A 144,179-nucleotide genomic window follows, 5' to 3' on the forward strand; every position below is an offset into this window, starting at 1 on the left:
TGAAAAACTTCAACTGCAAGCTCACTCCAAGGAGAAATTGCACGAAGCAGAGACTCGTTTATTTTCTGGCAATGAACACAGCCATGTGAGCAACTGATAAACTTGTTTCTTTCTGCAAGAGGGTGCCAGAGCTAGAGTTATGAGCTTAAACTTCAAACTTCATAATCACCCTATTTGTTAATGCAATTATGGGCTTGTTGTAGCTCTTGCTGTTTCCACTAGTGCACTGAGCTAAATTTTAAAGATTTTTTATTGTCTTGTTAAGGGAGCCTGGCAAGGCAGCATGCACCACTGAACAGAAACATACTTTGTGTAGTATTTGCTGGAAAATAATTGCATTACTGGTGATCTGTACACATCTGGCATGAGTGTCAAAAACCTTAACAAACCATTAATCAACATGAACACACTGACTATACAGGTTGGAAATTGGTGTAGTTGGTGACAGAGGACTTAGGGGGAAATTCATCCCTATGTGGGTGCTGGCTCCAGCACAGGGACTGAGAAGGTGGCTTGTACCTCCCTGTAAAAGGGTACCTGACCCCTTAAATGAAATTGGGCTCAGTGCTCCTGTTCCAGGATCGCTGTGCCCTGGTTTGGTATAATAACCAGGGTGGGGCTACCCTTGGAAGCTATAAAGAGAGACAGCCCAAAGGCAAGGGAAAGTCCAGAACACAGAAGGAGAGAGCTGAGCTGCTTATTTAGAGAATAACAGAGAGCTCAGAAGATGACCAGAGGTTGGTTGAGAGCATCAGAGAGGGGATGCCCCTGAAGGAGGAAGCAGTGAGAGTTCCCTAGTTTAGCCATACAGCGATGAGACTGGTGAAAGCGGAAGGCAAGTGGGGGTTCAAACTTCCCCAGGCCAGAGAGGGTTGAAGGCTGACAGCAGCAGAGGTAGATGCCTGCTGGCTCTCTTGACCCTGGTCTACACTACCAAGTTAGGTCAATGTAAGCTGCCTTGCATTGATGTAGTTGTTCATGTGTCTATGCTTAAAGTTGTCTCCCACTGCTATAAGCACCCTGTTACAGCAACACAGTAACACAGCTTCCCTGGGTGATGCTGAGCCATGGTCAATGTACTGAGGTCAATGTAGTGCAAGTGTAGATGCTGCATTACTTATGTTGACCCTAGCAGTCCTCCTGCTGCTGTCCCACAATCCCCAATACTGACTGCTCTGGTTACAATTGTGAACTCCACTGTCCATGGGTCACAAACACCAGAAAGCCCACTCCTTCCCTTTAAAGCCCTTTGAATTTTTGAAATGTCTTTTCCTGTTTGGCCAGCTTGGCCAGCACACTTAGCAGCTCTCCATGTTTTTGTGCAACTGCACAGATACCTATGCTGGCTACACATTCCAGACACATTACCACTTGGAGTAAACAGGAGATATTGGATCTCCTGGGCCTGTAGGGAGACGCAGCTGTGCAGGCACAGCTGTGGACCAGCCATAGAAATGTGGACATCTATGAGCAAATTTCATGGGGGATGCAGGAGAAGGGGTATGATGGGGACCGGCTGCAGCGTCGCATGAAAGCAGAAGGAGCTGCATCAGGCATATCAGAAGGCCAAGGAAGCAAACAGTCAATCTGATGCCGAGGCACAGACCTGGTGCTTTTACAAGAATTGCATTCCATACTTGGTGGAGGCCCCACCACCACCCCACATACCACTGTGGATCCCTTTGAGGAGCCTGAGTCACAGGCTGTGTTCCCTCTAAGCTGCGTGGTTGGCGGCTGCCCAGGAGTGATTCAAGTGCTGTGCACTTGATTAGCAGAGCCCTGCAGGTCTGGCAAGGTGTGTTCAAGCACCGCTCCCTCTGCTGCTTTGCAGCCACATTGCTCCTACCCTCTGCCTTGGAGCCCCTGCTCCCAGGACCCACCTGCTGGCTGTGCAGAGTCAGGGGGAAAGGCGGGTATTGATGTCAGGGTGTCCCCTTCTCCCTGCCCCCCCTCCCCTGTACCCCATCTCTGCAGAGCCAGGGGGCGGGAACATAGCTCAGGAGCAGGAGAGCTGCTGCAGTCTGAGGTCTGAACAAGCCTTCCAGGCAATGAGTGAGTGTCGTAAAGAGACATCGCACAGTCTCTCAGAGACTTCCCCAGCAGTCAGCACTCACAATCTCTCTCTCTCTCCCTCTATCTCTCTCACACTCTTTCTCTCTCTCTCTCTCACACACACACACACACAGAGTCTTTCACACTCACCTCCCAACACATACTTGTATTATTGTTGTTGTTACTTCTTGGTACTTCCTGCAATGCATATATATTCTCTCTAATTTTATTCTTTCAAAGTGTTTTATTTTAGTTTTTTGACTGGTCTATGCATTTCATAATTTTTATTTCTCTCTTACACTTAAATTAAATTCTTTGAGTAGTGAGTTCTAAAATGCCTAACCTGTCCTGGCTGGAGTAATTATCCCCATGGTAACTTTTTAAAAATATATATTATATCTAGGTTTTTTGTTTCTATTGGTGGTGCACATCTGCACATTACCTCGGTGCACATAACAAAATTTATTCTGAACATGGATGGAAAAAATTAGAGGGAACACTGGTCACACGCCTCTGGTGTGAACAGCGCAGACGAAGAGAAGATAGAGGAAGAGGAGAAGGATGGAGGACATGCAGTCAGGGGGGTCCAGCTATGCCATGAGCCAGGACCTGTTTGAGATTCCATCACAGTCCAGTCAGTCCTAGCCGTTGAGCATGGGCGACCCCTATGCAGGAGAAGGAACCTCAAGAAAGGGTGTAATTATATTTCCCATTACAGTGATGTACTGATGGTGCCTGCAACTTAACAGGACACAGATATTGACTTTTCATTAATTTACTTGTATTAGAAGAGATAGCGATACAATAAAGAGAGGTAGTGTTTTTATCTACTTTTCATTCCCCCGCAGAGTTAGGCAAGGGAGCCATGTGGAGCAGTTTGTTTATTTACACAGGGATGTCCCTTGAATTGTACTGAGAGATCTCGATGAAACTTTCATGGAGTACTCTGCAATCCTCTCCTGAAAGTTTCTAGCATTGACAGCCTTATTTCTTCTTCTGCAGTAGGACACTTTCCCACACCAGTCAGCAATAACTTTGGTAGGCATCATTGCACTACACAAATGCGCAGCATACGCGCAGCTTCAGGATGCCAGCAACTCTGTGCCGTTAATACTCTCAGGAATGAGAGATCAGCTAAAATCAGAACCATCTTTGGAAAATGGCATTACTGTGGCTCACTGTTAACATGCTCTTTCAAAGTCTCTCTGAGCCATATAACTCTCCCATGAGCTCTTCTAATAGCCCTTGTGCCTGGTGGTTCAAACTCAGTACTTGGCCACTTCACCTCCACCCCGGCAGGAACTATTCCCCTTTGCTTCACAGATATTATTTCGGACACGGAAGGCAGCTATAACCATTAGGATGTTTTTTTCACTGAGATCCACTCTTGTAAATAAACAATGCCAGCGTCTCTTTAGTCTACCAAAAGTACATTCAACTGTCATTCTGCACCTGCTGAACTGATAGCTGAATCTTTCATTGGTGCTCTCAAGGTGGCTGGTGTACAACTTCATGAGCCAGGTGAGCAAGGAGCAGGCTGGGTCCCCCAGGATCACTACTAGCATTTCAACAAGGTAATCCTCTGGAGGCAAAAGAAGGTCCTTGCTTGTAGTTTTCTGGACAGTCTTAAAGATGTGCGCATCATGCACCTTCCCTGACCAGCCAACATTGATGTTGGTGAAGCATCCACCAACACTCGCATAACCATAGAAAAGTAACCATTTCTGTTGATTTTCTCTGTGGCAAGGTGGTCTGGTGCAAAAATGGGACATGCGTGCCACCTATTGCTCCACTGTTGTTCAGGATCCCCATTGCTGCAAATCCATCCACTATGTCCTGCATATTCCCAAGAGTCAGAATCCTGTGTACCAGGAGACGACGAATGGCTCTGCACATGTGCATGATGACAGCCCCCACAGTGCATTGTCCAACTCTAAAATGATTTTTCACTAACCAGTTGCAATCTGGCATTGCAAATTTCCTCAGTCCTATTGCAACTCACTTCTCTACTGTCAGTGCATTTCTCATTCTGATGTCCCTGCACTGTAGGGCTGAGGCGAGATTGGCCCACAGATTCAGGAATGTGGCTCTGCACATCCAAAAGTTCTGCAGCCACAGCTTGTCATCTCAAACCTGCGTTACTGTGTGATCCCACCAGTCACTGCTCATTTCTTGAGCCCGGAAGCAGCACTCCACCATCTTCAGCATTCATTTTCGTGAATGCCACCAAAAACCTTGAATTGGTTCTCACTATGTCCCACAGCAATCTGTCCTCCAAGAAATCATCCTGTTCCCTACAGATTTGATTCTCCTTCCGGATCTGCAAATACTAGAGGATTATGTGTCCTGTGCTTGTAACACTTATGAGAATAGTGCAGAGCTGTGCAGGCACTGTGTTTCTGTCAGAGATGGCAGACAGTGAGGAGGGCCATACAGGTTCATGGGATTTTTAAAAAATGCATGAGAATTATGGGATATAGAAGACATAATAGGATGAAGACAGCTGCACACTGGGAAGTTGACCCCTTGCTCCTAGTCAATGCTGCATGACTTGTTTTTGCCCCACCACGCATTGACGAAACTTCCCAAAAGACAGTGTGCTGGATGGTGATGGGCTGCATACTGGGATACCTACCCATGGTGCACACACTGTGCAGCAAAACAACACAACAATAGCAACACATTCCTGGTGAGTAAGTGCAGCGTTGATGCAAGGAGTCAAATATGCCTGGGCACAAGCAATATACTAACTCCACTGGCTTTATGCTGACATAACCTGTGTTGACCAAATTTTGTAGTGTAGGCATGGCCGTGGCTGGAGAGCTGAAGCCAGTGGGGCTGGAAAGGACTGAAGATTGGGGAATGATGGAGGGTGATCCTGCTGATGTCTGGGTGAGAGCTAGAAACATACCTGAGAAAGAAACAGGGCAGAGAAGCACTCCAGCTAGAGGGGGTGGGGTGAGAGATGTCAGAGCTATACCTGAGTGCCTAAAGAGAGATGCTGGAGCTGTAACTAGTGAGTTGTTGGACTGTTGGGACTTGAAAGACTGAATGTACTGTTTGGACAGTGTTGGGGAATTCTGAATTAAGGTACAAGAAGTTTTGTTACTAGCGTCTCTGGATAAGGGAATTCCAAGGCAGGGGCCACTTGCAGAGCCACCTCAGGCCATAAGAGGGTACTCAAGAGGCGGAGAGCCTTCCACACTCCCCTACCTTGGCCTGATGGCAGCTAGTTCAGCCTCCAATACTAGTTAGGGCATTCTGATGCCAACCTAATTTGTGCCTTGGCAGAAATGGCCCAATGGTCTGTCATGCTACTGGGAAATAACTGGGACAGAAGATCATGAAACTAAAACTCTCCCACCCTCAGTACAAGTCCTTTCTGTACCAGGATTTTCTGAGGGAAGGTGTGTAGGGCCAACTATGCTGGCTCAGCACCTGCCAAAGTGGCACCATACAACGGAAGAGTTGTCTGGGGACTCCTTATGGCTGTACTGAGGTCAAATTATACCGGTTCAATTAATTAAAGTAGTCATACTACATCCATGCTTTCTGTTCCTGCAATAGAAAGAAGATATATGTAGACACTGCCTACTGGATGGAATTGCATGTTTAATCTTTATTCACAAGATGGACAGTGTCTGTTGTGTACTGGATTCTTCCAACATATCTTGCATTGGCATTAAAACTGATTGAAATTTTTCTGTCAAGATTTATACTGGTGAAAATGGCCTTCTTTAATAAAAATTTCCACACAGAAAAGTCTCATTTTGTTCAAATTCGTAGAATTTTTTTATGGGAAAACTGAAAAATGTTGGGGTTTTAGTTTATGAAAAATCAAATTTTCAGGTTTTTGTCAAAGCCAAAATTTCTGTGAAATCTATTGAAAACAGAATGTTTATTTCCTCAGAAATTTTTCATTTCTTTCAAAATATTTACAGGAAATACCATTTTCCAATCACCTGTAATTGGCGTAAATTGGTCCTGTGTAAATTGGCTCCTCAGAGATCATTTCTATTTTGGTGATTCAAACTTCAGGTCAAGAATACATAGTTAAATTGAGCCTTTAGAATTTAGATGCAGTCCTAAGTAGAGGGTTGAGAAGGAATCATGGCTTGGAAAAATCTGCTTTTTAATGCAGCATCTGCAGTTGACTACCCTATCTTTCAAAGACGAGCTTGCTATTGCAGTATCATCTGTGCTTTTACCACTACAAGATTGAACTACTGCAAAGCACTTTCCATGGGGCTACACCTTGAGGCCATGCACTAACTGAAGTTAGTGCAGAAATGTGTGCCTTTAAGTGAAAGGAGCACATTACACTGGTGCAAGTAGGTTTCCAGGTGGAATCCAAAGTGTTGGTTTTAATCTAAAAGCCCTAAATGGCTGTGGACCTGTTTACATATATATCATCACAGTTGTGTTTGACTGAGTGAACTGCAAACGCTTGAACCCCCTCCATTACAAAGGGAGGGGCTGCTAGCAGAACAGTTTCCATAAACTCACTTCCGTTGTGGAATTTGTTCTGCACCTTGGTCCACTATAGCGTGGATTCATGAACTTTCTGGCAAACTGCAAAGCCATTTTTGAATTAGGATTTAGGACAGAACTGGTTGATTAACTGCACTGAAAGTCCCAACGGTATTTTTCTGTCATCCGGGTGCCTTAGTAGGAAAGATGTGTTGTTTTCATGGATCATGATTATTAGTTGCAATGTAAATTTAAATTTCTCTATTGAATCCTTTTTATGTAAGAATTATAAAGTGTTTAGAGCCTGCAATAAGCACTGTAAAACTCTAAATAAATAAAATTTACAGTGGGCTCGAAGCTGGCACTTTCTTCAGTGCTGTAGCACTCTGGGATTGAAGTTAACTCAACAGACTTCAAAGCTCTAAGGGGCTGATTTTTTCAGTTATACCAGAGCAGTGTAAAAAAGCTTTAGAGTAAATAACAATAGGCCCTGAATCTCATTAGACTTGCCCCTGCTCTGCCTGGAATATCCTCCCAGATTGTGTGCACCATTGCAGCCTCAGTCTTCTCATTCAAATCCCTCCTCAAGATTCGATGTTCTGATCAGCTAGCCATCGATCTGCCCCACGTGATTTTTGCCAGAATTTGCTTCTTCAGATTATCTGTTTATTGTATTAACTTTCTTAATAAAAAAGGAAATAAGATGTGGACATACAATCGCTAATCTCCCAATCATTAATAATTCTGTCAACCTTCACATTTTATTCAGTTTACCCTAAATTCCTTGTTATCCTATGTTTGACTTAAATCTCTCAAGGCTCTTACAGTATCTTTTATTTGTCGGTAAAATTCCATGCATACATACAGTATGCTGCTATGGAAATGATAAATAACTTATTTACTTATACAGTGACATATATGGTGGTCATTGCCTGCTGCCTGTACCTTTGTCATTGTTAACACACATTTAAAACAAAATACCACTGACACAGAGTGATCAAATGCCTATTATTATTACGGCTCAGTGGCTGCATTTATTAGCTAATAAACCTCTCCTTGCTGCCATTCTAAAGCCTGTCTCAGCAAACACAGTTCTGACAAAATGGAGGGAAACTCACAGAGAGCAAGATGGACTATTCTGCTCCTTGAAGGGAAAGTTAACTTTTTAAAGCCTTCATTCGTATTTATTTTCACACAGCTAATGCCATCTGCTGGAAACAAAGAGAAACTATTTTACAGTCCATAGGATGCACAACACTCTGGACCAAATTGCCACTGCAGCAGGGTTTGTGCACACCCAAAGGAAGGCAAAGGTTCAGTGAGACTCCCCCACAACCTTTCGCCTAACTTCCATACAAGGTCTAAATAGATACATTATTTTTATTACAGTAGCATACACAATATGCTAGGCACTCTATAATACATAAAGAAATAATTTCTGCTCTGAAAACCTTATCATTTAAAAAGAAAACATGGTTGGAAAAAGGATGCAACATATAAACTGAGCAGAACTGTGATAGAAACACATCTTTTTAGCGTTTTGTTTATGGGGAAGGATACAGGCTGAAATTTTGAAAGGAACCAAAAGGAATTAACTCCCATTGACTTTCAGTTAGAACTGGGCATCTAAATTGTTTAGGCTTCTTTGAAAATCCCAGCCTAAAGGGGCAGAAGTGTGGAGACAAGAAGAATACCAGGAAGGTTTGAGGGAGTTAAAGAAATAGGGGGAAGGGAAGGATAGATGGGGAGGGAAGGAAAGGGATTTTGGGGGTGGAATGTCATAACTGAGCTTCAAAACTGTATACAAGGGTATGTCTACACTAGAAACGTAAGTCAACCTACATTAGGTCAGTTGACAAACACTGCAGTATGCATGTCCATATATGTCAATATGCATACCCTCCTTGGATCAGTGGTCTCACCAGGAGCACTTCCACCAACCTAAGAGGGGCAGCGTAAGGCTCTCAGCTCCCCAGCTCCACAGGTAGCTCTCTCCTGGGAGCCTGGCTGCCCCCACAGGCTTCCCATTCTGCCTTGGCTCCCAGTCAGGAGTGGAGTCCAGCCCTCCAGCTCTCCAGGAGAGTGGGGGATGGAGGGTAGCTGGGCTCTAGCTCCCAGCTTTCTTGTCAATTTCACAGCTCCTGCCATGAAATTGACAAGACAGCCAACAGCCAATGTAAGCAACACAGTGTCTACAGAGAATAGGTTTGCATCCCTGATCATCTTGGCTAATAGCCATTATCCTCCATGTACTTATCTAATTCTTTTTCGAACCCAGTTGATACTTTTGGCCTTCACAAATCCCCTGGCACCAAGCTCCACATATTGACTGTGTGTTGTGTGAAGAAGTACTTCCTTTTGTTTTAAACCTGCAGCCTATTAATTTCATAGGGTGGCCCCCAGGTTTGTGTTATGATTTTATTTTTCTTCAGCGATTCACCTCCCAATAACACTCATACACACAGAGAAGTATTTTGACAGAGCTGATAGCATATTTTGTGGAATGTTGTAACAAATATGGGGTTCTGTTTGTACCACTTCTGAACTGTAGATTGTTTTATGAAACTTTGTTATGAAAAGCAGATATGCATGGGGATCTTCTCTGAGTTAGCAGGGGTGTGTCATGTCTCTGCCAGGCTAGAGATAGGGTGAGTAATCAGCACTCAACAATGGTCTACTCAAAGTAAAATACACTGGGACAAATGTACCTACCTGGGAGAAAACATTTCCGCTTTTTGTCAGAAGTTGGGGAGGGGGCTGGAAGTAATGGAAAATTACCAAAAGGCAGAAAAAAAGCAGATGATCCAGCAGGAGTCTATAAAGGAACTCACAGTGGGGATGGGGGGAAAAGAACCATTTTTCACTAGATTAAGAAGAGGGAGGCTGCTGCAGGGGCAGGGTCGGTGAGGGTGATAACAGATGATACCCCAAGACCTCCCATAGGGAGGGTTGAGCTAGTGAGGGACATTACATTTAGGATGTTCTGTATGATATGGACTCCCCTGGGCTTCAGCTGTTAAGTAAAGAGCATACAGATATTAGACTGGGTGGGGAGGGTGTTGTCTGCTTTACAATTACTGTGTGCCCCTGAGAGCATTAAACTGTAAAGCACAAACATCATCCCTTTGGGGTGGGGTTGTGGGAGAGAGCCGTGTTCCCGTCCTGGGGAGTCGGAGGAGTCAGCGCCGGGCCGAGCGGGCCAGGCAGGACAGCAGGTTCTGAGGCAGTGCCCCCTTGCAGGGCCAATGAAGGGTGTCAGCGCCGTCCAGGGCCTGGCCGCCAAACCCTTCACGCCGCTGCCCCAGGCTGGTGCCTGGCCTGCTTATGTGGTGGGGGATACAGGCCAAGCGACCGGGCCCTCTTGCTCCCTTGAGGGCGGCCGAGAGCTCCAGCTTTCCCCAGCAGCAAAGGGAGGGTGCCCTGCAAGTACTCAGCACACCACAGGATGAGGGATAACGGCAAGGTGCTTGACCCAGCGCCAGCCACAAGCTTCTCAGCCTGAGCAAGGTCTCCTTGCCCTCATTCAAAATGGCTGTCGCTGCTGGCTGCCTTTACCACATCCAAAATGGCTGCTAATAGCTAGGCATGCCCTCTTGCAAGATGGCTGCTAACGCCCCAGATCCTGTCAATGGTTCCCTCGCTCCCAGGCAAGATGTCTTCCAGAAGCTTCCACGGCCGAATTAAAGATGGCTTCTTTGCCCTTATTCAATATGGGGCAAGTACCTTCGCTGCCCAAATCTAATATGGCAGCTGAGCGCGCGCTGTAGCCAACGGCAGCGTCCCGTTTTAAGATCACGCGAGACGAGTGAGGCACTCAGCTTTGCTGCAGACGTCATCACATGTGACTTAGCTCGTGACGCACAATTTGTGCTCGCACATCAGGCGTACGGCATAGAACGCCGTGGCGGGGCGTCGTGTGGGCGCTGGGAAGGTGAGCGGTCTTGGAGCCGGCTGTCGGCCCCGGCCCGGTGAGCTTCCCCCATCTGCTCCGGCCCCGCTCTCAGAGCCGGGCAGCGCGCTGCGGGGGAACTGTGCCTCCTGCCCCGGGCGCCGGAGCGCCGTGCGGGAGGGGACACGAAGGGCCCTGGGGGTGGACGGGGGAGCTGTCACTCTTGCTGTGTCGGGGGAGGGCCCTGGGGAGAGGGAAGTGCCATGGGAGTTCCCATGGGATGCAGTGAACTATCTGGCCAGAGAGGGAGGGCGATTTTTCTCTAAAATAAGAGTAATCCTGGGGTAGGAATGACACTGGGGAGAGGCCGTCCCCTTCCCAGGTATGGAACAATAATTCACTCCCTTTTCCCTGTGACCTTAGCTCTACTGCCCCACCCCGAATGTGCACTCAACCTTCTGGGGGATGTATTTTGTGAACCAAAAATGCAGGTTGTGGGGAGTGTGCTGAACAAGAATTTCTTTTCAAATTGTACACCTCATCATTTCAGAACTCTCTCCACCTAAAAACAGGCTGGCCAGTTTCTTGTTTGTATTATTTTGGGTAACTGATGGTCTAAGGCATTTAATGCAGATTAAAGGCTCACGTTTCTAGTTATAGCTTGTATTTTTCTTTTTCCTTAGAGGCTTATGAAAGCAAGATTAATCCCAGTATTGTGTGGTACATTTATTCTCTCAAATGACTGTCAGTGGCAATCCGTGTATGGCAAATGACAGTAAAAGCCTAACCCTTACATATCTTGGATAAATTTTCACTGGCCATATATGTAATACCATTTAAGGTACTGGGATGATCTGTGAGGGTTAGGTATTTATGCCCATGTGAGCGATGAATACACTGAAATACGAAGAGGCTATGACTTGCTTGTGACAAGTTGGTGGCAGTTTGGAAACAGAATCCAGGAGTCTTGACTCAGTCTGTAGGTTTGGTTGATCCCATCGCTATTTAAGAAGTGTACTAGCAAGGCTTCTGTGCAAAAAGGCTTTCTGGATTAGAATTTGTGTCCTATATGATGTGTCATAGTGATGACCAAACTGTGTTCTTGCCTCATGCTCTTTCATAAAAGATGATCTGAAATGTTACTAGGATTTGTTTCATTCTGTTGATAACCTACCCAACTTCTGCTCAAAGTTTTAATACATAAGACTTTTGAGAGCAAGTCTGTTTTGAAAATTAATTAAAAGCTGTGTGTCCTGTCCCAAATCTTTAAAATTCTGAAAATTTGTCATAAATTGCATCACTTATCAGCCTTTTAGAGAATGTAGTAACACACAAAAAAACAAAAGATTCTCTACTGGTTTCTGAAAAACTCTTTATAACAGTGGCATTTCAAAAAATTCACTTTGTTTTGTAGTTGAGTTATGAACATCTGCCTTACTTTCTTCTTTTGAAATTGACTCATTTAATATTTATATTATGGTAGTGCTTGAGGGCTCAATCAGGTTAGGGCTCTACTGTGCTGGGCATTATGTAAACAAAGACTTGGTGACTGTCCCAAAGATCTTACTCTAAGGGCTAGTAGAAACTTTCAGCTGAATTCTAAAAAATAGCTGTGCTTGTTCTAATGTGCATAAATGCCAATAAAATTGTTTGTATTTTTTGTAGGAGCCTGAAATGAGGATTAAAACTGTGCTATGCATCCCTTTGGTGCTACATACAAATAAAAGCAAATTGGTGTCTATGAAAGTGTCAAGTAACTGCGATAGTGTATTCATAGCTTAGTTTCATCTTTATAGAGAAAAGTCATACATATAATCTTTTGTAGTAGAAGAAAATATTTTTAAGACTAGAAAAAGCAGTGTTCATGAAAATAAGTTGGTAGTTCTGGTAGTACTAGTAGAGCATACAGTAGATTGACTGTTGTAAATAAAACTGAGTTTGTCTTGTATTGGTGCTTTAATCTGTGACCTTGGTGGAGTATTAAGATGAGGCTAGTTAATTGTGTTCTTAAAATTATTTAAAAAGAGCTTGCTGGTGGTGGGGTTGTACTACACATCACTTCAAAGCACTTCAGATGATATTTTGATTTAGTAGTCCACGTACGTGATAGTCTTCGGTAGTGCATTCTATTTCCAGAATTTAGGGTGGGGTGAATGTTTAGCAGGAGATTTAGTTTATTTCTTAACATCAGAAGTTAGTTACCACAATGTTTCGAACCTGCATTTGGGTTGCCATTAGTTATGAGCACACACAAGATTGTTCAGATAAGTTAGAGGAAGAGAAACCTTCCCTCTTCTCTGGTGAGCATGTGGTATGAATAAAAATTCTGGTATAGGAAATCAAATCCTTGACTTCCTAAACTAAAGAGTGCACTGTTCAACTAGCCTGTGTCTGTACTGGCTGTATTTAACTCCAGAACATTTCATGTAGTGGCTCGGTTCTTTTTTTTTTTTATAGTAGTTGATCATAAATAAAACTTTTTTTTTTGTTACATAACTGGCAAATCTTACTGCTTTATTTGTGCTTTTTGTGATACAATAACCAAATACTAAAGCATCACTTCTCATGCCATTACAGGAATACTCATTATTTAATCAATAGCAGCAACCATGCTGGCAGCAAGATTAGCGTGTTTATGGACACTGCCACGCCAGAGTCTCCGTCCTGCGCTTACACAGACCTTCCCAGCTTTGACGAATTCCAGCATAAAAGCGAACCGGTGGATCTTGCAACCTAACCGGGTAAGGTAGCTTTTTTTAATTTGATAAGGATTGCTTGTACAAAGGATCTCAAATTAGACCATTGAGGCCATTTCCATCTTTACCAAAAGACACATTTTCATCTGCACCAAAATGTAAGTGAGGTAACTGAAATGGAAGACCCAACTTAATGGGACGACAGCGCTTCAATGTCTTACTGAAGCAGCAACCTGCTGTAAAGTTGTTCGTGGCAAAAAGGTTATTTAACAGTGGCCCAAAGATGTAAAATGAATATTTTACTCTAATTGGGACTCGCTTGTTAGAAATCTTGGCTCAGAAGACTAGAATGGAGTGGTATTTCTTGCATTGTCTGCACAGATTCCCATTTAAATGTCATGTACATCTTGAGCATCCATGCTCAAAACTCTTGAACAGCAGCAATCATTGGAGATGTGCTCAGACCTTGCCTGTCCTTATGTTTCTCTCCCTCCTCTCACCCTATGCGATTCAAGGACTTATAAGAGAGCATACTCCCCCAGCCACTCAATTCCTTCTGGCCACTGCAGATGACAAGCAGGAACTCTACGGTATACGCAACTCCTCAGTTGTTCCCCTCTCTTCTTTAGGAAAGTGCAGAACTTTTTTTTATACAAAATATTGTATTGCAACAGTGTTTGAGTTTTGCACCCATTGGGCATTTAGCCTTTAAGGCTACACTGAGCCTTTCATGAGCTTATACTTGCTCATTTAAGCCATGTCTGACATCAAACCACACTTCTCTGATAAGGCCTTGTGTCCTCTTCCAGTAGTAAATGTATTCTCTCTCTTGTCTTGGGGATGCAAGTGTTCCTCATTGTTGCTCTGTGTGCAAATCATTCACCAACCACACACATCAAGCTTGGGTAAACCCCCTCAGATCTCTCATGTTAGTTGTGTGACTGGTTGGATCACAGAAACCTCCTTGGGACTGTCACCTGATGTGCTGAGACTACCTCTGAGCCCATTTTCCCTGCCAGCTTGGGACTTCAGAGCCCTGGCTTGTTGAGCCAGACACGCTAGCCTGCTGCAAACACAGACCCAGGTCTGAACCACATCCCCAAAGCTGCAGACTTAACTGAAAACAGCTTACGAAGTGCTCATGTCTCCAGCACCCAGATACCCAGTTCTCAATGGGATCCAAACCCCAAATAAATGTTTTACTCTATAAAGCTTATACAGGGTAAACTCATAAATTGTCTGCCCTCTTTAACACTGATAGAGAGAGATGCACAGCTGTTTGCTCCCCCAGGTATTAAGTACTTATTCTGGGCTAATTAATAAACAAAAGTGATTTTATTAAATATAAAAAGTAGGATTGAAGTGGTTCCAAGTAGTAACAGACAGAACAAAGTAAGTTACCAAGCAAAATAAAACATAACAGGCAAGTCTAAGCCTAATACATTAAGAAACTGATTTACAGATGAAATCTCACCCCCAGAGATGTTCCAATAAGCTTCTTTCACAGACTGGACTCCTTCACGTCACAAGTGGTGTCTGGGAACACCTTGTCTTCTGGCACTGATCTCTTGGAGAAGCCTGCACCAGTTTCTCAGTCTTATTCTGGCACTACACTGGAAACTTGCAGTGTTGTTGTAGCAATGTTGGGCTCAAGATAGTAGAGACAAGATGGGTGAGGTAGTGTCTTTTTTTGGACCAACAGACGTTATTACCTCCCTCACCCAACTTCTGTCTCTACTACGCTGGAAACACTAGTGTAGACAGGAATTGGGCATATCTACCATTGTGGCCTAAGTAGATTTAGAAACTACTCCATTTTAAAATTCTTCCACCTGTCTGTATCACCAGGGGTATATTCTCCCCTACACCCTCCAAAAAAATTGCAGAGTTTAAAAAAATTGGGTTGAGGAAAGTTTCTGATTAAGCACAAAGCAAACAGTGTGTTTGTCTCCCAGATTTTTATTATGGCACTTTCATGACCACTAAAGTCCAGGTTATTTCAACTAAATTCTAAATATCCTCTTTTTGTGCACTTTGGGTTTGTTTTGTAAATTATGTGTGACAGTGCATCTTCTGTACTATATCATTGTAAATTGCTTATTTAAAAATAAATGTTAAATTCTTAAATGCTGATACCTATTAGAACAGAAGTGAGATATATGTTGCTCTCACAAGTATAGTTAAAAAATTTCTAGGGTCAACTTTGACTACCAGTCCTTTCCTTATGTTTTCTAAATCTGTGTTGAAGCAGTCCTGTAGAATATTTTAATTTCCTAGGTGCTTACAGCCCATATTTAGGAACACATCTGCATGTGCGGATTAATAAAGCCAAGAGAGTGCAATGGCTTCAGATTTCCAGGGGCTGTTTTAACCAGTGAGAGCCAAGGATCATAGAAATCATAAAATTTTGATTTGCTTGTATTTCAAAAATTTGTTGGCGTTTATCTTAAATCTCTTCTTTTAGACCTTCCCTGCCATAAAATCTTAATTTATGGGCCCTAATTCTACTTTTGCCCTTCAGAGAAGAGTTTAAGGATTCAAGTGGTACAATGTGAAGAAGGTTGGAGTACTACTATAACTGCTTCACCCAAAACAGTGATCAATTTGAGTTCGGTCTCCACACCTTTCAGTCTGACCTGTTCACAAGCACATAAGCAGCAAATATTTAGCTTTATTTATTTAAAGCCAAAAAAAAGTGTGTTCTGGCCACTTATAGGGCCAGTGGGTAGTGTGGGACGTTTGAGCTGTTTCTCGGAATAAAATCATACTGTCAGCTCTGCCAGTATTCATATATTAAGGTACAATTGATATTTTTGTAATTTAGTGTAGTCAGTGTTAGTGTCGCACAGTTTGAAGAGGATAATGACACCTGAGTTAGAAGGGATCGGTTATATTTAGATAACTCCTTTTTAATTATACTATGTTATCTTGCTGTTCATGGAAAGATTTTTCCATTACTCTGTAGGTACTGCTTGTAAATATGTACATCTTTATTGTTCTAGGATCTATTTTAACTGTCTTTCCTTTCTATCTGCTCATAACAGGGGTATGCCTCCAAAGCAAAAGTGGGTGTGCGGCGTGGAAGAACTGGCCAAGAAATTAAAGAAGCAGCCTTTGAGCCAGCAATGGAAACTGCATTTAAAGGTAAATAACCATTCTACTCAAGTATTCCGAATGTTTGAACACCAACTGTAAAGCTATTTCTAAGAAATAAGCTTAAAATCCTGGATCATTATGACTTACTATAGAGTTTGACTAAGTATCAATTATGCTTTTGAAAACAAATGTCTGAAAAATGGGTTTCTTCACTTCTCCGCAACATTTGATATTGCGAATACCTCCAGTAGCCATGGAGCAATTTGAGTTGTTCACAGTCATAACCATTCTGAAGTATGTGGAAATTCCTGAACTTGAAGACCCTCTGTCATTCATATGTCAGTAGTAAAGTTTCTTAAAAAGTTAAATATATTTTTAAGAAGCAGAGATCTATTTTTATGTGTAGGATTCATATTTCTATGGCCTTGCAACATCCTTGAGGTATTGCCTCTATTTTATAGATGGATAATTGAAGGCAAAAAAGTTAAGTGACTTTCCCAAGTTCATATAGTGAGTCAGTGACAGAATTCACATCTCCTGATACTCTAATATTAGTGTGGGATTGGTGCTGGGGAGTGAGGTGACCAAAAGCTGGAAGATAAACTGAGCTCTAGTTCCAGGGTCTGCTTGTTAGCTGATCAGCTACTTTGAGCTTGTATAATTTCAAAATATAATTCTTTGCTTCTGAATTGGCAAGGTTTTAAACAGTCACCTCATGTGACTAAAGAGAACTATGCCAAATTGAGCCCTGGTGTAAACAAGTACAGTTCAGTTGAAATCACTGGAACTGGTGCCAGTTTACAGTACGATAAATTTAGTGGCAATTTATGGCTGTTAGTGGTGATTGACTCTATTACAGTGTTTCTCAAACTAGGGCCGCTGGTTGTTCAGGAAAAGCCCCTGGCGGGCTGGGCTGGTTTGTTTACCTGCCGTGTCGTGGGAGCCGCGATTGGCTGAACCTGCGGACACAGCAGGTAAACCGGCCCGGCCTGTCAGGGGCTTTCCCTGAACAAGCGGTGGCCCTAGTTTGAGAACCACTGCTCTATTAGATCAGCTTAAGGATTGAAATTTTTTTTTAAATGGAAATCAACACTTCTTTGGATGTAGAGAATGGTTATCTTCTATTCTAAGAGTGAATGTTTGTCTTGATACCTTTAGCATTGCTCAGCATAGCTACTGAAAGATCAGTCTTCCTGTGTTTTGTAGTTATTAAAAAGTGTACAACAATTTTGAATTTAATCTGCTGTCATAATGTACACAATACAGATGCCAAATGCACTGACTTCAGATATTCAAGAAGTTGAAAACTCTGCTTTTCTAAATATGGCTTTGCCAGATAGACCACAAAGGGGTTACTGTTGAGTAGCACATCTAGTCCAGTACACACATACCCAGGTTTGTTTTATATTAAATCTTTTTCATAAAACTTCCTTGAAAGAAACTATAGTTTTCCCAATAAAAAACAAACCATGCAACTGGAAATATCAACGGTTGCTACTTCTCACTTTATTAGACAGTTATCCTTTACAGCAGTGTTAGTAACATCCAATTTCAGGTCTTTCTGATGGATAAAAAATTGTTATAACTGTTCTCAATGAGAGCAGGTTTAGAAGGCAACATTGAGAGGGAAGGGCAAAAGGGTAAGAGACCTGAAAGGCCTGACTTTTTTTTTTCTCCTCTCCTGTTTTAATGAAGAAACTTACCTAGATGATAGGCATATATCACTAACCAATTGGTGGGTGATATTGTTCTTGATTTTCATTCTGGGTTTTTATTCCAATTACTGTATAGTCTTAGAAATGGCTGCCTCCTGTTGATAAACTTAAAATATGTAACATTTATTTATTGATCCACATAGCTAGCTAGCTATAGTTTGAAACTGCATCGTGTAGCAGTACAAGAGAATTTGATATTCAGAGGACATCTTTGTTCCTCTCTAAACTTGGTTTCATGGAAGAGAAACAAGCTCCTATAAAATAATGATAGACTAACAGGTAACCTTTTCATTTGGACATTAAGAATGAAGAGTTTTTATAAATCTTGAGGTTTTTCCCTTCCTTATCAGTTGTTATATACATAATTAAACTGAAATTAGAAAACTGTTCTACTCGATCCCAGGACAAAACTCTTACAGGAATATCAATATCTTTTTTTCTGTTGTGCAGTGGACCAGATGGGAAGATGGATTGTTGCCGGAGGGGCTGTTGTTGGTCTTGGAGCTCTATGTTATTATGGAATGGGAATGTCCAATGAAATTGGAGCCATTGAAAAAGCTGTGTGAGCAAAATACCAAGCTTATTATTTCAAATCAAGGCTAGAACAGTTGACACCCTTATTTACACGCGAATTTCTCTCCCAACCAGTCTCCTTCTGTGCGTGCTTACTCTTCATGACTTTAAACTAAAAAGAGAAACCCTAGTTTCTTGCAGAAAGCATTGATTTTTATATATAAACCTGGGAACAAATTTTGGTAAAGCCTTGGGATTAAATGCAATTTGGCTGATTGCTGCTATAAATATCCCACTTCCTATCTTGCAAATACTGTTAACTTTGAAGTATTTTTGCCTCCTGCCCCATCTCAAATAGTATGCATCTATATTCTTGTCTGGGGAATGTCATGAGTTAAAACGTAGGTGGATGTTCTAACTTCTGTGAAAGTGCTAGTTAAATCCACATTATCTAGGGTTCCTCTGAGACCCTGTTCAGAAAGCAAAAATAGCTTCTTGAATTCACCAAGAGCTGTAAGAAAATATAAACGTTGTAAGCAGGTCATAATTGTTCCCTATCTACCTGTCTCTTGCAAACACTAACTTACAAAAAGTGTTTGCCCTTGGTATAACAAATTTTGTTCCGTGTCTACAGCAGGGGTGGAGCATCCTATCTAATGATGAAGCCTTCAAGTGATAAATCCTATGTTAAAGTTTATGAATGTGTGGGCTTAAAATAAGAAAATCTTGCTCAGTTTTGTGATAAATTTACTAGATTCATAACAGAAAGATAGGGAAGAAGTGGTATTCCAAGCTCCACGCATTCTTGCTTCAAGTGACATCTCACTTTAACATCCTATTGTGCCAATCTTCTAATACAATTGACAACCTTCTCTGTTAACATTCAAATACCTGTCATTCATTCCCCACCCATTAAGATAAATGGGGAACAGTTTGCACTTTTGAGATGTTTTCGGGTTGTCTGCGGACTTCTGGGGAAAATAGTAACTTTGTAAAATGGAATGTGCATTCTTTATTAAATGTCGCTAACTGGTGGAAATTCTGTCTTTGTAGAATCAGTTCTTTAAACATAGTAGTACAGAAGTTTTTCCTATCTAAGGTTATAATTTCCAGGGTATTCCTTATCTCAAAACATAGCATGTATGTCATGTGATGATACATTGCTCTGGTGACTTAGCAACTTGTGACCATTTCATTTAATTACTTACAATTGTTAGTACATAGACTATGGGTTTTTCCTTTTAGACAGTTTTAAAACCTATAATATACTTATTCACATCACTCTTGCCTTTTTAAATAGTGATAGAGTAAGATAGATACTTTACGGAGACAGGGGTGAAAGGAATGCACACAGGAAATGTGAAACTGATCTGTTGTAAACTAGCGTAGTTCCATGGAAACAACATAATTTTGTGCATGGTGGAAAAGAAGTTAACAAATTAAGACCTGAAACATGATATATTTTATGACAAATGTCTCTAAACTGAATATTGCATGCCACTGTGTAAGATGGATCTCATGAATCTTAAATATTCATAAGTTTGATTGTACCAGAACTAAGAATAACTGGTGAGATCAATTAAAACATGAAAAAATAGCAACATAACTGTTCATAATTTCATCTCTTTCAGTATTTGGCCTCAGTATGTGAAAGACCGAATCCGTTCTACCTACATGTACTTTGCAGGAAGTGTTGGTTTGACAGCATTGTCTGCTGTAGCAGTCAGCAGATCTCCTGCACTCATGAGCCTCATGATGAGGGGTTCTTGGCTGGTAAGGTTATATGGGCTTTCTCTTTAATCACCAGAAAGATTAGTGTTAAGAAAACTGTTTTGAAGCAGAACTTGGAATCTTGGGGGGTGAAACTTTATGGGGTGTGTCTAGTTGTCTTAAAGCAGCCCCAATCACCTGGTACCAGCAATACAGGGTTACATAATTCTTTGAATAAAGCGCGTCTACAAACTTCTGGTCATTGATGTGGGCGGGGAAGATGAGAAACTTCCTCCTACATCAGAGGTGGGCAAACTACAGCACACATCCAGCCCACGGGACCGTCCTTCCTGGCCCTTGGGTTGGATGAGTCGGGGGCTCTGAGGAGGGCAGGAAGTGGGAGGGGGCGAATGGGAGTGGGGACCAGGCTGTTTGGAGAGGCACAGCCTTCCCTACCCAACCCTCTGTACAGTTTTGCAACCCCAGTGTGGCCCTCGGACCAAAAAGTTTGCCCACCCCTGTCTTACATGAACTAGGGCAGGGGTTTTCAATAGGTGGACCTCAAGCCAAATCTGGACCCACCATACACTCTTGAACAGACACTGACATCTTTTTTTATGTACTTATCGTTACTGTTTTTTTATTATTTTCTCTGGAGTCTGGATTTTGATATACCTTGTCCAAGAAATTTGGACCTTGACAAAAAAAATTGACTACCTCTGTTCTTGTGTGTGTGTGTGTGTGTGTGTGTGTGTGTGTGTAAAAAAAAAAAAAAAAAAAAAAAACCACCACCAGACTGATGACAGGAGCTTGCTACCTGAAAGCAGTTAGAGCTCAGTGGTCTGACTGTTCAGTCTCCTCCTAAATGTGTCTCAGTAGTTAAGCTAAATACTAATGGTGTCTGGAAAAATTCTGAGGAAACATTTTTGTTGATATATAACGATTAGTCAAAATTGAAATGTTTCAAGGAAATGGTTTGTCATCAGTTAACTTCCAACAGAACACTGGCAGGCTGAAGGGGAGCTTGGGAAGGAGCCTTGAACTTTGGGAGCTGGCATTTCCAGGCTCCAGGGTTTTTCTTCAACCCACCAGAGACCCTGGAAATCCTGGTAGCTGTGAAATTGACATGATGATCAGTTTGGTTGTTGCTCACCACTTAATTGTACTGGTGAAACTAGCCAGACTCTTGGTAAGCTGACAAGTATCTGGGGAGCATGTTTTGTTTTGGCAATGCCATGTCTAAATATGTTCAAAACAGTATAGTGGGATTTCAGTTCCACAAAAACTTTTGAGTTTTTGCCTTTTGGTCCTGATTGAGGATAAAAATTTTGTGAACACTCAAATTTTCACAGAACTGAAATTCCGTTTTCTAGTCAGCTATACTAAAGACCCCAATAAAACTGAAATCTGACTTTAATGTGCTGCAGTCTCTCACAAACATAACAGGAATATTTGAAATAAGCTTGTAGAGGTAAATCCTATTTTTAAATTAACCAGTATGATACTTAGGTAACTGGATTTATGGATAACCTCAGACTTAAACTGGTCTGAACAAGATCAGTTTCTCATGGTTAGATGGTTTAACAGCATAAAGTAGTAAAAGCTGAAAATAGTCTGCTTTAAACACTCTTTAATAGCTATTTTAAAGTAATTTAGAAACATTTAATGCGAACAAATTGAGTAGCGGTAAAGTGTCATAAAGAACTGAAGGTTTAGTTATCTTAGCTAAAACATGCATAGCTTAGTTATAGTTAAACTGTGGCTAATTTACAATACATAACTTGGCAATAAGAATGGTGATAAGGTTAAACTAATTTTACTCCACAAAGTGCTGAATGTGGTTTTATTTTAAACATTTTGTTTCAGAAATATCGCTAAGGGCACATTATGTACGGTAGAGGGAGCTATTGCTAATTATCTAATCCTTGTAAAAGATGGCTTTATGAAGAACGTCAAAGAATCCTAACTAAACATACATATATAAACTTAAGTTCGTTTTCTGTTTAAATTTAGGTATATTTGCATGTCAAGAGCCTAATGTGTGCTAGCTAATATTGTTTGTTAAAATAGTCTGTTGTCATGTAAAAGTTTCTTCAGCTGGTCATATTGAACAATTTAGCATAGTATAAAGTTGGCGAAATACTAAAGCTGTGGCTTCTGGTATGAAACTGACCTATCACATCAGACTTGACATATCTGATCAGATATGTCATCAAAGGCTGCATAAACCTACCAGTGGCCAATAGCTAACTGTTCAAAGGCAGGTCAGATGACTTGCTGCTGCCAAAATGATGCCTAGCTTGCCTGCACATAAGTTGATCAGCGACATGCACAATTATGAATATGGTATTTGGCTGTCTGAGGCCAGGCTTGTTAATCTTGTTTATCCATTTGCATCTACACATGCTCTGTGGATGTCCAGCCACCTCCTTAGGAAATCTTGTGTATGCATGTCTCCTGCTTGTTCTTCCCTGTGAACGTGCACACTGGCATTTGTAGGTATATGACTAACTGAAAATTTAGTATTAAAATGACATTTGTACCAGATTCTGCAAATCCATTTATCAATTGTGCATAATGTACTGATGACATTCAGGTCCAAATTTTCAAATGTTCATGCTGGTGTAAATTCTGTTCCTGGGAGAATTCTGTGCAATGCAGAATTTCACAGAATTCCCTGTTTACCTGGCAGAATTTCTGGCTGCCTCTCGGGGCTGCTGGACTTTGCAGAGCCCAGCTTGCAGTGAGCAGAGTGCCCAGCCTGCATGCATGGAGGCTGCATGCTCTTTGATTCTCATTCTCCCGGGATAGGAAAGGACCTGGGAGATCCAGCCAACTCTGGCAAATGGTGAGGAAGGGCTGGGCCGCACCATACCATGTCCCTCAGCAGGACAGTAAAGAAGTTGGGGTAGTAAAGGCTCTGCGGGTGCTGGTGTCTGGGCTGGAGGCTGCTCCGTGGGGAGGGGGATGCTGGTGTCCCCAGAGCTCTCTCCAGCACCCACCCACCCCCCCCCACTGAAACTGGGTTTTTGTAAGGGTGTCTTTAACTCTCTACTCCTGGGGGGATCTTTTTTTGCTCTTGTCTGTACTGTTGACAGGTATTTTGAAACAAATTACCAAAATAATTGAAACTGGAGTGATTATGTTGTGTTTTGACAAATAAAATGGTGGAATTTTAAATTGTCTGCAGAAATTTTAATTTTTTGGTGCAGAATTCCCCCCAGAGTAAAATTCCAATGAATGTGCGCATACATGACAGGGGGAGAGCAGGAGACGTACATTAAAAGCGGCAGCTGGGTATCTGCAGAGCATGTGTGCTGAAAGGGGTAAATGTAGATAATTCTACAAAGTAGAAGGCATAGCTACAGATAGCCATGTTTAATCTATTTACAGAATTGCCCCAAGGTCCATTTAGGCATGTCATAGAGATGTGGTTTTGGCAAGAGCAAACCAGAAGTAGCCACTCATGGTGTCAGTCAACCATCTATTAGCTGCTTGGTCACACACTCCTGTTCAAGCAGGAAGCAGCTAGACTGAGCACGAGGGGAGAGACATACGGTTTGGAAACAAATGGGAGCAGGGACAGATGGTATTTGGATGGGGCTTGGGGCAAAAACATGTACTAGGAACAAGCAGTAATGTTTAAATATTTTAAGTAAATGAAAGGTCGTAAGTGGGGATACAGTGAACCATCAGAGGACACCTTTAGAATCATCCAGTTAGCTGCTTCTGTGTGTGTGTTTTTGTTTTTGTTACCTGGCATATCTTGTACTGGACAGCTTTAGACACGCAGCACCAATTGGTGTGCCACCTGGCTTGTACAGTCCTAATATTTTGTGGGTTTAAAAAAATGCACTGACTTCACTGTGGTCTTGCTAGAGTAAGGACTACTGGATTTGGGCTACTGTGTGAAGTTTAGTTGTGTACTTGAGTTAATTGTGCTTTTACTCAACTATGTGCAGCTTTCTGCTCTTGAATCTTTGAGAAATAATTGTGCATAGGAGTACCACTGAGTTTTAGGCTAGTAAAAAATTAATATAAACAATAAGATTTCAGAGGCAGAGTAGAGAATTTTGTACATCTCAGTGTGCTCTTGAATTCTTATATGGTAATTCTTTATATTACAGGCAATAGGTGCAACTTTTGCAGCTATGATTGGTGCTGGGATGCTGGTTAGGTCAATATCCTATGAAGGTAATCCTGGTACTAAACACCTTGCCTGGATGCTTCATGCTGGTAGGTGCATTTAATTTTCTGTGTGACAGTATCTCAGCTACTTAATATGAAATATTATGTCTGTGGTTTTGCTGAAGATAAGCCTACTTTTAAAGGAAAGCAAGTTTAGTCTCCCAAAACTTTAATGAAATAACTATTGCTTTTGGGGAGGCCGTAACTTCCTTTTAGCTCCTTTTATTCCTGTTCACAGCACCTTCTGTGTGGCTGTTAATGAAATATTCTTTAAAGTATCTTCCTTACATTGGCTGGGGCTTATAGGTGAGCTGTGGAGATGTCTTTTGCCCCAAGTACATTGTATAGCATTGAGCTGCTTTGACATCCTTGTTCTCTTAAATATAAATGGATTGATAACAGATCCTCTGTAAAGTTGCTGCAGGTATTGGTATTTGCCGTGCATTTTCTCTTGCTAATATTCATTAAATGGTTCTGGTGATATCTGGATTCTGCAAGCATGCCTTTCCACTTGAGGAACCCTTACCCTCTATTCACTGTACTCAGCTGCCACAGAACAGCCAAGGCTCTCTGATTCAATCTAACCATTTCCCAAATCTCTTCTTTAATAGAAGCCAGAACCTGGGCCCCCTCCCGTGATGGTTAAGTAAAAATGGAGGGCCTGGTGGCAGCCTGGAAGCCCAGACTTCATGATAGGATTCAGAGGGTACCTGAGCAGTTAAAAGCTAATAATCCAGATTGACTTTACCAGAGATCCTACAAAGGTCAAAGTTTGGGGTGATTTCCTCTGCCCACCCTATGCTTGACCAGTGAATTTATTGAGCTTCAGTTCAGTAGCTCAGTAGGAACATAGAAATTACTGGTTGGTTAGTGATATGTTGCTGGTTATGTTGGAAGTCCTCATGACTAGTCACAAGGCTGTTTTCAGCAGAGCATCTGCTGAAAGATTGTGATTATTTGCATTCATTATTAATAGAAAAAAGGTACATAAATGTTTCCATTATATTAAAAATTAACAATTACTTTAGACACATCACTGGTAATTGAAAAAGCAAAGCCATTCCTTTGTCTGTTGAAGGGACTTCCTTTTTACAAAGCATCTTTCAACTTTATTTTTTAAGGAATTTTATGGGCTCCCTTACACATATTTTTGAAAATTTTAACAGAACGACCCCAAAAGGAATGTTCTGCTCCCTGTTGACTTCTTTTGAAGTCCTTTGAAAACACCCTTCAAAAGAGCAAATATGCTCAAACTTCTTCCTCTCGTGCACATTGTTTCTCTATTTCTTACTTCCTTTGATTTCATTGTCAGAGTTGCTAATACAGGTAAAGCATGTTCTTGAAGAGCCTGGGGAAGGCTTTATTCCTTCCACAAAACAATGAAACTGACAGTGCAAAAATGAACAAACTCAAATGAACAAACTAAAGAACCGAAATACTTTCTCCTTGAATCTTTTATAGTGATCTTAGGAGTTACAATGGTAAGAACGGTTAGGTGGAAATGTGGTTAGTCAAATGTGTCCCTTTAAAGAACTGTAAGTTTTTTTTTCTTCTGTGAGAATGCATGTTCAAATCAAACCTGCAATATATGTCACATTAGTAAATTAAATTACTTGCATCTTCTAGCTGTCTTTTCAGTTTACCTCCTGAATGATTGATTTATGGTTAGCATGACTTTATAAATATCATACTGGTACTAACCACCTCATCATCAGTCCTATGTAATCAAGTTGTATGAGTCAATGTGCAGCAGATTATTTCTGCAGTTCTGATGTGAGCAAGTAAGGTGTCACTTGAATTGAATTTTTTGTGCAAATGAATGTACCATTACTTTTGATCTATGATAATAGTTTAACATTATAGTAACATGCAAATGACTGAAGTAAGCCAGTCACTCACCATGTTGTCACAATATCATCAGTGAACCATCAGTGGATCACTGGGAAGGGGTAGAGCAACACCAGTTATGTCCACTGCGATGTGAGCTACCAGCTAGTTGCTGTGTACCTTGTGTGCAGTATTCATTCACTTTTAAATATAATGCAGCTGGTCTCCTGCAACTTGTTTGTTAATAAGGTCTGTCCTCTAAAGACCATCTTCTCTTAGGGAACAGAAGTGTCTCAGGAGAGGAATTGTAATTGTACTGTTAACAGTATGTTATCAGGAAGAGCATTTATCCCCTTTCTCCTGCTTTTTGTAACTTCTGAAAGGTAGTATTATTTGACCTATTAAATGTCCACATGCTCAATTCCCTGTCAGGGTGGGCATTGAAAACCCACTGTTCTGAAACACTTTGTGTAAGAAGATATGGCTGATGAACTTCACTCATATCAAGCAGATTAACGGGTTCAAGTGACACTGCTGCTTACTTTCAAAGCAGTTTCCGTTAGAAACCTTAATGCTGCGTTTGCAGTTGTCTGTGGATTTCAGAAATGCTAATGTGGTAGTGTTGTATATGCATAACTACTGTGTTTACTAGCTTCTATAGGACCTAGTATGGTGTTTAAGATCAAAGCACTTGACATATACAGTCAAGTCTAATACTCTTGCTGTAGAGGTAGGCCAAATTCTTATAATACACAGTGCTGTATTTGGGAAGAGGGATTCCTTTCTGATGCTTTTGTTGCTCGCTTTGTACCCTGAAGCATGTGACTTGATTGCATAGCTGTTCCTAATGTCAAGAATTCTTTCCTTTTTTCAAAATACAGCTACAACTCCAGCTTCCTGTGAAAATGCATTTCATAGGCTGACTGTACTGTCTGAAGCATTTATCAGTTCAAGATATACTTGTTGCTGAGTTTGAACAGGCCTTGTAATTGTCATCAGCCAGCATAAAGACTGCTCTTTTTTCTGAACTGTCCTTCATAATTAAATGAATAGTAACACATTTCATCTAAGATCTAAGTTTTGTGGCATTGTATTGAATATTTTCTGCCAAATCCTGCACTGGCTTTTCTTTGTGCAAACCGATTGAACTCAATAAGATTGAACAGAGTGTAAATCAATACAGAGTTTGGCCTATTGACTCAGTTATGTGGCTGAAAAATACCCTATTGGGATAGGGCATTTATCTTCAGCCATTCAGTATATATGGCATTAAACATAACTAAATTTCCAACCTTGCTTGTCTTTTTCTTCACTTAGGTGTTATGGGTGCAGTGGTGGCTCCTTTGACCTTGTTGGGTGGTCCTCTGCTGATCAGAGCTGCCTGGTACACAGCAGGAATTGTAGGAGGTCTCTCAACTGTGGCCATATGTGCACCAAGTGAAAAGTTTCTGAACATGGGAGGACCACTGGGAGTAGGCCTGGGCCTTGTTATTGCTTCGTCAATTGGTAAACAAAATACTGTTTTGATGTTTGACTTCTAAGTGTCTAAAACTGAGCTCACCTCATTATATCTTTAATACAGTGAGACTGGCCCTGACTGAGAAAGGAACACCCAAAAGTACCTGGCTAGATAGTATTTGCAAGAGCTGTTATCTTCATAGACCCTAAAGCCAGGAGGGACCACAGTGATCATCTAGCCTGACCTGGATAATAGCAGAGGCCATAGAACTTCTCCAAAATAATTCCTAGAGCATATCTTTTAGGAAAAACTTCCAATCTTGATTTAATAATTGTCAGTGGTGGAGAATCCACCATGACCCTTGGTAAATTGTTCCAATGGTTAACTCTCACTGGTTTTGAATTTACACCTCATTTCCAGTCTGAATTTGTCTAGCTTCAGTTACCAGCCATTGGATTGTTATACTTTCTTCTGCTAGACTCAAGAGCCCATTATTAAGTATTTGTTCCCTATGTAGGTACATGTAATCAAGTCACCCCTTAACCTTCTCGTAGACAGGCAGCAAGTTTGGTTTTTGCTTTTTTTAGTCTGGCACCACAGCAAATTGTCAGCATGTCCCTGTTTTAAAATAATGTTTTTGCTGTTTTAAAACCACACTATAAATACTCTCAGTGAAGAGTACTGATAGACATGGAGTTCATGCATTTTTTTTTTTTTTAAAAAAGTCTAGGATAAAAATCCGTCTGGTTAAAGTTTCAGTAAACTGTAACATGGCAAAAACCTGCAATGGTGTCTTCTGGTAACAAATTAAAATTGACGGATTAAATGTGACTCAGATTAGCTACTGAATATTTTTTCTGTGTATTCTTTTTGTAACATACCTGCTTGAATTGCTCTGTGAAATGGTCTGACGTAGAAGTTTCATATGAAAATAACACCAATTAGGTGGGTTTTGTTTCGCCCTCTAGGTGAAAAGATACTTTAAGGAAACTTGTGAGAGGCTTACAAGTTCAACTATTTAAATTTTAACTTAAGGCTAGACAGTTGAGAATTCAAAAGTCACAAAATGTTGAAGTGAGGGTTGCATATGTGCCCCATTGCTCTTCCACATTACAGTACAGTCTAATCATGTGATCGAATAGTGTTTAAAAAAAAATTCTAGATCATACAATATTCCAGCTATTGATTAATTGCAATTAACTCAAAAAAAATTAATTGCAGTTAATTGCACTGAATAGAATACAAATTGAAATTTATTAAATATTTTTGGATTTTTTCTACATTTTCAAATATATTGATTTCTATTACAACACAGAATACAAAGTGTACAGTACTCTTTATTACAAATATTTGCCCTGTAACAGTGATAAAAGTATTTTTCAGTTCATCTCATACAAGTACTGTCGTGCAATCTTGTTGTTCTGAAAGTGTAACTTACAAATGTAGATTTTTATTGTTGCATAACTGTACTCAAGAACAAAACAATATAAAACTTTAGAGCCTACAGGTCCACTTGGTCCCACTTCTTGTTTGGCCAATCGCTAAGACAAACAGGTTTGTTTACATTTATGGGAGATACTGCTGCCTGCTTCTTATTTACAATGTTACCTGAAAGTGAGAACAGGCACTTTCGTAGCTGGCATTGCAAGGTATTTATGTGCCAGTTATGCTAAATGTTCATATGCCCCTTCGTGCTTTGGCCACCATTCCAGAAGACATGCTCCAATGCTGATGATGATCATTTAAAAAAAAATAATTCATTAACTACATTTGTGACTGAAGTCCTTGAGGGAGAATGGTATGTCTCCTGTTCTGTTTTACTCGTATTATGCCATATATTTCATGTTATAGCAGTCTCAGATGATGACCCAGCACATGTTTGTTTTAAGACAAAACACAAAGAAGATACCAATGTCAGATTTCTAAAAATTTCTACAGCACTCAACCCAAGGTTTAAGAATCTGAAGTACCATCTAAAATCTGAGAGGAATGAGGTGTGGAGCATGCTTTCAGAAGTCTTAAAAGAGCAGCACTCAAACGAGAACCTGAACCACCAAAAAAAAAAAAAATCAACCTTCTGCACGTGGCATCTGACTCAATGATGAAAATGAACATGAATAGGTCCGCTCTGGTTTGGATCGTTATCGAGCAGAACCTGTTATCAGTATGGAGGATATCCTCTGGAATGGTGGCTGAAGCACGAAGGGACACGTGAATCTTTAGTGCATCTGGCCTGTAAATATCTTGATACCAGCTACAACAGCACTATGCGAACACCTGTTCTCACTTTCAGGTGACATTGTAAACCAGAAGCAGGCAGCATTATCTCCTGCAAATTGTAACCAAACCTATTTATCTCAGCGATTGGCTGAACAAGGAAGAGGACTGAGTGGACTAGTACGCTCTAAAGTTTTTTATTTTTGAATGCAGTTATTTTTTGTACATAATTCTACATTTGTAAGTTCAACTTTCATGATAGAGATTGTGCTATAATACTTATAGTAGGTGAATTGAAAAATACTACTTTGTTTTTTTACAGTGCAAATATTTGTAATCAAAAATAAAGTGAGCACTGAACACTTTATCTTCTGTTGTAATGAAATCAATATATTTGAAAATGTAGAAAATATCCAAAAATATTTAAATAAATGGTATTGTTTAACAGCACAATTAATCGCACACTTAATTTTTTTAATCGTGCGACAGCCCTATATAGTACTCTTCTGCAATTTTGAATAAATGTCACATCTCTTACTATGGTGTACTTGTACGCTAGAATCCATGAAAATAGCTGGCATTTCAGAAGCACCAGGAATGACATGAGTACTCTTACAGGATGGTCCTTCCATGATCATACACTGTAAATCATGCTATTCCTCAAATAATTAAGTTTGTAACAATGCATATACATAAAGGAAGGGCTTGCTTTTAACACCTTTTTTGCACGCTTATTCCAGGATCTGTGTTCCTGCCTCCTACCTCTGCATTTGGAGCAGGCCTGTATTCTGTAGCAGTTTATGGTGGATTGATCCTCTTTGGCATGTTCCTGCTGTACGACACACAAAAAGTTATCAAACGTGCAGAGACACACCCAGTGTCCATATATGGAGTAGCAAAGTATGACCCCATCAACTCGTAAGTATTATCCTGGTGTCAACACTGATCTGATTTTAAGACTATTTTAACTAATGATGTCCCTTCAAGCTATGCAGTAGTGTATAAAGAAAATGTACCTGCTGTCCTGCAGATATTAAAGAGAGAAATTCACTTTGGGATAGTAAACCTCAGTTTACAGTAAAATGTACAGGATTATAGCCACATTATTTTCCAAATACAATATGAAAATAGTTAATGGGGATAAAACTATTACTGAAAAATACATAAGTACTCCATATGCCAAAAAATTAAGGGGTTTTTTTTGGTTTTGAGGGGTTTTTTCCTTCTCTCAGCCAATGTTAGTTATTTCTAACAGTTTTTCTGTGTGGGTGGGGGAAATTCTTTGTACTTGCTTTCTGAAACACTTTCAGCTCACATACTTAACCTGTTCAAACAAGCAATTTTAGTAGTGTTGTAAGCTGTAAAATATCTTAGTTTATATAATATATCTAACCTTTGTCATTGTAAATCAGTAAAACTTTTATGAGTGCTGTAGCTAATAGTAATATAGGGATTAATTGTCCTCAATAGGCCCATTATCAGATTTGGCTCTAACCTTCTCACTTCGTAAAGGTGTTTCTTCAATCCGCAGTTATATTTTTGAGTTGGAAAGGCATATTTCTGTTATCCTTTTGAACTAAGTTCAGTATTTACTTTTACGTAAATAACTGACCCTAAAAGAAAAGGGATTGGGGGGGGGGGGAAGAGGTGTAAGCTGTTGGGAGGAAGAAAGAAGGAAGCTACCCAACATTGTTCAAAACTTTGTTCTAAATCCTGGTCCCACTGAACTTAATGGAAGCTTAGTTGTTTTGGGCCAAATCCTAGTTCCAATATGTGTTTTAGCTACTAACGTAATGTCCCATGAGAAGTTACTGTGCATTTTTACCCATCTATAGCTTATTGCTTAACAAATTTGGTTGTCATTCCAGTTTCCAGAATGATTTAAACAAATATAAATAGGAGCTATATGTCATAACTGAAGTCTTAGTGGCAAATGAGTCCATTTCTGCTTGTAATGGTCACAGTTCACTTCAGAAAAACAAGAATCACATACACAATGTAGTTTCTTAAAAACCAAGTTGAGTGAGACACTTGGGTCCTCAACCTGATTTTTAAAGTTTCCTAATGTGATGTATTGACATTGAGTGAGTAATGTTGCTTATAACACTGCTTATAGTAAATTAAACTAACTGGCTTTCTGGGGTGTTTTTTTTAGGTGTCTGGGTATTTACATGGATACACTGAACATCTTTATTCGAGTGGCCACCATGCTTGCCACTGGTGGGAGTAGCAGGAAGAAATGAATTAAGATTCTTCTTTGCAACCATCTGATAGTTCACCAAACTCTGTCTGCTTAGTGTGTATGCCTAGTAAAAATTAATCTGGTGTACAAGCAGCTTTCATGTAGAAGTCAGAAGTTTGAAGCACTTGAGCATTATTAAGGTGTTTCAGTACAACATGAATCTCAAGGATACGTTTTCCAGTTCTTCTGAAAAGGTCAAATTTGGATAACAGTGCAAACACTTGTACGTAATTTGTGATATCTTAATGGGAAAGAAATATATTTCAGTAAATTATATTTTAAACTTAAGTAAATAAAACTAAATCGGTCTGCTTCTCTGAAAGGTTTGACAACATATTATTCTGTGACTATCACTTTTTGCATCTACCATAATTGCATAGTAAAAAGAAACTGATCTCCAAAATGGGGACTCAAGTATACAGAAAGGGGCACAAGATAACTCAAGAGACTGATATTGGAATATGGAACCTTGTTGTGCTTAAACAGAAAGTGGTGGTGTTGTCTGAGAGCCGTTGCTGCTATTGGATGGCCTTTGGGTGACCTATCTGAAAGGAATTAGAGCTCTATCTACTAGAACTTGACTTAATCTATCACAATTTGTGCCCTTGTAACATCTCAACTGAAATTTTAGAAAGGATTAGGGTGAGTACAGAGAAATACAAAGGCCTTGGAAAGGCAATGCGACCCTTCCGGAATGGTGGACAATGGTAAAGAAGCTTGTGCTCTTACTTTGTCCTGTGGGTAAATAGAACTTCAGCACCTTTCCTGAATGTACTTGAAAAATTAGTATTCAGTGTAGCTGTAATGTTTCCAACATCCTTAATGTTCATTAGCTGTCTGTGTCTTTGCACTGAGAAGTTAAACATTGGGAACATCAAACTATTGAAGTGTTGGTTCCAGAACCAAAAAATATTTAGGCTATAATGTGTGTGGTGGCCAATAAAACTGTAGATTAACTTTTTAAATACTGAAATCAACTAAGTTGTTCTTTTTGGTGATGGCTTCCTAAGGTCTGAGCTCAGTGACCAGTCCCACTCTAACATGTACCTAATGATGGTACAGGAACAAAGGGAAGGTGAACTCTATTCTGCTTTTTTAACCTGTCCTCCAGGCCACAAAACCAAATGCTGTATACTTGCAAGTGCTTTTGCCTGTAATCCTTTGACTCCTCTTCCCAAATTGCTGTCATACAACTGGTATTTTCTTTACCATATTTAACAAAAATGTCCCACTAACATTGATGGTGAATTTCTACAACTATGTTTCATTGTTTGCTCTAGTACCATACTTGGTTTGGCAAATACAAGTATTCTATGCTGAGAGACCAGGTAAGCCTGTGAAAATATTGGGCATAAGCTATTGCTGGAAATCCTTAAAAGTAAATGAGGCCTATGTAAATGCTGCTGTACTCAATCTAGTTACCAGTCCTGGCAAAGTTCAAATCAGCAATTGAGAAACTTATTTTATCCTTTCACTGTACTATGCTGACAATGTGCTGTGCTCGTGTACTGATTTCTGAAACAATAAAGTCCAAGACTAACAGTTCATTGGTCTCTTGTTTCTCCTTTCAAATGTTTATACTGTAGTACATTACTTAGTTTAGTAAGGGCACTGTAACGTCATCTTCCTCCTCCCCCCCCCCCAGTTCCTCTTCTTATAAGAGAATTAAATGAACAGTGCCTACTCCTTGTGTGGAGTGTCTGCATAATTGTTTTGTAGTGGAGTCCACAATGCTATTTTTCCAGATGCATTAACACTACAGACAAAGACAAAACTCTGTGGAATAAATGTTAGTATCTTTTACTCATGGTGTAAAGAAGTTTTTTCTCACCCTGTGGAACTACATGGTATAACTTTTGGTGTCACTAAATTTGAGAAGTGCTAGGCAACCTTTAACTAGACAGCACTATCAGCTTCACCTACAAGAAGGAACAGTGCCCAACTGTCTGGTACTCCAGATGACTGCGTTTGGGGGGAGAGCAGTGGCGTGAAGGAAGAATTTTGTCAAATTCCTTTTTGCATCAGTAGATTACATTGCACAATCTTTTACAATAGATACCACTCTTAGTAAGTTTTGCTACATGACTGCTGTGTGTGCTTAATCCACATTGCAGCCATATGTTGTCGTATTGTTATGGGACAGATCTAATAACTTTTCTGTTGACTTCAGTGGGCTTTGAATTAGATCCTCATTGAGGAAACTAATGGATTCCAGATCATACTGTCACAGGTGAAGATTCAGTAGCCCATTTAGTGGGTGGGTCTTTGTTAATCTCAAATACAGTGACCACATAAATCTTAACTTTTATTACGTTCCATTGATTCAATAGAGCTATGTGCAGGTGTATTCAGTTGGCTTTTATATTGCTCTATAACAATCCTTTTTTTAATTAGGAAATCTTTTATTTAAACTAAAGATATTTTTGTTACAACCCAAGGAGGGAATTAAAACAGACTGGGAGTAATTTTAACTGTTCTAGTGAACTCTAGAGCACTGACATCAAAAGAAGTAACTAAGATAGTGAAAACCAAGAGAAAAGACCAATGGCTGTCCAGTCCCAAGACAGTTATAGGCAAGGCTTTTAAAAATCTCACTGGTGTAAGGATGATCTTTGTGGAAAAAGAAAAGGAGTACTTGTGGCACCTTAGAGACTAACCAATTTATTTGAGCATAAGCTTTCGTGAGCTACAGCTCACTTCATTGGATGCATACTGTGGAAAATACAGGAAAGTACTGTTGGATCTAATGGCAGCCAATTGTATATTCAGGCAATATCACTTCCCTATTGTACAAAGTTAAACACAAGGGGAGGCAATCTCTTTAGCAAAGTTTGAAGTTAGAGGCTTTGTACATAGTTCTTAACCTGTACATAGAGAAGGAAAATATGGCAGGATCCACTTTTTCAGCCTTAATTTGGTAGGAGAGGGAGATATTTACTGTTCTATCTCCCCACCCCCTTATCCTCTCCACCACTGGAAGAGATGTTTTAATAGCAGCCCTTGTGAACATATTTGGTTACAGTTGAATTGTAGTGGTGCATATAGGAGGGATGACTCCACAATTGATTCCGTAATCAGTACAGTCTAGTACTCTCCAGGATGTATTGACTATAATAGGTTTGCAAAAGACAAATCAGTGTAGAAACTTCATCTCTTCATATAATAAATGCTGGTAACTAATTCTAATTGGTTTACCTCCTTGCCTAACACCAGGTCCCAAAGTAAGATAAAGGATGGTCTTCCATCAACACATGCTACTTATTGGACAAGAATGAGAACAGGTAGCTGCCTTTGCCAAAAGAAAATTCGAGAGCTTGCTGTTCTATTCTGGTTGATTCTCACCCTGCACTCCTGGATAAGGACTCCTAAAACTAGTTTGTACATAAATGAAGAAAACAAACATGCTGTACTTAAGAACAAAAATACTAGAATTGGTATATTCAGTCACTAACAAGTATGTCTGCGGGGGCAGAGAAGGGTAAGGCAACTCTTGAGAAAATTGGTATGGGAGGTAAAAATGCTTTTGCCCATCTCAAAATACCGGTTGCATTGCTCAGGTAAACTGAGAGAGACAGCATTAGTGACCTACTAAAAATTAACTGCATCTGTATTTGATGTATTATGACAACTATTTCACTATAAGATTAATCTTGAATATCTTAAATAATTTAAAGTAGCAGATGTACCTATTCTGTTTTGTTGTGCTACACAATACTGCATTCCAATAGTAGTGAAAGTTGTGATGCTGAAATCACAGGTCGTGTTTTCATTACCTCTTTAGTATGTACTTTACACAAGTATCTCACTGTTTTTGATCAGTAAATAAATCTTCATGTACTGCTTGGATTATGTACACAATTCCATGTGATAAGCTAGTTCATTAATTTTGTTACCAATTGTTCCTTCGTTTTTGGCCTTACCAACAAGGAGTATTGAGACATTGGAATATAAGTAGTACTCAACACAATCTTCTGCAAAAAGGACATTTTTCTTTGTCCAATTATTTCTAGTAAATATTTGATGCAACCCAAACTTTTAGTAGGAAACAATCTTAGCTGCATTTTGCTGTTGCTCATGGATGTTTCAGAAAGTATAACTCATATGAATAGCAACAATATCAAAGCAGATACGATTGAAGAAAAGCTAGATTGTATTGTGTAAAATGCAGAGTACTGGAATAATTTAACTTTTACCACTCATCAGAAAATAAAAATTGAATTCTGCCAAGCCAATGTTACATATTGGTTATTCAAGCTATCTCAGATGTCCCAAAGAGCTCTTACAGCTACATAAATGTATTTTCATTTCTGATACCAAGTTATACAATATGTTTAACTGTAAAAAGTTCCAGTGCTTAAACCTTGACCCCATGTATCTATGCCATCTACCTTCATTCTTATAGCCGTTATTCACACTTCTTCTGAGCACTGGAGTGATTATTCAAATCTGACTCAAGTAAGCGCTCATTAAAAGTTTCATCTGACTAAGGATGTCAGGATTTGTCCCTTTGTGATTTACTAAAGAGGAGGAGGAATCCCTTGGCTGAACAGACTAACATTGTTATAAATACTGGTTGGTGACAGAACTTCTGATCTGTCTTCTGCTGTGCAAACATAGAGCCCAGTCCTGCAGAGATTCAAGATGGGGAGTAATGTTACTCACCAGAGTAGTCCCAATGATTTAGTGGGAGGTGCTGTGTCTTCAGCAATAACTTTGTAAAAGTAATAGTCTTAGTATAAGACCATAAGGATTTTTGGTTTTCATGAAGTTAGAACATGTGAGGTTCAAGAGTGCTGTGTAGGGTTTCAGTCTGCAGTTTTGACCAGTAGGTGGAGAGAGTGGAGTAAATAGGAAAAGGTGTTATGAATATTCAGTAAGGGGACAGGGCTTCTGCTCTATGAATGCTATATGTCATAGTCTGCAGGAGGGGGAGAGAAAGTGGAGAAAATGCTCCTGACAAGTAGCTGTGTATGAAGGCAAGATTATTAGTGAGTAAATGACTGTTGGAGACCAGACTGTTCAATAGTGCTGAGAAAATCCTACAATGGTAAGACACAGGAAGCTGTCTTCCTTCCACATAAAAATCCACTGGCACCAGCAGTTCAGGGGATTGAAGCAGCTTTGGAACTCCATCATAAAGCCAACCTGAAACAAGATGGAAGAAGAGGGGATGCAGGAAAAATAAATTCTGAGCAAGCCATGCAGCTGGGAGAAAAGCAATAGTGGAAGCAATACATGAGGTTTCCGATCTCCAAAATCCTCCCAGATCCAGAGAAACACACCAAAAACACCCACCAACTCACAATCCAAAAGCTAAACTTTAATAATTTCTATAAGAAAGTGAAGCAAAACTGTCAATGCAGGTGTATTTGGGGAGAGTATGCATGTGCATAGAGACAAGGGACATGTTTTGAAAAGCACCAAATTGATTTAGGAGGCTAAATCCTATTGAAACATGGGCTCCTATGTCACTTAGGTTGCTTTGAAAGTTTTATGGATTATGGCCAGCTGGGGAACAGTTTGTTTGGGCAAAAGAGCAGTAGAGATTTGCTCCTGGGTTGAGCTGGGGTCTTTATCATTGTCCAGGGCCTGTTCCAGACCTACCAAGGATTAAGTAAAAAAGATGGAAGCGTTCTAGAGTTCTCCCTAGTCTAGAGTGTGAAACTAGTATTGCCAACCCCAATACTATCTCAGAAATGAGTGAGATCCACCCTCCCAAATCATGTGATTGTTAAAGAAGAATACATTTGGGGTTCTTGTTTATCTTCTTTTAACCTTTAGGTGTTGCTCAGGTCACATTTTCAAGTTCTCTCTAACCATGATGACTAGAAACTTACTTTGTTTTTGAAAGACAGCTGAGATTGCTATGTATCCACATGACCTCAGAAGCTGGGGCTTTAAGAAATACACCAAATGCTGCAAGGCTTGTGATAAAATTGTGAAAGTTAGTGACCCTGAGATGTACCTGTACTTCAGCTGGGAGCACGCTCCCAAACAGGCTGGGAGGGCTGAGGCTGCTATTTGTGCCAGGAAGATGAAACAGCTGGACTAAGTGATAGTGTTAAAATTGGAAATAAATAAAACGTTAACCAGTGCGTTCGAGAGAGGCTGAAGAAATTGCACAACAAATGCATTATTGATGCAGTCCTAGTGTAATTCTGTGGAATTGGTAAAAGTACATCAGGGATTAATTTGGCTCATTTTCATTGAAAAAGGCTGTATTTTGAGGAAATTTCAGATATAGTTTCATTATGAGGAAAAGACTTAATGAAAGTGTTGAACGTTGTAACAGGCAGAGTTTTGGAGTCAGGGTAACAGTGTAAGAAAATGCAAGAACAGCACTTTCTCATAACCATTTATGGCAAGTTAAGAATTACTTGGACTACTCCCCTGGAGTACTTGACTGCTCAAAGTTTCCCTCTGCCTTTCTCTGAGTTTCTTCAAAGCATTGATTTATGTAGATATTTGTAGATTTGATTTGCCTTCTCTGGAGCTCAAACATCTTAGAGTTGATTGCCTATGTGTTACCTTGTAGTTCCTCTCTTCCTTATGTTCTGTTTTTGCTCTCTACAGTCAGATCCCTCTTAGTTTGGATACATAAACAAAACTATCCCTCCCACAAAGTCACATTTGCCAGCTGCTTTGCACACTCTAGTAGGGTTTTGTCAAAAAAATTTCGCTGATTTTTTTTTTTAACTACTCCTTCAACCTCTGAAGGGGAGAAATGATAGTAGTGTTTCACTCACTTTCTTAAACAAGCAATTTCAATTTTCCCTTTTTAAACTAGACAGATTATTTGTATTACAATAGTAGCTAGAGATTCCAACTAAGATCAGGGCTATTATCATACCTGGCTTCTAAAGAAAAGCAGTGAACAAAAGTCTTTTTGCCTATATCATTCAATCCCAATCCAAACATGTTAATGAAAGATATAGTATTTAAAACATGAGAGCTAAATAAGAGCTCATTTCATATGTTATGCCTTATAATAATGCAAACAAGGGTTTAAAAGAAGCACAATCAAAGCTTGCTGGTTTCATTCATTGGCACCCCATGCTTAAAGCAAAACCTATTATTCTGGTTAGTAAAATTTAATAAATAGTTCTTACAATCCAATCTGCTTGGGACTCTCATAAAAAATAAATACAGGAACTGACCCTTCTGTAGTAGCCAGGATGATCAGAAATATCTTGGTAACCATCTGGTTATACAGGCACTTATACCCATGTTCCTCCTAGGGTTAGTTTGTATGTAAAGTGAAGAAAATGCATGCAGCCTCAATGTGAAAAAATTTCCTGTCGTCTCATTAACCATAGTTACAAAGACAACAGTCATCCTTTATTCCGTCACTCTCTGAGAAATCTAGTATTGTTCCTTGCCTTTTTTTCTCAATAAGTTGGTAAGAGAATGCAAAAGCTCCTTGGGCTGAATTTAAGAAGATATGTGTCTAAGAAATACGCTATCAAGCCTAGTTGTCAGAGTCCAAATGCCAGAGGTAGGGTTTGAGGCAAAGCCAAAGATCAGAACCAGAGTCGGAAACCAAATGCCACAGTCAAGGGTCAAGACAGAGTCAGAGTCAGGAACCAGGCCTGTGTCAAAGAGAGATTACCAAGATTGCAGGAGGAGGGCAGGCTCTGGGCTGGAGCTGTGGTGGGGCAGAACAGGAGCAGAGCTTGGCAAGAAATACAAGCTTAGGGAGGCAAAGTCCATGGGCATTTGAATAACCAGCAAGAAACTGCTGAGTTTAAGAATCGGCCTTCTGGCTTCCTCAGCCAGTCGGGCAGGGTGCTCCATCAGGCAGCCTAGCTGGCTCGTTAAGGTGGCAGGAGTACTGAGCAGGCACAGCTGCAGGGCCTTACTCCTGACATAAACTAAATGGTTTTATAATGCCTCTTTCTTGAAGAATAATTCAACTGGCCACTGCTTGCCATTTATCTGAAGTGAAATTACCTGTTCCAGGAAGTATTACATCTTGTAATTAGAGAATGACACATGCCTGGCGTTCTGCCAATTTGTCAGAAATTAGGTTTTCCATTTATCTAAATTCATAAACTGCTGCACTTCCAGAGCTAGCCCACTGAAGAGAAAGCACAGTGCAGCTGTCACCCTTCAGGGCTTTGAGGAAGACTGACTAATCTTCATGTAAATCATTTCTTAAAAACTCAGATCAATTTGAAAAGTGAGGGACTGATAGCAATGGTTTGAGGCAGGGTTGGTATGGGAAGCTTCTCACCACCCATGCCTGCCAGTATACCTTAATCCTGCTAGGTCAACACACCTGCTGATCCTGTGTAGACCCATGAAAGGGCCAGTGATCCCATATTGCTTGGCAGTTTTGGTAATGTGCCGTAATGCACTCTTTTTTGCCTATGATCAGATATCCAGAATTTGAAGCTAGACCCTCGGAGATGAGAGGCTAATGCTGTCACAGCTCCTATTTTTGTATGAATTTCAGCTTGTTTTCTTTCCCCATAAAGAGAGGTAATCTAAGGAGCATTCTAATCCTCCATTTATTATTACCGTTTTATTTTTTGTATTGAGGTAGCACCTAGGAGCCCCAGTCATGGACCAAGACCCCATTGTGTAGACGTGACACTAACACAACAGATAGTCCTTGTGCTGAGTGGGGAAAGAGAGAAGTGTTTACGACTACTTATGATTATCGTTGAGTTTAAAGCCAGAAAGGACCCATCAGATCATCTAATCTGACCTCTTGTATATCACAGGTCACAAACAGCACCCAGCACCCACACACGAAACCTAGCAACCAGAATTAAACCAAAGCAATACAGCTCACAGATGACTAAACTAGTATGTGCCACAAACAAAGGATAGGAGGGACTGAGGTGCACCAATGTCTGAGGCCTCTGCAAGGGCAGGGAATTGATTTTATTTAGAGAGACCCAGGCAATCCTTGCAAGTGACTAGTCCCCCAGACTGCAGAGATATGCTAAAAAACCAAGCTGGCCCTGCCAATCTGACCTTCCTTCCAGACCCCACATGTGGCACTCACTTAAACCCACCAGTCAAGCACCTGAGAGAGAATTCTGATTGCCCCCTCAGAGTATTGGCTCGCTCCATGCAATTTCCCATCGCTGACACAACTTTTGCAGGTCAGTTGGCTTTGTTCGTGAGCAAGATTTTTAAGTTGGGGGGAAATTATATTTATTTAGTAAAATTCCACTGAGGCATGTATTGGGGGCACAGGTGTGGAACATAGCCTTGCCTAAATCTATCCTTCTGGTTAGAAAATAAATAAGGGATTTTTTTTTCTTCAGGGCCATTCCCTTTTATTATTCCCTTGTAGCTGAAATTTTACTTGTACATCTGTTTCATGAAATTCTCACATGCTCTTACAAGTTCTTCAAAAAAAACCATAGTTGAGCAATACTGCTTTAACAAGCACCTTTGGTGTATTTTATTCTTTTGAAACATTTATTTTGTAAGGATAAAGCTCTTTTATTTTAGAAAAGTAGGGCTGGACCACTCAGTGGGATTGACGATATACATACCCTTTACTTCTGGGTCGCCGCTTGATCAGATCAGTCAGTAGTGGTCAAAAGTTGATCTCATTTGATGTCTTCAGTTGCCCTTGTGGAACAAGAGGGGTGGTCTCAGTCTAGTTCTCAGTGAAGAGGCATCCACAGCGCAAAATCTATCACCTTAATCAGAATGAATTGGCACTCTTGTTAGCAGTCTCACCAGAGGGGACAATGAATAAATGGCCTGTGGATTGTGAACAGGGATTTCTCCGGGTCTCGCAACCAGTATTGAAACACGTTGACAAGACGACGTGAGAGCTATGTTCTTCTACTGTACATACTGTACTTTTGTAGGTGACTGGAGGACTTCAGGTTTCAGGCTGGTCTGTCCTCTTTCATGAGTGCTACATTCACACTCAAGGAAGATTTCAGTTTCCAGATCCGTTATGTAGCATTTATCTATGTGTTGGTTACATATGATGTCCACAAGCTCAAGTTTTTTCTAGTAGTAGATTCCTTTTAGATGTCAAACCGTCAATGGCTAATATGATCATGCTTAGCAAAACTCATAACTTTCAAGAAGCAAACACTGTCATGGCACTTCTTTGAAACATGCTCAAGCATTTAAAATTAATATTCATTCAGTTTAATTGGTGTCTTGATCATTGCAAAGGAATGGCCTCACGTGGCACGTTGCTAAATTGCCCATTAAAAGAAAAATGACTTTTCAGTTTTTAGCTCTTCTGTGCATGGCTAAAATAGGGAATATACCTCACTGGGGCAAAAGAATTGTTTGGTACATTAATACAGCTGTTTCATAGAATAACAGAGTTGGAAGGGACCTCTGGAGGTCATCTAGTCCAACCCCCCTGCCCAGAGCAGGACCAATCCCAACTAAATCATCCCAGCTAGGGCTTTGTCAAGCCTGACCTTAAAAACTTCTAAGGAAGGGGATTCCACCACCTCCCTAGGTAACGCATTCACCACCCTCCTAGTGAAAACGTTTTTCCCAATATCCAACCTAAACCTCCCCCACTGCAACTTGAGATCATTACTCCTTGTCCTGTCATCTGCTATCACTGAGAATAGTCTAGATCCATCCTCTTTGGATCCACCTTTCAGGTAGTTAAAAGCAGCTATCAAATCCCCCCTCATTCTTCTCTTCCGCAGACTAAACAATCCCAGTTCCTTGGCCTTCTTGGCAACAAGGGCACACTGTTGACTCATATCCAGCTTCTCGTTCACTGTCACCCCTAGGTCCTTCTCTGCAGAACTGCTGCCTAGCCATTCGGTCCCTAGTCTGTAGCGGTGCATTGGATTCTTCCGTCCTAAGTGCAGGACTCTGCACTTGTTTTTGTTGAACCTCATCAGATTTCTTTTGGCCCAATCCTCCAATTTGTCTAGGTCCCTCTGTATCCTATCCCTGTTTGTGGCAACACGATTGTGTTTGTTAACAAAAGTACAGTGATCAGTGTTATAACCAGAACTAAAAACAACAGACAAGGTAGCATCTTCAGTCCCAGCAACCCTAACTATCACCCCTTCCATATTAATGCTCTTGCTCAAAGTACCTAAACTGAGAGGTGAGATGGTTAGCCAATATCTTTTTCTTTTTCTCAAAGAACATGTTCACACCTGTTTGCATCACTTTTTTCAGATCCAAAAGATAGATATGTAGATGTAATTAGGCAACATATCATTCACTGTTCTTTGAGATAAGAAGTTAACTACTTTCCCATCACAAGAACTTGGGCTTATCTACACGGGCACGTTACAGCGCTGCAACTTTCTCATTCAGGGGTGTGAAAAAACACCCCCCCGAGCACTTCAGTATAAGAGACCACCCTTCCTTGATGAGTAAACTGCAGTGTGGAGAGCTGTGCTGGTTCCATAGATAAAGATATCATTCCCATATTTGCAAAAAGAAAAGGTGTATTTGTGGCACCTTAGAGACTAACCAATTTATTTGAGCATAAGCTTTTGTGAGCTACAGCAGTGAGCTACAGCTGTAGCTCATGAAAGCTTATGCTCAAATAAATTGGTTAGTCTCTAAGGTGCCACAAGTCCTCCTTTTCTTTTTGCGAATACAGACTAACACAGCTGCTACTCTGATTCCCATATTTGACTCTGTGAGAGCATTACATAGGCTAACATTGGAAATATCTTGAGGATATTGCACCATCCTGATGAAAAGGTCTATATGAGAAACTGATTTAATTACAGCATAAATGTATGCCAAGACTCTAATGGCCCTTGGCACATATACTATAATGTGAAATTCCCTTAACTGGAAAGGTGGGGAATTCATAAGAAATTTGGGATGATGCGTAATTAAAAAACACATCTATAGCACTATAAACTTACCCAACTGTTTGTAAAACTTCACGTATGTTTCCTGCCTGGAAGATATAAAATAAGGCAAACAAAGGCAAGGCACAGCCCAAGAATATGAGAAAGGGAGGAGTTGGGAAATCAGAGATGGTGAGTAGGAGCATTCTTGGAACAAGGGAGTTTCAAGAAGGGAGTGAACCGGAATAGGGAGAGAGCCATTGGCAGATGATAAGAGGGAGAAAGAGAGCGGAGAGGGATGGAAAGAATCATAGACTTTAAGGTCAGAAGGGACCATTATGATCGTCCAGTCTGACCTCCTGCAAAACGCAGCCCACAGAATCTCACCCACCCACTCCTGTAACAAACCTCTAACCTATGTCTGAGCTATTACAGTCCTCAAATCATGGTTTAAAGACTTCAAGGTGCAGAGAATCCTCCAGCAAGTGACCCATGCCCCATGCTGCAGAGAAGGCGAAAAAACCCCAGGACCTCTGCCAATCTTCCCTGGAGGAAAATTCCTTCCCGACCCTAAATATAGCGATCAGCCTGAGCCTGTGGGCAAGACTCACCAGCCAGACACCCAGAAAAGAATTCTCTGTGGTAACTCAGATCCCACCCCATCTAACATCCAATCACAGGCCATTGGGCATATCAACTGCTAATCATTGAAGATCAATTAATTGCCAAAATTAGGCTATGCCATCATGTCATCCCTTCCATAAACTTATGAAGCTTAGTCTTGAAGCCAGATATGTCTTTTGCCCTCACTGCTCCCCTTGGAAGGCTGTTCCAGAACTTCACTCCTCTGATGATTAGAAACATTCATCTAACTTCAAGTCTAAACTTCTTGATGGCCAGTTTATATCCATTTGTTCTTGTGTCCACATTGGTACTGAGCTTAAATAATTCTTCTCCATCCATGGTATTTATCCCACTGATATATTTATAGAAAGGAATCGTATCTCTCCTCAGCCTTCTTTTGGTTAGGCTAAACAAACCAAGCTCTTTGAGTCTCCTTTCAGCAGACAGGTTTTCCATTCCTCGGATCATCCTAGTCGACCTTCTCTGTACCTGTTCCAGTTTGAATTAATCTTTCTTAAACATGGGAGACAAGAACTGCACATAGTATTCCAGATGAGGTCTCACCTGTGCCTTGTATAACGGTGCTAACACCTCCTTATCTCTACTGGAAATACCTCGCCTGATGCATCCCAAGACCGCATTAGCTTTTTTCACAGCCATATCACATTGGCGGCTCATAGTCATCCTGTGATCAACCAATACTCCAAGATCCTTCTCCTCCTCTGTTGCTTCCAAGTGATGCATCCCCAGTTTATAACAAAAGTTCTTGTTATTAATCCATAAATGCATGACCTTGCACTTTTCACTATTAAATTTCATCCTATTACTATTACTTCAGTTTAGTTATCCAGATCTTCCTGTATGATATCCCGGTCCTTCTCTATATTGGCAAGAGATGAAGGGAGCAGTAAAGCAAGGAGATTAGGGGGAAGAGGAGGAAGTCAGAGCAAAAGGTACAGGGAAGCAAAATTATGTAAAGCCTTGTAGATGAGGATGAGGGACTTAAATTTGATGCACAGATAGTCAGGATGGCTAGATGGGGTTTCAAGAGGGGATGACCTGGAAGATATTGGAAAGATATTTTAAACAGTGCCCTTTAAAATAGACTTGAGTGGGAGAAATGAGGTCAGAGATTTATACTACTCCAGGCAATAAATAGCCAAGATGTGGGCAATGGTTTAGCAGTAGAGTAATGAGGAAAGGGCACAATGGGTGGTATCAAAGGGCAAAAAGCAACACGACACAACATCAGGGAGTGTTGTGCTCTCCTTCACTGTCTTTAGGCTCTCCCCAAGCCAGTTCTTTCATACAAGTTTTTCTGTCTACTTTTTGATAACTTGTGGCTTTGACGCTTTGTCTGTCTTGAATTTTTCTTTAGTGCCTATCAACGTAATAGCTGAATTCTCTCTAAATTGAATTGTTTCTAGCTAATTCTCTTGCCAGTCTTTTCCTTGTACTCTTCGGGATACTTCTGCTTCTCTTTGATTTAAAATGTTGCTCCTATTCTGAGACCTCCTGGCCAGGAGTATATCTTCTATTTCCTTGTCTATCATAGGCATCCTAAAAGTACCCATTGCTGCTAATATTACTCCCTCCTCCATGTTGTTTTTTACTGCTTGGAAATCCCAAGTCTCCCAATGTTTTGCAAAATCCACATTTATTCATGAGCTTAGCCTGTAATTTTCACAGGAGAGAGAAAAGAGGAGATAAGAGTTTGAATTAGATGAAAAATGCCCTATATTTCCTACTTCATTAAATATCTGCTTCAGGAAATCATCTCAACTTGGTTTGATAGAATGCAACAGAGAAATACGCCTCTCTTCCCAGTACCTAATTCTGTCCCCATTTAAGTAAATATCAAAATTTTGGCTGACCTCAGAAAAAATAGAATCAGATGCCCAGTGATTTCCCTGATCTTTATGATTTTTATATCTTTGGTATTTTTTTCCTGGTGAAAAAAGCCAAGTCTATTTGCTCTTTTGTCACTACAACGTTTTGGCGTATCCAGTTTATTGAGAGATCTTTATACGTGATCTCCAGAAGCTGCAGATTATGACAAACATGCTCCATTGCAACTACAGCAGAATCGCCTATTGCTTTCCTCTGGTTTTGTTTTAATTTGACCCGCAGGGAGCTAATTGCAGGAGATGAATGCCGAGCTTGATTTTAACATAGTTGGGACGTCAAATGTCCCTGCTTTCTCACCATGATCATAATGCCTTTGTTGAAGGAGAAAAAAGCACATATTTTGCCTCATTATCAATATTACAAAGCTCACTTTGATCACCAGAAGGAATGAAAGTGTTTTGAAAATTTGCATATTGAATCTAAAGGTCCTTAATTTTCTTCTTTTGTTTTATTTTCTTCTTGACTCTTTAATTCTGAGAGGATTTAGCAATAAGAAAGGATTCCCATAATATTGATGGCAATGTCACTTACTCAATGTTACTTTCTAGAAAATCTAAAACTTCAGCTTTTTTTACTTTGGGTTCAGAAAAACATTCCTTTTCAGGAAAGCAGTTAACCATGCTGATGTTAAGCAAGTGCTTTCCTGAACTGGGTCCTGAGTGACTGTGCTGCATAAAGGTTGAATGGACACTCTTTTGAAATACTTTGCTGATCAGAAGTGCATCTGAACAAACAAATGCGTGCACGCACACAAATCAGTTTGAAGCTGAAACTGAATTTCTTTGTTTGTTTTTGTGGGGGTTTTTTGCTGAAATGAAAAACCAAAATTTTGTTCAGGTCAAACAATGTTTTGAATGTCAATTCAAATCAGAGTTTCATTTTGAAAATGTTTCAGAGTAACAGCCGTGTTAGTCTGTATTCGCAAAAAGAAAAGGAGTACTTGTGGCACCTTAGAGACTAACCAATTTATTAGAGCATAAGCTTTCGTGAGCTACAGCTCACTTCATTAGAGCTTATGCTCTAATAAATTGGTTAGTCTCTAAGGTGCCACAAGTACTCCTTTTCATTTTGAAAATGTTGTTTTGAATCTGCATTTCATCTGATCAGACAATGCTGATTCACAACAAAATATTGAAAAGGTTCATTTTGACATTTTTGAAACAAACCACGTGAACGTTTCTGAAATTTTTGTTTTAGTTTTTTCCACTGAAACTATTTGCTTGAATTCAACTCATGTTCACGAATAGATTCAGTGCCCCCCAAACACACACTTTTCGGTGAATTTGCTATGTGCCAAAAAAGTTCACCCAACTCGAATCATAAGTCATGCAGCCACCCCAAACTCGTGCTGATAAGACCTTCAGCATTAAACCACTTCAGTATTTCTTTTTCTTTCCTATATAGGTTATGGATTCTAAGAGTGAAAGACCATTAGAAAATAGTCTCCCTATCAGTTGTTATAAGGTCACTATGGTATGTATACCTTCCAAGAGACATCAAACAAAAATATCCTTTTTAATCTCTGCTAGCCAGAGCAAGTTTAAAGTTATTGCTGGGATTTTTCAAAATGTATAATTTTTATTAATTGAAGTCAACAGAACTACATTATACCAGGCAGATAAAGCATAAATATGCTGATGTGATTGAAAGGGTTATTTTGGGAAAGTTAAATTGAAGAGATTCAACTCTTAAACCATTTGATTTAATGCAGTTTTCTAAAATATGAGCTAACTTCTGCTCTCAGATTAGCTTTAATCCAGAACAACTCACAGAAGTCAATGGAGTTATTCCACATTTCTGTTGGTGTAGCTGAAACCAACTGTGAAGACATTTCCAATCAAGAGTACCTCCTACAGTACCGCCTAATGGTTTAAATGTAATAGTATTGCTTTTGTCATTTATAATGCACTTTAAAGAAAACAAAAAAACCTATTTGACTAATGGGGTTAGTGGGTTGGTTTTTGGTTTGGGTTTGTCCTTTGAAAGGAAGTGAATTCCTAGAGAAGAGAGCCAGAACTGAGAATTGTGAACTATGAAGTAAAAGATGAGCTGCAAAAAGCCACGGACTTTGCTTGTTCTACCATGATCCAATGATCTAAGTACTATAGGGATGAACCTATGATTGTTAAAATCGGTAGCAAGACTCCCAAAGAGAGCGGTGCAGGAACAAAGTTTATATGTGTACCCTTGTGCTATCAGTGGACAGGCTGAGAACATAATGTTAAGCAACATCAAGCCTCTGCTGTCCGGTTCTTCTTTCTCAACATCATTAACTGAACTGTAGAAAGACTTACATCATGAAAGGCTTTAGCAGTGATGCAAACTGAAGAGTTTGCAGCAGGCTGAACCAGTAGAGTTTTGGCTGTCTTATTTGCCCCATTGTTGAGGCATGAATATTTGTAATGCACTTTGAAAATAACATTGCTATGTGTAGTAAGTGCTGTTATTTTTTAAATTTTTGTTGGAGGTGATGGCAGCTCTGGCAAATCTCAGTATCAAGCAATGTCAATCATCAGATTTTCTAGATATATCAAGATACACTAATCAACATGCTTCCACATTCGTTCAAGTAGCAAGCTCTAAAATGCATATAAATAGGTAGTCAGATTTGAAACTGTTACACCTGAACACTGGAGATAGGCCAAGTCCAGAATCTGGATTCTGAACCCTTTGAATTTCAACATGTGTGTATGGGAAGAGACGTCAGAGTCCCTGGATTGGAACTGTCCACTCTAGTTTCCTTTGCAAGCAGATCCAAGTCCTGAAGGAGTCTATGTTCTACTTCAGATTCTAATGCAGCTGAAACCTCACAAGAAGAGCTAGTCTCATGAAATGTCTACCATTTGAAGGATAAAATTTTCAAGGATAATGTTTGAGATTTTGCTGCCATAGGACCCGAATCCCCACCTGATCTCAAGCTGAATGCGGCTTCACAGCTCATCCCTACTTAAAACTAGAAAAGACATTCTCGGTACATGCCTTCTGGACCTTGATTCTGTATGGAGTTTGATGGATATCTTTATCTCAGCTGTATTTGCAGATATGATAACGATCAAGAAGTTAATAATAAACCCGAAGATACGCTGTTTGATCAGAAGTCTTATTATTTTGTTGAGTTGACAGCACTATAGACAATAATTTTGATGTAAACAGCAGGGTGATTTTTTTAAAAGTTTTTTCAGTACCAATCACCTCTTGATACCTCTCATCCATAGCTCACCCAGACAATTCTCAAAGCGTACATCAAAACTTATGCAATGTTGTTCAACAAAGCTGGTACAGTCCCAACAAAAGAAGGGTCCAAAGCTGAAACCCTGAATGCAAACACCCCTGAATGCTCTGTGCTCAAAATCCAGAATCCCAGTGTTGTACATTGGGCCAATCTCTAATACAAATGGGACTTCTTGGCAGCCAGTCATTTCTTAGCTTGGGAAGGGCTGGTTCTTTCTGTAGCCTGAAGGGAAATACAAAGGCCAAATCTCCACCCATTATGAACACAGCATTCTTCCTTTAGTATACCTTATAAAAGCACCAGTTTATATCTGAAAGCAGACCAAAAACATTGCTTCAGTCTCCCTTCAAAGAAACTGCCTGACTAGCTGGAAGAATGAAGCTCTTCACGCTCTTTGGCTTGCTGTCTGTCTTGATCCTGTGCCTCAGTGTTTTCTCCACAGAAGGTACAGTAACCTCCTACTAACCATATCCGTGATGCTTTTATTTTTTCCTAGTCTTTCATTTTTCAACTTAAAGTACATATTTTGCTATTTTTAGGCTGAATTCACAATCTCTAAAACTACCAACACCTGGTACTCTGAGATGAGCAATTAACTTTGAGAAGGAGTTAGACCTGAACAATTTGGTCTTACACCAGAGCTTTCCATTTGTTTTATACTGTTAGCTCTGCACCGCAGAGCTAATCTGTCTTGCTCTCTGTTGCACAGTGTCTAGTATGATAGTTTAAAACTTTCATCAGATAGGTAACCTATTCTTGTGTTTCCCAGAGAACAAACACCTATTTGGCAATACTTTCATGTGAACACTATTATAATCATATATTTTCTGATTAGTTCACACTGTGGACTGCACAAGAGTGGGCAAGCCCTCCCCAATAATTAGTGTGGTCACAGAACTCCTCTAGCCCAAGACCACTTTACTGCAAGAGCAAATGTTATAACACTGTGTGTAGACATGGCATCTCCTGCTGATGCTTCACCTATCTCAAACTCTCCTCTCTCACCCTCCAGACCTCAGATTCACTTCCTGTCCTACAAGGTCATCCACTTTGCACCTTGTGACTGCCTCTCTGTAATGGATTTAAATGAAGCATACTGTATTAAAAACAAATCTTATTGTACAAGAGCTCAGTATGCACAGTTCAGATCTAGTGATCAAGGAAAAACCAAGGTTTAAATGGCTAGGTCTCGTCAAAGCAATTCTCCCTACTCCCCAATGTGCATCGCAAATCTATCATTTCTTTGCCTAAAGCAAAAAGAAAAGGAGTACTTGTGGCACCTTAGAGACTAACAAATTTATCTGAGCATAAGCTTTCGTGAGCTACAGCTCATTTCATCGGATACATGCAGTGGAAAATACAGTGGGGAGATTTTATATACACAGAGAACATGAAACAATGGGTGTTGCCATACACACTGTAACGAGAGTGATCAGGTAAGGTGAGCTATTACCAGCAGGAGAGCGGGGGCAGGGGAGGAACCTTTTGTAGTGATAATCATGGTGGGCCATTTCCAGCAGTTGACAAGAACATGTGAGGAACAGTATGGGGGGGCAGGGGGAAATAAACATGGAGAAATAGTTTTACTTTGTGTAATGACACATCTACTCCCAGTCAAAGACTCTAATGTGCCACAAGTACTCCTTTTCAGACTAACACGGCTGCTACTCTGAAACTTGCCTAAAGCAGTTTGTCATGCATTGACTGTATTGACTGCCAGCATCTGACATTTCAGAGAGAGAGAGAGAGAGAGAGAGAAAATCTTTGTGATTTACAGTACTTAGCCAATTGTATCAACTAGCAATGACGGGTGAGCAGCAAACTCCATTCCTGTTTCCTGCTGGTGATCAAGTTCTACACTGAAGCATTGCTTTTGATGATCCTTTTACTATGTGTTCTGCTTTGCAGTAAAGCTCCAGCTATCTTTGCTCAGATTTTCTATAAATGAAATAACATCAGTATCTATAGATTATATTCAGACATACACACGTTTATTATATTCTCTATATCCTTTGGCAACATGTTGTTTTTCACCCTTAGGTCGGTACAGTCGAAAACACTGCTGCAGACGGAGTCCAAAAATTCGCAAAGGTAATAATAATATATCTGAGTTTTAGGTAGATTAATTTCTTGGTATTTATAAATTAATCATAATATCTAGCACCATAGTGTTTTTTATCTGTAAATCTGACAGCACTTTCACAAAGGCAAGTAAGCAGTATTAGCCTCGCTGTACAAACAGGGAAAATGTGGCACAGAGAGGTTAAGTGACTTGCCAGTAGCATGCAATAAATCAGAGGCTGAGCTGTGAATAAAAGCCATGTCTTCTGATTTTCAGTCCTGTGCCATATCCAGTGGATAACACTGCCTCCACTTGAAGATGCTAATTGCTAGATAAGTTTTAAGTGCTAGTATTAGTTCAATAGAAAGAGGAACAACAGAAAACTTTAGTATTACTGGTATGAGATGTGTGTGCTCTTCTCAGTATAATCAGCTATCCTCAAACCTTCAGTGTTCTACAGGAATTTGGATCCATCACAATATCACCATGAGTAGTTCACCTTTCTTTCTTCCATACATGGTCCTTTATCAAGCTTTTAGCCTTTTCTCCCCATCTCCCTCCTAACTCCTGTCATAATATGTTGGAGTCTTGAGCTTGGGTACAAGTTTTAAAAGAGTGGGTGTGTAAAGGAAATAAATAAATAAATAAATAAATAAATATATATAAGAGGAATCATAGAATATCAGGGTTGGAAGGGACCTCAGGAGATCATCTAGTCCAACCCCCTGCTCAAAGCAGGACCAATCCCCAATTTTTGCCCCAGATCCCTAAATGGTCCCCTTAAGGATTGAACTCACAATCCTCGGTTTAGCAGGCCAATGCTCAAACCACTGAGCTATCCCTTCCCCCCCCACCCAAAAAAGGAGCAGGCTGAGGAGAAGATGACTGTTGTTTTATTCCACTGAGGTTCATATATTGCCCCCTACCCACTGATATCTGAGCACCAGGATGCACACTGCTGTTTGGCTATTATACCTGTCTGCACAGCACAAGAGTGAGTAGAAGTGAAACCACTTTAGGCCACAGAATAAAACAATCAGAGAAGGCTAATACACTCCTGTTTTAATGTGTAATGACCATCTATCAGTACCTGCTATGCAAAAAGTGTTGCTATTGTTTTGAGGGCAGGTGTAAGATTTTTCTGACATCGGTGTTTCTTATAAATAAGAAAAAAAGAGAACGCACAAATAGCAATTAGGTCATTCTGTGGTTTGCATGGTCCTTCTCTTGTCCTTTGTCTGCTCAGGTCCCCCTTAGATGTCCACGGCATTCTCAGGGCATATTTTATTATAGATTAAATAAAGCACATCTCTGTAAATCAAATACAACTTTTATTTTGTTTCTGTTCAGCTTGCCCCACACCCTGCAGCTCACAAATATCCAACTCAGCCTTAGCAGAAAAGTTTAAGAATTGTGTGGGCAGGAGCACGCTCATATTCAGATGGAACTGAACTGTTTCTAATAAGATTCATTTCCTGCTGTGACACACTGGAAGCACATGTTCCATAGGGAAACAGGAAAGGAACACTGTTTAGCATGAGCAAGACATGAAAGTATTCACAATTTAAGCTGTGTTGGTCAGTAAGATGCAGAGACCAAGATTTTCAAAAATGAAAAATACTGGCCACTCACCCACAGCGAATCAGGCTACTTTAAGGTGTCTCTAGTTGAGCACCCAAAATCACCAGTCATTTTTTAAAAGCTTGACCATAGCTCTATGGTATTTTTGAGGGTATTGGTGTTTATTGTCAGAGGCTACATCTTACTTTTGGAGCTAGGGGTGGGATTCCCAGCTTGAGTGCAAACACAAGTCCCACGCACTAGCTGTCATAGAGCTGGCATGCTAAAAATAGTAGAGAAGCCATGACAGCAGGTGTTGGGTATACATGGGGTGGGTAGCCCATGCTGCCACTCACTACTGCCATGCTGTTGTGGTGACACTGCAATGTTTAGTGCACTTGCTCAATGAGAGCTTGCCCAACTATGACTACTTGAGCTGGGAATCACACCCCCCGCTCCAGGTGTAGCCATAGCCACAGTTAGGATCTCAGTGTAAGTATTCACATCTGCGACTAAGCATTCACTTTGTGCATTCTCTTTTATTTGTTTAAAATTTCCTGTATTACCTGCCCATTCTTGCCAGTCAGCTCACTTGTTGGGATGTTCACAAAATGCGAACACGCAAAGCGTGTATTGATGTATTTTCCTAGTTCTAGTTAACGATACGTTTGGCAGCTAAAGAAATATTTCCTAAAGAAGAAATACAGTTTCAAAGCTGCTTTTCAAAACACTTGTCTCCATTTTACTAGTTGGTGAATGGTGGTGGTTGACCCAAAATAAAACCCTGCTCCTGAGAATACTCCCTGCTTGCTTTTCTGCATGTCAGTGGTCTCGTTAACATAGGTGAAATACATGCATAGGTCTTTGCAGATCAGTCTCTGTAGTCTTTAGAAATCATTACATATATAAAGGGCTAGAGTAAATATTGCAGAATAAAGTTTTTAATTTTAATTTTTTTTCAAATTAATTTTGAAATTACCCTTTTGTTTAAATTTCTTAAATTTACCTTTTGTTAAGGTTAATTTGTTTATTTAGGCTTAATCTTTTGTTAAAGGTTTTGTTAAGGTTTAACTTTGGTTAAATTAATCCTTTTTTGTTTAAGTATAGAACTTGACCTACCTACAATAATCTGATTGCTCTTAATTTCCTATGAGGGGCTGATCTTTCAGTCCTATCATCATCAATTTATTACTATAGTTGCATTCTGTGTGTGCTAATTTTCATTTTTATATTAGTTTTTTTCTTTAAGTACTTTTACTCTTCTTTGTATTTAGATGAGCTAGCTAGAAGTCCTCATATGTTGTATTCCTCTGGAGTTTTCTTTTAATCAGTGAATGTGACTGATACTTTCAAATGGAAGGCTTATTTCACCTAGTGGCATGAGCTTGATCCAGTGAGAGGTTGTGTACACTAGATTGTACAATGTAAGCCAAGAACACTAAGCACCTGACAGGATCATTCCTGTGATCAGAGGAATATGATTGTTTTTATTGACTTGGCAAACTGGGGATTGTGCCAATTCCATCTTATCTGCATAGCGTGAAGATGTGATTCTCTCAGAATATGGTTTAATTATTGTGTGGAATAGAGCCAGAGGATTTTTCTGGATACTGATGCAGTTACGCCCTGCAGCATTGCCAGTGCGTTCCTAGGCAAGCCTGAACACACTTGGCATTGTTATTCTCCTTTTCAATGTAGGTCAAAGAGAGGAAGAGTTCATTCTTTGCTGCTGGTTGGGATAGGCGGGAATGGATGCTTTATTCTGGTTGAATCTACTATGTCTCCAGAGCACTGAACTGAAATCTCCAGTCTTTGTTAATATGTCTGAGAAATCTTCTAGGGTGTGAAGATCTGACAAGTATTTCAAACTCCATTTGTAAAACAGTCATTTGCTTTTTCTGATTGGTTTTTGGAGGTGCTAATGGAGTAGAATGTCCCTCAGGTGAGGGCCTTTTCAGTGTGCCCCTTTACAAATTCTTCCATGTGCAAATACCCATAGGTTTCATGGATCACTGGAGAGGGCTCTGCTGGGAAAAAGAGGTCCATGGAAAGAGCTCCTCATAAAAATCTACAAAGCCACCACATTGTCCTTAAATTCCTCCTCTGCCATGATGCCTACAAAAACTCATTGATGGTTAGACTGACAGCTGGTGTGCTGTGACCTCTGCTTCTTGCATTGTTTAACTCTCACTGTTCCCTCGTGGCTCCCCAGTCTGTCTGTCTGTCTGTATCTTTCTGTTGTCTTTTGCTACATAGTCAGATTGTAATCTCTTCAGAGTATGGGTTTGCTCAATTCCCAGCAAAATGAGCCGCCTGCTGCTGCTGTTGTACAAATAATTAATAAATAATTATCAGTAGCTCCCCTTTCTCCAGTGCTCAAAGTGTGCCTCTTAATTATAGGTTCACCTATACAAAACCACCAGATCTGAACCCACTCTGATCCTGATCCAGAGACAAACTTTAGTGCTCAGTCTTGTCAAAATTGGTCAGACCAGCATTCATATATGATTCCGGATCTGAACTTCCCAGCCCAGGCCCATCTCTTTTGTGTTGATATTGAATACTGGCGTAATGGTAGATCTTGTGTCATAGGCTTACCTGCTGCTTTCTCTTTAAGTACGAATGATTTTTTAAAACTTTTAAAGACATTTTGAACACAAACAAGGTAGTTGTTCCTTAAGCATTCATTGACTCCTGTTGCTTTTTCCCCAGCTCAAGTCATACTCATCTGAGGTTTGGTCTATGCTTAAAACTACCAGCATAGCTATGTCAGTTAGAGGTGTGAAATAAACCACCTCCTGGACTGACATAGCTATGCCAGCAAAAACCCCAGCGTAGACACAGCTATGCCGACATAAGAGTGCGCCTGTCAGCATAGCTAGTGTCATTCAGGGAGCTAATAATGTTTCTATCCTAGCAGAAAATCTTCTTCTATTGCAGTGTACGTTGTATCTATACAGTTACTCTGGGATTATGTCTGCAATGGCCTTAGTGTAGACATAGCCTGAAACGTCAGGCAACCAGATCTGGGGATCCAAATAGTAAGTATGACTTTAGGGGGAAAATAAGCAACCAGTTTCAGATTAAATTTTAACAAAGATCCTGATTGCCTAAATATAGTTCTAATACCAAAACTGAGGCAATAAAAATGATGGAAAGTACAGAACATGCAATATTGTCCACCAGATAGTTAATTCTAAGTGGGCTAGAGTGCGAGGTGGGGGTAAGCCAGCATGCACCAGTTCATTTGCTGTGAGTCATGGGTTAGAGTGAGAGGGTAGTTTTGTCCCTATGCTCATCCAGTCCTTTGCCTTTCTGCGGAGACGGCCAACAACAGTGACAAATACAATGGCAGTTTCAATGATGGGACATCTGTCCATTGGGAATTAGTCACTTCCATCAGCCAAATGGTGAAAGACTTTGCATTCTATTATCAATCCCCTAAAATAGCCAATCCTTCTTCTTTTGGCGTCTAGTGTATATAAAGTAACGGGATATTTTCAGATCACTGATGTTCTTAATAGTAGGCTGTCAGGGCCTGATCCAAAGCCTGTTCAAGTCAATGGGAGACTTTCAGCTGACTTCAGCAGACTGTGGATCAGACTCTGGTGTCAATCATTCTAATGAAGCAGGTTGGTATCCAAAGACTGAATTTTCTGAGACAAGGTAAAGGCTTCAATGTGTTCTGTTGCTAAAAATGTACACATTTCTGTATGCTTGTAGTTAAACATTGCCTCCCTTCTCTCTGTCCTTTCCATCTGTGTTTTACAGACATGGCTGGCCAACTAAAGAGACACCACTGCAGACCATGTAATCCCTTAAAAAAAAAACCCATGCTGCCTCGGAAAACAGGACCGCTTCCTCAGAGTTAAAGTGAACAGCTTCAGCAGCGCGTAAAAGGCCTGTGGTCCATGGCAGTCTGGCTGCTGCCACATCTCATAATGCTTTTACTTCGTTTGGGGCCCTCTGTGGGGGAATCAGGAGTGTATTTGCTTTTCAGTCCCTAATGTTCATCCATTCATAGAGTTCTCACCTCTCCTTTGCATACGGTTAAAACTCTCCAGCTGGGGTGCTAAAGCCTTTCTGTGAAGTGGACTGTCATTGGTCTTCAAGATTTCCACAGTTACACGTCAGCCCTCCATTCCATTAGTGGATCTCTCCCAACAAGTGGTAGAGCGAACAGATCTGGCTAGAAGCCTTCCACGCTACCACTCTGTGTGACATCATTGTGGCACAAAAACCTGTGCTGGGGAGGGACTGTTTGTTTTTCCGTGTAGTCATTCAGTTTTTTTCCCTAAATCCACGTTTCTGGAAATGATTTATTTTAGATCTGCAAACGGATCACAATTTTAGACAGATGTCTGGGTGCTGAAATTTGCCTCTATGCAGAGGACCTGGATGAAGCCCACCAAGGCAACACTTTAAGTCTTACATGGGTGTGTTTAGAATTTCTGCTGGCCCTTTCCAGAGAGCTGAATTTCTCCCATGTGAGAGAGAGCTCCCCCTTTTGAGCAGGAGCTGAGAACCACAACACAGGGGCAAACAGGTCAATTTGAAGTATTCATTAAGGGCCTGATACAAAGCCAGCGGGAAGCTCTTCACTGACTTCACTGGGCTTTGGATCAAGTTCCAAAATGCAGATGCCTTATCTCTAGGAGAATGGCATTATTTGGTTGATGAGCAATATTCAGAAAACCCCTTAACATTAATTATTTAACCCTGTCCTTTCTGAAGCACTCTTGAATTTAGTGTTTCATGGCACATAAACAAAAGCACATTTTGAAAGGGTGGAATAGAATGATACCAAGGGATTGAAAAATAAGGACAACAGAAAGTGCACTCAAACCTGACTGGCAGGGCTCGTTTGCAGTTAACTATAAGTACTGTGGTCCCCAGTTCAGACATTAGATGGGTTCCATCATTTCTTACATTTACATTTCTGCTTGGTGTTTTAATATTCTCATTGTAATATAGGCTCTGTATCTCCATGCTCAGGAACTACAGAATTGGCTTTCAACAGAGATAGGCAGGTGCCAAATGTCATTAATCTCAGAGGTCAGAAATGTAAATCAGCTGTTTGAATATTCTGGTTCATTGGCACATATGTTAATTTCAGTTTTGTCATTGGTTTGTAGTTTGTTGAATGAATGTGTCTAATACAATTAAATGTAATACATGTATCTTGGACTGTGATCTGTTTGGGGCAAGGAGGTTGACTTACTTTTTAAAAATCACAATGCACATTTATGGGTCTGAAGAAATTATTTTCATAGTAATAACCAGTAACTCTAATGTTTAACCCCATTCGTTTTCATCTCTAAGCAAGTGACATGATTCTCTGAAAAAATTAGCCCTTTAAAACAATATAATTGAAACTTAGTGCCAGCTGGGACAGATGATGATGGTGGATGCTTCCACAATAACCCAATCCCAGTTGATGGGAGAAGGGGAAGAAAGAGAGTTTGAAACTGGATAACAAAAACTTAAGTTCAAAAATACATTAGCAACAGTGGAAAAATATATTCTGTGGAATATTTCCCATGAAATGGCCTGACTCTCTGCAAACTCTTACGCATCTGAGTTACTTTATTTACATCTATAGTCAAACTGAACTCAGTAGGACTACTTGCATGACTAAAGTTACTTGAGTACAGGAATATTTTCAGCATCAGGCTCTAACCTTGAAAGGACAAACTAAAGTATTTTACTACCTAGTAGCATGCAACTAGAATCTGCACATGACATAAGTTACAAGTACTGGTTCTTCCCTTCCCTTTCTTTTCTCTTGGATTATGTATGTTTGACATTACTTAGATCTAAAAGTATTTTACTTACTGCATTTAAAATAGGCCAATAAATATATTATACAAAATCTATCCTAGCTTATCTGGCTAATGTATTAGGTTAAATACGTTTAAACAGAACAACCATGTATCCTACAAGTTACAATAAAGATATTTTTGACTGATCCCTGTGTTTGCCTGAATAAGTGTTGGACTCTGAGCTTCTGTGATTCATGGAGTGACCCATGTGATAGTCCAATAACTGGAAATTTGAAAGAGGGTAGTAAAAGCAGCAATATTAGAAAGTAAACATCATGACACAGGCAAGAGTCTTTATCTGAAAAGGAGGAAGAAGGGTTCTAACTTCTTTCAAAAGCAGTTGTTTGAAGAAATAAAACGGTACGCAACCATGTTTCTCTTATACCTGAAGGAATGAAAAGAAGATTATTATGTAGCCACTGGTCATGGTGTGTTGTTTGTCCCCCCGCTATACTCAGTCCATAGAGGACGAAAGTCTGTTACTCCTCAGTGCTAGAGAGCTTTTGGTTCTTTAGCTCAAGTTGTAGACTCATGATTTTAGCTTTGGTGGTCTCCAGTTCAATCCCTGTTGTTGGCCAAGATGGTGGCATTTACAGCTGTGTCTGCTAAATTAACAATATTGTACATGGATAACATTTCCTCTAATTGCTATGCATGCTCATCAGAGTAAAGGAACAAAATCCATTCTCTTCTCCCTTACTCCACCAAAGGATAAGCATGTTATAGTTCATATACTAATTAAGAGCAATGAGTAGGTACATGAAATATACAAGGACAGAAGGGGCACAAAAAAAACCCACTGCTTTTTGGTCAACAGCCCTTTAAGTACAGAAGAATCAAGGGGTCAGATGAGGCCCAGGCTACCCCATTCCAAATAACACCAACTGTACAAAAACCCTGGTGACAGCAGGAGCAGACATAGGAGAGAGGAAGTGGTACCAAGGTAAGGCTGAGTCTCAATGAGAAGAGACAGCTGTCTCTTTAGGGAGCCAGGGCCAGGAGCCTTATAATGAAGGGTAGGGTAAGATTCCCCTCCCTCCCAATCAACCAATTAATCCCCCAGCCAATCAAAACAAAACCCTGCGGGAAAAGCAGCACTTAAGAGCCCTGCTCTCAGTGAGGGAGTACTCCTGGAGGGAGACACTGCTCTGCTGGTAAACTGGCAACCCCCTGGAAGTTCTCATCCCAGGTGGTGGGAGAGCAATGAGAAACTACTCCACCCAGAAGACACTGGCTGCTTTCAAGGTTTGAGTTTAAAGTAATTTTGATTTTAAAATACATTGGCAGCCAGGACACATGGGGCTGGTGCCAGGAAATATAAAGAGCCCACCAAGGAACGGACAAGCTCCAGGCAGTAAGCTCACCACAGTCTTGATCCAGTTCACCAATGTACAGACACACAACAAGAGTGCTGCCATCTTACTTCTCACTAAGAACCTGACCCAGAGGCCAGTGAAATCAATGGAGAGACTCCCATTGATTTCAATGGACACTGGATCCAGCCCTAAGTGCTCTCTTTATGATTCCACTTCATGCATCATGAATCCCCTAAGTATGAATTCTATCCCCTCAAGCATGTAAGTGCAGGAGTGACAGTATTCTCTTCTACCTAGAAAAGCAGAAAGATGGGTTTGGGAATAGGGTTGAAGTTTGAGCTCCTGAGTCATAGCCCAACCCTCAATGTTTATTTTTGTCTTGCATGCAGTTCCTTATAAGTGTCTTCAGGTGAAGGAAGATTAATGTCACACTTTCTACTTGACTCACCTTCTGTGGGAGAATGACTAAGGCCAGGGATTTGCTGTGGGATAATCATCTTATAGTCGTAACACCATCTGTCCAGCCTACAAAAGTGTAAACCAAGAAATTGGGTCACTGACTATCATTGAGAGCAGCCAAACTGAAAACATACTCATCTTGCTGTATGCAGTGTTGTTGTAGCCATGTTGGTCCCAGGATATTGCAGAGACAAGGTGGGTGATGTAATATCTTTTATTGGACCAATTTCTGTTATTGAGAGAGACAAGCTTTCCCATCATCTCTCACACACATACACACACAAATTCTGGAATTGCAATATACTGGGTCCAATTTCTGAAGATGAGTCAAACAACCTGCTAGTCATGTTCCTGAGAGCTGATTAGCATTTGTTATAGAAAGACAAAGCAGATGTCCATGAGGGAGTTAAAGCTACTCATGATGGAGGAGAGACATTCAAGACCAAACTTTCAGAAAAGGAAGAAGGAATTAGTTTGTATGCAAAAACTAGATGCACAACATGTATCCATAATTACAAATGCAAAATGGGCTGTTGTGAATGGAAATAGACAATTATAGCCTGCTATACTATCCATTTGCATGTGCAACTGTGGTAAGTAACTGAGTACGCTGAAGGGAACAAATATTTCCTGAGCCCCAGGCTCCCTGAATACAAATATTACCTTTATCTAAATACTAACCATTTTCCCCCTCCCTAGTCATAAGGTGGCTGTCTGCTGTGAGTAAAGGGGTTCAGTATTCAGCAATGTCAATCCAGCAAATTTTGCTATCCTAACACTCTGGAAAGGGGGACTATCTAAAGGTCGTTATAAACCAAGGCCCTCAATTAAAATCTAGCGGAGCTTATTTTTGGTTGTACTTTTCTGAGTTAGGCAGGCAGGAGGTTCTCCTCATTTTTGCTTTTTATTCCTCCTCCAAAGGCTCTGGTATTAAACTGACTTCCTGGGTGATATTTGCAGAAGGCCTAATCTGTAAGGTGAAGATCTCCCCCATAATTAATTATCTTCCATTTCCCCCACCACATGCTCCTCATCAATAATCCACAAGTACTGTATACCCTAACATTTCCCTCCAATTTCATTGTATCCTGTATTCACACGTTCCTCAGTAGATTTATTACAGCAGCTGAATAGGTAACTATGCCTCTTTGATGAGCCTACTGGGAAGTTCTGGTGGTGGTTGTTTGGTTTGTTTATTTGTCTTTCCTTGTAGACCTTGCTCATGCAACCTGCCTGTATAGCAGCAGGAAGAGGAGCCTTCCTTTCATCTTAATAAGAAAGAAATACAATCGCTGTTAAGGAACTAGAAAGGAGTGCTGCTGATTTCTGGTGAGTTTTTTATTGAAAGAGTCATTTCTCTAAGTCCCCGCCAGAAATCTTGTATGCTGTATAAATGTGAAGGTCAGATTTAAGAGCTTTGGCTTTTCATATGTAGAATGTAACTATTTTCATAATAAAGCATTAGGTCAGATAAGTGCTGGTGATTTAACCATCTCAATGTCTCAGATGAACCAGTTAGGCTCAACAAAACCCCAAAGGAAAATATATCCCCTAAGAGAAAGTTGGGATATACTCGCACAGAGCAACTATATGCTCTCATTTCCTGACACTGTATGGTCTGGCCTTTATTGCTTAATGTGCCTAACAAGGGTGTGGCTGGGTTCATCTGAGTTTTATAGCTCCCGGGATACAGACCCAGGTATACATTAATTTGGTAGCTCTAGGGCCTGTTTCAGCAGGGACGTAAGGCACCAGGGACAGCAGGTGTTCGGCAAAGGGAGTGAAGAGCAGGAGGCAAAGGGATGCCAAGGGCAAATGGTGCTCTAAAGAAGAGGGAGGGAGAGGAGGAAATATCATGAAATTTCAACTGGATTGAGAGAGGGTCTTGCTTTGGTAACATGTTTGCTAAGCTCACATTGCCTTAATATTAAATCACACAGCTGCCCAGATACCGTTCGGATGAGCAAGCCAGAAACGCCAATAAAAAAATTAACTTACACTCCATGTTAGCTTCCTTTACAGAATCTTGTCATTATTTATTTTTAACACTTTATCTGACACCATTACCTGGAGGAGGTGATCTGAGCTGCTGGCCTGTGGCACAGCACAGCCAATGAGGAGACAGATCAGGATATGGAGCATAGCAGAGTAAACTGGGGAAGTGGAGTTTGGCTGTCTGACCCGCTCAACAGTGGGGTGGTGTGTCTGTCCATCCTATGGCATGACTGTGTACGGATCAGGAAGAACCAATCTCTTCCTAGAGGGAAAGAAGAAATGTATGTGATTCAGCACTTAGTGTCTGTCCCAGATTCTCAGCCACTCTCTGGCTACTTTATGCTAGTATATATAGATTGGGTTTTGTTGCCCTTTAGTCGTGTGATTGCTCTTTTTGTGGTTTCATTATTCCCCAGGGGATCTGTAGGTGCCACTGATTGGGCACTACTACACAACTCAGTTTAAGGTTTAGTCACACAAGGAGATGGTGTGGGTAGAGCAGAAGGAAACTATGGCAGAGAGAACCCATGGTGTTCTATTCTTCTTGATTCCATTCCCACCCAACCTTTGCTGCCCTGACTAACCAGCAGCTCCTCCTCCTCTCTGATCACATTTCCTGCTGTTGACGGTTATTAAGGTGGCTTTATACTCCTGCTCTGATATCACAATAACATCTAAGCATGGATGGCTTTGACAATAAACTTCTTATAAAGGACAAGAAACTTCCTGGTACTGAAACCTGTAAAGCTTCCTGGGTAACCTTTGCTGGAATCCCCCTTAAGGTGTTTCTATTACAGTTTTTGCTTCTGAATGTTAGCTAGATTCAAAACACTAATTAAAAGATTGAATGCAATAGTAAATCTGTGCACACAGAAAACTTGTCTCTCATTAACCCCTCCCAGAGCACAGGCCATAGTCAGTTCAGGCATCCCCCTACTGGTTTTTCTGTTCATCACAACTATAGTTAAACTCAAACCTTTTCAAAGGGAATATCTGTGAAAGAGGAGGAGGAATGTGTGAGAGAGGGAGTTAGTTCAGACCCTGTTACACCTGCAGCTGATATAGACATCCTGGAATTAATTCATTTTATACCTGTGCACTATTCAATCTGAAAGAAAAAAACAATCACTGAATTGGAAAACTGAGATTTTTAGAAACATTTAAACCTGTCAAATAAAATTCCGATCCAGCCACGTTTTATGCATGTCCTTAACTTTGCATAAGTGGGTAGTCCCAGTGAAGTCAATAGGCTATTCATATGCATACAGTAAAGCACTCATAATTGCTTTAGAAAATCTTGGCCTTTCTGTTTAGACTCTTAAGCCAGTGCTACTCAAAGTGGTGGTCCGTGGACCGGTGCCAGTCCGCGAGCCGCCAGCTGCCGGTCTGCGCGCACATTGGGGAAAAAAAATTGCCGGTCCCCCACATCAGATAGCTTGAGAAGCTGTCTTAAGCCATTCCCTTGACTACTGTTGCAGATTCCTGTCTGAATAAGTGCAGTGACTCTCAGGGCATGGCTACACCTGCAGATGTAGAGCGCTGGGAGTTAAACCAGCCTTCGGAGACCACAGCAGGGAAAATGCTGCTGTGTGTTTACACCGTCAGCTGCAAGCACACTGGCGTGGCCACATTAGCAGCTCGTGCAATGCCACAAAGAGCAGTGCATTGTGGTAGCTATCCCGGTGTGCAAGTGGCTGCAACGTGCTTTTCAAATGGGTGGGGTGGAGTGTGTTGTGTGTATGTGGGGGGAGAGAGAGTGGGTTTTTGGGGGGCTGAGAGCATGTCAGCATGCTGTCTTGTAAGTTCAGACAGCAGCAGACCCACCTCACACACGCTCACAACAGCAGCGTTCCACACTAATGGTTTGCTTTGTCCCGGAGCAGATAAGCATGCCAGCTGTCAGAAATGGAGCTTTCAAAGGGCATATCTGCATTCCTGTAGGCAATTTCAAAACAATGACCAGAGTGGCCACTTGACTTCAGGGGATTATTTCCGGAGGCCAATCACAGCGCAGTAACGCAGCACCTCGTTCACACTGACGCCCGGGCGTTTCAGCCAGGGCACAGCAAGCCTTATGCTTCTCATGGAGGTGGATTACCAGGAGCGCTCCAGCTGCAGAGTCCAGACGCTCTACGTGCCTTGCCAGTGTTGACACATCGGGAGTTAGGGCTCCCGGGGCTACTTTAATGCATTCTAACTTGCAAGTGTAGCCAAGCCCTCAATCATTTGTTTTTTTTAGCCTTCACCATGGAAATGCTGCCAAGTTGTAAAGTCAGTATAACTATAAGATCTCATAGGAAATGAAAATGTGCAGGCAGAAGCCTGTGTTAATAATACAAATATCTTTGTTAATTAAGAAAAGTAGTAAGAGAAAGGAAGAGACCATTCAAAAGCCCATAAATGGGATGAAGTTTACCGCAACAGTATCTGGGTGAAATTTTTTAATGTACTAACTTTTTTTTAATGGTTAACTTTCTATTGCTCCACAGGACACTAACTATGGATTTAGAATGGCTGTAATGGAGTATATTATTGATCTCATCATCTTATTGTTAAACATAGCAAAGTTAAGCAAGTCAGCACTAAACCCAGGTTTAACTGTGCCTCTGATAAAGTTGTACTGACCCTTCATATTCCAGTCGTAAACATCTTTAGCTAAGTAAATGGAAGACAGAAACCAATAAGCAGAATGACAGCCTCACCTGAAAGCCTTACCAGCAAAAGCACATATGTATGTGCTTAACTTTGAAGCATGTAGCCCCATTGACCCATTTTTGAAATCAATTCTCTTTGACTTCTGTGAGGGCGGAGTCTGGCCAATGCTGAGCATTTTTTAAAATCCTGCCTTGAATCTGGAAAAAGGAGGTCAACTGGATTGTTGTGACTATAACCTGATACTCTCTCTTTGGACTTAGTCCACCCCACCTCACAGAACTGTTGTCTCACTGCTCCTTTCCCCAATCTGCTTACCGTGACAAAAAGAATTTCAAGAGGGGTGGCTTGATCCCAGTTTTTAAGTACCCACATGGGGAACAAAAATTGGATAATGAGCTCTTCAGTCTAGCAGACAAAGGTGTAATGAGCCAAGAGCTAGAAGTTGAAGCTAGACAAATTCAGAGTAGAAATACGGCATGCACATAGTCATGGTCATTAACCATTACTGAACCATTTACCAAGGGTTGTGGTGGATTTGCCATCACTGGTCATTTTTAAATCAAGACTGGATGCTTTTCTAAAAGAGATGCAGCAGTTCAAACAGGAATTAATTCAGGGACGTTCTATGGTTTGTGTTGGACAGGAGATCAGACTAGATGATCACAATGGTCCCTTCTGGCCTTATAAACTATTAAACTATCCCCAGCCTTCTCTCTATCCCTTCATTCTTAGCACTGTTGATGCAAGAACTTTCTTCTGTGCAGCTCCTGTTCTCTGGAACAGCCATCCTGTATTTCACAGCCTCATTGTCTCTGCATCTATTTTCACATCACATTTGACCCTTTGCCTATACCTTTACTATTTCTCTCCCCGTACTATGTATAATTTAATTTAACCTTATAATTTTATTTGATTTTGCGAAACATTTTGGGATGCAGTTTGTAGGAAAGATATGACACAAAATAATGTCATCTTGTATTAGTTATCCTCAACCATTATCTTTGTGCAAGGGATCTTTTCAATTCCAGAGCAGAAATACCTTTACTGATATGTGAGTTACAGTATTAATAATTAATCTGCAGTGTTGATACACTGTAGTGTCAGAGTTGCTGTATGGTACTGTGAGTATGTTATTTCTGTCCTTTAAACTGGAATTATGTTTGGACCTGCTGTGTAATTGTCACGTGGTCTGAAACTTGCAGTTACGACAAGGGAAGGGCATTCTTCAATAATCTATGAATACTGTATGTTGACCTGGTTATTGGAATATTTACTGTATGACTATATTGGCTTACTTTAATAGATGGCTGTTGGAAAAACAAGCAGGAAATGAAATAATGACTTGAGGTAAGATACCTCCAAGCAAATACTTCAGGGCAGTTAAGAGACAATGCCTGAGCTATTAACCGTGAAGAGCTTACCTTCCGCGCTCCGGCTAAATTACAGAGCTTGTTTGGCTGATGCTGGGAAGCAACACATCAAAAGGACTAGAAACAGTTGATGACTGTCTCTGTCCAGAGGCTATATAGTTGCTGGGAACTGTTTGGAAGAATAGACCCTGTGGGATCTGGGATAAGATAGGCCTGTCTAGGGCCTCAGGTAAGACAGACATGTTTGTAGCCCTTCTGTTGTCTTAAAACCCTTTTCTCTTATGTTATGCTTTGATCCTACTGTAAAGATTAAACAATACTTTGGTTTAAGAAGGCTGTCTGAGTTCTCAGTATATTGCTAGACTCCTTAAGGGAAGAACCACAAATGCAGAACCTAACTGGACCCGTTGAGTAAGCACAGTCAATACAGAGTGCTATACCCCAGGACCAGATCTAAGAGTGGAAGAATCAAGGGCTTCCACCCTGAGAGAGGTGAAGGCATGAGGCCTGATACCTGTGCGGTTGCACCCAGAGAAAGCAGAGAGGGGTCAGATGTGCAGCTAACTCTGTAACCATCACACCAGCTATTCACCACCTAAATCCCACTTAAGATCTGATAAATATCCTTAGGCCTCAAGGCAGTCCTCCACACATATTTCACCCCATGTCCCTGACCTTGGTGCCCCCCTTTGCAATGCATTACTGACTTAGTTATATGTGGTGGTGAGAAAAGCGCGTTTATTTTTAACACATTCTCTGACGAGCAAGCAGATTTCCTTTCCAGGAGTGCTGACTCTGAACATCAGTCGTGCAGATGACTGTGCTCTGAGCATGGAGCAACAAAAGGTTGTCCATATAATTGACGTAATATCTCTCATGTTATATGGCTCCTTTCTTTGCTCTTTCATCTTGGTCTAACTGAGTGCAAATAAACAATTTTACTGCCAGGTAGAAATCAAATTTTCTTTCCTGTTCAAAATCTCTTCTCACCAGACTTGGTAATAGCTACACAAGGCAGTTCATAGAATATCAGGGTTGGAAGGGACCTCAGGAGGTCATCTAGTCCAACCCCCTGCTCAAAGCAGGACTAATCCCCAATTTTTGCCCCAGATCCCTAAATGGCCCCCTCAAGGATTGAACTCACAACCCTGGGTTTAGCAGGCCAATGCTCAAACCACTGAGCTATCCCTCCCCCCTCTGTGGGGTGGGAGGAGAGGGACTGTGGATTTTATTTGTTTCTATTGACGGCAGTGCTTAATTTGTAATGAAAGAGGTGCTCGGGATCCAGCTATTTTTTTACATAACTTATATAGCAAGCTGAGAGGTACTGGGGCTATGAACTGCCAAGCTTAGAAGTGCTGGGGCTCAGCCCTGGCAAACCCTGGCACAAATTAAGCACTGATTGTTACCCTAGCTAGTCACTGTTAAATAAGGGAGGATATCTGGCAGTCTATTTTATGCTGTATCCGTGCAACGTATACAGGACACATGGTAACCTGGAAAACATGTTTAAAATCAAATCCACACATTGCAAATTTCTAGCGACCTCCTGTCTTGTGGAAGGACTATTCTAAAACAAAAGGGGGACAGGGAAGGACCTATATGTGGCCTTCCACCAGGCTATAGGCAGCCTTTTCCTCCCAAGCAGGATAGTTGTTGTGTGGGGCACAGTACTCCAGGTCAGCTATGTACTTTCCTTTTTCTTGCAGTTGTGGCAGATGCCTTTGAGGGATACTGTTGGAATCCACCTCACTATAAAAAAGCAGGCTCCACAATATTTTTTTCCACTAAGCCCTGGTCTACACTAGGACTTTAGGTCGAATTTAGCAACGTTAAATCGATTTAAACCTGCACCCGTCCACACAGTGAAGCCCTTTATTTCGACTTAAAGGGCTCTTAAAATCGATTTCCTTACTCCACCCCTGACAAGTGGATTAGCGCTTAAATCGACGTTCCCAGCTCGAATTTGGGGTACTGTGGACACAATTCGATGGTATTGGCCTCCGGGAGCTATCCCAGAGTGCTCCATTCTGACCGCTCTGGACAGCACTCTCAACTCAGATGCACTGGCCAGGTAGACAGGAAAAGAACCGCGAACTTTTGAATCTCATTTCCTGTTTGGCCAGCGTGGCAAGCTGCAGGTGACCATGCAGAGCTCATCAGCACAGGTGACCATGATGGAGTCCCAGAATCGCAAAAGAGCTCCAGCATGGACCGAACGGGAGGTACGGGATCTGATCGCTGTTTGGGGAGAGGAATCCGTGCTATCAGAACTCCGTTCCAGTTTTCGAAATGCCAAAACCTTTGTCAAAATCTCCCAGGGCATGAAGGACAGAGGCCATAACAGGGACCCGAAGCAGTGCCGCGTGAAACTGAAGGAGCTGAGGCAAGCCTACCAGAAAACCAGAGAGGCGAACAGCCGCTCTGGGTCAGAGCCCCAAACATGTCGCTTCTATGATGAGCTGCATGACATTTTAGGGGGTTCAGCCACCACTACCCCAGCCGTGTTGTTTGACTCCTTCAATGGAGATGGAGGCAATACGGAAGCAGGTTTTGGGGACGAAGAAGATGAGGAGGAGGAGGAGGTTGTAGATAGCTCACAGCAAGCAAGCGGAGAAACCGGTTTTCCCGACAGCCAGGAACTGTTTCTCACCCTAGACCTGGAGCCAGTACCCCCCGAACCCACCCAAGGCTGCCTCCTGGACCCAGCAGGCGGAGAAGGGACCTCTGGTGAGTGTACCTTTTAAAATGCTATACATGGTTTAAAAGCAAGCATGTGAAAGGATTACTTTGCCCTGGCATTTGCGGTTCTCCTAGATGTAGTCCTAAAGCCTTTGCAAAAGGTTTCTGGGGAGGGCAGCCTTATTTCGTCCTTCATGGTAGGACACTTTATCACTCCAGGCCAGTAACACATACTCGGGAATCACTGTAGAACAAAGCATTGCAGTGTATGTTTGCTGGCATTCAACCAAAATCCGTTCTTTCTCTCTCTGTGTTATCCTCAGGAGAGTGAGATATAATTCATGGTCACCTGGTTGAAATAGGGTGCTTTTCTTCAGGGACACTCAGTATAGCCCATTCCTGCTGGGCTGTTTGCCTGTGGCTGAACAGAAATGTTCCCCGCTGTTAGCCACAGGGAGGGGGGAAGGTTGAGGGGGTAGTCACGCGGTGGGGGGAGGCAAAATGCGACCTTGTAACGAAAGCACATGTGCTATGTATGTAATGTTAACAGCAAGGTTTACCCCGAAAGAGTGTAGCGACTGTTTTATAAAATGTGTCTTTTTAAATACCGCTGTCCCTTTTTTTTTCTCCACCAGCTGGATGTGTTTCAATGATCACAGGATCTTCTCCTTCCCAGAGGCTAGTGAAGCTTAGAAAGAAAAAAAAATGCACTCGAGATGAAATGTTCTCCGAGCTAATGCTGTCCTCCCACACTGACAGAGCACAGACGAATGCGTGGAGGCAAATAATGTCAGAGTGCAGGAAAGCACAAAATGACCGGGAGGAGAGGTGGCGGGCTGAAGAGAGTAAGTGGCGGGCTGAAGAGAGTAAGTGGCGGGCTGAAGAGAGGGCTGAAGCTCAAATGTGGCGGCAGCATGATGAGAGGAGGCAGGATTCAATGCTGAGGCTGCTGCAGGACCAAACAAGAATGCTCCAGTGTATGGTTGAGCTGCAGCAAAGGCAGCTGGAGCACAGACTGCCACTGCTGCCCCTCTGTAACCAACCGCCCTCCTCCCCAAGTTCCATAGCCTCCACACCCAGACGCCCAAGAACGCGGTGGGGGGGCCTCCGGCCAACCAGCCACTCCACAACAGAGGATTGCCCAAAAAAAAGAAGGCTGTCATTCAATAAATTTTAAAGTTGTAAACCTTTAAAGTGCTGTGCTTAAAGTGCTGTGTGGCATTTTCCTTCCCTCCTCCACCACCCCTCCTGGGATACCTTGGTAGTCATCTCCCTATTTGTGTGATGAATGAATAACGAATGCATGACTGTGAAGCAGCAATGACTTTATTGCCTCTGCAAGCGGTGATTAAAGGGAGGAGGGGAGGGTGGTTAGCTTACAGGGAAGTAGAGTGAACCAAGGGGCGGGGGGTTTCATCAAGGAGAAACAAACAGAACTTTCACACTGTAGCCTGGCCAGTCATGAAACTGGTTTTCAAAGCTTCTCTGATGCGTACCGCGCCCTCCTGAGCTCTTCTAACCGCCCTGGTGTCTGGCTGCGCGTAACCAGCAGCCAGGCGATTTGCCTCAATCTCCCACCCCGCCATAAACGTCTCCCCCTTACTCTCACAGATATTGTGGAGCACACAGCAAGCAGTAATAACAGTGGGAATATTGGTTTCGCTGAGGTCTAAGCGAGTCAGTAAACTGCGCCAGCGCGCCTTTAAACGTCCAAATGCACATTCTACCACCATTCTGCACTTGCTCAGCCTGTAGTTGAACAGCTCCTGACCACTGTCCAGGCTGCCTGTGTACGGCTTCATGAGCCATGGCATTAAGGGGTAGGCTGGGTCCCCAAGGATACATATAGGCATTTCAACATCCCCAACAGTTATTTTCTGGTCTGGGAAGAAAGTCCCTTCCTGCAGCTTTTGAAACAGACCAGAGTTCCTGAAGATGCGAGCGTCATGCACCTTTCCCGGCCATCCCACGTTGATGTTGGTGAAACGTCCCTTGTGATCCACCAGAGCTTGCAGCAGTATCGAAAAGTACCCCTTGCGGTTTATGTACTCGGCGGCTTGGTGCTCCGGTGCCAAGATAGGGATATGGGTTCCATCTATAGCCCCACCACAGTTAGGGAATCCCATTGCAGCAAAGCCATCCACTATGACCTGCACATTTCCCAGGGTCACTACCCTTGATATCAGCAGATCTTTGATTGCGTGAGCTACTTGCATCACAGCAGCCCCCACAGTAGATTTGCCCACTCCAAATTGATTCCCAACTGACCGGTAGCTGTCTGGCGTTGCAAGCTTCCACAGGGCTATCGCCACTCGCTTCTCAACTGTGAGGGCTGCTCTCATCCTGGTATTCATGCGCTTCAGGGCAGGGGAAAGCAAGTCACAAAGTTCCATGAAAGTGCCCTTACGCATGCGAAAGTTTCGCAGTCACTGGGAATCGTCCCAGACCTGCAACACTATGCGGTCCCACCGGTCTGTGCTTGTTTCCCGAGCCCAGAATCGGCGTTCCACAGCATGAACCTGCCCCATTAGCACCATGATGCATGCATTGGCAGGGCCCATGCTTTCAGAGAAATCTGTGTCCATGTCCTGATCACTCACGGGACCGCGCTGACGTCGCCTCCTCGCCCGGTATCGCGTTGCCATGTTCTGGTGCTGCATATACTGCTGGATAATGCGTGTGGTGGTTGATGTGCTCCTAATTGCCAAAATGAGCTCAGCGGCCTCCATGCTTGCCTTGGTATGGCGTCCGCACAGAAAGAAGGCGCGGAACGATTGTCTGCCGTTGCTCTGACGGAGGGAGGGGCGACTGACGACACGGCTTACAGGGTTGGTTTCAGGGAACTAAAATCAACAAAGGGTGTGCCTGTACATCAAGGAGTATTTCAGGCAGGACTGCACGGAGGGTTCCAATAAGAAATGGTGCACCAAAGTTATCGTTGTTATTGGAACAAGGAGGTTAGCCTGGCCTCTGATTGATACATGGCTAGATTAACCTCGCTGCGCCTTCTCTGTGACTGACTGCAGTGTGATCTAGACAGGGGAGGAGGAAAATGAGTACAAAACAAATCTGGTCTATTTCTTGTTCTGACCCACTCCATCTATCCTTTACATCTTTGGCTGGCAGCAGACAAAAAAGGCGCGAAATGATTGTCTGCCCTTGCTTTCACGGGGGGAGGGAGGGTGGGAACGGGGTCCTGACGATATGTACCCAGAACCACCCGCGACAATGTTTTAGCCCCATCAGGCATTGGGATATCAACCCAGAATTCCAATGGGCAGCGGAGACTGCGGGAACTGTGGGATAGCTACCCACAGTGCAACGCTCCAGAAGTCGACACTTGCCTCGGTACTGTGGAAGCGCTCCGCCGAGTTAATGCACTTAATGCACTTAGAGCATTTTCTGTGGGGACACACACACTCGAATATATAAAACCGATTTCAAAAAAACCGACTTCTATAAATTCGACCTAATTTCGTAGTGTAGACATACCCTTAATGTCTGCAGTTAGGAGAAGTAGCCACACCCCCTTGTGGCAGCAGCAAAAAAGCACGGCCTCTAGTGCATGAAATGAGATTAATGGGTATCTAGAGTATGTAGAAAGGACTTTCCTATTATCCCATTCACCTCCCTTCCCTTGATGTGTACGAACCATTCATTGCCATGATACCCTTTTGCAGGGAAGAGGTACGGTTCTCCAGCTGGTGGAATGGGAAAGGGTGTGAGCCAAAGGGGACGCTAGAGATTAGCTTTGCTCTGCCATCGAACATAGAGTCAATGCAATGAGGCTGTAGGGATGTGTGCAGAGCCAAAGGGAGGTTTGCACAGTGCTGGAAGGAGATTTGGAGTTTGTTTCTCTGCTTTTCTTCCTTGTTCCCACCAAAGCTGCCAATTTTCCCCTATTCCTCATCCCCTTCCAGCACTGCTGGGACTGTGGGACAGCTGAACAAGGACCAGTCCACTCCTCTTCCCAAGCCAGTCTGAACAGCACTGCTCACTCTTCCTGGGGCCAAAGCAGGGAGCCTGATCTGTCAAAGAGTCAGCAGAGCTGGGGAGAAACGAAGGGGTTTTTCCCTCTCACAAAATTTAGAGAAAATAGTTTTGTTTATTTTGCATTGAAAATTTAGACATTTCTGTTAAATATATATTTCTGTTAAATTCAATTCAAAATGGGTACCTCTATGCTTCATGGGAGTGGAGTTCAGGTCTTATGCTCCTATTCTCTTCTATGGGCCAGGGATTTTAGCCAGACTACATCTCCCATAATGCTCCACTTTCTTGGTGCAAGGAAGGGAGAGTGTCATAATAGTTCCTGGCCATGGTGCATCATGAGAGATGTAGTCTGGCAAGAGAGTCCATCCCATAGAAGAGAATGGAAGCTTAAATCCCCCAAAGTACAACTTCCATGAGATACTGTGGCATCACTTTCAATTGAAATTATCCACAGGCAGTAGATACTTTTCACCAAAATCTTTGTTTAGTTTAAAATCCATTTTTTCTGTCAAAACACAGTTCTGATGGAAAAATTTTGACCAGCCCTAAGAGTCAGGAAGGTTTTGACTAGCCCAAAACATTACCTCAAATCGCGAATTTTCAAAGTACGGCTGCCTTTATTTACAAACTATACACAGTTTATTAGTGAAGAGATGGATCAAAATGCAATATGTTGAGCCAGTAAAAAAATCACAGATGGTCCAAAACTGAGAGTAATTAAGAAATTATTAAAAAGAAAAGCAGTGCCTTCTGCATACTGAGAAGTAGCAACCCCCCACTCTTCAAAACTCACATGTACTGAGGGAAACTGACCCTTTCATTAGTTAAATCCGGAGATGAAGATAATCAACTGTATCCTTCCTGAAGCAGTTTCAGTACATGACAAAAACATGTTTTTTTCTGTTTTGTCTAAAGCAAAAAAGCCAAGAATTTCCAAAGTAACTAACAATTTGGGAGCCTCAGTTTTGGTTGCCCTACTTGAGATGCTTGAGGCCTGAATTTTGGGCTCAGGGTTGTTGGGTTTTTTGAAAATCAGGCCACTTTAAGGTGTCTTAAGTTGGGCACCCAAAATCTTTTTAGGGATACAGACTAACACAGCTGCTACTCTGAATCCAAAATCTCTAGTCTGTCAGTCAAGTAACTTTTCTTTTTCTGTCTCTCTGGTGCATCCAGTGAGGCCCCTGGACCATCAAGATACAAAAGGAGCACTTAAAGACAACAAAGTCATTGCGGAGAAACTAAATGAATTCTTTGCTTCAGTCTTCACGGCTGAGAATGTTAGGGAGATTCTCAAACCTGAGCCATCCTTTGTAGGTGACAAAACTGAGGAATTGTCATAAACTGAAGTGTCACTAGAGGAGGTTTTGGAATTAATTGAGAAACTTAACAGTAACAAGTCCCCGGAACCAGATGGCATTCACCCAAGAGTTCTGAAAGAACTCAAATGTGAAATTGCGGAACTATTAACTATGATTTGTAACCTGTCCTCCTAAATCAGCTTCTGTACCCAATGACTGGAAGATAGCTAATCTAACACCAATATTTAAAAAGGGCTCTAAAGGTGATCCCAGCAATTACAGACCAGTAAGTCTAACGTCAGTACCAGGAAAATTAGTTGAAACAATAGTAAAGAATAAAATTGTCAGACACATAGAAGAACATAAATTGTTGGGCAAAAGCCAATATGGTTTCTGTAAAGGGAAATCATGTCTTACTAATCTATTAGAGTTCTTTGAGGGGGTCAACAAACATGTGGACAAGGGGGATCCAGTGGATATAGTATACTTAGGTTTCCAGAAAGCCTTTGACAAGGTCCCTCATCAAAGGCTCTTATGTAAATTAAGTTGTTATGGGATAAAAGGGAAGATCCTTTCGTGAACTGAGAACTGGTTAAAAGACAGGGAACAAAGGGTAGGAATAAATGGTAAATTTTCAGAATGGAGAGGGGTAACTAGTGGTGTTCCCCAAGGGTAAGTCCTAGGACCAATCCTATTCAACTTGTTCATAAATGATCTGGAGAAAGGGGTAAACAGTGAGGTGGCAAAGTTTGCAGACGATACTAAACTGCTCAAGATAATTAAGAGCAAAGCAGACTGTGAAAAACTTCAAAAAGATCTCACAAAACTAAGTGATTGGGCAACAAAATGGCAAACGAAATTTAAGAACATAAGAAAGGCCATACTGGGTCAGACCAAAGGTCCATCCAGCTCAGTATCCTGTCTACTGACAGTAGCCAATGCCAGGTGCCCCAGAGGGAGTGAACCTAACAGGTAATGATCAAGTGATCTCTCTCCTGCCATCCATCTCCACGCTCTGACTAACAGAGGCTAGGGACACCATTCTTTACCCATCCTGGCAGATAGTCATTAATGGACTTAACCTCCATGAATTTATCTAGTTCTCTTTTAAACCCTGTTATAGTCCTAGCCTTCACAACCTCCTCAGGCAAGGAGTTCCACAGGTTGACAGAGCGCTGTGTGAAGAAGAACTTCCTCTTATTTGTTTTAAACCTGCTGCCCATTAATTTCATTTGGTGGCCCCTAGTTCTTATATTATGGGAACAAGTAAATAACTTTTCCTTATTCACTTTCTCCACACCACTCATGATTTTATATACCTCTATCATATCCCCCCTTAGTCTCCTCTTTTCCAAGCTGAAAAGTCCTGGTCTCTTTAATCTCTCCTCATATGGGACGCATTCTAAACCCCTAATCATTTTAGTTGCCCTTCTCTGAACCTTTGCTAATGCCAGTATATAATGTGGATAAATGTAAAGTAAGAGCACATTGGAAAAAATAACCCCAACTATACATACAATATGATGGGGGCTAATTTAGCTACAACTAATCAGGAAAGAGATCTTGGAGTCATTGTGGATAGTCCTCTGAAGACATCCACACAGCGTGCAGCGGCAGTCAAAAAAGCAAACAGGATGTTAGGAATCCTTTAAAAAGGGATCGAGAATAAGACCGAGAATATTTTATTCCCCTTATATATATCCATGGTACACCCACATCTTGAATACTACATACAGATGTGGTCTCCTCATCTCAAAAAAGATATATTGGCATTAGAAAAGGTTCAGAGAAGGGTAACTAAAATGCTAGGGCTATAACAGGGTTTAAAAGAGAACTAGATAAATTCATGGAGGTTAAGTCCATTAATGGCTATTGTTAGGGTTCCCTCCCCACTCTGAACTCTAGGGTAGAGATGTGGGGACCCACATGAAAGACCCCCTAAGCTTATTTCTACCAGCTTATGTTAAAAACTTCCCCAAGGCACAAATCTCTATTTGTCCTTGAACCAAGGTATGCTGCCACCAAGTGATTTAGACAAAGAATCAGGGAAAGGACCACTTGGAGTTCCTATTCCCACAAAATATCCCCCCAAGCCTATATCCCCTTTCCTGGGGAGGCTTGAAAAATAAACAAGGTGAGCACAAACCAGACCCTTGGGTTTGTAGGACACTAAAAACCCAATCAGATTCTTTAAAAACAGAACTTTATAATAAAGAAAAGAAAGTAAAAGAAGCCCCTCTGTAAAATCAGGATGGAAGGTAATTTTACATGACAATCAGATTCAAAACACAGAGGATTTCCCTCTTGGCAAAACTTAAAAGTTACAAAAAAACAGGGATAAACCTCCCTCTAGCACAGGGAAAATTCACAAGCTAAAACAAAAGATAAACTAACACATTTCTTTGCTTTACTTACAATTTTTGTAATCTAGATGCTTAGTTCAAGTAGGCCTTTGGGAGATGTATTTTCCCTGTCCCGATTCCTCCCTGACCCAGAGAGAACGCAAAACCCTTCCCCCACAGATTTGAAAGTATCTTCTCCCCTTATTGGTCCTTTTGGTCAGGTGCCAACCAGGTTACCTGAGCTTCTTAACCCTTTACAGGTAAGGAGGGATTTTATGATACCCTTAGCTGTATGTTTATGACAGCTATTAGCCAGGATGGATAAGGAATAGTGTCCCTAGCCTCTGTTTGTCAGAGGGTGGAGATGGATGGCAGGAGAGAGGTCACTTAATCGTTACCTGTTAGGTTCACTCCCTCTGGGGCACTCGGCATTGGCCACCGTCAGCAGACAGGTTCTCGGCTGGATGGACCTTTGTCTGACCCAGTATGCTCTAATAAATGTGTTAGTCTCTAAAGTGCCACAAGTACTCCTGTTCTTTTTGCGGATACAGACAAACACGGCTGCTACTCTGAAACCTGACCCAGTATGGCCATTCTTATGTTCTTATCCAAGAGCCCTAAGGGAAAGACAGTGTGTGGCTGGGGACACACCCTTGCCCAAGCAATTCTGTGTCTCAGCAGCGGCATGACTTAATGCATCCCTTTTAGCTTCTCTCTCCTGTGTCTGCAGCCATACTCACCCCCAAAGCTTCAGAATAGGGAAGGCACAAACTGCTTCTGCTCAAGTAGCAGCACAGGGGTCAATTGGCCCCTCTGTGTTTATCTTAGGGCTGAGTGAAAATAATCAGATTGTAAAATCTTTACCTCTAAAGGGTTTCTATTTTCTTGTGATGTTGCAAAAATGTAAGGTTTTGTGAAAAACATGCAAGTTTTGGACTGAATTTTTGCCTCGCAAACAGAATTTTTTAAAAAGTTCACCTAAAAATGGTCCTATTTTAGAGCAAAAACCTCAACATTTGGAAATTCCTTTTGGTCCAAAAATCAATTTTTGCATGTTTCAAGAGAGGAAGGAGATTTTGCAAAATGTTGCAGAAATGCAAAACTTAGCAGATGCAAAATCACCCACAGTTAAATTATAAAAATGTTCACCCAAAACATTCTTGAAAAATGCTCCTAGTTTTGCACCACCCTCGTTTTACTCCCTAGCCTTGAATCTTGGGACAGAGTGACATTGCTCTATCTCAGATATCAAACTCTCTATTAGAAAAGGAGTACTTGTGGCACCTTAGAGACTGACAAATTTATTTGAGCATAAGCTTTCGTGAGCTACAGCTCACTTCATCGGATGCATGCACAAAAGCTTATGCTCAAATAAATTTGTTAGTCTCTAAGTTTTCAGAGTAGCAGCCGTGTTAGTCTGTATTGGCAAAAAGAAAAGGAGTACTAGTGGCACGTTAGAGAATGCATCGGATGAAGTAAACTGTAGCTCACGAAAGCTTATGCTCAAATAAATTGGTTAGTCTCTAAGGTGCCACAAGTCCTCCTTTTCTTTTTGCGGATACAGACTAACACGGCTGCTACTCTGAAAACTCTCTATTGATACACTGGTTGTTTTTTTGGGACCAGTACTTTTTATGCTGTTTTTGTGGATTGTGCTTTTACTACATATCAACCCTGGGTATGCTAAATCAGTTCAACTGAGATCAAAAGCAATATTGTCTAGCCATGTAGTGAGATGGGAGCTTGCATGCAACCACTGAAGTGAAATTTGTCACACTTACTGTACCTTAGCACTTCCTGCTGCAGATGTGACATGTGGAGAACAGCTTGAACAGTTCACACTCAGGCAGTTCTGTGAGAGTTGCTAGTGAGATGCAATACACAATTCCTCTGAAAACAAAGAACCATTTGATATACATTTGCAGCTACACCAAGCTGAGCCATATAGGGTATAATTCTGCCTTGTCTTGCATGGATGTGAGAGGCACATCTCCCCCGCAACCCGTTCTTCCCTCACTTCCCCGCCCCTCCCCCTCCCCCCTTGGATCTCCCAAATGGCTATCCTCTCATTCTCTAGGAAGGGGCATGCCTGATAAACCTGGTGGCTTCGCAAGGAAAAGGTCAGGTTCCATCCCCCTCCCTCCCAGCTACTGGCATGCAGCACTGCTGATTGTGCTCCTCTGTGCCATTCTGCCTCACATAGGCAGAATGGCTCCAGGAACCTCTGCTTGGCCATTACAGCTTCTTCTCCCCTTCACATGGCCCAGACAGGAAATGCAGGGTGGAGCCTCAACTCATTCTTGAGATTTTTAAATACAACACAGAGCGCACTTACCTGCTGATTTAACTTTAGCGCACACACACAGTGAAGAAAAGGTGCAGTTTTTCCTCTAGATGTTTTCACTAGGAGATGATCTGTCATGTTTATTCAGTGCAGAAAGAGAAGGCTTATGTAGAAGGTGGTGTTTCAAGCTATTTATTTTGAATGATTTAATATGAATATACAACTTTTCACTCATAAAAAGGCACAGAGGTTAGAGCAAGTGGATGTCTAAACCTTCTCCAAGTGAAGGCTACATTAATAACTTGCAGAAGACTGAAGGCCACACCTAGTTTACGTGAAGCAGAGCAGAAAGCCTATACCCTCTACTCTCTTTTATTGTTTTGTCTCTCTTTTAAATGTATATGTTAATTTAATGCATGTGAAAGGGACCAGATTGCCAACCCAGGAAAGCAAAATCCTGTATTTACTTACTGAACAGGTACAGCATGGGCAGACTTCTCCATAACGTCTGGCTAATGTGATGTGCTATGACATGAAGTGACCACCCATAATATGATGCTGAAAATATACTTTATTTCCATACCCATTCAGCCCTTGGCTTCTGTGCTGAGACTGCCAATGCAGGTGGCAATTAGTGCCTGTTGTGGTGATGGTGACTAATCTGGGCACTTGTTCATTGCCCACTGAACTCTAGTGCATCTCCCTTCTGGGAACAGACCACTGTCCGAAAGAGTCTCCCTAGACCCCATTATGGGAACTGCTGTTGCAGAGATACTCTTGGGAGTATTATTGTGCCTCTCCTGATAAGAAGAGCTTTCCTTTGTGTTTACTATGCTCAGATGGGCTGGGGCTTTGTGGAGGTTTTCGTTCAACTGCAGGAGTGTTGACTGCAGCTGTTACCGATGTTACATCCTGTTTCCTCTGTTTTATTCATTTGTCTTCCAGGGCACTAGCCATGACCGCGTTCACAGAGGTCCTGGAATGGGACGTGCTCACACAGCAATGTTAGCTGAATACAGTAGGTATTAGAAATGGTTGGATAATTGGTGGGAGAGGAGAAAGTTTGCAAAAATATTTGACTTTTTTTCTGGTTTTTCATCAAAATTTCAAAACGTTCCACATTTTCCAACCAGTTCTGGCAGGTGTAAGTATGTAGGTGTACACACAAAAAGGGTATTGGCTAGGGTTTCCAAATGAGTCTAGGAGAGTTAGGGGCACAAATCTATTGAAATTGAGTGGGAGTTTGGTGCCATGCTGCTTTGAAAATCCCAGCCCTAAAGACTAAGGTCTTGATCCTGATCCCTTGAAATCAATGGTCATGCGCCCACTGACATCAGTGAGGCAGAATCAGGCACTAGCAGCAGGGAAAACCTCCTGCCACTCTTGCTATTAATGTACCCTGTAGAAAGAGCTCACTGCATGTTTTCCTTTATGCTGCCATTGTGTCCTTCCCTTGAGATCCTTGTCTCACATTTTAAAGGCCTGAAGACCACACTGCGACGGGCAGGCTGGCTTTCTTTTCCTCTCTTGGGAGTCACATAGTCCCGCTCGTAGGCCATTTTGTATATGTTGCTATACTATCACTGTTGTTTTAGTATAGTTATTGTTAATAAGATAATTACTATCAGTGATACAAGTTAACAGCATCCTAGATTTACACAGAGCCTTTGCTAATAATACTCCACTAATTTTAATGTACTTTTTACCATGCTGAGGCTTTACAGTTCACTTGTCCTGCAGGAAGAGTGTCCGTACAGGAACACAATGTGTTCCAATGGGATTCTCCCTACAGGCCAGGAAACCTGTGTTGGGGTTTAATGCTCGAGGACAGTGTGTATCTTGTTCAAAGATGTCTCTCTTCTGGGTTCTCTGTTTTTGCTCTGGCTTCTGTTTCCCTGGCTGATGAACTGCATGTGGCTATCTGTATAGAAAACAGTATCTAATTAGTGGTGCCCTTTGTATTGTGGAAAATGCATAAAATAAAGTATATTGGGCTAGATTGTCCCCTCCACATCTGTGGTCAGAGGAGATGAAAACCTGGTGGATTCAAGCAGGAAGAGGGGCAGGCTGCCTCTTCAGCACCATCCTCCCCTTCTTTCCACCTAGCAGAATACCCCAGTGGCTACTTTGCAGTGACCAGGTTCCATGAGCAGAGAGGGAGCTGTTTTGTCCATGGAATTGTCCCCATGGAAAATCCGAGAATAAGGTCGTGCTGACTCTCTCAGCATTCATTTCCTCACTGTTCCCCTCTGCACTCTGAAACTCCCCCTGAGGGTGGTATCAGGGGCAGCAGCTGCCAGCTGGATCCATGCTCCCAGTTGTCTAGAAGCTTAAGGGAGAGGGTCAGGAGGTTGTGAAGCAGCTCAGACCACTGTAGAGGTGACCATAACTTCTGACTGGTCCCCCAAAATCTATGTGTTTGTGGACCAAATCCCTTGCTACTTCCTTGAGTGGGATGGGGAACACTTACTACCCTCTATCCACAGAACAATATGGAAGGAAGTCTGTCTGATCCTATAGCAGTCTTTCCAGTGACTTCAGTGGGCTTTGGATCAGGCCCTGTGAGTAGCAACTTGTAGATTTTCCTGTTTCTTCTGCACAAAAAAAAAAAAAAAAAAAAAACACACATGGGGGGGGCTATTTAACCCTTTGTTCATTAAACCAAGCCTGGAAGTTCCAGGCGATAAGCTGGGCCGAGCCCATGGCTCTCATATATTTCAGAAATAATGCATGTGCTTTTCACCCACTCATGGGACCACATCCTGCACTCCTTACTCAGGCAAAGGTCCCACTGAAGCCAATAGGAGTCTTGCTGAGTAAGGATTCGGGGTTTGGCCTGTCTAAGGCAGCTGGACAGAACAGAAAGGCTTGTTCCAAATTCTTAGTTAATCATAATAAAATGAATGGAATGATCATGAAAGTGCTGACAAATGAAGTATATCCACTGGAATCCAGTCTGCAGCTGCTGCATGGTTGGGCCCTCTAGGACATGGACAGCACAGGGCAAATTATTCCCACCAAGGATCAGTCCTGCTCCCATCGACAATGGCTTCAATCCAGCAAAGCATGGAAGTGTGTGAGTAATCCTAGTGAAGGTAAGCATGTGCATACGTGCTGTGCTTTGGATCCAGAAAACGAGGCATGCTTTAGAGGGAACCACCTTTAGGAAGAGAGAGATTATTTCATTCTCCAGGATCAGTTGGTATTCTCTGCCTTTATTGACAGCTGCTAGCAAGAGTGCCTAGCTAGTGCAGTTGTGATAATGGGTATGGTGACATGGCTACCTGTCCACTGGAAATGGGACTGATCTCACCAAAGCTTCCAATTCACATTCAGTCCCAATGTACATAGGTCATGTCTGCCAGAAGAAAAAGTAACTTTGATCACACCTGAGTAGCAACATGGTTTATTTAAAAAAAAATCTTGGACAAAAATAAAAAGCACTTGTGTTAATTTATTACTAACTTCTGAGGGGGTTGTTTTGTGTGTGTGTGTGTGTTCTGTAAATTCAAAAACATCATTAAAGTACATTAGAGCATTCTTAAAGGGAAATAATTCTGCATCAAGCTGACAGCTAGAACACTGAAACATCTCCGTTTGGGAACTATTACCATTTGCCAAGTTCCTCTTATGTTTTGTTTATATGCACTTTCCAGTGTGGGTTTTTTTCCCCCCTGAATTTACTGAATAGATAGATATATTTGCGTAGCATGAAATACGCTTTTAACTGTCTGAAACAGAAAACAAAGTGGGGGGGAAAAAACTATTTCATTAATATTGTCTTTGGAGTACTTTTTTAAAAGTTTCAGGATGTTAATTATAAGTTATATAGCAGCTATAAATATGCATCAAAAACTTAACTGAAATCCAAACATTTAAAAAAACAAATCTTTAGGCCATCTCAAGAATAAAAAAACCATCGCTGGCTTCTGTCTATGATATTTTCTGTTGTAATTGATGACTGGCCTCCTTTAAAGTATTGATATTAAAGTATTGCTGGTTACTGTGCCGTGCATTTGTTTTGAGTTCGTACCCCCTTGTTTCTCAATGAAGCCAAAATCTAAAATAAATAAAACCCCCTCTTAGTTCTGGAAAGCAGAGGTGAAAGTTAGAGAATAAGACACATTTTAAAAAATTCAACTTTACCTGGCTTCTATATTCAAGCAGTGAAGAGTGGTTCATTAGGCAACCTGAGCACAGTGCAAACAACCGACCGACCCTGTGAGAGTGATGTTGATTCCTCCCAACCTTGTATCAGAAATGAGTCCCACAGCTCCTTGCAAAGTAATTGGTCTAATTAGGTGGTAGGAAGGAGCTTCTTTAAATTCCTCAGAAATTAAGACGTGTCATCCGCTTAACATCTTAACATCTGTTACTGTCTCTTGCACATTTCACCACCGCACAGGTCTGAAGGAGACTTTGCCTGTCCCTTTAGACGAAAAGAAACAAACCAAAACACCTTTGAAACAGAGAAAAAATTAGCCTTTTCTTCAGTGGGATGAAGCATGTCAGGCATTTCGCCCCATCTTTATTTCTCAATTTGGTGCATGTTTGCCTGGGTGAGTACGGCTTTCTCTTTGTTAATAAACAACTAGGAGGACATGGCATATCCTGCAGTAATCCTTACTGATGGGATAATGTGGTCCTGAAATTGTTTCCTGAGAGACTGATCACTGTGCAGGTTACCCCCTCCTCCTGTTTCCATTTTTGCAATTTCGTTTCAAATGGGCTATTTTGATTTTTAACTATGAGTGATTAGAATGACAACTAATTTGCTTTCTTTTTTTTTCTTTAACTTTGTTGTCTGGCAGCAAGTAAGTAACTATTTAATTATGGCTTATTGCTCATTCAGTAGGTGTAATTTGAAAATATGTTTAGAATATTGATTAGGTTATTACTTAGCCATTGGCCAGGTGTCAGGCATACACACACAGAGTGTATGAGAGCTGTATACATAAATGGTGAAGGGTTGTGAAGGTTACTTTGCAAGACGCAGTTGCTGAATGTTTGAGGCTCTTTAAACATATCCTGTTTAGTTTTTTTCCCCCTTACTCATATTCTTTAAATGCTGCTGTGCAGTATTTATATGAACTATTGGTAGATCACCACAGAGGAGCAATTTAACATATATACACCTCTATCCCGATATACCACTGTCCTCGGAAGCCAAAAAATCTTACCGCATTATAGGTGAAACCGCATTATATTGAACTTGCTTTGATCCACTGGAGCACGCAGCCCCGCACCCCCGGAGCTCTGCTTTATCGCGATATATCCGAATTCGTGTTATATCGGGTAGCGTTTTATCGGGATAGAGGGGTGTGTGCGTGTATGTATGTATGTATATATAAATTTAAAAGGTAAAAAGTTCATGAGTGTAATTGGATGTGTTACATGCAAACTCACATTATTTCCCAAAGGGCTCATCATTCTTTGTACAGAGAGAGAGGCAGGATAGGAAATCTAATTTACTGCAGTTTATGAAACGCTTTTCTTTGGGTTCTGCTTTGTTTTAATTGCAGCTCAGGCAAATTATGCCCCCTACTTCTTTGATAATGGAGCCAGCAGCACTAATGGGAACATGGCACTTCTCAGCCTTTCAGAAGACATACCTGTTGGTCAGTATCACTGTACATGTGTTCAAATAAATTCTAAAATTGCTGTCCTTTTTCGCCTGGATCATTACAAAGGAATGGGAAAGCATACCATTTATTTTGTTACGGTGTCCATTACATATGCCCAAAATGTTCTGTAGCTTTGCCTTTGATGCACTTAAATGTTGTTCTTTTTCTCCACATGGACCTCGCTTCATTTAAAATGACTTGTTTGGATGCAAACTGCATTTTGAAATCATTCTTCTTCTCTCCCACACAATTGGTCACCTGATTCACCCAGAGCATCTGAGCACAAGTGTTGGGAGGCCATAAATGATTTGTGATATTAAGAGACATTCTTGTCTGGCCAGGCAGATGTTTATGGGAAGAGAACAGAGTTGCTGATCATTATTAATGACCGCTTATATTCCTCATAGGAAAGCCCACAGCGCAAACTGTACACTGAAATGCAAGTAAGAGAGAACACACACCAGGTTTTTCTTCAAATAATGGTTATCCTTTTTATGTTTAAAGTAGAAATAGCTGAATATTTACTGTCACAATACTTTTGTGACTTTTTTTTTACTAACTGGGGGGAAAAAGTCCTTTTTGTATTGAAAATTTTGGAGGTTTTATTTCCCAACCAGCTCTACTTTAAAAATGTTATGGTTTAAAAAAAAAAAAATAGCACAGCAATGCATCCATATGCAGCACTGGGACTCTGTTTTGTGTTTACTCTTGTCTGGCTGTAGTTACTAACTTTTGAATGAGCCCCATAAAAGATAGGCCCTATCTGTTCTGGTTGGAATTAAAGTGAGTGAGATTTTTAAAAGTGCTCAGCATTGGCCTAATTCTGCTCCCATTGTCATCAGTGGGGCAACACCACACTTTGGAAAATCTCACCCTAAAGTTTCTTTGACATGTTTTTTAACAGGAGGTGTTTGTCATGGTGTAGGTGGGAAAAGTATCCCCATCCCAGTCTTGTTTGGAGTGCTATGTACTGGTTGCTTCTACTCCAGACACACCTGCATTTCAGTAGTGGTGAAAATATAGCCAGTGGAATTTCACACTAACAGGAAAGGACCTATGCAGCAAAAATGATCCTTCTCTTCCTTTTGGGAATGATGGCGTAGGTTCTCTTCAGTTCCTGCAGCTATAGGACAAAGGGCCACTCCCAGTGGGGGAAGACTACAGCAACAGCAGCCTGGTCTACACTTAAATTTTAGGTTGACATAGTTACATTGCTCAGGTGTGTGAAAAATCCACACCCCTGAGAGATGTAGCCATGCCAACTTAACCCCCAGTGTAGATGCAGGTAGGTCAATGGAAGAATGCTTCCATTGACCTAGCTACCACTGTTTGGGGAGGTGATGATCCTACAGTGATGGAAAAACCCTTTCCATCGCTGTAGGCCATGTCTACACTAAGAGGTTATGGCTGCATAGCTATGGTGCCATTGCTGTGCTGCTACAGTCCCCATAGTGTAGATGTGGTCTGAGTCTTCTTTACTCTTTGATGGGTTCTGTGACATGGGGGATCAGAGTTTCTTCTTCAGCTCTTCCCACCAATGGGAGAATGGCAACATCAACCAGAGAAGAGGGGAAGGAATGATAACCCCTTGGAATGCACCATTTAGCACATAGTTTATAGCAGGGGTGGCCAACCTGTGGCTCCGGAGCCACATGCGGCTCTTCAGAAGTTAATATGCGGCTCCTTGTATAGGCGCCGACTCCGGGGTTGGAGCTTCAGGTGCCAACTTTCCAACGTGCCGGGGGGTGCTCACTGCTCAACCCCTGGCTCTGCCACAGGCCCTGCCCCCACTCCACCCCTTTCTACTCCCTCCCCTGAGCCTGCTGTGCCCTCACTCCTCCCCCACCCCCAGAGTTTCCTGCACGCTACGAAACAGCTGATTGGGAGGTGCGGGGAAGGAGGGGGAGGCGCTGATCGGTGGAGCTGCCAGTGGGTGGGAGGCTCTGGGGGCTGGGGAGAGGTGCTGCTGATATATTACTGTGGCTCTTTGGAAATGTACATTGGTAAATTCTGGCTCCTGTTCAGGCTCAGGTTGGCTACTGCTGGCTTATAGTGTTAAGTGATGCATTTTCCAATGGAATTAGCTCAGCTGGAGCCTGCCCATGGTGAACCTGAGTTTCACTATAAGCAGGCTGAAGCTGCCGTGCCAGTGGGAATTTGCTCTGACTCCAGCGATCGAAGGCCAGCACCAGTGTACCCACACCAAGCAAACCCCCAGTGCAGTCAGGAAAGTTGTGATTTGCACCAGTGGATACTACCCCTGACATTCAGGTAGATCCCAGCTTTTCTTGTCTACATTTGGGGTTTGTTCTGGGGAAGCTACATCAGTGGCTGACCAGTGACTACTGAAATCAAGCCAAGATCCCAACAGAGACCAAGCCTATAAGAGGACTGAAAATCCATTAGTGTACAATAAAGCAAAATGGGACTCTCGTGCCATTTCAGACTGGGTGAAATTCACCCAGATGCTAAGGGCTCCCTCAAAAATAATCAAATCACTTAAACCCCAGGCAGAAGCTGCAAGTTGGTAGGAGGTTAGGGGAAAGAGAGAGGGAGCTGTTTTTTCGGTTTAGATCTCAGGTGGTCTCAGAGTCCCAGCTAGAAGTGCCTCTCTGATAGGCAACTAGCTAGGCTCAGAAATTTAAGATGATGCGGGCAGCTCTCATAAGAGGAGACATAGGATTGCTGTCCAGAAGCCAGGAGATGGTGGCCCTGCCATTTAGGTGCTTCTCCGAGCCTCTTTGTTCTGAGATTTCCTTATCTGAGTGGGCTAGAAGTAGTGTGAAAATACCTTTTCTGGCAGTACTTTGGTATGTTCCTTTCCAGTCTTGCTTAGAACTTGGATGTGCCATGAAGAAAAATGAGAAAATAAAATCAAAGTAAAACAAATTTACCTGCAGGCCAATTCAATGCATGCTTCTGTTACTAATTTAACAGATAGTCTAGATGTGTAATGGGTTGAAAAAACTCAGAGTAATTTCAATGGTTCACTGTCAAACAGGAAGGAAATATCTAGTGAGGTCCCACAGGGGACTGTCCTAGGTCCAGAGCTATTCAATATTTCTATCAACTTAAATGTTGGAGTTGAGAGTATGATTAAATATTTTATGGATGACACCAAGCTGGAAGGAGTTGCAAGCACTTTGGAGGACAGGATTAGAGTTCAAATGACCTTGAAAAATTGGAGAATTGGGCTGAAATCAATTAGATGAAATTCAGTAAAGACACGGTCAAAGTACTTCCCTTAGGAAGGAAACATCAAATGCGCAACGACAAAATGGGGGATAATGGGCAAGGTGGTAGTCCTGCAGACAAACATCTGGGGTGATAGTGGATCTCAGGCTGAATGTGAGTCAACAGTGTGATGCAGTTGTGAAAAAGGCAAACATCATTCTGGGGTGTATTAAGAGTCAGACACGGGAGGTAATTGCTCCCATCTCTTGGCACTGGTAAGACCTCAGCTGAGTACTGTGTCCAGTTTGGGGTACCACACCTTAAGAAAGATGTGGAGAGACCAGAGGAAAACTACAAAAAAGGTAAAAGGTTTAGAAACTCCGACCTATGATGAAAGGTTGAAAGAACTGGGCATGTGAAGTTTAGAGAGGATAAGGCTGAGGGGGGACCTGATAACAATCTTCAAATATGTAAAAGATTGTTATGAAGAGGACGGTGATCAATTGTTCTCCATGTCCACTGAGGCTAGGACAAGAAGTAATTGGTTTAGTTTGCAGGAAGGGAGATTTAGGTTGGATATTAGGAAAAACCTTCTAACTGTACTGATACTATAAGCACCTGAACAAGTTACCAAAGGAGGTTGTGGAATCCCCATCACTGGAGGTTTTTAAGAATAGGTTGGACACCTGTCGGGGATGGTCTAGGTATACTTGGTCCTGCCTCAGCACATGGGGGCTGCACGAGAAGAACTCTTGATGTCCCTTTCAGCCCTACATTTCTATGATTTTATTATTCTAAGGCTCCCCCATATGAAGGATCCATGTGGGGCAGCTGCTTCAGTGCTAATGTGCCGTTTGAGCGCTGCCTATGTGCTGAGTGCTACACTAAGCAAAGATTTCTGCCCTCACCGAGGTTGCGGCCAAAGGGCCAGATTGTGGCTTTATTAGTTACTCTTGTATTTTCCCCTGTCCCTGTATGAATAATACTCTATTTGCTTCTGTTTATGACAGGAGGGGGCTGTTTGCTTGAACCCACAGATAGGATTATGGTTGGATTTTTAATTTATTTTTTTCAGCAAGTGGAGTCAGCGTGTCTAGGATAGATTTTTAATTGGCATTAACAGTGTGCTGGGAAGTGTTCCCAGGGTGTTAATGATATGGAGAGCTTGTGCATTCATATGTAACTCATCCAATATTAGGAGCTGAGACTGAACTGGAAGAGAAATTGCAATCAAACAATTCAATTTCAGTGGCACATTAACTACCCAGTAGTCACATAAACAAGTGTATCAGTTATACCCAAAAAACCAGCTCAGGAAACAGTGGGGCATAAAGATCAATCAACCCCATTGTTTCCTATTGGGAGACCTCAGCAATCGCAAACTTGACATGAATGTCAATGTTTCGTATTACCTTCAGCAGTAGAAATTTCCTGCTGCCCTTATAAGAAAGTCCCTAAAAACTGCAGCAGGTAAAATTCTTCAATTACCATAAGAGATTTTGATATGATTAGTGCATAGGTTTGCAAAGAAGATGCCAGATTGTATGGCTAATATTTGATTTACAGTGGTGTTCCCTCCATGCAGATCCTCTTCCCTCTGCCCCCCCCCCCCACTTCCCGCCCACAAAGGATGAAAACTGTGCAAAGGATGAAAACCTTACTGGGTTTTTGTTCACTCAGTTTCCATCCTGCAGATACTTCGGTGGGAAGGGATGGATTTGCACAAGTTCAGGTTGAAATACATTCTCACACACTTGCATAAAAGTCTTCTTTTGTAGCCCTTATGCTGCATTGTCTACTGGATGGTCATGTGTTTCTTGGGAGTGATATTATTATTGTTATTTATTTGTATTGGGGCAGTTCCTAGGAGTCCCGATGATGGAACAGGGCCCCATTGTGTTAGGTGCTATACAAACACAATAAAAAGGAGATCCCTGCCTGAAAGAGTAGTTTGTGTATGAGACTGGAAGCCAGGATTTCTAGGTTGCCAGTGGGTTGCTGTGAGATCTTGGGCCTCTTTAACTCAGTTTCCCCATCTGTACAATGGGTATATTATTTGCTGCACAGTGGTATTGTTGGGCTTAATTAAAGTTATTTGATTTCCATAGATGAAAGGTATCCTGTATTGCAAATGTCAAGTGCTATTTTTATCACTAATGTTCATGGCATCTGAAACTCCCAGTATAGCTTTTTAAACAGATAATACAACTGGAACAGCTGCCACAGACAGACAAATGTGCTAGAAACTCACAGCAGGATGTCTCAGAGAGGCAGAAGAAATCAGCTGGAAGGCAGAAAAACAGTTACGCATTTGGAGAGGAAATAGACAGCACAGAGATATATCAGGTTGAAGAGACCAAGAGAGTGAGAAATATAACAGTGAGGCAATTAAAAAGTGGAAAGTTATAATGACATGAAAAAAGAGTGAGAAAAAGACTGCATTGACACTGAAGTCAATGGAGTTAATCCAGATATATGCCTGTAGAAATGAGAGCAGAATCTATCCTGAAACGTGTTTAACATCAAGACAAAGATTTTCAAAAACCGGAACATTTGAAATCAATGGGAGCTGCTGGATGTTCATCTCTTTTGCAAATCAGCTCCCTTATACAGTCCGGATGTAGACACCTCACTGTAACACCCCATTTTTTGAGAAAAATCTCAGACCAAGGTTTTTCTTTTTCCCCCTTTATTTTATTTTGCAGTAAAGCAAAAATAACTCCTTGACTCTTCTGTGCCTTTTCCTAGTTACTTGGTGAATCACAAAGTTATATTTATAATTTTCCTGGGAATTTTTAAATGGAAAAGCCCCAGGAAAACATTTGGTTTGCAATTTTGTGCGCCTGTTTTCCAAACTCTACATACTCCCTGGGGATGAGTTAAGCTGAATCTTGGCAGTGTGTATTACCAGCATTCCTCTGGTCCCTCTGTTACTCTTTGCAAAATTTAAACTTTTACTTTAAGAAAACACCACTTTTTTAGCACTTCCAATAGCAGAGATTGCCATACAAATGAGACCTGATGCAGTGTAGTCTGACTGAATCTTCCACTAGCCTCTCAAAATAATCCCTCTATCCTTGCGGCTAACCAAATGTGCTGAGTGTCAGCATCAGATGCCATGTTGCCTGATGTTCCACAGCCCTTTAGCCTTTTGCTCCATTGTGTTGTGCCTGTGATAGGTTTAATTTCTGTATCTGAAGAGTGAGCAAGTGATCATAGAATCATAGAATATCAGAGTTGGAAGGGACCTCAGGAGGTCATCTAGTCCAACCCCCTGCTCAAAGCAGGACCAGTCCCCAATTTTTGCCCCAGATCCCTAAATGGCCACCTCAAGCATTGAACTCCCAACCCTGGGTTTAGCAGGCCAATGCTCAAACCACTGAGCTATCCGTGATCTTTGAAAAGCTTTTATTACAAAACCCGAGAAAATACAACAAAACATTTATGGTGCATAGTTGCTACTGACAGCATCACAATCCACAGCACATCAACTGTAGTTAAGGAGCTAGTAACCTGCAGCAGCATTGTCTGTCTCTGCTGCTAAAATAACCACGTGTGCTCGAGTGCAGATATCAAAAAGATACTGGACCTCTGCGTGATCTTAAGCTGCTTTATAACTTAGGGTGAAAATCTTGCAAAACTCAGTGTTTCTGAATGGTTTTAACCAGGAACCAGGCAAAACTTGGTGGTTTCATCTGACAATACACACTAACCTTGTGTGAATCCTTAAATCTGGAGCCCACCTCTGCCACGTTTATTTTTAGGAGAGTACAGTTCACCTCTTGGGCTGTGCTTAGATCATTCATGCTGCCACTGACAGAGCCAGGAAAAAAAATCTTCCTTCTAATCACCTTGCCAAAGAACTTCCTCAGCCACGATCCTTTCTTTAGGAGAAGGAGCTATGACTTTTTGTGGGCTGTCTGTTGTATAAGCAAATTTCACTGTTTACCCAGCCGGTAGAGTTACTCAGCTACAATACTTTTGCCACAATATAAAACATATGTTTCCATAAGCGTGGTTTTATGTACTGAAGCCTCAGAATTTCAAGGGAGAAAAGTTCTGAGCATAATTTTCAGAGTTGTTTGCCGGGTTTTTTTATGTGGTTCTGACTTGAAAGAATGATCTTCCCAGTGCATTGGACTGGACCACAGGACTCCTGAGTTTTACTTCTGTCTCTGGCACTAACTTGTCGTATGATCTTGGGCAACTCACATAACATGTTTGTGCCTCGGTTTACCCACCTGGAAAATGGGGATAACACCACCTGCCAGGCCCAGTTAATTGACATTTGAAAAGTATTTTAAGATCCTTGCATGAAGGGAGTGCTATATAAATTCAAAGTAGGATAATGGACTTTCAAGGATGTTGCCCAGTAAATGCCCCACAATGTTTTGAAAATGCAGCCCCTCAGGAAATGTCACTATTGATAAAAGGAGTCACTTCACCACACAAGTTGGCACCGTCTTCTCAAGTATTTAAAAATAGAAATAATATCTCTTTTGACCATCTTGTAGGCGAATTAGACTGATTAGTTTATAGGATTTATTCGTTTGTGTGCGAGTAAGTGGGTGGGTGGGTGCGTTGTGTGAAGAATTTAAATGCAGGGAAAGCTAAGTGGAAGAGAGGATGCTGACGTTTATTTAGTTCTGAGACTGGGTAAGACTGGTCATTCTGATATCTCTGTCGGGAGAGTTCCATAGTCCAGGTCCAGCTCTTGTGGAAGTTGTCTTCAGCATTCACAGAGCTCCCCATACTGACTGACAGTTCCATTGTTCCAATGAGGCATAGCTGTCCTGTGAGGATGGGCAGCAGTCTTCCTGTCAGCTGCAGATGGAAGTGGGCATTTTAATGCTCCCATGGCTGGCTGGGCATCGAATAGCATTGAGGACCCCAATGGTGTGGACCAGCTTAACAATCTGAGGACAGTTACCCTCAATAATGGGGAATATTACAGAGGATACAAATTATTCAGAGCTCTTACTTCTTCCTACCAGCATCACCACAGCCTTGTTTGGGTTCCGGGTTAGTCAGCTACTCTTCTTCCAAATGAACAATATGAGGGGAGAGGATTGAACTTTGTGGTATTCTGCAGCTGAGGGGTCTGGAAGGGGAGGACCAGTTACCCGCACTGATTATCCGGGTTTAACCAATAGGCAGAAAATTATGAATTATAACTATTGAACTGTATACGTATGATGTGGGTTTGTTTCTGACCTTAAACTCTGAGACTCTAGGAATACATTCCTAGAAATCGGAGCTGGTTCACAAAACTTCACTAACCATAAAAAGGAGCTAAATGCATAAGAAATAGTTCATTGAAAACATACCCTGGTTGAAGTTACCATTGGGAAGTCTTGTGGAATGACTAAATCTATTTTTTCAGGTACACATGTGTACACTCTAAATGGAACCGACCCAGAAGGAGATCCTGTGACCTACGGAATGACTTATGAAGCTGGGTCAAGAAGTTACTTTGCCATTGACACAAACTTTGGAAATGTCACCTTGATTGAGGCCCTTGATAGAGAGGTAAAGCATAATGAAATGGTACCCATCTGCATGTTTCTATAATGGATTCAAGTTCTTAATTTGATTAATAGTTTTAAGGGAGAGTGTCAGTTCATACCCTAGTGTAAATGGTAACTTGAAATCTTTCAGTCATGATTTGAGGACTTGAGTTACTCAGTCAGAGGTTATGGGTCTGTTACAGGCAAGGGTGGGTGAGGTTCTGTGGCCCGCAATGTGCGGAAGGTCAGACTAGATGATCACGATGGTCCCTTCTGGCCATAAAGTCTGAGTCTGTTTGGCTTCCAAATCATGTAAACTTATTCTGCAGTTTAATTCTATCCATATTAACATAATACAGTATATTATTGCACTTGTCACCTCCTTTTCCACTGCTTCTACTACAGAATCTTGGAGTACCCAACTGTTAAACTCTTGCCAAATAGAAAATTCAGTATTTATTACTACTCTGTTTTCTGTCTAGTTCCTGATGCAGCTAAGGTTCTCTAATCCTTGGAAATGGAGTCTGAATTTCTTTAGGATTCTCCCAGATGTAGGATGAGTCAGGTTCTCTGTAATTACTTTTCAAGGACAGATTGATTATGTACCAAAGATGAATATTGCTCTGCATATATGCTCTTTCCCACATACACACAAGCATGTTTTCCTAGGTGTCGGATCCCCAATTAAGTGCTAGACTGCTGCTGTTGAATTTCCTTAAATGTTTCGTTTGGGACTGATTACAAATAATAGAAATAAAAGTCACTAAAATGGGTTAAGAAACATGTATCCAGTTAAATGAAAGCCCTTCCTTTCAGCTCAGATAGTCCCACCAAACACGGCATATTAGGCAACCTTGTTTCAAGATCAGATGCTCTAAACTCCTGATTTGACCTGTTTTGGGGGGAAATCCTTTTCAGGTGAGACTGCCCAATATTTATGAAATCCCTTAAACTACTGTACATCAGGTGAGCAGAAGTTTCACACAATACCTTTTTAGTTAGCATTTTCTTGAAAAATGCAAAGGTTGGCTTCCAGCAGCTCACACATAGGAATTGCTAGATCAAATTGCATGGTCCATAGAGTCCAGCATCCTGTCTTCAACAATGACCAACATTGGATGCCTTAGAGGGAAATGCAAGAAATCCCACAAAATGCCAATGTGGGCTAATTTCCTCCACCTCCCACCCCGCCCCCATGGAAGACTCATCCTAATCACAAATAGTTAGAGATCGGTTTATGCCCCAAAAGGCTTTATTTCCTTTCCAATACTCTTTCTGTTAGTGTTAACGGTTAGACTCTGGGTATTCTTGCAATCCATTTTAATACGCAAACCCTCCTTGAATAATCTTGCTAAATACTGAACCTCTGTTTAAATGAATTGTCTTTGTTTGCAGAAAGAAGATGAGATTGAAGTTATAGTCAGTATTTCAGATGGCCTGAGTACAGTGAGTATTCACATGTGCCAAAGCTTGTCAAACTCACCTTTTCTGCATTAGCCACCTTTCAGACAGTATCTTGTTATATAAGAAAACATGGTCCAATGAGGGTCTTATGCTACTTATGCTCTTTGATGAAATCACAGTAACTCAGACCTAAGTCCAACTCCTTGCAGTCATTTCAAACTGATTTTGGATTCTGTGGTCCAAGGCAAAAGTCTGACTCAAAGTAGGCTGTAAAACCATAGTGGCTTTTCATACAAGGTGTCACCTTAGGCTGAGACCACAGTGGGTCTCAAGCCCAAAGAAGAGTAGGGCCTGGTCAATTTTTGGAGACCTATAATGAAAAATTCAGTGTTGCAGGAATTAGTGTTGGAGAGTCCGTAGCTGGCATTCCTCCCTCTGAGTCACTGCTGAACTTACATGGCATGGCATTGCACTAAGAAGCTCCGTGTTGCTTGGGGTGCTGTTTTTGTTTCTTTGTTTTGTTTTCTTTCTTTTTTGTTGAAGCTCTGATCATTTCTGATTATTAAGGCCCTGATGTCATTTTCACAAGAGTAATTGAAGTGACTGCACCAATATCCTGACCTAATTCCACTATGAGACCCATACGTTTCCCTGTTGTTTTTATTTGCTTTAAAGATAGGAAGGATGGTTTTATTATTAAAGCACAGGACTGGTGGTCAGAAAACTTGGCTTTTATTTCTGGAGGTGCCACAAAACTATCCATAGGAACTTGGACAAGTCACATAGGCCCAGATCTTCAAAGGTATTTCAGCACCTAACTCCCATTGATTTCAATGGAAGTTAGGCACCAACATAACTTTGAGGATCTGGGCCTTAATCTCTGTTTTCATTTTCTCATCTGTAAAACTGGAATAATGATACTCTGCAATGCTTCCTTACTCAGAGAAGTATAGGGAGAATAAATGTTTAGGAGGCTCAGCTATAATGAGCAGTGCCATAGGAATCTCCTTAAATAAAAGTATCTGGATGAAGTATACATCTTTACTTCACAAAAAATGGTGCAGGTTTGCTAGGAATTGATGTTAGCTACTGCATTCCATCCCAGAAGGGGCTCCTTTATATTGGATGTCAGAGTGATCTCTCTAGGTATAAATGGGGCCAGATTTTCAAAGTTGGCTGCATGCATTTGCACACACCCAATTAATGCACACTAACACCAGTGGCATCAAATGAGGTATCTGTGCACATCATAGCCAGCTAGGCACCTAGGTAGCCTTGCCTATGCACAGATATCTCATTTGTGTGCATGCATCAGGTACGTTTGAAGCTCTTGAAGAGTCTAGTAAGTGTGAAACTAATTTTGAAAATCAGCCCCATAATCTGTTGTTCAGAGAGTGCCCTGAGACTTTTGAAAGTCATTATATACATCAATAAATAATAATCTCAGGGAAAGCTTTACATTGCTTTTCTTTTTTTTTCTTTTTTGGCGGGGCGGGAGAATTCTTTAAGAAGCCCGTGATGTTCCCCCTTCCCATTTTCCTACTGAATGATGGTAGTTTGAGGACATTCCATAAAAAAGCAGTTTTTCACTGCTATTGAACTCCTTAGCCAGTCGGGATCATAGTACGCAAATGAACAAGTGTATGGTGTAATTTAGTTTATTTCAATAAGTGTTCATCATATTCCACTCCAGGTTGCTGAAAAAGTCCGAATCCTTGTTACAGATGCTAATGACGAGAGTCCAGAGTTTATCAACACACCTTACATAGTCCAAGTCCCAGAGGTTGGTTGAGGTTTTTTTTCAATGCTACAAGTACGTTTGAACGGGGAGCAGGGAAAAGGAGTGAATGTGTTTTCTGTAACATACCATCACTAATGTGATTAGCTCAGTGTTTAGCTGGTTAGGTTTTGAGTATCACTAAAGCGTACAGTTAATGAGGAAGTCATGCTGTGGGAAACCTGTGATGTTTATTTGCACAATATTTTCCACAGGAAGCCTGCTGCTCCTCCTCCCATTGAAGTCAATGAGGATTTTACCACTGACTTCAATGGGAGACATCATTTCTCTGTCTCCTTGACCCCTAAACAGACATTTCTCTCCTCCTGTTTCTGCTCCAGACTTTCCCTTATTTTTAATATATTTTCTTCCTCTTTCATCCCATGATTTCCCTCACTTTCATCCCTACTCATACATGTGCCCATTCACTCTCCATCCCATTCTGGGTTTCATTCTCCCCTCCCTTTCAGTTGCTTTTCCTTCTACTTTCTGAATCCCCCATTCCCACCTGCTTTTCTTTTTTTGGTTTCTCATTCCTTTGCTGCTTTCCAGCTCTCTATCATTCATTCCTCATTTCTTGCCTCTCTCATCTTTTACCTCCCATTACTCTGCCAGTCCCCCTGATTCTAGTAACTGTTTTGATTCACAGAACACTCCCTCAGGGAGCAGTATCTTTAAGATCGAGGCAGCGGACAAAGACACGGGTTCTGGGGGAAGTATCACCTACTTCTTGCAGGTATGGGCATCACATGTATGTTTAAAAATAGTCTCATTTACTGAGGTGTTCAGGCCCCAGGAGGATAAAAACAAGGCCATGTTGCTTGTTAGAAGTGTCACCGTAGCAGTAGGAGTGATCCCAGACAATGCATGAGATAAATAGATTCTAAATTAATATGCACCTCCTAGGAAAAGGCTGGAGCTGGTTGACTGTGGACTGGGAACTGTTAGCATTCAGCTTCACTTCAGGATTCAGTCATCTTCAGCCCTCCTCCTGCCTTCTCTGATCCCTCCTCAGCCTTTCTCAGCAGCTTCTAGCCACACGTGGTTCTCCGCAGTGCTTCAGCTACAACATTCCTTCTGCTTCTCAGTGAAGTCAGTGTTGTCTCTCCTGGCTACCTCTTAGGCGTGGTCTACACACACATTGTATAGCAGTATAGTTAGTTGGTTTTAGGGGAGTGTGTTTTTTGTTTGTTTGTTTTGTTTTTATTGTAGTAGTTCTACTGGTACAACCTCTAGTGTAGATGCAGTTAGATCAGAAAGAGGTGCCTTAGACCCGCATAGATTATTTCCCTTCCTGTATGGGAATAAGTTATACCAGTATAAGTACGTGTACACCAATAGAACTGCGTGCACAGTAGGGGGGAGGTACTGCTTTAACTATGCCAGGATAACTAATGCAGTGCAACTTTTATACTAAATAAGTCTTTAGTGTGGGAGGAGGAAACAACACTGCTGAATTGTCAGGTGAGTCAGAAAACCTCTGTTGCACTCCTGTTAACTCTGGATAAGAGTCAGACAGCTGAGAAAGTCAGCAGAGAAAGAGCTCTCATATGACTGGGTCTGCATTGCGATCTGATGGTGCAGTAGGGTTCATCTGCCAAAAAACTAATACATACAGCTAAATATTTTTCTATTACCTCCATCGTATATATTCACACGTCCTTTCACTTTTGCTGCCCTCCTCCTGCTCATACGTACAACACTGATTAACTTATGCAGTGTTTTAAGGGTCTAACAGAACATCTGTCTCCTGCCACATCATTGGCATTCCCATGTTTCCTACGTCCTTTTCTCTTCCCCACTTATTCTCTTTCTTATTTATAGGGAGCCTAGGCAAGTAGCTACTATCACTTTTGCACTATCTCAATGAAGAGAAGTACAAACAAGGGCACTGCCTTGGGTGAACTAATAACAGATATGTAATAGGCATGTTTGAAAGAGTTGACCGCATTCCCTCATCAAGACAATCCTGTAAAGAAAGTAGCTACAACCTGAGCTACTGTTGCTAAAAGCTTAAGCCTGCAGCTGAATAATTTTGATTCTCCCCAGTAAGAGGAAGTGGTACACATAGACTAACTCATTCATTACACTATTTACTTAGACAAAAGCGAGAGCAGGAATCAATGTCTACTTGAGAAAATGCAAATATTTATGTAGGAATAAAGCTAATCGTCTTAACATGAGATAACTGAAAGAAAAAACATCCTGAACCAAGTACTGTAATCAGCCAAAAAAGACACAAAAACCAAACACAATGATCTTACTGCAAAGGAAATCGAACTCTCGTTTTAAATGCCACTTACAAATCCACTCTGCAATTCTGACAAGTCCCTCAGATCAGGTCACTATGTGAAAACCCATTTCTCTCACAGAAATTGAGTGTCTTACTTTTTTTTCATGGTCATTTTTGTTCTGTGTTTTGCCACTCTATTCCACTTTTGAGATGCTAATGACCCTCATTTTCTCCTTATCAAGAGATAGAGCTAGCAGACAATATGTTGCATTGTTTAATGTCACCTGTAGTCAGTCACTGAAGAGGCACATTATTTACAGAGCATTGTTATAATACCATGACAGTTTTCACTGGCTGTGCTTTTGTTTGACAGCACATTTCTATCTGCCCTATCCCCTTGTTAGGAGTTGCTCATTAACTCCTAAAACTTTCACCTTTGTGACAGAAATGTTCTAGATTTGTGCTCTTCCTGAAGGCAAATTTTTTTTAAAGTTTGAGGAAAAATTGGTTTAGTCATGTTTGAATATGAGGACACTGAACAAATGTATTTTCCCATTATAAAAAAAATGATTGCAAACTTTTTGTGAACAGTGCTACATGCAGCCAGGTTAGATGAATGTAGAAAATTGAAATTTGGTACAAACATAGCCTTACCGTTAAGAGAAGCCTTTGAGTCCCCTGTTGAAATTTGCTTTTGATATGGCCAAGTTATGATCCTTTGAAAAATCTCATATGAAATTCATTTTGCATAGGGTTTTTCACTAAGCTCACAAAATGTGCAGCGAAGAAAGCCATGCCAAACATGTATATATGACTAACGTATCAGTCTAGCAAAAAGTCCATTTAAAGTGTGCATTGATTGAAGCAAAAGGCTCCACAAGAGCTATTGGTTCACTCCCTGAGAGCTCCCACATATCACATAAAAGGGGCATGCTCTCTCTCACGTGTTGGCTTCTTACAATATATGGGATAGAACATTCCAGTAGGGGTGTCTACTCAAATAGGTCAAGATTTTAAAAAACAACCAGTGAATTTGGGTGCTTCAATATTTGGTGCCCACCATGAGACACCTTAAAAAGATGGGTCATTACACAAAGTAAAACTATTTCCCCATGCTTATTTTCCCCCTACTGTTACTCACACCTTCTTGTCAACTGTTGGAAATGGGCCATCCTGATTATTGCTACAAAAGGTTTTTTTTTCTCCTGCTGATAATAGCTCATCATAACTGATCACTCTCGTTATGGTGGGTATGGCAACACCCATTTTTTCATGTTCTCTGTGTGTATATATATATATATATATATATATCCTCCTACTGTATTTTCCACTGCATGCATCCGATGAAGTGGGTTTTAGCGAACGAAAGCTTATGCTCAAATAAATTTGCTAGTCTCTAAGGTGCCACAAGTACTCCTGTTCTTTTTCATAAGTTCTGCTTTTCAGAGGGTGACTGCTAAGCACCTTATGAAAACCAGGCCCCTTTAAAATACGTCAGATTAGGCACCCAAAATTCAGCAATTACTTCTCAAAATCCTGCCCACTGTTCCAGATAATGGAGTGTACATGAACTATTGCCAGTTTTTTGGAAGCCAGTAGAATTTTGAAGCCCTGAAGAGGGACACAACTTTTGGGGGGGGGGTCATCTTTTTATTTTCTAAAACAAAAAAATCCCAAAACACTAACTAATTCCATCTAATAAACGATGTTAACAAAATATTATGGCAAAATAGTTAAATATTAAAGGCTGGGAAATGTCTAAGTTAAGGTTGCTGCATTATTTTGAATAATGAGAAAATTGTGATCTGTTCATAAATTGTTCCTGAACACAAAGAGGTGAAATTAATCACATGAATCATTCATTATAGACTTTTTACCCACCTCTGTTTATTATTCTAGCCTATATCTTTAGCAAGTTAAATGAAAGATAGTCCAAATACCAATCTTGTTTCCATACCAGTAATCTTTCACCACTTCTCCTCTTCTTTTCTTCTAGAACATCCGTACTAATAAGTTTACCATAGACCGACACAGTGGTGTTCTTCGCATCAAAACAGGGATCACTCTAGACTATGAAAAATCAAGAACTCATTTTGTCACCGTGGTAGCAAAGGTATCAAGCTCTTTCCTGAAAGAAGAGGCAGGAAGGGGAAGGACTTTAACTGTGGAAAGCCACATCTGAGGATGGCCCAAAGAAGAATGGGGAAGAATTAGATCCAGAGAAGTATGCCTTCAGAGCTACCCTCCTTCTGGCTAGTGCAGTAATCAGCAGTGTGTGTGCTGTAGTAGGGAACCCACCATTATGAAGGCATGAAGTAATATCTAGGAGTCAGAGTTATCAGCACATAAAGTAGAGTAATTAACTGCAGTACTGTCAGTGTCTGTGTGCATTACTGCTCTTTGTCAGTACAGCAGGTGGAGAATAGTCACGCTGCAGAACAGAGGTGACACATCTCTTCTCTAAAAAGAGTATATTTTCTTCCCTCTCTTACGGGCTGACTAATGGACCATAGTTATTCACCTCCTTTAGAGGCAGCTGCACATTCCACTCCTCTCCCCGCTACTATAAATCCTATGGAACCTGTGCTGGTGGCACTGCTGTAGACTCATAACAGGCTGCAAAACTATTGATTCCGAGGCGCAGAGGCTTGCAGAAATATATGAGACCTGTAGTTCTGACAGACATGTTTGGGCAGGTGCTATGTGGTGACATGACTTCTGCTAGGCCACAAAGAACATTTTCGAGGACCTCCTAAGTGCTCTTGTGTTTTGTAAGAAGAGCTTGGCCTGGGCGTCATTGAATTTTTTGGAGCCAGACTTGAGCCAGGGAGGAGTTTGTCACAAAATGTGGTCCAAATTCACCTGTCTTTGTTATAGTGCAGAGCGGCGGGGGGAGTGGACATATCTCTTCATAAAAATGGGGATGCAAAATTATTCTTGCTACAGTGGGGATGCAAAACATTCACTGCTTTAATAGCCAGCATAATTATTAAGGGGTTAAAATCTTCTCATATACTGAGGTGTTTCTCTAATTGGCTCTGTCGTGTCAGTAGCACGAACAGAGTTGATTACGCCATGGCCACTTAACAATTCCCAGCTTTATGCTGTTCCACACCTTTGACTGTATCACAAGAGTCCCTAGGAGACTTTGATCATATGCAGAATTTAATTTTCCCCAGCAGTGCAGTGTCTTTTGTTCTGCCCTACATTTAGCATGAAAAGTTATAGATGTTCCTCCAGATTTGGCCTCTTCTTCTGACTCACCTGTTTCCTGCAAAGACTAATTTTCTTCTTAGGTGGCATTGATAAATAGGAGCTCAAACGCAAAATAACACACATGATTCCATGTACCAGCACAACCATTTTTAATGTTAAAAATGACTCCAGGGAGACTCAGGGCTGTCTGCTTAATCAAAGAGGGAACCAAACAAATCGAAAATAGAGGGAATAGGACAGAGCAGAGTTTTCTATAACTCTTGGCATTCATTGATTAGCTCTAAAGCTATCTGTTTAGTTGAGCTGTTTCCACCTGTTATTGACCATTTTCTTGCTAAGATTAGAATAAATAACTCCACACATTCTTGTTATGATGATTCTGGCCCTGTATGTATTGCAGGAGATGCATTAGTCTTGGGAGTGCACTAATCAGGAGTGTGTGGTTCTGTGAGCTGATAAATCTCCAATCAGGAGTTCCAGTGGGTGAATTTCAGCATAATGACTTGACAATGCGTTCTGTTGTAGGACGGTGGTGGGAAGCTCAGGGGAGACAACAAGGTGTTTTCAGCCACAACCACAGTCACTATCAATGTGGAAGATGTTCAGGACACCCCTCCCATGTTCATTGGGACTCCCTACTATGGCTATGTCTATGAGGACACCCTGGCAGTGAGTATCACTTTCACCTACAGGAGACCCAGAAGCAATGGAGAAACTTTCAACATGACAAATCAGTGGGGCCAGGTGCCACAGTGGTTTACGGCACCAGCCTTACAATTCTGGAGACCTACATTCAAACTCTGACTTGAATCTTAAGTGAAATGAGTCAGTAAATCTCATGCTGGTACTTATTTGTGTCCATCACAAAATTACAGAGAGCCTGCTCCAGCTCTCTTTGAAGTCAAAGGGATTTTTTACTTGTACGAGTAGGATCAAATTGCAGTGGGGGAGGTTTAGATTGGATATTAGGAAAAACTTTTTCACTAAGAGGGTGGTGAAACACTGGAATGCGTTACCTAGGGAGGTGGTAGAATCTCCTTCCTTAGAGGTTTTTAAGGTCAGGCTTGACAAAGCCCTGGCTGGGATGATTTAACTGGGAATTGGTCCTGCTTCGAGCAGGGGGTTGGACTAGATGACCTTCTGGGGTCCCTTCCAACCCTGATATTCTATGATTCTATGATTGATTCTATGATCAGACCATGATTAACAGCCACTCCATGGTAGGGACTTGCAGCACTTCTGAAAGTGGTTGAGAGCTCAAATGAGTGACCCCCATTAACCCAACCAGCCCTGCAGAGGTCCTGCAGAGGCCTCTGACTTTTGCTGCAAGTGGAGATCTTTGACCTAAATGAACCTGTTCTTACCATCTCAGAGGTCTATTTTGGAGCCATCAGCTAGGGTATGGGCCAAAGAAATCTCTGTGACTCTGCTCCCCTACTGCCCTATAAGCTATCAGATCCCAGGCATGGTCTCCCTTGGAGTCACTAGGGAGGAGCTGCCCCTGACATGCCAATAATGTGGGATCTTCTCTGCTGAATGACGGCTCTGGAGATGGAATGGGCCAAGCGGCCTTTACAGCCTGCAGAGTCAGCTGACAGCTCCGAAACCAAACTGTCAAATAACTCATGTGTGGAGACAGGAGGTCAGTGGCTACACAGCAAGTATGTGGCTGCCGCTGAGGGGATATCTCCATCAGGTTTCATTTCTATTCCGTGGCTACAGAGCCCAGGCAGACTGTGGAGCTCCTGAGTGCTCCATGATATAGAAGAATCCTGAGTCACGATTCAGCCACACGTAAACAGAAAGGATTCAGCCACATGTAACAGTAGCATATAATCCAAAGGGTATTAGCCATAGCCTTAGTCCATCAAGCCATAGTCCATCAAGTCCACTATCCTGCTTCCAGCTGTGCCTTATACTGGATGCTTCAAAGGAAAGTGAAACAAAACCATAATATCTCTAGCCAATTGCACACTGTTATATATGCAGGAGGTGGAAATTCCTCCCTAAGCCCAGTGCAGATCTGCTTTCATTCTTAAGCATGAGATTTTGATTTATCCTCTCTTAGCACATATGACTGCAAATGGTATTATTAGTCATAAAGTTACTGAGTTGTAGACTCTTTGACCTCTAGTGGCAGTGTGGCTACATTCTGTCTACCTAAATTTCCCTTGCAGTTTCAATAGATGCAGTTTTCTTTAATTTCTGTCCTAAATTATAATTTAGCAGTGCTGTATACTGTTAAATAGTTGCTGAAGTTCTTTGCCTAAAGTGCTGCATTTCAGCTCGGTAGTGAGGTGGAAGGGATTACTGTACATATTGTAGGTAGTTTTTAAGGCACTTTACAATCCTTTGGATTGAAAGAGGCTATAAAAATGGGATATATACTCATCTACCCTATGTGGTTACCAAGTGATCTTGAAAGGCCCATATCTATCAAGTGCACACAGTACATGGTATTTACTGTGAAAACCATGGGATAGTAAGTATTAATTACATCCAGTCTGAGCCCTGCAATTTACACTATTATGATGATGTAATGATGGAAATACTAGTGTCCTTCCCAGCGTGGCCTCAGCCATGACAGCAAACTTCACACCAAGAAATGCACTTGCTGCTTTCACTCTTCCTTACGCAGTCAGCTTTCGTTCCATGAAGCTGCTCCTTTTTTTCCCCTGGGTGGTGCTGTTCTTGGATTTAACATTTTTAACCCGTGACAAAGTGCTCTATCTCTATCCAAGGGACTGCACTGGAGTTCTTCCAATAGCCATTCTTTAAATCCATCTTCCAGCATAAAAAGTTAGAAATAGAACACTGACCTTTTCCGTGGCTCTTCGTCCATCTTTTTCTCTGTGAATATCTTGTTCATCAACATGGTAAAGAAGTTAAGTAACTCTTTGATGAAGGGTTTTGCCAGCACATACGGTAAACTGTGTTATTGCTGTTGCTCTGACAGAACCTTGCCATTGTTTTTGAAGTATACAGTGGTTGTCATGGAAATATTTCCAATCATTATTTGCAACAATTTAACATTATCTCAGGATTCCCTTGCTCTATGTTGATGTAGACTGAAATTTACAAAGGGGCCTATAATGTGCCAGTCTGGCTCATTGTGTTGAGTATTTTTACTGGGGGAGCAGTCCCGGTTCAGTCAATTGGCCTACCTGTGTGAGGAAATTGTGCAAAACTTATTGATATTGGTGACCATCTAGCCCACAGCAATGTTAATTAGGCAAAATGAAAGACTGTAAAGATTTTAAAGACAGCCACAAATTCCTTGTTGTTTCATACCAACTTACCAATCACATTGCCTTGGGATCCGTTGATTGCTTCTGCTGTCTATCTTGATTTTATTGGAGAGAACAGACATGACTATCTGCTGCTTGGTGAATTACGTGGCAATCAGATGTTGCAATTCCAAGCATTGGAAACCCATGGAGTAGTTACCAGTACATACATATTTGAGGTCTACAACAGTTGAGTGGCATTTCCAGGATCAAATCAGAGGACTTGAGCCTGCAAGGTGTTGGGGGCATTTCAACTCCTTTGATATCATTAGGAAGTGAGAGAGGACTTTGCAAGACAAGTCCTAAGTGAGGAGTTTTAGGAAACAAAGGTGCCCTCATTAAATGAATATAGTGTCTGTATGAGGAGAGGACAGAAGAAATAGAGCTGACTTCCTCTGCTTAAAATCGGAGGTGGACATGAACCAAAAACCTTAAAACTGAATTCTCTCAAACTTTTGGATGGCCAGGGAATTCCAATCCACACCTGAATTTTGTAAGTGGCTCCAGTCTTTGCAATGTCATGAGTCTAACTAAAACCTAGAGGGTGAACACTCCCAAACTGTGACTTAGAAACTTTCATCCAAATGTATGGCTTGTGCCCATCTCTGTTTTTTTTTTTACCAAGCTCTGTCCACTTACACTTACCATGGTGATCTGTTCCCTGGGAATTAAAGAGCAACAGGGCTTAAAACCATTGCAGAATAGAATTCACTGCCTCAGTTCAGGCTAATGTACATTGCCATGAAATGCGCACATGGGTTTAGGAGCCATTCCACAGGGGAGCAGAGCAGCATTCTCTTTGATTCCATAGCTGCTCACAAAAGGCTGTGTCGGAAAAGGTAGAAGGGCAGGTGGGAAAAGGACAAGTCAGCAAGTATTTTGGCAACAGAAAGGATTAACAGTTGTGAGCCAGAGTTACACCTTGCAACAACTGTGTGACCCACAAACCAGAAAAGTTACTTCTGCCTTTCCTGTGGATCCTTACCTTTTACTGACACTAAAATGACTGGCATTATCTGGGCTCAGGATACTGCAGTGGGGATGCTCCCACTCTCAAAGAATGGCACAGACGGCACTGAATATAATCATAATCATCATCACAAGGAAAACCTAAAATAGGCCTTGCAGCAAGGGCTAGTTGCAGCTGATTTCCTGAGCATAGGCCATACCTTGTTCCACCTAATAATTAGGAGGTCCCCTAGGTCTCCTTCAGTCGATCCCTTGGCTAACTTGGTCTTGGTCAGCTATATTGCCTGGCCAGCTTGCATAGCCCATAAGCCAGAAAACATTCCATCTTGGTAATGAATAGTCCCAGGTCAAGCGCTTGCAGTCCTGTGACATTCCCATCTCCCGTTCACCAAATTCAATGGCGTGGACTTCCCCTATTTTAATCGCCACTTGAGTCACACATGAACTGACCTGTCAGCACTCAGCATTTCACACTGAGAGTTTACCTGACTGCCGTATCAACTCCCAGTGCTGGACAGGAAAGCATCTACAAGCAGTACCTGGAACGACCAGTCCCTCTGCTGCAGCACATGGATGGGCAGGTGGGAGTTTTACTGGTAGAAGAGTAGAGGCAAAAGAGCCCCAGATCCCTTAATAGGGGGAGGGTGCCCACCCCAAAAGCTAATCCTGAGCACACTCAGGGCCTGTAGATCAACCAGTCAAATGGCCTGACACAAAGTCAAGCTGTGACTTATTTTCTGGCAGGAGCATGGGCCCCTGCTGTTGTCCTAATGCAGCCACAGCAAGAGCACCTAACACCTGGTTATAAGGGAGGAACTGGCTGGAGTGGATTTTACTAATATTCACTAGCAATTTCACTGCTCTTTGCTTTCACTACCTAAGTTGTAATTCCTATTTCTCCCTAGGACTCTGAGGTACTAACAGTCATTGCTCTTGATGGTGACCGAGGAAAGCCTAATAATATTCATTACGGTCTTGTGACTGGTGAGTAGACACAGTTGGCATGAAATCCTAAGGGATGTCAAAGGTAGACATGACAATAAATTAGAATGTAGCATGCTAGAGTCTAGTGAAGCTGAAGATCCCTCTCATGAAATAGGGTCAGACACCTGAAACTATTCCTGGCTCTTTTCTAGCTGGGAGCAGCCCAGAGATTATTCACTGAGTTTTAGTGTTTGCTTCATGGAGCTACATTGCTCATCTTGGAATCATTTATTTCACTTATTTATTGTCTGTTAAGCACCAGCATTGTGCCAGGCACTTTACTAGGCATAAAGGAAGAAATTATCCCTGCACTGAGGGACTTTCCCATCTAAACTGGTAGCCAATAGAAGAACACCCTAGGAGACCCATGCAACTTCAAGGCCAGCAGATTTTATTCTTGTTTCCATTTACATTGTAGTGAGGTTTCACTAGCAAGAAGTGTGGGAGCAGCAAGGAGAGAAGGGAACCAATCATGGTTCTGGAATGGGAAGAGATGGGGAATATTCTGGCCACTCAAAGCCCTGGAGATGGGGGAATAGGTATGGGAGGAAAAACACTGCCTTACTTCCCCCCACCCCATGCAAATACTGGCCTCAATCAAGGGAGGCCCCTATTCTACACCTTGAATTTGTGCTGTCAAAATGCAAGGAAACCATAAAATGCTATGTTAATTATTTATGAATAGTAATTATTATTACATTTTTTTTGTTTAAAATCACTTTTTTGTTTTAAAAAGGAAACCCTAAGCTTCAAAATATGCTGTTTTACAGAATGTACATAATGGCACACTCTGAGTTACCAGTTTCCCTGTGGTAATTGGGCAATATCATGATGTATCGTTGCTTGGAAAACTATTGACTTCAACTTCTTCTCAGTCAGGCTTTACTTTTCAGGCTTATGAATCTTAATGATTTACTGCCACATACGTCTGTATCATTCAATGTGGTGTCTAATGAACTTTAATGAAGTTGCAGATATTAGCAAAACAAGGCATTATTGGACAGTTTAAAAATGAGCATTAAAGTCAATTTAGAGAGAGACAAGAATGACTGGGCTTTCCTGTAATCAGCCTTTATTTCCGAAGAGGCAACTCTTCCAGGTTTGAGTTTTTCTTTTCAGCTTGATTTCCTTGCAGCAGCAATGGACCTGTCCATGAGTGCATGGGCTCTGCCACAAAACACAATGAATGGCCAGATTTCCATACATGCTGCAGGGCCGGGAGAGAAATATCCAGCATAAGTCTCTCTTTCAGACTAATGAAGCATTTGCAGCGAGGCTCTTTTCCTGAGCCTTCATTTCCTACCCACTTTCTTCATGCAGCAGGCTACCTTTATCAGAGGAGGTGGGGCACAGGTGTGGGCAGCAAGTCCCCAAGCAATTATTATATTTCCAGAAGCTGCCTTCTGCTTTGGTCCACGAATTAGCCAGGTCAGAAAGGGAGCATAGTACAAATGGTGCAACTGATGCTCTGCCCAGACACATGGAAGAGTGGGTTTGCTGAAATCAGTACACAGCCCTACCAGCTCCATCAGCCAGATTCTGCCTGTGAGCCTCAGTTGGTGTTAAGGTCAGAATTTGACCCTATAACGACAGAAGGCCTTTTTACAGAATATCATCTTTTAGGAGGTTGAGATTTGAATGCCCAGACATCTAAGGCCCCTAGAGATATATGCTGCAGAAGGAATGACTGTTTTCTGGTGAGATTGTCAGACTTCTCACTTTAGCTGATATTAACGAGAGCGGTTCTTGTTTTTGCAGAGGTATTATTAAGTATTTGCCAATTAAACTGAGTAGGCTCATTTATATTTCTGTCTGCACATGAAATCAATACGTACAAAAGTGACTGGTAATTTTGAGTTTCCAACTTCAGCACCTTAATGGAAACTGAATTTCAGCACTTCATGAAAATCAGGCCTTTTTAAAGCATTGCAAGCAGGGAACCCAAAATCAACAGTATCCGAAGCACCAATCACTGCTGAAAAATGTGTCCAGTGAATCCCATTCCCATTTTATCCCTTCTTCCTAACACAGAAGTACTGCCTTGTTGAGTTTATTGTGCGACTGGAGGACAGCGTTATATAGAAGGAGAAATGTTGTCGACCTTACTCCATTCTCCACTCTGATGTAGAATCCCTTCTGTATATTGTACATATCTCTCTGATCTTTCTTTTGCTAACTAACTATTAGGAATTCCACGTCCCCTTGAAAACAGATGGCACAGTTTTGGAGACGTTGGGAAATATTTAGACCCAGGTGATATATTTTATGCATTTTCCTCTACATTTTTGCCTTTGGTTAAAGCAAAAGTCTGTAGACACAAGACAGCATGAGCTTATTTGTACCACGTGACACATTGAAATATTTGTCAATATTTGTAGAATAGACTGATTTGAGAAGTTTTTCCTGTCTGCTATTTTATGTTTTATGACTATTGGCTACTGTCCAATGATTCCTGCACCAGCAACTGATGTTAATACGGTATACACTATGATGAAATAGTTTTAGGGTACGTTTCCCTCTCTGATCCAAAACTGGACTTATGGCGTGTATCATGAAGCAATCTACTGTAACACTCAGTTGATTAAATGGAGGAATTAACATGAATTTGATAATGACCACCTTGAGATAGGAGGCATGCATCGTGCAATGAATTTAAAGGGTGATACAGGCAGTCTGATGCAGGCAAGTGACATCCTTATGGAAGCAAATCTATCGTGTTTCAGTTATCAGCCATGCTCTAAGAGTGAACGTATATAATGGTGGCATTAGAATTCACAAACTTGTGAATAAGGCAATGAATGGTTTGAAATGGATGGCAGCTAGTGATTCCATGAACAATGATGTTCTCTCAGAAGATGAGAAGAGATGTTTCTTGGAGAAAGCTCCAACATGGATTGAAGCATTTGAGGATGTAGAGAAGGCACACAGAAAAAACACAGAATGCTCTGGCAGGCAGACATCATGAACAGCATCCAATCACTTCTCCAGCTCATGGATACTTACATTACCCAAGGAAAAAACTGTTCAGATACATTTCTCTTCTGGGAAAACTATTTAATGGATTTCTCCCAACTACTGATAGATTACATAGCAGAGAGCAAAGAGAGAGAAGATAACAAGTCCATGTAGCTTGAGATATTGGTAGAGATTATTCCACTTGACTTCCAGTATGGTCCTGTGAATTATGCTAGATAGGGTTACGTAAATGTAGCTGAAGCCAGACTTCTGGAGGAGGAGAAGCCAGATATATATTATGCCCTAATTGATAGTGGGGGAGCAGTATACCAGACTGCCAGACTCTTTAGTGGTGTATGGTATGACATGGGCATCAAGCAATCACTCAACAAGCACTCAACAAGCATGGAAAGCATCAGCATCTCTGCACAAAAGAAAAAGCTCTGAGCAAATATTGCCTGACTGCACATTTAAGTTTTTTGCAGTGTTGTTGTAGCCATGTTGTTCCCAAGGTATTAGAGAGAAAAGGTGGGTGAGGTAATGTCTGGTATTGGACCAGCTTCTCTTGGTGAAAGAGAAAAGCTTTCGAGCGACATGGAGTGCTCCAGAGTTTGATAAAGCCCAAGGGGGTGTTTCATTAGACTTTCAGGAGCTCATAGTGTTATGCAGGAATAATAAGAGTACATTATTATACTTTGTTATTCACATGATATATTCATACAAGACATTCTACGGCCCTCTTACCAAGAGTCATTACTGTTATATAAATAGTTTATCCTTGTGTTCAGTGATCATAAGAAGATGATTACAGTTTTATCGTGCGTGCTTTAGACTTATGTCTCTGGGCATAAAGATGACATCAGAAATACATGTTTTATAATTAGAGAGTAGAAAATCTTATTATCTGCAAAACTTCACAACTCAATCCACTGCACAAATAATGACAAATATTTTGATGTATTACATGGTACAAATGAGCTCTGACTGTCATGTGACTGTCGTGTGATGAGCTTATACTGTTGTGCTTTAATCAAAGGCAAAAAAAAAAGTATGGGAAAATGCATAAAATATCACCTGGAGCAAAATATTTCCCAAACTTTCTAAGGCAGTCATATTTTGAGTCTATAGTTGCATTATCAATTGTATTTAGAAGCTTTCTGCCAATTTTGGTTAAAAATTAAATTGTTTCTATGAGTTATGGCCCTTTGTGTGATTTTTTTGCCCAACAATATTTAAACATTACATGATACAGAAAAACTGCACCACTTCAAGCATCTACATCCACCCCGTTGATGACCACCAGCTATATGCCTAAAATGTGGTAGCAATGACATTTCTATCTCTTAGTATCCAAAGTGAGTTCAGGCCGGTAAATTACTACTCCTTGCAGAGGCTGTGTTAGGTGCCCTACCTCACAGTCCCTTGTCACCGAGTGGCTAGACAGGAACTACAACTTATTTTTTGGACAAAACACTGTACATTTTACTGCTCGTGTTTTTTTAGAACTCTTCTTTTTCAGGAAGCTGGAAAATGTGATCAGCATAATCAAATGTCCCTCTCTCTTGTGACAGGAAGTGAAGGATCTTTTGAAATAAATAATACGACTGGAGCTATTTCTGTTACAAAAAACCCAAGTAAATTAAAGAAAGAAGTGTATGAACTAAAAATTCAGGTATGTTCCATAGTTCCCCTGTGCCCATGATCTACTAGCCATGAATGTCAATCTGTGTTTAAAAACAGGTAACATGAACCAAGTCTTAAGTGCTACATGTTGTATTTGTATGCTCAAGGGTCAGATCATCACCTCATGTAAATCAGCATAATTTCCTGTTGTTTGCCCAGATATTCAAAGTGCCCCCAGTTTCCTCTTGGAAATAAAATCTAATAGTCACAAATTAATTCCCAGCTCTACAGTCTTCTTTCCCTTAGATGATTGTCTGCTAACTCTCTGTTTTCGATTTTTATTACCGAGTATGGAAAATAATGAATTATTAAATCCATATCTGCTGGAGTGGATTACTATTAAATCTATAATCATTGAGAGGGTTAGGATAAATGTTGTTGAATAGTGGAGCTTAGCTATTAAATCCATATCCACTTGACTGGGTCTCTAACACAAAAGTTTGACACACATGTCCAAGGTTAGAATTGAAAAGAGAACAGAATTTGAAAGAGACAGAATATGAATGTGACATGCTGCCTAAATTTACACAGGATTCTAACGATCAACCTTTTAATGGCACAGGGCCACATCATTAGGCCCTTGTCAATTTTTCCTCACACAAACATGCATTGAAAACAATGGCAATTTTCCTGAATAAGAACTGGATTAAGTCTTTAGAAGGGCCTTAGCCTTAGCCTTGTGACTTAGCCCAAAGATAAATAAATGAATGCTGTATTATTTTATACTAAAAGCAATAGTGAAGGGTCAGATTCTTAGCTTGTGTAAACTGGTGGGATGCTATTGACTTCAAGATGAGAATCTGGCTCTGCATGCTCAGAGATTTAAGACATAAAATCCTCTAGAGAAATTCATGTTAAAATCATGTTGCATCATGCTGTACCATCAAGTCAGTTGATGCAAGTGGAACAAAGGTTGAAATATTGGGCCATAATTGGTGTTGGTTTGAACACTCTTTGACTGAAATGGGTTTGATTCCTCAGTTACTGGTAACTAATTTCTTACACAAAGCAGCAGCCAGAGTTTCCTTTGTAGTGGAAGAAACATCAAAGGCACAGTCAATGAGAGAGTAATGACTGGGTGAACCTCAACAGCTCTGGTGGTTCGGTTCAGTTCAGTTTGGTTGCCTATCCATGGGGTCAGCAAAGCAGGGCTATAAATCGGAGAACAGTCTCTCTAGAAGGAAATTTCTAGTACTTTCTTCTTCCCATATGCCCCCCAAATACTGCAAAAGCACAGTTCTTCTCTCCGTGCTTCAGCACTCATGCCCTCAGCCAGAACCAAGAAGAGCATGGGTACCTGAAAAATAACCTGGAGGAAAAGTCCAAGCTTTTTGGAACTTCAAAGAGTTTTGGGTTCCTATTCACCTTGCATCTTCATTCTGGGCAAAAGTTCAGATCATCTTATTTTATGTCAATTGGATAATTCGTCCCTAGAGAGCAGTTTTCATTCTAGGACAGAGTGGAGAAGAAGTGAAGAGTGAAGCTGAGTGAAGAGTGGAGCTCTTTTCTGAAGACACGGCCTCGTGGCCAATGCAGGACCATTGGTTTTTTTTAAGCTTTTGGATGGCTGAGGACAAATATGACTTTCTGCAAGTTTGTAGAGCTCTAGAATGAAATCCTGACCTCACTGAAAGTCAGTGCGGTTTGACTTCAATAGAGTCAAGATTCCACCCCTAAGCTTCATACCAAGGTTATGCTCCCTTCTAACATGAATTTAAAGATATAGACAAATGTAAAGGCATCAGACATACTCAACTCATGTAAAAAGTTCCCCTTAATATCAATGTGATTTGTTCACACAGATTAAGGCCCTCTGAGGGCCTGAGAAAAGAAACATTTTAATTGAACTGATAGTTCTCCACAACGAAAGCCCTACAATTTGTTTCTTTTACCTGTCACAGGCATCAGAAATAAGTCTAGATGGTGATGTGACAGCATATGCTTTTGCCATCGTGACTATAAGGGTCGTCGACCTCAACAACCACCCACCAACTTTCTATGGAGAAAATGGGCCCCAGAATCGATTTGAACTGACAATGTATGAGCACCCACCTGAGGGTGAGATCCTGAGGGGCCTGAAAATTACAGTCAACGATTCAGATCAGGTGAGTTTGTGAAGAGTATCTATCTAGTCTGGCTGTCTAAAGGTTTTCTCCAGCACTTTTCCCTGTAATATCTGGGCACCTAAATTTTGGAGAGGAGCAAGGTTAGGTTATTAGTATTATAATACGATTGCCCATTAACAGTGCTGTGAATGCTTAAAAGAGAGGTACGGTCTATTGGCTTGAACCCTATGAGTTCTAACCCCAGCTCAGACACTGACTCCTGCTGGGGCCTAAGGTCTTGTCTACACTACGTGGGAAAGTCAATCTAAGCTACACAATTTGAATTACGTTAGTAGTGTAATTCAAGTCAACATAGCTAGACCTACTTACTGCGGGGTCCACACTATGCTATGTTGATGGGAGACACTCTCCTGTCAACTCCCCTTACTCTTCTCATTCTGATGGAGTACAGGAGTTGATGGGAGAGTGATCTGAGGTCGACATAGCGGGTCTTCACTAGGCCTGCTAAATCGACCGCAGATGTATCAATCGCCACTCGTCAATCCCCCGGTAAGTGTAGACAAGCCCTTAGACATTTTAGGCCCTATTTACAATCTCAAACTAGTTTTACCACTAATATAACTCCATTGAGTTTGGTGGAGTTACGCATGATTTACAATGACATGGAATCAGCATCTGACCCTTCACCTCTCTCACTTAGTTTCTCCATATGTAAAATGAGGATAATACATTCTTGCATAATTTCTAGAGGTAATGGGAGGACTACTTAGCATTTTACAACTTCAAAATGCTTTACAAATAGTAGCTTTATTACTGCTGTCTCCCACAGCCTTATGGAGACAATACAGTCCTTGCCCCTTTCATTGCTTCTGTTAGTAAAACCTACAACTTATCATTCTTCTGGCCTTTATCCTTTAACATGAGTTGCAGCACATGCTTTGATAAAGCTTAGACCCCAAGAAGAGCGTCCTATAGCCAGACAAGGGAAAAGAACAAAGACTTCATGAAGCCCACTTGGGACCTCACCTTGTAGTTCTAACTGACCTAAGAAGCACCTAAATACTATGGCAATATTGCTATAGGAAATCCTAAGATAGCTACTGTATCGCTGGCCTCCATTTGAGTTAGCCTGAGGTTACGGAGTGACAACATCCCAGAACCATATTCTGTTAACAGCAATGTTCTTATGTCACTGTACTCAGTATTGTGCTGTTACTATTGTACTGCTATCAAACCCAATGGCTTCCTCCTGCTGCTCTGCAGCAAGCAGATAAACAACTACTTACGCATGAGTGCCCACTCAGCCCTGCCATTATTGCTGCTGCTGCAGCAGCAGAAGGAAGCAAACTGAAAAACTTCTATGCTGGCTTTTTCTCTACTTAGAGTTAAAAAAAAAAAAAGTCACGTAGATTACAACCAGATTATAAAATATACAGAAAGCATTTGTACCTATATCAAATACATTTCTGAACATGTTTTCTGCTGCTCAGTGTCACACAATGTTTTGTTTTCTTTTAAAGGCCTAAAGCCAAATTATTCCCCTTCTGCGCACACACTCATTCAAGGCAAAATGTAAAGAAAGCAATGTTTCATACTTTACATACCGAGTCTTTGGCTCACTTTGCTTACTGGTGGAATGGGTAAGCAGTGGCGTGGGATGGAGCAGGAGGTACAGCCTCTAATTTCTGCAAAGCCTGAGGAGTATGGAGCGAAACCCCTCTGCTCTACGCTCCACACCTCTTCTCACTATAAGGAAAGACAGCAGCCATGCTTCCACTGGCTCTCCTGACATTCCCCTGCTCTGAGATTGTCCAGCTGGGCTCATGGAACATGGGTTGCTCTGACCAGAGGTGGGGTCTGCAAAATTTCTTGACAGAAAGTCACTCAGTTTTGGGAGGAAGCAAACTATGCAGAGCAGCCACCTCCAACACAGCATAGTCCCCCTCAAAACCTGTGGAGTCCCATGCATAGGGGATCTTGGCCTGGGTGGGAAGATAGCATTCTGCATTGCCACTGCTCTTACTCATTCCATGCACATCAGTCACATCCAGCTGGTATTTGTATGTGTCGCTCCGCTCTCCACTGCAGGCAAAAAGGAGCCAATGGGCTATCCTTTAATTGTGGGAGTTTGGATTCCAGCGCAACACAAGACACTGAGCTTGAACCTGAAAATACTCAGATTTGCTTTGGGGATTAACATTGGCTTTTTTCCCTTTGAGATGGGCAAGTATTGAAGTAGTGACTACCCAGGCTTAGTCCACCTATGTGTACATCAGCAAGTGGGGGCTGTCCTGTTTCTACATCACCACTACTAGAAGTACGGCATTCTGGAGGGACATCATAGCATCAGCCAATCAGTGATCCTGGCTGGTGGCGACAGTTGGGAATCACAGCTGTTGAGAGATTGATACCTGTTGTTAGTTGATAAATCACATTCAGCTCATCTTGCCCCATCCTCTATAGGAAAGCATAAATGTCTGCCAGATTAATGGCTAAAACGGCTATCTGTATGAACCTTCCTTTTTTCTGCCATGTTCAGATAAAACTTGGCAGAATTGTTCTGGTGTACAATAGCTTGATCCTTTATCAGTGCGTGGCAGAATGTCCTATGTTGATGCCTTTTATATATATACTGTTCAGTGATTTCACTTGTTTTCCACTGTTCCACCACTGGGTCATCCTTTACCTCCAGTCACCTGTTCTCTGCAAGTTAGAGGGAGCTTCCTAAATCAAAAAGAAAAAAAAAGAGACAAAGCAGTGCATCACATAAAAAGCTTAATTGCTCTATATACACATACCTATAGTACTGACTAAACTCACTAAGTCCTGTCCAGCAATGCATCGATCACACTACAAAGCACAGGATGGATTCTCTGGAGACCCTTGCTTCTTTGGTTGTTATAAAATTCTGGTCAGGAAGATGGAAGGAATAAACCTTATTAGAATCACCAATCTATGTGCTCCTGGAACACAACCAGTTCAGGGGACACAAGCCTTGAAGCTTACTCAACGCCTCTTTCTCACATGAATTGCCCACCTAGCCAGCCCTAGTCAGTGTTTTTCCATTGTAATTGGAGGAATAATTAATCTATTTTTTTTAAAAAAGCCATGTGTGCCCTGTGACCAGAGCTGCAGTGATTACTTTAGTAAGCCTCTTAGCACTCTCTTACCCAGGAGATGGGGAACAGAAGGTTCTAAGCAGTCAGACACACATTCTAATTATACACGTACTGAATAAAAATGGAGCCTATGCCATGCATCAGTAAATGTAGCTCTGCTGTTGAAAGCCAAGCAACATCACTTTGTACTGCTTTTACTTTCATACCTATGCTTTGTTCCCAGGGGGCCAATGCTAAATTCAACCTCCGGCTAGTTGGACCCGGTGGCATTTTCCGAGTTGTTCCCCAAACCGTCCTGAATGAGGCTCAGGTTACCATAATAGTGGAGAACTCTGCTGCCATAGATTATGAGAAGTTCCAGTTGTTAACCTTTAAGGTATAGTACGTTCCTTGCCCGCTCCAATCATATACGTGATGGGTTTTGACTTCTGGTTTCAACTGGGGCTGTCTGACTGAATGCTAATGATGTTATGGCCTTGTAAATGAAGCTCACCAAGCCAAATTCTTCCCTCAGGTCATTGACTGCTGTAGTGTTTAATGAGTGTAACTGAAGACTGTGGGCTATCTTTGGCCCAGTGAATGCAAGGAGTTCTATCTGTTACATTTGTATAGAAATTTCATTTTGTGATGTTTCTGAAGCACTGTAGACTATGCACATCAGGGTGACTATTTCACTTATGCCAATAAGTTCATTAGATGCAATCCTGGCCCCACTGATTTTAGTGAATCCAGGATTTCACCTACTCAGTCTTATGCCATGTGGCACTTGGTCTTGCTTTACAGTATGTTACTGCTGAAACTGGTGGAAGACCCCAGCTGATGAGTAATTAGTTTTCTTTTGTAGCTCATTGCCTTCAGCGCCTTGTTAATCGTAAAATATTTTATCCAAGTTATAGTTAGGTACTAATGGGCTCTGCATGTTTTGTATACAAAGAGGCAGTTTCTGTAATGATTAGAGGGAGCATTGTGGGAGTCAGATTTCCTGTGTTCTATGTCCAGCTTTGCCAAGGATTTGCCATGTGACCTCAGCAAATCACTTCACTGCTGTGTCTCAGTTCTACCATTTGTCATGTTTGTAAAGCACCTGGTACTCCTTATATTCAAAGTGCTATAGAAATACAACATATTATTATTGTATTCAGATGGAAGCTTCTTGGCCGATTATGAAGCACTGCCCAAATCAGTTAAAAGTAGTGCAGATTTATTCATGGTAAGTTACTAAAAGACCACTAAAAAATTACACAGCTCATGAATACCTTGAATTCTATATTGAACCAACCAGCTCATGAACACTGAGAGAATTCAGGCGAATGCTACTGCAATGAATACCAAAAGTAGTAATTACAAGTGAAGAGGATTTTTTTCCCCTATGAGATCTCTCACTTTGTTTGGATAAAATGATTTTCACAAGAGTTTAAAGTTGAACTGCACAGATTTTGCTAAAAATGCAACGCCTGTTTCTAAATTCCTACTGGGAAAGGAGGGTGGTGGGAAAATCAGATATCCAGGTTTGAAATATGGCAATTATTTTTTTCAAACAACCCACTAGCTGTCTTATATACTTGGCAAGTTCAAGCCACTTGCTACCCCCACTGCCAGAGTAAGTTCTTTCAGTTAACATTTTGGACAAGATTTGGGCTGGTTTCTATTCTAATGCCTATCCCCTACAGTCCATCAAAACTGTTATACCTTCCCTAATCAGTGATTAACTCCTTTCCTGCTAATTTACAGTTGTCCATTAGCATACCATAGAAATCAATCACACATTAGTCTGCCCTTAGTGTATACAGCAGCATGCCAGGTCCATTCTTCAGGATGTAGGTGGAAAGCACGACACCCAGGGAGTGATCTAGAGGAATTGACCAGACAATGGCTCAGTGGAGAGCTTCTGCCCTCCAGTTAGCACAGTGATTCACCCTCGTGGGCATTTGCTAGATTCCTCAGTTCTCCTGGACGCCCAGTTAGCAGCACAGTGGCCAGAAACATCTTTTGTCTTCAACTGACCACACAAATGAGCCCACTCCTCTAGGCCTGGAGCCTATTGTAACTCAAAAACAACAAGGAGTCCTTGTAGCACCTTAGAGACTAACACATTTATTTGGGCATGCTTGGGGGTCACCTCCAAACTGGATTGTTACAATCTAAATTTACAGTGGGCTAATCTAGAAGGCCACTTAGCAGCTCGATCAGGTGCAGCATGCGTCTGCTTGCCTTTTCAGAGGGGCAGAATGAGAACATATCGCACAATTGGTTAGTCTCTAAGGTGCCACAAGTACTCCTTTTCTTTTTCAAATACAGACTAACACGGCTGCTACTCTGAAACCCGCACTGACTAGTGCTCTGTCTAGCTGCCCTGGTGCAGTAGTTCATTTCAACATGGAATTCAAGGTGCTGGTCACTATCTAATAAAGTCCTAATTGCTCAGGCCCAGCACAAAGGCAGTCTCTTCCACTAAGCTTCACCAGGACACCTACACTCAGAAGGTATGACTCCAGATAGGTTGAAGCTCAAGGGAATTTGGGCTGGGAGTTCTCATTAGTGGAACCTCTGGAATTTGATCCTACTTTAAATACATGAGTCCCAGCCTGGCTGTGTTTATGGCGAGATGTAAAATACATTTCTTGTTCTAAGAAAAGGAGTACTTGTGGCACCTTAGAGACTAACCAATTTATTTGAGCATAAGCTTTCGTGAGCTACAGCTCACTTCATCGGATGCATACTGTGGAAAGTGTAGAAGATCTTTTTATACACACAAAGCATGAAAAAATACCTCCCCCCACCCCACTCTCCTACTGGTAATAGCTTATCTAAAGTGTTCACTCTCCTTACAATGCGTATGATAATCAAGTTGGGCCATTTCCAGCACAAATTCAGGTTTTCTCCCACTCCCCCCCTGAATTTGTGCTGGAAATGGCCCAACTTGATTATCATACACATTGTAAGGAGAGTGATCACTTTAGATAAGCTATTACCAGCAGGAGAGTGGGGTGCGGGGAGGTATTTTTTCATGCTTTGTGTGTATAAAAAGATCTTCTACACTTTCCACAGTATGCATCCGATGAAATGAGCTGTAGCTCACGAAAGCTTATGCTCAAATAAATTGCTTAGTCTCTAAGGTGCCACAAGTACTCCTTTTCTTTTTGCGAATACAGACTAACACGGCTGTTACTCTGAAACATTTCTTGTTCTAGGCTTTTCAGTGACACCAGGTTCTGCAGACCCTAATATTTTGTCTACTAGCTGCTGTCTCCCATCCTGAGTCCATCCAAGCAAGTTGAGTCACCTTCTGTGAATAGCTGCAGAACACTGGAGTGGTGCAAATAATCTGATGATTTAGCTTCTGCCTGCAAAATGTTCATCAGCAGATCGTGATGCCATCATTTTATTCATTGTTCAAGCTAATCAATGTATTTGAGACATTTTTTTAAAATCTGGAACAGTTCTCTGCAGATATTTGATTTTCAATACACACTCTCTGAGTGATACTGGTAACTGTGATTAGTCAGACAGTCAGGCAAGCACTTCTTCTGTAAATAATGACACATACAGATTTAAAATTTGGTTTCTGCACATACTTGCAGAGACAAATTTGAAATTTCCTTCCCACAAAAATTCAAATGGATTGCTCAGACTTTCAAGGAAAGCAAACACAAAGTGGGCAAGGACATGGCTGAAGTTTATTTTAAAATATTTATCAATTTAAAAAATTAGTTTGATTTTTGCATGATATGCCCAGTTACACAACCCGTGCTTCCCTTCTTGTGGTGTTGGTTTCCATTCTAATTGGGATAAAATGCACCTAGGCATAGTGATAGATGCCTCCCAAATACTTGCAATAATAATAGTAGAATTCATTATTTTATCTTCTTAGCTTCTTGCCATAGAGGTGAACACTCCTGAGAAGTTTAGCTCAACGGCGGATATAGTGATACGTCTCTTGGACACCAATGACAATGTCCCAAAGTTCTCATCTGATTATTACATTGCCAGGATTCCAGAGAATTCCCCAGGAGGGTCCAATGTAGTGGCTGTAACAGTAAGCTTTATTCAGTCTTCCAGAGATATATCTGATCTAACTATCTGTCTATGGAAACTGCCAAAGTATGTCAGTGGCTCTGTCCTCATAATAACTTCTTATTCTTTATGTGCTCTCTTCTACTCCCATGTTGAAGTCAATGGGAGTTTTGTCATTGACCTCAACACGGGTGGGAGTCATTCCTGTGTTTGCTGGCTGCTCACCTGCTGAAACATCTTTCAATCAATGAGTAAAAGAATGCCTGCTCCTGCAGTCTCATAACTAAGTGCATTTGGGATAAAGGCAATATGGACTCACAACTATCCCCATACCCAGAGTAGCAGTATATTAAGCTCTAATGTGTAGAGCCACTCAGTGTCTGACATTATGTTAGCACACAATGCTCAGCAAGGTAGCTGTTGTTTCAGCAAAGCATTTTCAAACAATGTGTCTGAAGTGCCATTTTTATTTTATTGTATTTGTTTTTTAAGCCATAAAAATGTCACACACTTCAGCTGAAAGATGTGATAGCTGAGTGAGGCTGGCATTGTTGTAAGAAAGACTTGGATTGGATTGAGGGTGAACAAAAAGAAAAGGAAAATGGCTGCTAGTGAATTTCTAGACCCATCTTCCATAGATTGCAAAGGTGACATGATTGCTACATGCATAATTATGGTGCTCACGAGCAAGACTATAAAAATGCACCAGAATTGGAAAAGAATGACCCCAATGTAAGAATTGCTTTCATGTGTTCAGAAATGGGAAGAGATTGCTTATACATTTACCAATATCTCACACTGCCAGAGGAAGGAAAGCAAAATGTTACAGAGACCCTGTGAGCACTGAAGAAACGTTTCCAGCCCAAAAGGAATGTTATACATCTGTTTAATACAACCACTAGAGTCAGAGCGAGAACCCATAGTTCAGTATGTCACACAAAGCTGAGGCAGTCAAAAGCCACGTGTTAATCTGAGAGTGATACAAGATCACATAGTGCTGGGCACCAGAGACATAGATGCCTGAGGCAGGATGCTAAGGGAGCCCAAACTAAGTCCTACCATGTGCTGCAGAAGTAGTGAAATGACACAAATGCTCCTGGAAGTACTAACTGCAGATCCTGGAGGTGAAAACACTAAACTCTATGTAGGGAAGAACATCAAAACAAGAAAGAAGAGGCTCACCATAGGACACACTGGCATCAAGGCAGCACAGCATAGAGATTATGATGTTCCTTATTGTAGCAGTCAGAAGAAGAACAGTGTCCAACACTGAGGTGGTCTGCAGAAAATGTTTTAAAAAAAAAAACATTTTGCAAAAGCAGCAAAATAAGGTCCTTCTGGTCAAAGGCAAAGAGGACAGTGAATCTTAACAGTTCATATTCAATACTAAACATCATGTAGGCACCAGATTAGTGCCAGATTCAGAGATACACCCAGCAAGCTGAGATACTGCGGGCTTGGAAAGTACTGCTCTAGCAGGATGGGTAGATATGAAAGATGTATTAGAGAATACTGGACTTCCCAGGAAAAAATAGCATGCAAAATGGATTCCAGTAAAAAGAACCCAAAGTTATGAGACCTGAGAAGTTGACAAGAATCCATGGTAGTTATCAGGAACCAGATGCATGTCCCCACTCCCCACAAGGCCACAGATGAGTTACACCGGCCTTGCATGAGTTTAGAAATCAAAGACATTGCTAAAGACTGCAAAACAAGCAAGAAATGTTTAAACAAGCAACTGAGGGAGCCAGTTATACACTCAACAGCACACCTTCCTACATCAAGTATCTCTGCATTTAGAGGTAGATGGACAGACATACTGATGTAACAAAAAATTCCTCATAGGTACCAAAGAAAACATAAATAGCTCCCTCTATCAAGTCAACTGCTTCTCCCAACCCTGAGCCCATGGAGAAACTAATAAGAATGAAGAACAAAGTTGCAACATCTGAAGAGATACCTGCAACGCAACCTGGGCCCACATGCACAAGAATGATCAAAACACCAGCCAAATTGAAATAATGTTATGTACAAATATCAACTAAATATACCACAGCAGAGACACTTTTAAAAAAATCTCTGTGTTATTTAAAAGACAGTTTTGGCCAAGGACACTGCACTCATATTTACCTGATCTCTAGTAAAGTTTGAGAAGGAGTTGTTTGTTTGGTCAGTGCACTAATGCACTCCTTACTCCTATGAAAGAAAGGATGTTATAAGATAATGTCAAATGCCTAAGAATGGAGTCACCTGATAAGTATTATAGATTATACATATATATATATATTATAGTTTATACTGCTTATGTTCATGTAGAATGCTTAGGAGGTGGTTGTATGAAAAAGCTTTGCTGTATCACTCATTACCATTTGATTTTATAAGATTTTGCAAACTTCCAAATGCAAATTGTTAATGAAAGTTCCATAAATATACTGACAAAACATTTTAAAAGGGGAAAAATCTGTTTGGCATTCAGTGTGCTATTATTAGGTACAATAGGAAAATACACTTTACTACAGGTTAATAAATCAGGACTCTTTTGAATTCTTTTCTTCAGGCCACAGACCCAGATTCAGGACTCTGGGGAGAAGTCAAATACTCCATATATGGAACAGGAGCTGATCTGTAAGTAAAAAAGTTAACCTTTGAATACATCAAAAAGAGAAATCACTACTGACAAAATAAGAGGGTTAAGACAGCGGCTGGCATCTCAGACTAATGCATATTGAGATTATCTAGGGGGCCGGGAGGCACTTACCCTGTGTCTTTTTCCTGAGTTGTTTCTGTTAAAATATTTTCTCCTGCAAAAAACAGGCAAACACTTGTTGTATGAGTCTATGGTGTTTTACCCACATGCCCCCCAAAAAACATAGAGCAGCTAAGTGACAATGCATAGAATCTGTTCAAACTATCATTTTTAAAAAATACTTTTCACAGGAGGAAGGGTTTTTTGTGCTGGTTATTATTAAAGTTCTGTGGACAACACCCCACCCGCATACACACACACACACCCATTTAGCTGCAAAAACGGTGCCATTTCAACACTCAACCCAATGTACAGAAAAGACCAAAAATTCATGGGAACCATATCAACAAATTCCCACAATGTTCTCTGATGTCCGACATTGTAAGCACTTCTAGCATCGGTGGCTGGTAACACAGGGTATTAGAACTGTTGCTTGCATGAAACACTAGTCGCAGCAGGGCATGAAGGAAGGGAACAGGATGTTCACCAGGTCTCTAATAGATACCTAGCTCCTGCTTCCTGTTGTAGGATAGATGAAAATGAGCACCAATTTGATCAGCTCTCCAACCCCACCCCATTATTGCATATGTAATAATTGGCTGGGGCTCCTAGCCATCCTAAATATGGCCGGCCATCTCTCATGGTTTTGCTGAACCCCTGACCCTTATGACTTAAGTGGTTGGAGAGAAGAACTTGCAAATGTGTATGTTGTCCAGACTCTCATCTCCCTTTCCTGCAAAATTTTATTTCTTCTATAAATTCCCCACCTGGTTTTAAAGCTTTGTTCCCCACTTTGAGTAGGATGCTAATTATGGCAGTCAAAATCCGGAATTTCAGGGGTTTATTGGGAAATATCCAAACAAGGGTGCACATACAGGAGCTTCTAAATCACAGCTTATTTTGAGCTTCTCACTAAATCCTCAAGCAAGCTGTTAATTGGGTAGAAGCAAGCAAGCAAAGGCCAGCCAATGCACTCAGACCTATTAAGTTTAAAATGTAACAGCTGGTGCCAAAAAACTTCTGAAGGCTTGGGGGGAAAAAAGTGTGTGCAAATTTATTCTGATTCTCACACTCCTAAAGCTAAAATAGAATTTAACCAGGGAAATAAGGTTGCCGTGAGCTTTTTGTTTGTTTTCCTAAACATGGAACTTTTTTGGTTAAGGCACTGGATTGAGACTCAGGAAATCTGGGTTGAATTTCCAGCTCGGCCACAGACTTCCAGCGTGAGCTTGGGCACATCACTTAGGTTTGCGCTACATGCAATTCTTGTACCAATTTAACTGTTTCAGTTAGGGCTGTGATGTTTCTGCCAAAACAGTTAAATTGGTACAACTCCTAGCATGGATGTAGTTGTACTGGTATAAAGGTGCATTATACTGGAATATTCCCCCTCCCAAATAGGAATAGCAATGTCCGTATGTGAAAGAGTCGACTCACCACTGGCACCTCCTCATGGCGGGGTGTGGCATAGCAGCACTCTGTCCACTGGGGTCTCCTGCCAATGGCTGCTCTGCGGTGGCCTGCCTCTTCCTGTGACTTGGCCCTCTGGCCAGGTCACTTCAAAGTCTCTCCCTTTCTAGGATAGTTGGTGAACACAAAACCAGGGGAATTAATGCAAATAAACAGAGTTAGTGAAGGATAGAGAGGAGTGACTCCATCTCAGCATGTATCCAGATCTGGCCCTTCCTTCCCTCAGGCAGGGATCATCAGGCAGTGGTTGTCTGAGAAGCTACTGCCTTCATTCAGCACTTTCCTTGGGAGCTGAGGGTTGAAGATCTGTTCTTTTCCCTGGTCTGCCAACAAGTGAGCTGTTCTGCCCCCATTTTAAAGCTCCTCCTCCAGTCTGTGCCTCTCTTGTAGGTGTGGCCAGGTGGCAGTGGCTGAGCCCAGGCCAGCTCTTTAATCAATCAATCTTATTTTATTCAGGACATGATCTAATACATTGTACTTATAACCTGAATAAATATGCAGTTCTCTAATGTTTCTACACAAAGAGATCACATTTGGGAAAAAGCCATCACACTGAGCATTGCACAAGTACAAAAGCTTCTATGAAATGCAACTGAAAGGGCTAACACATAAAGAATAAAACGACACCACATAATAATAATTCTCTGTTTTTCAAAACAAAAAGGACAAGCAAAAATATGTAGGGCCAGTGATTTGGGATCTGTCAGGTTTTAGGTCTGTTTTCAGAACAGGAGAGACCTTGTATAAGGCTCCTGGCTGCATAAATTCCAGCATTATACCACTGCTCACATCTTTAAATACTCATTTGCATTAGACCATAACTGAACGGTACTGTACAATAGGCTCAGTTGTCAGCTAGGCAGAGTTCACACTCAGTGCAGCTGAGAAGAAGGTGGAGGAAAGCTGTCTCTAGTCCACGTTTCCACTACCTCAGTCCTGGGCAGAGGCATCCAATATAACTTAGAGCAGTGACCAAAGATCTGGTGAAGTGTCATGTACTGCATCTTTTCTGTGTCTGGTGTGAACCCCCACCCTCAACAAAGCCCTGCCCATCCCAGATGCACCACCCTGCATTGTGAGGCAGTGAAATGGGTGGCATAGAACAAGCTATGCTATCTTTGTGCCACATAAGGTTTCCCAATGTCAGAGGAAAACCGCAACTGCTTCTTTAGGGGGCCTATGTGTTTGTCAATTGACTGTTTAGCCTTTGGTGTAAGCCGTGTGACACCACTGAGCCTATGCAGAGACAACAAGACAAGATGTAAATTAACTTGAGCTTGCATCTGTTTTGGGTACCAGTATCTAACCTCAGCAGTTCAATAATCTAGACTAGGATGTGAGCATCCACAATGTGACCACTCAAAATGCTTGTTTTTCATGCATCTCCTCCAGATTTCTAATCCATCCATCAACAGGAATTATTTATACTCAGCCATGGGCCACATTAGATGCTGAAGTCACTGCAAAGTACAATTTCTATGTGAAGGCAGAAGACACAGAGGGGAAGTATAGCTTGGCTGAGGTATTTATCACTGTGCTAGATGTCAATGACCACTCTCCGGAGTTCAGTGAGAACATCCAGGAAAAGACTATGATCATCGGATCACCAGTGAAAATAGAGGTGAGGAATGAAATGATGTCTGAGACTTCAGAAGACACAGAGTTAGCACAACATCAAGTGCTTTGAATATCCTGCCCCTAAGTGTGCATACATGTGAACAAACACATTTGTTACCCTCTAGTATGTTTTAGTTTGCCTGTTGGGTGTGGCAGTGTAGAACAGAGATCTAAAACATGGACTGATAATATTTTACATACTGTTCAAAAGGGTAAGTGCATCAAAAGAAATGTCATTCTGTAAAAAAATAATAAACTCAAGTTATATCATTTAAATTATCAGTTTGCACATAGTGGGCTGTATAGTGCTAGATTTAAAATAAGTCCATCAGCATCACCATTGGCACAGATGCCAAGGAGTGGGTAAATGTGCATGGAGCTTGAAACCAGGCTACCATTCAAAACAGAAATCAGGTCCATTGTGTGGGGATACTTGCATCTGTCCGTGTAGTTACATTGGTTCTGTAATGAGAGGACTTCAGTTTCCAAGTAGTATATGTAATGGTCTGGTGTGGAATATGAAAAAAAATGCAGATGTCATCTACAGTTAAATGATAATCTGCCTAAAATATATATTAGAAAACATATATGATCAAGTCTGATGACAAGAATATGCATATGGTTGCAAAAGTAAATATTGAAGTATAATAACAAAAACAAATATAGTTTGGTGGTGTGAAGCTAGCTCGCTGTCAAATTGTTTTCTATCAACTTCACCTGTAAGTGTAAAGTGTTCCTTCTAGTCTGGCTGCTGGGAAATACCCACTAAATTAGTATAAGATGCCTGCTATTATAAAGTGAATCATTTATAACCATCACATCCATGGATATATAATATTTGGACTGACTTTCTTGTTTACTTTAATCTAAAATAAAATTGTTCACATGGAAAGGACTGCTAATTTTGTCATCTAAGGTCACACATTAATATCTCAGTAATCTCACAGCAGATTTTTGACTATTCCTAAAGTGTGCAAATACATGCCCAGGAACTTTTACATTCTCCCTTCACCCAAATTCATCATCAATGCATGTCTCTTTTCAACATTTCTCCTGAACAGGCTATAGATCAAGATGCAGAAGAACCCAACAACATTGTAGACTATTCCATTATGCAAGCAGATCCAGCCAATGTATTTGATATAGATCAAAGCACTGGGGAAATAAAGCTGAAGTCCTATATCAGGTCCCTGGATATCATTCACAATATCACCAAGGACAAAGACTGCATATGGTCTGTGGTAGTTCAAGCCAAGGACCGGGGCTCCCCTTCATTTAGCACGACGGCAGTGCTGAAGATTGATATCACAGAAGAGGTAAGCAGATATTGAAAAGAAGTGACCAGCCTTGGGAGATGTTTGGGTGAAACCAAAGAGGAGTTTCCACTCACACCATTTCTAAAGAGCACTGTTTAATATTTCAAGAGTTAATAATAGCCAAAAAATAAAATAAAATGCCAGCCATCAGAGTTTTCCCAACAGATTTTTGGTAGCTCCACAGTTTAATGCCTTTCCAGAACCCTGAGACCCAACCAAGTTCTGTGGAATCAGAGGCCTAAGAAAATCCTGACTGGAGGAGAGGGGAAAGGGCTAGGACGGGGGGGTTAGAATCTGTCTGGGAGATTAGTTCTTTTCATCTGATGTCAGACAGTTAAGAACCTATGTGCTCCTGAGACCAAACTTCAGTCGGACTACTACATTTCTGAGCTGTCGGTCAAGAGAGATGAAAGGGAACTGGACCAAAAGTTGCCCTACAGCTTGGAAAGCAGGTGATCAGAACTAGGATTCTGGGGGCAATCGAATCAAAGACTAACTGTAATCCATTTCTCTACCCTGTGACAGCAGCATGGCCCTCTGGGTGTAGTAACCTCCATAATCTCAGTGTGGGTAAAAGAAAGAGGTGAATGCATAGAAGGTACTTGAGAAGGCAGAGAACTCATAGAACGTTCTCCCAACTCCTCCAAGGAGTTCCACACTTAGCCACTGCTGAAGGACTATTCCTAAGAACTTTTAGATACCAAATTTAAGTTTTATAAATAATATATATTAAGATATATAGAGATCAATCTAAGGAATATCTGTGTGGATTTCTTATGACTAAAATATTTTCTTGATCTTAAAAAATAATTCCTCCTGCTCTGCTAAAAGCAGTGGGAAAGTTCCCTCCTTCTATCTTCTGTGGATGGGGGAGCTGAGCTCCCCCATGTTCCCTTTCCATCTCCCTCTCTTGAACTTGGGGAGGTCAGCTCCCCAGACCTCCCAGTTCTTCTCTCTGGTCACTGGCTGGCGAAAGGAGGTCTCCTCAGGTGAGAGAAGCTGAGGACGGAGTGGCAGGAGAAGCTGTTGATTGGCTGGTTATCTAAAGGTTCCAAGAATCCCTGCCAGTGGGTGAAGCAGCTTTGGCTCTTAAGAGAATGTGTGCATTTGGGAGTCCCCTGCCTGCCTCCTGCAGAAAATATCCGTCCCTCAGCAAGTTTCACCTCCCCTCTCAAGGTGCAGAGAGGGACAGAGAGAGCTCCTGCCACTTCCAGTTCCCCTGCCCCTCCAGGAGAAAAGGCAGACCTGCCACCAGCTTTTTCTTCCCTGGGCAAAATGCAGAGGCAACAGAACAGTCCTGTGAGTGTCCTCTCCCCTCCTGGAATTCCCTAGTGGGGAGTGTTGGTGAACAGAGGTGGGGAAAGTAGCTGGGAAACCAAGGGATGTTCTACATCCTGAATGTGCTCAAGCACTTTGGGCCTGCTCTGGGACGTGCAAGCTTTTCAGATACATTTATTCCTTTCTCCCCATTCTCTTTCCCATGCACCAGCTCATCAAAAAGTTAATACACCTCCACTTCCCCAACCATGATTACACAATCACCAGAAATGAGGAGCAATCCTTCCTCCTATTTTTTCTACATTAATGTCTTCCTACTAGCAACCTGCTGATACTGTGTATCCTCCATTCAGTCCAACTTCAGATAGAATGATTTTCAGTGTTACATCCCCCTAGCATTGCATTTATGGACTTCAGTCCCCTATATTCCAATAAGGTATCATGGAACTGGAAGGCGCCTCGAGAGGTCATTTAGTCCAGTCCCCTCCACTCATGGCAGGACTTAGCCCTGGTCTACACTCGGGGGGGGGGGGGCGGAAATCGATCTAAGTTACGCAACTTCAACTACATGAATAACGAAGCTGAAGTCAACGTACTTAGATAGACTTACCGTGGTGTCTTCACCACGGTGAGTCAACTGCTGCCACTCCCCTGTCGACTCCTCCTGCACCTCTCACGGAGCTGTAGTACAGAAATCAACAGGAGAGCGCTCTGGGGTTGATTCATCATGTCTAGACTAGACATGATAAATCAATCCTTGCTGGATCGATCGCTGCCCGCTGAACCGGCAGGCAGTATAGACATACCCTAAGTATTACCTAGACCATCCCCGACAGATGTTTGTCCAACCTGCTCTTAAAAATCCCCAGTGATGGAGATTCCAGAACCTCCCTAGGCAATTTATTCCAGTGCTTAACCACTCTGACAGTTAAGAAGTTTTTCCTAATGTCCAAACTAAACTGCCCTTGCTGCAATTTAAGCCCATTGCTTCTTGTCCTATCCTCAGAGGTTAAGAAGAACAATTTTTCTCCCTCCTCCTTGTGACAACCTTTTATAACAACCTTCATAATTAGCCCACGCAGGCAGAAGCTACAAAATCTTTGCACAGTGCTTGATCACTTCTTACATCACTCGTAGTTTTTCAGTGGTGACCAGAGTTACTTGCGAAAAATACTCTCAGATTCAGCCTGTGGGGGAGATTCAATTTCCAAATACAAAAATCTGCTGTGAATGGGTTCTCCTTCTTTTTTTTATGACCACCTCTGCTAAGTTTCTGTCCTGTTAGCACACTGAAGAGTTCATCTGGGTTGTCTCTCTTTTGTCTGAGGTCATAAGTGCTGGAAAAGAGTCCGTATAGCATCCAAAATCTAGTCTGGACAACACAATCTTAACCGTGTGGAAGAAACAGTCTTTTGTTAGGATCATGCACCAACCACACACTGGCTATAGGTGAATGTGTCTTTTCTCTCTTCTCTGTGCATGCACCATCTCTGTGGGTTACAGTGCTGTATGTTGAGTGACTTTTTTTTAACTACTCCCTTCTGGATGCAGAGCTTTTCTAACAGCATAACTAGAGGTTTCTCACAGTGTTAATCACACTGAGTAATTAAACAGGCATATTTTTCTGATTAACATTTACCATTGCAATTAGTGCAGGGCTGTGCCCTTCGTGATAGATGCCTTGAGGCTAAGTGCATCAGTAGAGCACATCAAAAAGGCCTTTTGCTCTTGGAATAATACAACAATAAAAAAAATCCAGAAGCTGTTTAATTTAACTGAGTCTGGTTTGGTGGAAATTGGTGTTGATTGGTGCCCAATGCTTTTCTTTATCTCCTATCCTTGCTCGACAGAATAAGAAACATATGTTGAAGAAGCAACTGTTTTCCTTTTTTTTCCATTATGTCCTGCTTAAAATTTATTCTCTAGGGCCAATATTTTCAAATGTGAGTGACTAAAGCTAAGCACCTAACGCTCCAGTTCTCTAGGGTGTTCCACATGGATAGATCCCTGCATACACACAGAACCCCATTGACTTCACTGGGACTCTGCAGGTTTATGGGGCTATTTGGACACAGCTCTTTGCAGTACTGGGCATAAGTCCATATTTAGACTCCTAAAACCAGTGGTATATTTGGGCATTCAGCAGCTTGGGCATTTATTTAGACTTCTGAAATATAGATGATGATGACAGAACAAATATATAATGGATAATATGAAAAAGTACAGGAGATAAGCATACACATTAGGCATGAGAGACAAGACAGGGTGTAATAAGGTAGAAATTTAAAATAGAAACATTTTTATATAGGAATTAAGAAAGTTTTTTTTTTTAACACCAGGATGATCAGGGAAAGAGAGAACCTACCACAAGAGGTATGTATTTATAGCATTAGTATTCATATAGAAGTTCTTAAAATCAGTTTCCACAAATGTAAGGTGAGGCTAGCAATCAATGAGTGATATGTGATATGACAATTTCTCTCACCTGGATTGATCCCTTACCTTTGGGAAAGGCCACTTATATAAGATTGTCCTTTGGAAATAGCTTAATGACGAGTGGTTATTATAAAGTGGCATGTAGAGAGATTGCTCTTGAACAACTCATTTGTCATAAGGCACATTATCTTTTATTTCTTTGTGCTTTATAACACATGCTAAGTATCTTTATACAAGACTAGTTACTACATCTTGAATGTATCCTATTGCCTGGGGAAATTGGCAAAGGAATTGTATTGAAGCTCAGTGATGCCTCATCCACCTATGAGTTTTCATCATGATGAGCAAGACAGTAGATGCAATGTTCCCATTATTAAAATAGAGATGGGTCTGAACTAGAACCCAAGATATGATCTCCCCACAATTTTGGGGAAGTTCGGATCCAGATGTAAATTTTGTTGTTCAGATTCATCGCTGTATCACTGTGCATTTAATTCCACACACATGAAAAAATTCTACCCCTGAGTTACTTAACTGTATATGAAAGCCTGATGAATTAAGTGTCAGATAAACCCTGCTGAGTAGTACATGACCTGAAATGAGTTCCATTAATTGTGAGTGTTTGTCAAAATCTATTCTGTAGCATGACACTGAAGGTTGCATAGTATAGGAACAACAAAGGGAGAAAAATTATATATACTGAAGAGGTTGCTATTTATTCTTCCTTCGTACATTAATCCCATCAAATGGGGTCCACTCCATTAGTCCACTCCCGCTGAAGTGCTCGTTCAATGCCATGTCTTCTGTCATTCCTCATGCTAATATATTTTTGTTTATGACATCCCACCACTTCTTCTGGGCTTGGCCTCTATCTTTTCCCTTCAGTCTTGATCGGTTGGACTCTCTTGCCCACATAGTTGTCAGGACTCCACTTGACTTGACCAAACCATCTGAAATGACACATTCCCTCATTTTTTCCTTTCTGGATGTTCTTTTGAGCATGTCTCAAACGTACACATTCCTTACATGATCTTTCTTAAACCACACATCCATCTCAATATTGCATTTCTATGGAATAGATCATTTGCTCTTGTTTCTTCTTGGTTTCCCAACATTCAGTGCCATGCATTAAAAAAGTATGAACCACCATTTTAAAGACTTTCCCTTTGAATCTTACCCGTATCCTACTGTTCCATACTACACCACTTATCTGTCTCCATTTGAGCCAGGCATTTATTATCCTAGCTCTAAGTTGGTCCTCTATTTTCCCCAGATTCTGGAACCCATACTTCTAGATACTTGAAAACTTTGTGGTTTTGATATTGTCTGCCCAGCTAGTTTCATGGATAATTCTTCAGTGTTCACAATATTAAAATAACATACCATATACTCTGTTCTTCCTCTGCTTAGTTTGAGCCTGTGTTTGTCCAACACATATCTACATTTATTAAGAATCCTCTGCTAGACTATCTTTCTCCTCACTGAATTCTATCATCTGTGAACAGCATGCACTAAGGTATGCACCTTGTGTGTGTACCCAGCATGAGGCTAAACAAGAAAGCACTCAATGTTGATCCCTGATACACTTCCACCTTTCTGATAGTGTTTTACCATGGGGAAGTTTGGATCCAGATGTAAATTTTGCTGCTTGGGCTCATCTCTGTATTATCTGAAAGTCATGAATAAATGGGATCAGCCAGCACTATCCATGTTAGCAGAACAGAGCTGTTCCAGAGGGATACAGCTTAAAGATGAAATTGATTAGATTCTGTCTGCATGGCAATATAGCCTTGAGTTCTGTTAGTAAATATTAACCTTTTTAGACCACTTTTTCTTGTATGTTAAATTAATTTGCATATTAACTATTATCCTAGTATCTTTATATTAGCTAAGAGTGTGTTTAAATTTTCAGGCCCACAGCATTAGCTCTTAACTTGTCAGTGACCTGTACTCAGGAATTTTTATCTGATTGAGTGCTGGGCTGTATCTAATTATCCTCAGCATCTCCAAGTCTGTGGAATATTGGTGTCCAGGGAAGAGACCCCACTCAAACTAATAAAAGTATCTACAGAAAAGTATGTTATCAATAAAACTGGGTGATTGATAAGGGATATTTGTTACGGCAGATGTTTTCTGTAAGGGACTGGGTGATGAATATGGAATAATTTTTTTTACAGAAGAGTTCTGAAATGGTTGAACCAGTAACCCACAGAAAGTTGCTTTTAACTCATTAAGAACTGTTGATTTCACAGCAGTTGGTAATAATGAGTGGGTTAGAGATTCCTTTTTTACTCATCAGTCAGATAAACTGAGGTTTATAAAAGAAATTTCATCACTAATTAGGAAAACAGAACACATGATAAAAATTAATAATGGGAAAGTATTTTCCCTCCAAAAAGGAGTTTCTTTGTCTCACACCCTATGAAAGGACAGAGGTTTGGGGAGTTAGATTGAGACTGAACCCTGTCAGTAGAAGGTAGCTACAGCAAAAGGGACCACACTACCCTCCCTTCACCATCTATGTCTTCTTTCTGTATTCTGTATAGTGCAGTATTAATCTTTGATTAATAATCTTTGATTAAATAATTCTATTTGAGCCTATTTGACAATCTCAAACCATTATTAAATTCAAATACACAACCGTTCATGTTAGAAGATTCAGAATTCAGCTCCCTTGAACTGTCTTCCCATCTCACTGAATTTGGGGCCTGTTCAGAGCATTTATATTTATAATAGCTTGCTTTATGCCAAAACTAAAACATCACTGGTTTAATCAGATTCAGCCTATATTGAAAAGAGTTTCTTTCCGATGTATTTGTTATATTCTTCATAATCTGCATGATTTAAAGTACATATGAGAAGATGGATTTTTCTAATTTCATATTGAAAATATTATACATTTTGCCACTCTCATATGTAATATACACATTTTGCCAATATCAGGACATTTACAGGATACGTGTATAAAACAACATGTAAAAATATACTGACATGGAATTCTCAGCCAAATCAAAATGGCATGACTGTAATAGTTGGGCGTTTAACCACTTATATAATCAGTTGCGGGTGCCTGATTTGCATAAGCACTCTGGCCCAGTTTGTGTGATTAACATACAGGCCAACCTTGGGAGTGGTATGGAAATACATAACCCCAAGGGGAAGGTCAGGAAGCATTTAAGCCCTGGAGTTTGAACATTTTGGCCTCAGACCTATCCAGCTCAGATAGGATTATTAAACATGAAACATCCCCAAGTTATTATACTGGAAATGAAATGAATTGGCCAATGAAAACTGGCCAGCTTTTTAATACTTTGTAGATCAGCACATAGGAATGGATATGAAAAATATTACTTCTCTGTAATTTCTTCAGTTATGAATATTAAGCAATAATATGGTGCTGTGTGTTTGAGATCTTCAATTCAGCTTGTACACATTAAATATATTCATACACAGAAATTAAATAATGCTAGTCCCAAAAGCTTCAGTAGTATTTTCACAAACGTGAATTGTTTTGCATGTTTAAATAGCCCAGTCTTCTCTAGTTTAAGTAGGAAGGAAGCTAGCCCTTAACAATCATTTCACAGCACATCAAAGGAATTAAAACACCAATTTTAACAGGAGAAGATTCTTTGATGTCTACTGCTGTGATTTTCACAGTTACAATGAGAAAACTAGCCAGTGAGGAGCTGTGAATAATTATAGGGCTGATGAAACATGGCAAAAGTTTCGAGGTTGCTAAGAGGTTTATAATAATTTTGAAGAATGGAAAGCCCAAGCCTGGAACAAGGTTTACGTTGAAAAGAATAAATAAGCTGTTAAGACCCACTTCTATTCTTTAGTTATTACCTACCTTTGCCTACTACCTGTTGTGCTGATGATGCTTGCACTGCCTTAGTGTTTTAGAAATAGTGGCATTGCCTATATGTCTGCCAATGACAGTTTCGGCTTGAGTCACCTTCACAAGTCTCAAACGGTAAGTAGTATTAACAGGGAGATATAGTGGGTGAGGTGATATCTTTTATGGGACCAACTTGTGTTGGGGAAAGAGACAAGCTTCTGAGCTTACACAGAGCTCTTCTTCAGGTCACTGAAGTTGATCCAGTAAAAGATATTACCTCACCCACTTCGTCTCTCCAATGTCTTGAGACTAACCCAGTTACAACTACACTGCAAAAAGGTATTATTAGTAGTCTCTTAAGTTTCATATTTGAACAGTGTGTATGGTGAAGATATATTACTGTGATGTACCAGGCTTTTTATTCCTGTCCTTTCCCATAGCTGGGTAAGGCTTTAATTAAAAGAACATGAGTGTGCCATATCAGATTAATATGGCCACTTGCATGCTAAAGCTAATTTTCTTGATGTTTTTCCATATGTGATACTTTACCTCACACATCCACCACTCCTGGTCATTCTAAAGGGAATTTCATTTTGTGTGTGCACCGATGTGAAGCTTTCTAGCTTGTGTAGAATGATATGAAGGAGAGCCTAGTCTGTTTTTGTTCCATGAGTTTGTATATGATGTAGATGCTTGTATGTCTATGGGCAACTCAGACCCTCATTCCAAGGAGCAGTGTTCTTACTTTGTTAGGCCTGTGAGGACACTCAGTAAGCCCTCACTCTACGCAGATGTAAGTATTGTCAAGGCGCTGGGGATCATTCAAATCACATGAATCACCAATTGCATGACGCTCTCCCATGAACATGTGCCAATGCTAGGGGAGAACATGAACAATGGAGGTGTGGGAAATAATCTGACTGCTCTAAGACAGTGGATAAGAATCTTTTGTGTTCATCATCTACTACAGTTCTCATGGCTGTGGAGCTGGTGAGGGATGGGCAAAATGTAGGATTAGTTCACACAGTTGGCAATTTTTATTTTAACTTGTATGTAGGATAAAGATTTACATCAAACATGGTTACCTAAAATTAGGCATCATGTGTCTCCAGAGTGCTATGCCCATATTTACAAATTGCCAGTTTCTTTGGAATATAATGGCGCACAGGTTGATAAGTTCTCTTATTTTTGACATTTCCAGATCAAGTCAAGGGTAAAATCCTATATTTTAGGCCTCAAGAAGCGTCCATGGACAATATTTGGAATTTGCATGAGTGGCGTCCTTTCCACCATTTCTGTAACAATGGTGATCTCCACCATCACCTACTGGAAAAGTGTGAAAAGATCCCGACTTCATCCTCAGGGCAAAATCCGAAAAATTATACGGGGACCTCCAAAGCACTGAGTGTGCTAAGCTGTGAAATGAACTGTTCATTCATTTGTCCTTAATATGCCATATATAGTGCACATTAGCTCTTATTTAGTTTTTTTTTAAACAAACATCTTGTTCTACTCAGGTCCATTACCTCAAACCGTTTTGTTATGTCTGTAAAAGAGTACTAGAAAACAAAATGCAACACAGATCTGCTAGAGACTTATTGTGTGCATTGCAATAAAAAAAATGTGGTTGCGTCAAAATATCTTTAATGCCATATTCAGTCACAGTCCCGTAAACTGTACCATGTGCAGCTCTTCTCAAAAGATTATGTCCCACTTGTACATTTCTATTGGGATTCAACAGTATTGTTCCTTCCTTGAAATTAATTCTAAACTACAGCATAACAGTTCAGCTGTCTGTTGCAGAACTAATTCTTCTCTTAAATACTCCACTATCACACAGGATTGATCCAAATCATTGCAGTAACACCACTGTAAGCGTCAGTGTTTGGCTGTTACAGTACAATACTATAGGGATTTCTTTTTCTCCAGTTTGGTATCAAATCTAAATGACCCAAATTCAAATGTAAAATAATCAAATTGGTTATTTATTTATTTTTTTACAAAAAGACAACTTATCTTGGTCCACCCTCATTGTTACATATTTTGGACAAATGAAATTATAGAATCTCTGTCTGTCCCATAGAGTAAGTCACATGTTCTCTTTGTACTCTTTTACAGACTCTTCACAAAGGGCCAATGGCCGCCTTTTTGATGCACACTAAAGATAACCCCATGAAAGCCTTAGGAGTGCTAGCTGGTGTCATGGGCGTAATGGTGGTGATCACAATCATGATCTCTACTGCCATGTTCTGGCGCAATAAGAGATCCAACAAAATCATGCCGGTGAGACGGATCATAAAAAAGAGACAGATCCATCAACCCAGGACGGTCAGGATGGAGTGGCTGAAATTCAAGTTGTCCAGCAATCCTGCCGAGAAGTTTGCCATTGAGGATGACACAAAGAGTCTGCAGAATGAGAACAGCAACAATAATGTCCAGGTGCCCTCTCTGCCACCTACTGCCCCAGCCCTGCCCCCTTCCCCAGTTTTAGCACCCAAGATAAATACCACTGAGTGGAGAGTGACCACAGTGTCAGGCTCCCTAAACCCCAAGTTTATAAACAAGCAGGGGAAGAAAAAGGGCCCCAGCAGCACCCATAATGCCCTGGTCTCAGAGCTCAAACAGAAGTTTGAAAAGAGGAACATAGCCAGTAACAACCCCCATTTCTAGTGCATCTGTAGCAGCCACTCATAGAGATCACATAGCCATGCAGTATATGGAGAGAGGTGCATGGTGTGATTGATCTTTTCCATTTCTTTCAATACAAAAGGAACTAAAAGCAGTTCCCCACTGCTACAGTCACCTGTTACTTTTCACAAGTATTACATGCTAATATATTTTGCAATGGAATTAGTTCACATATAATATTGGTGTCAGTTGCTAGAATTGTATTCAGATCATTTCTAAAAACTAGTTTCCTCCCTGCACTGTTTGACCAAGGTGCTAATTGTCCTGATGTAGGCCATAATTTTCAGGAGGGGCCAGTGATTTTAGGGGTGTCCAACTTGAGACTCTTTCAAGAGACATGATTGTCAGAGGAGCTATGCACCCCTAACGCCCGTTGATGTCAATCCTTATCAGGGCTGGAAGATAGCCGCCACGGTGCCTAAAACTGGGCATTTAAAATCACACCACACTTGAAAATGTTGACCTTCTTGTAGAAACAGCAGCATATCAGTATAGGAGGTCATTTTTTTTAATTTAGGCAAGCTGTTAGTCTCTGAGTAAATAAATTATAAATGGATACTAACACTCTTAGGTATACTCCACATTTTGCAACAGCTTGTGAAGTGATGCGCTTAGGACTTAAGTATCCTTGATCCTAGATATGAACAGACAGGCTTTGAGAAGTTTTTCCTTTTCATGCAGCTTACACTGGATTTTGCCAGAGCAGCTTTGACATAATGCTTTCCTCCATTTCCCAGCCAAACATCCCTGCCAAAAAGAAAAGGAAAGTCCCACTCATTCTTTCCAAAAACAGTTGGTAATAGGTCCAAATATGGAAACTGTAGCACCTGCAAGAGGTGGGGTTAGTGCTAATTCAGTGCTGCTCCCTGCAGGTAGGGCACCCCACAATGGTGGAGAATAAGGGAGAAGCAAGAGGTGATTAAAGCAGGAAGACTGAAATGTAAAAACTGAGCAAGAAAATAGGCGGGAAAAGTGAAAGCAGCCTCCTGGAAGTTGGGTCCATCAGTCAGGAACGTGTCTTTAAAAAAAAAAAAATCCTTTACCTAGATCTTGGGAAAGTCTTTCTAGCATAGAATGTTGGCGTGGTGTGACATGTTTCATTGTATATCATGGACTAATGTAGGGGGCTGTCAGGTGACCGTTTCCATTTTGGCACAAAACATTACTGTCCTAATTATGCTGCAGTTAAAAGGCTACTCTCATTTGCATCTGAAGCACCTAGTTTTTTCCTGCAGTTTGTAGCGTAGCAATAAAGGGTCTAACCTAGGGTTACCCTCATTCATTAATATTGTTAAAGGAAAGCTCTTTACTCATTTCTGAATGGGTGAAATTAACAATACAGAAGGGAGCAGGTAAAGCTGTTTTTCTGTATTCCTGAACTGACATTGAAGTACCATCTGCCTGCTTTGTATCAATCCAGCAAAGCAGCTGTAACTGCAGTTTAACTCGATGGTTAAGGCAGGTTAACAGTGCCTTTGCCTCACCTGTTTGTCAAAAGCAGCTGGCCCGTACTACTGAGTGTAGCACCTTGTTTCCCACTCCAAGGATGAGGCCAAAGGTGACACTTTTAAAACTTTGCCCTCCCGGACACAGGCATTATGTGGGAGATTGTACCACAGTGTGCTAATGCTATGACACAAACAGCACAGTGAGGTGGTGGAATCTAGGTCTCTAAGGTCAGGCTTGACAAAGCCCTGGCTGGGATGATTTAGTTGGGGATTGGTCCTGCTTTGAGCAGGGGGTTGGACTAGATGACCTCCTGAGGTCCCTTCCAACCCTGATATTCTATGATTCTACGTTACATTGGCCCAGAGATATTTCAGGCTCCTCTTGGTGTCATTGAAGCATACAGGGCTATGCAATGAAAATCAGGAGGGTGGCAACCCCAAGCCAGAAGAAGGTGAAGTATTCTGAATAACCATCTCTCTTCTAGCCTACTATTTTGTTGGATTATATTGCATCTGCTACTGACCTATAGACCTGCTGGATCTGACCTAGTTCCTGGATCCATGGATCCCTCCTTAACTCCTTTATCCCTAAACCATCAGATAGTCTCTTTTCTCTACATCTGTCATCCCTGTATGACTGCCTATTGCATCACATTTTCTCCATCAGGGAAGGTGAGCTGAGCCATCTGCCCTAGGGTAATGTCTATGCCACTCCTGAAATGACTCAACAGATGGTGTCATAGAGCACTGTGGTTCGCTATATGTTTCCTCCTGTCTGCCCACATCTCTCCCACACCATCAGCTCAAAAACAGCATGGCTTGCAGCCTGCATCTGAACTCCCACAGTCCCTAAAAGGATTGGAATGAGTTCCCTAAACTAGAGCCTCAAATAATTGTAAAAAATCTTGGCCCACAATCATGTATTGGTTCTTGGCAGCAGTACCAAGAATTATAAGTGAATGTGTAATCTTCAGTAGGCTATTCCTATAACCACATTTTGCTGCCTGCTTTTAGGCCCTGTTTAAAGCCACGTATTCTTTGCAGCAGCACAATGAGGCCTGTCGCACTAAGCGTCAGACCTTTGTGAAATAGCCATTTGAAGTCACTGAGTTGTAGGTTTGACGGTTTGGTGCAAGCAAGTACAATGAGACTTAGCTTCGCTTTCAAACTATTCCCTTTGGGTCGATCTGGCTCCATGCTAGAAAAGATACATACTATGTCAGATGCTTTGGCTGAAGCTCACGGTCGTAGATGTGCACGATAACCAAAGAAAGCAGTGGCACAGAAAACCCTTTTGAAATGCATTTAGAGCCAGTTTAACCAATTCCCTTGCAAATACATGATAAATCTTGGCTGTGATTTCCACCCATGTACACCAGTGTGATTCCATTGGCTAATGCCTGGTTTAGACTGGCAGGCAGAGAAGCAGTTCCATCCACATTATGAAGGCTCCAAACTATTACTACTTCTACTAATTTCTGGATACATTTCTCATAAAAGGAGGGAATATTTTATATTTCACTTTTTGAGTTGAGGCAAGTGATATTTCCAAAGGGCTAGAGATAGGTATACAATATACTGTGAGAAATTGCACAATGACGTACATAGTAGTTTAGGACAATGGGCCTGAATCTCTATTCCATTATATCCCTAGAGCGATGCTGATCTAAAACTGGTGTAAGAGGCTGGAGAGTCATATCTTATATAAAAACAATGAGGAGTCCTTGTGACACCGTAGAGACTAACAAATGTATTTGGGCATAAACTTTTGTGGGCTAAAATCCACTTCATCAGATGCATGGAGTGAAAAATACAGTGAGCAGTATAAATATTACATCACGTGAAAAGATGGGAGTTGCCTTACCAAGTGGGGGGGGGAGGCCTAAAGAGGCCAATTCAATTAATCATAGAATCATAGAATATCAGGGACCTCAGGAGGTCATCTAGTCCAATCCTCTGCACAAAGCAGGACCAAACCCCAACTAAATCATACCAGCCAGGGCTTTGTCAAGCCTGACCTTAAAAACTTCTAAGGAAGGAGATTCCATCACCTCCCTAGGTAACGCATTCCAGTGCTTCACCACCCTCCTAGTGAAAAAGTTTTTCCTAATATCCAACCTAAACCTCCCCCACCGCAACTTGAGACCATTACTCCTCATTCTGTCATCTGCTACTACTGAGAACAGTCTAGATCTATCCTCTTTGGAGCCCCCTTTCAGGTAGCTGAAAGCAGCTATCAAATCCCCCCTCATTCTTCTCTTCTGCAGACTAAACAATCCCAGTTCCCTCAGCCTCTCCTCATAAGTCATGTGTTCCAGTCCCCTAATCATGCCACAAGGACTCCTCGTTGTTTTTGCTAATACAGACTAACATGGCTACCACTCGGATACCTAAAATAGCAACAAAAGCTAGGATTTCTGCCTATCTACCTGAAAAGCAATTGTTTACAGCCACCAGTGTACTAATTACTGGAGCTATTTCTTTTTGAATTCTTACATTGAAGAGTGTGGGGAGATTGCTTCATTGAAGTCTAGAAATGAGGATTATGGAGTATGAAGTGATACCAGTTGTTAGGGGGCTTATTCCTTCACCTGGTCCTTCTCGCATGAACAGAGAGCAACAATACCTGAAGTCCAAAGGTGCAAACAATTCAATGTTTATTGGGGTGAACTTCCAGCAAGCATTAGTCCAGTTTCCTTCCTTAGTGTCCTCCTTCCCAGCTTTGACACCACAGAGCCTTACCTGTGTCCCTGTTCCCATTCCCCTCCTTAGCAAAACATGATTCCAATTTCCCCACCCCCATTCCCTGTTCCCATTCCCCCCTGTTAGCAAAACATGATTCCAATTCCCCACCCCCATTCCCTGTTCCCATTCCCCCCCTTACTTCCTGATTGACTGCAGACTATATAGTAAAACTTGAGTTCTGCTTAGCTATACCTTAACCAATCATTTTACTGAAATTTCACTAACCAATCCTAACGTATTGTAACATGATTATTTAACCAGTTATATCCCACCACCTTAATCAGTTTACACCCAACAAAATTAATTATACAGCAGACAGAAACAATCACAGAACCAGACAGAGATTATACAGACAAACAATAGGGAAATGGGGACTACAATGATAGAACAACACAGAAATGAGGATTTCACAACTACATCTATAAAGACATAAGGGTTTCCCAGCTGTGTCTATTGATAAGTGAGTTCTTGCCAGGCAGGATGCTATCAAATTAAGTTTCCTTTTACATTTTCTAGGCACTTCCCTTTCTCTGGAGGCGATAGGCATTATCAGGACAGGATTGTATTCCTAACAGCCCAATAGCACCTTCTTTCAATGTGACTAGTTTGGAATGTGAGACTGTGACCGTTCGCTTCCCAGCTTATGGCTGCCTCTGCTGCTTAGCCAAAGGCCTTAGCCTAAGAACAGGGCCTCAGACTGCCATAGTGAGAAAAGGCCTTATACAGTCAGACAGTGATTTTGATTCTCTCTTTTATACCTCTAGAACTAGCTAAGTGATAAGAATACACCTAAATTCTTAGAGTATAGGCCTTTACACACAGGCCTGAATATTTATATCCTAACACCAGTGTGGATGTTTTATTATGCAAAACAATTAAGAAGCATTTGCTGTGTAGTAGAACTGTGCAAAGAATGGTTGAATAGGGAAAATGTAACTTTGAAACACTTACTTAAAACAGAATTTAATTGGGCTTTTGCTATTCCCCAGTAGGCAAATTTATAGAAATGAGGCATATTTTAAAAGAAATAGTGGCTTGTAACAGTGGTGATGACTGAGACTCATAGCACAAAACACTACAGGCAAAATTCTCTCTCAGGTGGCAAGCCTATTTTTGATATATATATATATATATATTT

At 41.3% G+C, this 144,179-nt stretch overlaps 2 protein-coding genes and 2 long non-coding RNA genes across 5 annotated transcripts; 3 read left to right on the forward strand and 1 right to left on the reverse strand.

Moving 5' to 3' along the window:
* The first annotated feature begins 10,341 nt into the window (after positions 1 to 10,341).
* GHITM (growth hormone inducible transmembrane protein) lies at positions 10,342 to 33,619 on the forward strand. Of its 2 annotated transcripts, none has more exons than XM_084634818.1 (9): positions 10,342 to 10,453; positions 12,989 to 13,152; positions 16,152 to 16,251; positions 18,369 to 18,480; positions 20,063 to 20,204; positions 24,269 to 24,377; positions 27,474 to 27,662; positions 30,573 to 30,750; positions 31,988 to 33,619. In XM_084634818.1, the coding sequence occupies exons 2-9, from the start codon at positions 13,021 to 13,023 to the stop codon at positions 32,073 to 32,075; spliced, it is 1,050 nt and encodes a 349-aa protein (XP_084490944.1). In that variant the 5' UTR covers positions 10,342 to 10,453; positions 12,989 to 13,020; the 3' UTR covers positions 32,076 to 33,619. The 2 variants fall into 2 exon arrangements, with proteins under 2 accessions (XP_084490944.1, XP_084490945.1); XM_084634819.1 differs by having other exon boundaries at positions 10,367 to 10,490.
* A 16,324-nt stretch (positions 33,620 to 49,943) lies between these two features.
* LOC311523110 lies at positions 49,944 to 59,199 on the forward strand. The gene is made up of 3 exons (XR_014712267.1): positions 49,944 to 50,054; positions 51,650 to 51,700; positions 57,003 to 59,199. It is a non-coding gene; the product is annotated as an uncharacterized lncRNA (long non-coding RNA).
* A 157-nt stretch (positions 59,200 to 59,356) lies between these two features.
* Positions 59,357 to 79,045, reverse strand: LOC311524493. Its single transcript, XR_014712567.1, has 4 exons — positions 78,950 to 79,045; positions 62,896 to 63,085; positions 60,818 to 60,894; positions 59,357 to 59,438 (listed from the first exon to the last, which is right to left on the reverse strand). It is a non-coding gene; the product is annotated as an uncharacterized lncRNA (long non-coding RNA).
* Positions 79,046 to 85,010: 5,965 nt separating this feature from the next.
* Positions 85,011 to 137,629, forward strand: CDHR1 (cadherin related family member 1). The gene is made up of 16 exons (XM_084632844.1): positions 85,011 to 85,065; positions 93,629 to 93,774; positions 95,148 to 95,198; positions 96,850 to 96,939; positions 97,583 to 97,669; positions 101,163 to 101,279; positions 102,908 to 103,051; positions 107,544 to 107,622; positions 112,149 to 112,249; positions 114,162 to 114,365; positions 117,669 to 117,821; positions 121,317 to 121,481; positions 124,017 to 124,084; positions 127,068 to 127,296; positions 128,354 to 128,608; positions 137,362 to 137,629. The coding sequence occupies exons 1-16, from the start codon at positions 85,029 to 85,031 to the stop codon at positions 137,563 to 137,565; spliced, it is 2,130 nt and encodes a 709-aa protein (XP_084488970.1). The 5' UTR covers positions 85,011 to 85,028; the 3' UTR covers positions 137,566 to 137,629.
* The last annotated feature ends 6,550 nt before the right edge of the window (positions 137,630 to 144,179 follow it).

The sequence above is a fragment of the Lepidochelys olivacea genome (assembly GCF_965140295.1).
Source record: "Lepidochelys olivacea isolate rLepOli2 genome assembly, chromosome: 7".
NCBI lineage: Eukaryota > Metazoa > Chordata > Testudines > Cheloniidae > Lepidochelys > Lepidochelys olivacea.

Bases quoted from the DNA above. Each gene is read 5' to 3' on its own strand.
- GHITM (XM_084634818.1), top strand. From the start codon at position 13,021: ATGCTGGCAGCAAGATTAGCGTGTTTATGGACACTGCCACGCCAGAGT. The intron at 13,153-16,151 runs GTAAGGTAGCTT...TGCTCATAACAG, and splicing joins GGATCTTGCAACCTAACCGG to GGGTATGCCTCCAAAGCAAA. The intron at 18,481-20,062 runs GTGAGCAAAATA...CATCTCTTTCAG, and splicing joins GGAGCCATTGAAAAAGCTGT to TATTTGGCCTCAGTATGTGA.
- CDHR1 (XM_084632844.1), top strand. From the start codon at position 85,029: ATGGCACTTCTCAGCCTTTCAGAAGACATACCTGTTG. The intron at 93,775-95,147 runs GTAAAGCATAAT...CTTTGTTTGCAG, and splicing joins TTGAGGCCCTTGATAGAGAG to AAAGAAGATGAGATTGAAGT. The intron at 96,940-97,582 runs GTTGGTTGAGGT...TTTGATTCACAG, and splicing joins ACATAGTCCAAGTCCCAGAG to AACACTCCCTCAGGGAGCAG.